The sequence below is a fragment of the Megalobrama amblycephala genome, linkage group LG1, assembly GCF_018812025.1.
Source record: "Megalobrama amblycephala isolate DHTTF-2021 linkage group LG1, ASM1881202v1, whole genome shotgun sequence".
Classification (NCBI taxonomy): domain Eukaryota; kingdom Metazoa; phylum Chordata; class Actinopteri; order Cypriniformes; family Xenocyprididae; genus Megalobrama; species Megalobrama amblycephala.
The window spans coordinates 52993441-53103876 of record NC_063044.1 but is presented as its reverse complement, the minus strand read 5'-3'; the positions used below and the strand labels follow the sequence as shown (position 1 = coordinate 53103876).

The 110436-nt window shown below is 37.3% G+C and overlaps 3 protein-coding genes and 1 long non-coding RNA gene across 15 annotated transcripts; all 4 read left to right on the top strand.

Annotated features, from left to right (window-relative positions):
* Nucleotides 1-7584: 7584 nt before the first annotated feature.
* On the top strand, nucleotides 7585-10052 carry LOC125250172 (phosphoinositide-interacting protein-like). Its single transcript, XM_048162604.1, has one exon. The coding sequence runs from the start codon at nucleotides 7682-7684 to the stop codon at nucleotides 8078-8080; it is 399 nt and encodes a 132-aa protein (XP_048018561.1). The 5' UTR covers nucleotides 7585-7681; the 3' UTR covers nucleotides 8081-10052.
* A 2004-nt stretch (nucleotides 10053-12056) lies between these two features.
* On the top strand, nucleotides 12057-16076 carry LOC125274496. The gene is made up of 3 exons (XM_048200940.1): nucleotides 12057-12455; nucleotides 14277-14656; nucleotides 15063-16076. The coding sequence occupies exons 1-2, from the start codon at nucleotides 12134-12136 to the stop codon at nucleotides 14648-14650; spliced, it is 696 nt and encodes a 231-aa protein (XP_048056897.1). The 5' UTR covers nucleotides 12057-12133; the 3' UTR covers nucleotides 14651-14656; nucleotides 15063-16076.
* Nucleotides 16077-24176: 8100 nt separating this feature from the next.
* foxk2b (forkhead box K2b) lies at nucleotides 24177-71040 on the top strand. Of its 3 annotated transcripts, none has more exons than XM_048200923.1 (14): nucleotides 24177-24587; nucleotides 29136-29237; nucleotides 29425-29508; nucleotides 30228-30513; nucleotides 30648-30817; nucleotides 31429-31479; nucleotides 61294-61485; nucleotides 63389-63533; nucleotides 63906-64052; nucleotides 64587-64780; nucleotides 65421-65623; nucleotides 67069-67302; nucleotides 67388-67600; nucleotides 69244-71040. In XM_048200923.1, the coding sequence occupies exons 1-14, from the start codon at nucleotides 24406-24408 to the stop codon at nucleotides 69444-69446; spliced, it is 2406 nt and encodes an 801-aa protein (XP_048056880.1). In that variant the 5' UTR covers nucleotides 24177-24405; the 3' UTR covers nucleotides 69447-71040. The 3 variants fall into 3 exon arrangements, with proteins under 3 accessions (XP_048056880.1, XP_048056873.1, XP_048056889.1); XM_048200916.1 differs by lacking the exon at nucleotides 24177-24587 and adding an exon at nucleotides 28619-28868; XM_048200932.1 differs by lacking the exons at nucleotides 24177-24587; nucleotides 29136-29237; nucleotides 29425-29508; ... (1 more) ...; nucleotides 30648-30817; nucleotides 31429-31479 and adding an exon at nucleotides 47607-48023.
* A 2258-nt stretch (nucleotides 71041-73298) lies between these two features.
* On the top strand, nucleotides 73299-95973 carry LOC125274453. Of its 10 annotated transcripts, none has more exons than XR_007186257.1 (10): nucleotides 73299-73665; nucleotides 73769-73811; nucleotides 73888-73960; nucleotides 74042-74145; nucleotides 74295-74343; nucleotides 80390-80657; nucleotides 80743-80845; nucleotides 81009-81097; nucleotides 91412-91580; nucleotides 94894-95973. It is a non-coding gene; the product is annotated as an uncharacterized LOC125274453 (long non-coding RNA). The 10 variants fall into 10 exon arrangements; XR_007186255.1 differs by having other exon boundaries at nucleotides 73739-73811; XR_007186253.1 differs by having other exon boundaries at nucleotides 73769-73960.
* The last annotated feature ends 14463 nt before the right edge of the window (nucleotides 95974-110436 follow it).

Genomic DNA, 110436 nt, shown 5'->3' with positions numbered 1-110436 from the left:
ACTTTTAGCATAGCTATGCAAACGGTCTAATCAGATTCAATGAATTATGCTAAGCTATGCTAAAAGTGGTACCGCCAGACCCAGAGATTGGCTGAATGGATTTGAAAACGCTAAAACTCAACTGTTTAAACTCCAGGGGAGTTGGAAAATGAGCCTATTTTCCAAAAAAAGTGAAATGCTCCTTTAAGTGAATTTATACGCTCGAGAAAGAACGCATGTGTCCAGTATCAGTGTACTGATCCGTGTATTATATCTTAAAGAGACAGCAGCCCTTGCATTCCTGCTGTCTGAATGTGTTTTTAATGTTAACAAACAACAAAAGACAAGGAAATCACTCATTGCACATGACTGAATAGTAACTTAATAATTAATAATGATTAATCTTTATTTAATTTATACAGTGAAGATTATATGCAATGTTGTTTTACATTTTATTAGCTACTTTATTCTTTATACTTTATACCTGAAAACTGGATACATGAAAAGCCTGAAATGCTTTATTTATTTGTATCTTTGCTTTACTGTATTTGTTTGTGCTGTTTGATTATTTGTTCTTATTTTCTTGATTTTTATTTGACAGTAGTCATTTTTACCTAAACATTGCACATACTGAACCGTACCGAAACCATGAGCCTAAAACCGTGATGCAAACCGAACCGTGAGTAATCCGAACCATTGCACCCTTAGTTCCCATATATACATGTGTGCTTGCAAAAATAAAGGCTATTTCTCTGTAGGCTCAGCTGGTCATTTTTGACCAAGAACACCAATGTAACACATTTACAGGATTTTCAACCCAGCGTAAGGGTATACTAGCAAAAAAAACCCTGTTTAATTTGTCTGTTCCAGATTTCAGATCCCGTTTTCCGTGTTTTAAGACTGAGTCCTCCACAGCCTGTGTGGCTTTTGTTCAAAGCCTGAGGTGAACTGCTAGTACTGGAATACAGGGTGATTTGTCTGATTTGGAGCAGATTTATCGAGTTATCTGTCTGGCCAAAGGGCTTTTTGTGTTGTGGTGAAGAGAAACATGAAAGGCCTCCCAACCCTCTCTCTCTTTCTCTCTTTTTTTTCTGAAAATTTATTTGAGTTTGTATCAGTACAGCTGCTTGTTTGAAGTGGATCATTGTGTTTTCCTTGAACTAAATTAACTGTCAACAGGTCTGAACACAAGCATCACTCTTCAGGATGCCAAACTACCAATAGGAAAACAAACGACACCAAGCAGCTTTAAATCACCCCGTTAATCATCACAAGCGATGGTCGTGTGCTAATGCGATCAGTGTGACCGCAGCTTATTTTACAGGGCTCATAAAAACAAGCTGACCCGTAAAGAATGACAGTAAAATTGGGTCCTGAATGAAGCGCCAGTGCAGAGCTGGAGGTTTCATAAGCTCTCAGGGTTTCATAATGCCTTTATCATCACAGAACTGCACTGACTCACACTAGACTAACTACAATCTAAACCCAACTTCAGCTGTAAATCTCTGCGGGACACAGCTTCACATTTAGACACCTCCACCTCTCGCTGTCATTTTATTATAAAAGTTATTATATTATAACGATGAAATAATGATCTGGTGTAAAAAAGGTGTCTTTTTTTCACTCCAGATCATTATTTCATTGTTCACCTGATGGATTCCATGCTGTGAAATATCTGATTGATATGTTTTGGAACACGCAGGTGGGTTTCTTGCTGGTCTGGTTTAATATTAGCTGGTAATGTATCCAGTAGCTATACCTTGAATGTAAGTCATTTTTGGATAAAATCTGCCAAATGCAAACTAGGTTAATAATAATTTCTATATATATATACTAATATATTTTAACATTTTAAGTTGTAAAAACTAACTTTTTCAACTGTGTTTCTGGGTGAGATTGAACATTAAAGTTCTGCTGTTGTCTTCTGCTGTCTCTTGTTTTTTGTTGATCTATTGCTGTGGTTCTGCTCTACAGTAGTGCAGTTGATATTTCTGTCGATAAACAGCTCACAAACTTGAGTCTGTCCTCATGTAAGTAAGCAAGTGTGTTCAGAATATTGTCTTTCAGAGAGAGCACGGGCAGTATAGATTTTAGTCAACTTTCCCTGAAACACCCTGCTGTTTAGATTCAGAGCAGGTGCTTAATAATAAAGCTCTACTGCCCTCTAGTGTTGAGCGCAGGTAAGTCTGATTCATTTGAATGAACGCTTCGGAAACGATTTGATTCATTTGAGTCATCAGTTTTATAAGTCATTTAACGTATTCTTTTTTTAGTCGAATATTTAATTAAGTACTTCTTATAGCGTTGTTTGTTTGAGGGTCCCATGCAGAAATCAAATGAGCCAAACGCTTTTTCTCTGCTTTTCTTTAGTCATCTCTCTCCCAGAATGCACTTTGCATTAGAATGCTGTCCGCCTGTCTGAGTTACATACAGTTTCATTAAATAATGTTGCATTTGACTATTAAGTTTACATATCATTTATTCTCTTACAGCAATGAGATAAAATGGAGAGCAAATAGAGACTTTTACTGACATCTGCTGCTCCTCAGATTCACTAAGATACCAATTGACTGCATTCATAAATCTTAATATGAACTAATTTCTCATCAAATGATCTTAGCTGAAAAGCTTACCAGCATGTCTAATCATTTCTTGTATCTGAACACATCATTTCCTCTTCCTCTAAAAAAAAAAGTCAGAATACGATGGAAAGACTCCCACACTCCTGCACTGAAGCTCTACGTGGCTCTGTTGGGAATTTCTGACCGTCATGTTTCCGACTTAATCACAGAGTAATTAATGGATTTCCGACAGATAGGTGAGATCATGATACCATCAAATCCTCGTGGACCAGAATGTGTGGTTCTGTGTCAGCTGGAAAACCACAACATCATTATTGATCATGGCACCACCACTAATGCATTATGGGAGAACACATGGTTTAGTAGATCTATCTATCTATCTATCTATCTATCTGTTGTTGTTCTATATCTATCTATCTATCTATCTATCTATCTATCTATATATCTATCTATCTATCTATCTATCTATCTATCTGTTGTTGCTTATCTATCTATCTATCTATCTATCTATCTATCTATCTATCTATCTGATGTTGTTCTATCTTTAGGGCCCGAGCACCGATGGTGTGAGGACCCTATTGGAATTGCTCAGCCAATTATTCTTCTTCTCCAAAATGAATCGCATTTTAGAGGGCCTAAACGTTCTCAAAAACTCAGAAGTGGTGAAAATGTACATCTGATATGGGTTTCAGAATTAGGTGTGGCAAAATGGCTCGATAGCGCCACCTACAAAATTTAAATTAAGCACCCTTCGTGCTACGTTTCACGTACAGTTATGAAATTTGGTAGACAGATGTAACAGCCCAATACCCACAAAAAAGCCCCTGGGTGCAAAATCTGTAAACCCAACAGGAAGTGAGATATTTTGAATTTTCTCTACAAAATTTTGGCAGTTTTTGCCATTTCCACATGTACTTTAACAAACTCCTCCTAGAGCTTTAATCAGATCAACATCATATTTGGTCAGTCTAATCTAAAGGCCTTTGAGACGTTAAATTGCGAAGATCTAGAGTTTTCGCTGAAGGGCGTGTCCGTGGCACCCTGACAAAGTTTGATGTTTCGCTATGAAACAGGAAGTTGTTGTAACTCGGGCATACAACGTCTGATCTGCCCCAAACTTCACATGTTTTATTAGAGTCCTGGCCTGAAGACATTTATATGGCAATATTCAGTTACAGTCATAGCACCACCTGTGGGTAACAGGAAACGGTATGCTTTACACTTTAGTTCACTCTCAGAAAAACATTTTAATATGCCATGATGTACCAAACATACTAGAAATATGTTAAATCATGAAACACTTTGCTAAGTGCTAATGTATGCGATTAAAGCCAAGAAACAGGAAGTTCTAGTATCTCTGGCATACAATGTCCGATCTGCTCCAAACTTCACATGTTTGATAATAGTCCTGGCCTGAAGACATCAACATGGCAATATTCGGTTACGGTCAAAGCGCCACCTGTTGGCAGCAGGAAGTGTGGCACTTTGAAATGACTTGGCTATATTTCTCCTGTATTTTCTCGCTTACATCTATGTCACCCACTGTTCACTGTTTTCCTGAGGCCAGCGGGTGGCGGTTAGCCTGGGTGCGAGGGCCCTTTCATCGCTGCTTGCAGCTTTAATTCTATCTGTCTTTCTATCTATCTGTCTGTCTGTTGTTGTTCTATCTATCTATCTATCTATCTATCTATCTATCTATCTATCTATCTATCTATCTATCTATCTATCTGTCGTTGTTCTATCTATCTATCTATCTATCTATGTATCTATGTATCTATCTATCTATGTATCTATCTATCTATGTATCTATCTATCTATCTATCTGTCGTTGTTCTATCTATCTATCTATGTATCTATCTATCTATCTGTCTATCTATCTATCTATGTATCTATCTATCTATGTATCTATCTATCTATCTATCTATCTGTTGTTGTTTATCTATCTATCTATCTATCTATCTATCTATCTATCTATCTATCTGTTGTTGTTCTATCTATCTATCTATCTATCTGTCGTTGTTCTATCTATCTATCTATCTATCTATCTGTCGTTGTTCTATCTTTCTATCTATCTATCTATCTATCTGTCTGTCTGTCTGTCTGTCTGTCTGTCTATCTATCTATCTGTTGTTGCTTATCTATCTATCTATCTATCTATCTATCTATCTATCTATCTATCTATCTATCTGTTGTTGTTCTATCTATCTATCTGGCGTTGTTCTATCTATCTATCTATCTATCTATCTATCTGTCTGTCTGTCTGTCTGTCTATCTATCTATCTGTCATTGTTCTATCTATCTATCTATCTATCTATCTATCTATCTATCTGTCGTTGTTCTATCTATCTATCTATCTATCTATCTGTTGTTCTATCTATCTATCTATCTATCTGTTGTTCTATCTATCTATCTATCTATCTATCTGTTGTTCTATCTATCTATCTATCTATCTGATGTTGTTCTATCTTTCTATCTGTCTTTCTATCTATCGTTGTTCTATCTATCTGTTGTTCTATCTATCTATCTATATCTATCTATCTATCTATCTATCTGTCATTGTTCTATCTATCTATCTATCTATCTATCTATCTGTTGTTCTATCTATCTGTTGTTCTATCTATCTATCTATATCTATCTATCTATCTATCTATCTGTCATTGTTCTATCTATCTATCTATCTATCTATCTATCTATCTATCTATCTATCTTTTTGTCTGTCTATATATCTATCTCTGTCTGTCTATGGTTCTATCTATCTATCTATGAAAACATCATGAAAAAACGGTCAGGATTGTGCTGGTCAAGAGAGGATTAGAGAGGGTGGAAATCGGAGGAGAGGTGGGGTGGAGGGGGGTGAAAGTTCCACTTAGCATCCATCTAAAGCACTTTAGCACACACACACACACACACACACACACATGCCTCTGAGGTCCTGGATCATCTCACAGCAGAGGAGTTGACAGGACTGATGCTCATCTGACAGATATCAGACTCCGGATAAGAGTATACTCACGAGTACACAGATTACTCTGTCAGGTAAGACCTATAATTATGTGGCTTTTTGACCTTCTTTTTTCAAAATGAAAGATTGACAATATATTAATGAACAGAACTGAAATGTATAGCTTCCATTTCTTTGTAAATCTTATTAGACAGAAGTGATGCATTAAACAGTTGTCTCATTAAACGCTTATCTTCACTTATACTATAGTGTAATATTCCATTATTATGGGCTGTTTATGTTTATGTACAGAAACTCATCAGGGTGTGGTCCTGTACGCTCTATAAACAGTTGTTTTACTACAGTAACACTGAGGTGACCAATAACAACAACAACAGTGCATATAATGTGTAATGACAGTTTACTGTCATGTAATTTATGACATTCATTTCAACATATATTTCAACATTGCTCATAGTCTTCTTTTTGGACTTTATTAGTAATGCTTGCTTGCACATGTTGAAGGAGGAACCCGATCAAATATACAGACTAGAAGATCACAGAGACGTGAAGTACAAGTTTCTTTTCTCACCAGAGAGAAAGAAACCACCTAGCAACTACCAAGAATAAAAACACCCAGAACATCCTACTATGTAAAATCTAATTAGTTAGACTTACTTTTTAAAAAAAGCAGGCAAACCGATTGCCTTAAAAAACTAAGCGAAATAGGAATAGTATGTTGTTCTGACAAATTCTTAGTATAGTTCACTTACACTAGTAACTAAAAAAGAGCTGTAGAGTGTACTTGATAATTTGCTTTAGATTTACTCTTTACTTTGTATAGCTACCATTTTGTTACCTATAGTTGTGTTTTGCATGCTGAATGTTAAAGTCTGTGTGTGACTCAAGCCTCGTCAATTGCAAGATATTTCACAAATATAGAGGGATTATACCAACCCAATTAAACGTTTCACAAGGTGTTTATGCCATAAGAGTTGGCAATAAAATTTGAAAAATCGTTATTCGATATAAAAAATGTACTAGTTGATGATTTAGTTAGAAGTTAGGTAACCTTTTAAAAGCAACTTATGTATTACTTCCCTAACAAATCAAATAATGGTGATTTCTTGTTGCATCACTGCAGCAATAGGAAGAGAATTACAGTAATATAAATGAAGTTCCAAGTGCCCAACCAAATGGAATATTGATCACCATAATGGTGAATTCAAACAAAAACATTTTAGGAAAATCAACATCAATTTATGAAGTCAGCTTATGTGATGTTCTCTCAAATGTTTCAGTTGTATTGACAATCCAACAATCAAGATGGCTTTGGGAAATGAACGAATGCAACTAGAGAAAGATAACTGCAGAAATGGAGGAAATGAGTGAAGTCTATTTAGAATTGCCCCACCTTTTTATTTTTTATTTATTTTATATTTTTGCTTTACAAAATGGCACTCGAACAAATCAATTAATCTTAACTTGGGTTTTCTGAGTATCCAAGACATAAGCTGCGTTTCCACTGAAATTACATGGAACAATTTGTCCCAGGAACTGTTTTCCCCCAGACCTGTTGCTGTCTGCGTTTCCATCGCGGTCTAAAGTACAGTGAAGATTAATGACGTGGGACTGTGTGCGACATTCCAGTTCCCGCTGGATTTCATCCTCCCCATATAATATTAATAAAGCCTGAACCTCGTTGTAGGTTCATCGGTCGTATTCTTCATTGTTGATTCGAATAGAAAACAACTCTTACTGCATGCACCACAACAGACTTTTAAAGATGGTGGTTGAAAGAAAATGCTGTATGAGTCAACCAATCAAAATACTGTGTGAACTCATCCAATCGGCATGTTCAACATCCAAGTCCCACGCCCGAAAGTTCCTGAACTTTGAAAAAGTACTACCTCATGAGCAGGGACTTTCTGGTCCCTGAGGTCGAAACACACCGAGAACCACCCTAGTTCCTAGGGAAAGTTCCTGCAGTGGAAATGTAGCTATAGTATGTGAATAGTACAGATTTTTACAATTAAGTTTAAGGCATTAAGTAAAGTTAAATTGTGGTGTAATTTTGAATGCTTGAATTCATTGGTTTAATTCTCTCCCCAGACTCGGCCATCACAGTGCTGTTCAGCAGAGGCCACGGGCGGCGCAGGGGTGTAGGACATCTGAAGACATGACGTCTGTCCCAGAGCACCTTCCCCTCGGGGACTGTTCCCGCTCGTATTCCTGCGAGCAGCTGACGCCACGCTCCGAGAACACGATTTTCAGCCTGTCCCACAAAGAGATCCGCTGGAACCCTCAGCCCCCTCCAGGCAACTGCGAGTACTACTGGCAGGCGATCCTCCTCATGACCGCCGGGGGCAGCGTGCTGCTCTGTGGGATGGTGCTGAGTGGACTTTACTTCGCTGGGGTTTCCACCAAGGCCACCAATATTTTAGGCCCCGCCCTGCTGTCTATTGGACTGATGGTGCTGGTGGTGGGTGTGGTTTTGATGCCCATCACACAGGAAATGAGGCATCAGAGTGCGACCAAACGCCTCTGCAGTTACTACAAGCCTCAGATAAACCTATGAGAAGAACGTAAGGCAAGACCAGGCGTGTCCACTCGGTCCTGTAGCGCCACTGTCCTGCAGAGTTTAGCTAGCGAAATCATCCCCTATACCCTCATTCACTATACCCTACATTAGTCCACTAATATTGAAGGAGTTAATTAAAGCGAGTAAGTGAATTTGGACACTGAGTGCACCAGAAGGGCTGTGGTTTTTGCATAGTTTGTGCTGGTCCACAGTGGACCAGCGGTTTAGAAAATGGACCATCTTCTGGTCAGATGCAGGAATTAATTCAGCCTGCGACTCTTGCGGTACATTATGTGTATTCTCTATCCGTTGAGTGTTCATCAGTTGTGCACTCGTTATTGCGGTGCACTGTGGGATTGAATGAGTGCACTTGATATCGTCCACTATGGTTTTAGACACCCCTACAAATGGTTGTTCCCTCAAAAAGTGCCCTATTTAAGGGAATAGAGGGCGATTTCGGACACAGTCCTAGTATGCCTAGCAAGACCTTGATTAGCTGGTTCAGGTTTGTTTAATTGGGGTTGGAGCTGAACTCTACAGGACTGTGACCTTCCAGGAGCAGGACTGGACACCCCTGGGCAAGACCTTTTTTTTTTTTTGGCACTGTTCGATTTTGCTTCCATTACTTTTCTTCTTTCAGACCAGGGTCATTATTGTTAACTAAAACTTGGCATACATTTTTTTTTTTAATCTTGAATGTAGCTTTATCCGATGTTTAGATTTCTGTTCTGGAAATTGATGTAAATTAATGCATATATAATACTGTTGTACCTCATTTGCACATTTAAACATGCCATTTCAGAAAACTAATGCAAAACATTGACTTGATGTACAATGATTAATCAAGTGGGGAAAGTATGGTGATATCTATTTAAATTGTTTACCCCATTCACCTGTAGTGTCTTGTGGCTGTAAAGGGAGTTCCGCTTCCTTGGCAAATGTACTGAAACTTTGCATACATGTGCATTAACTAAGCCAATGTGAAATATACAGGTTTCAGGCCTGATTTGTTCAATGAAATTTCTGTCAGAGTTCACTGGTGTTATTGAAACCTCAGCCTCACCCACGGACTGTTGGATGAACATCTGATGCGTATGGCACACAAAATGGGAAACACTTCAGGAGTTTTTGTTGTCATCTGATTGGTTGAATTCTCCTGGATTTCTGGGAGATGTGTGTGTTGCATTCTATAACAATCCTCCTGGAAACAAAGACGTTGTGACACCAAACCCTCTTGGAAGAAGAAAGCCATCATGTTTACAACTGTGACAATTAAGTGCTTATCAGTATCAACTGAACGCTGGATTTTTAAAACTATGTGAAGTTCACACCACCATTGTTAAAGTAAACTTGTTTAATGTTCTTGAATGAACTGCATGCTGTTCTGTCATTGTGGGGACATTGACTTTTCATTGTCACACCCCTAAACATGACGCTGAACGAAACCAGCTGTGATAGGTTGCTTTATGTGTCAGTCAGACAGCCTCCTGGTGGTCCTTGGCCAATGAAAAAGCTGCTAAGGAGTCTGGCTTTGTGAGACTATTGAAACATAGGCTTGGCAAACAAATTTATAATTCTTATACATTATTTTAATTCCACATGAGCTGTGAACTTGCATGCCTTGAAAATAGCTTGTTGATGCATTACTAAGAAAGCACTTTAATAAGGACTTTTGGATTATTCAGCTGTTTGGAGGGTGTTTGCTGTTGTCTGTTTGATGTGATTAACACTTTGAGTCCTTAAAATCCCAAAACTGACCACACAAAGCCATATCTACAATACAGTTCAATGATTAGTGGTGTTTTCTAAGATAGGAATCGAAGTCAACATTGCTCATAGTTTAGGAATTTGAACAGGAAGTATAGGAAGTATTAAACAAACTGTTTTGGATGACTAAATAGGCAAAACATCTCATAGACTCAATACTTGCCTGCTTTGTAACTTTATACGCAAATTTACACTGGGGTTAAAAAAATAAATAAATAAAAAAAGCATAATGTGAACGTATATTAAAAGTCTGTTTGAATACTGACCCGGATTCATATTTACTGTGTGAGATGTATTTGTTGACTTGACTTAAAACCTAGAAATGTGTAAAGCAGTTTTATACCATTATAGTAATTATTAGTATTATACGTTTTAGTAGTTTTAGTTGTCTAATATCAAATTTTGTAGTAGATCTCATGTTAATTATGATTTTTAATATTAACTGTTTTGTATTTTAGCAGAATGGTTATTATGGCAAATTTTTGTAAAGGCTCAAATGTAAGGTTACATTGAAATACAAGCTAAGCACTTCAGCTTTGAAGCAATGAGTTTTTTTAATGTTTATACATGCAGCATTCTGTTGTTGCGCCTTCATTATTTCAAATTAAACCTATAATGGGATTAAATAAGAATCAAACACAAGTCTACTGGATAAACTAAAATTTCTTTTTCAGAATTTCTGTTCATCCAGTAGGATCTTACTTGATTCTTGGCAGATTCTTTGATCTCATTTCTACGGTGGCTGAGAGAGCTCAATGCGCTGCAACTGAAGAAAACACATGCAAATATAAAAACACCAGCAAATTAAGAAAACATCTTTATCAGTTTGACAACATGTGTTGCAAATACTCACAATGCAACCGAACACAGAAAGGCGCTGCAAATACTCACAACGCAACCAAATACAGAAACGTGCTGCAAAAGTTCACGATGCAACCAAATACAGAAACACACTGCAAATACTCAAAACACAATCAAATACAGAAACACACTGCAAATACTCACAGCGCAACCAAATACAGAAAAGCAATGCAAATACTCACAACACAACCAAATACAGAAACACACTGCAAATCCTCACAGTCACAACCAAATACAACCAAACACACTGAAACACACTCACAACACAAACAAATACAGAAACACGCTGCATATACTCACAACACAACCAAATACAGAAACACACTGCAAATCCTCACAGTGCAACCAAATACAGAAACACACTGCAAATCCTCACAGTGCAACCAAATACAGAAACACACTGCAAATACTCACAACACAAACAAATACAGAAACACGCTGCATATACTCACAACACAACCAAATACAGAAACACACTGCAAATCCTCACAGTGCAACCAAATACAGAAACACACTGCAAATATTCATAACACAACCAAATACAGAAACACACTGCAAATACTCACAACACAACCAAATACAGAAACACACTGCAAATACTCACAACACAACCAAATACAGAAAGGTGCTACAAATACTCACAACACAACCAAATACAGAAACACACTGCAAATACTCACAACACAACCAAATACAGAAACACACTGCAAATACTCACAACACAAACAAATACAGAAACACGCTGCAAATACTCACAACACAACCAAATACATTTTATTCTTTCAGTTGCAGCATGTTGAGCTCTCTCGGCCACCGTACTTTTCTATCTGTTTTCTGCTTTCAAATTCAAATAGCAATCCTTCTGTATTCCTTAAGGGGTTTTCACCTTGCTTACATTAACAACAGTCTTGTAAAAAACAGGAAGTCAAACTGGCAAAAAAACTTTCTTTTCTCATCATACTATCCAGTCAGAAAGTCTCTGAGATTAGAAATTTAAGTCACTAAACATGACTGGACCAGAAAGATGAGTGTGGCTTTGGTAAACAGACCCAGATCTCTAGTTTGAATAACTTGAGCACACATTTGACAAGCAAATATTTAGGATGTACAATCTGACACAGAATCCAACATACTGAGGTATTGTTTTTCATTTGTAATTCAATTTTGTGCTAAATATTATAGGCTTTTGCAGTCAATAAAAAGGCAAAATGGAATGCTACACTCTATATAATGCCTAAATAGAAGTATTATCGCTGAATTAAACATGAAATGTAGTAGGAAGGCCATTTGACTGCATTGCTTTGCAGCCATCGTGACGTCACAAGGGCGTTCCCTTCATGTGCGCCAGGTGCGTCTCACCTGAGCTCGGCAGTTCTTCCGCTATAGCACAGGAGCAGCAGCATCCTTCTCCTCCTCCCGAAGATGAAGGAGCTGAGGTGCATCGGCAGCTGTTTGCCGTTATTCGTCATGGCGATCGTCTTCGACATCATCGGTGTGATCCTGCTCTTCGTCGGTATATTCGGTGACGTGCGGCGGAATGGCGTGTTTTACGGGGATTTTCTTATTCACACCGGCGCGCTGCTCTTGTTCGCCAGTCTGGCCTGGTGGCTCATGTGGTACGTGGGGAACATCAGGGTGGAGGATGAAAGTTTGGAACGCAAATCGAGCTCCGCGCTCAGCGTCAAAGAGATCGCGAGGAAACTCACGGAGAGACTCTCCAAACAACACCTGAAGGACAACACCGGTGAGAAGCGTTTTATTGTTGAAGCCACTGATGCTGCTTTCGATATCTCAGAAACCAAAACACCTGAAGACCCTGTAATGAAGCATTATGAACTTTTGTAATCTCCAAAGAACTATAATAGCAACTCAAGAATCTTATACATCTTCAAGAATCTTTTTTTTTTTATTTAAAAAAAAAAAGAAGAAAAGGCTAGAGCCCAGAAATATGGTGATGGTGAAAAAATGAGATGGGAAGAAAAAAAATAGGCTATTTAAATTCTGGATTCTTATGCTAATGCTAAAATAGGATTCTTGAGATGGAAATAATTAACTAGGCTAATATTTCAGTGCTTTTGCACGAGAACGCGAGAACGCACCATCTCATATTTTTCCATCTCATAGTATGTCCGTTTAAAGAACCATAGAAGAAAATGTACCACCTTGGGGGGCCGTTCACACAGAACGCGTTTTTCCGTTCCAGTGCGCTACTTTTCCATTGTTTTTCTATGTAAACACGCGCTAGTACGTCTTGCGCATGACATGGCGTTCTAAAAACGCGGCGCTTATAGTTCAACTTTTAAAATACGCGTCTCGAGACCTTGCGTTTTTTCCCCATTCCACTGTCAGCGTCTCGTGTTTTTCAAAGCAAAAACGCGTTCTGTGTGAATGAGCCCTTAAAGGGTTAGTTCACCCAAAAATGAAAATTCTGTCATTTATTACTGACCCTCATGTCGTTCCACACCTGTAAGACCTTCGTTGATCTTCAGAACACAAATTAAGATATTTTAGTTGAAATCCGATAGCTCCGTGAGGTCTCTATAGGGAGCAATGATATTTCCTCTCTCAAGATCCATAAAGGTACTAAAAACATATTTAAATCGGTTCATGTGAGTACAGTGGTTCAATATTAATATTATAAAGCGACAAGAATATTTTTGGTATGCCAAAAAAACAAAATAACGACTTATATAGTGATGGCCGATTTCAAAACACTGCTTCAGGAAGCTTCGGAGCATTATCAGCTTATCGAGTCATGATTCGGATCGCGTGTCAAACCACCAAACTGCTGAAATCACGTGACTTTGGCGCTCCGAACTGCAGATTCGACAGGCTGATTCATTATGCTCCGAAGCTTCCTGAAGCAGTGTTTTGAAATCAGCCATCACAAAATAATTCGTTATTTTGTTTTTTTTGGCACACCAAAAATATTCTCGTTGCTTTATAATATTAATATTGAACCACTGTACTCACATGAACTGATTTAAATATGTTTTTAGTACCTTTATGGATCTTGAGAGAGGAAATGTCATTGCTCCCTATGCAGGCCTCACTGAGTCTGATTTCAATATCTTAATTTGTGTTCTGAAGATTAACGAAGGTCTTACGGGTGTGGAACTGCATGAGGGTGAGTGAGTAATGACAGAATTTTCATTTTTGGGTGAACTAACCCTTTAAAGTGCATGCATCCTTATTCTTTTGTGTGTTTTTTTTTTTTTTGTTTTTTTTTTTTCTTCTCTTTTTAGTATTATAATTTTTCAAAAAATATAAATTACTATTAATATTAAATACTAAATTAAAAATCAAATAATACACTCTTAAAAATAAACGTTCTTTATTGGCTTTGATGGTTCCATGAAGAATCTTTAACATCTATGGAATATTTCCAGTCCAGTAAAGTTTCTTTGTAGTGACAAAAGGTTCTTTAGATTATTAAAATGTAGAACGTCTATGACATCACTGAGAAAACTCCCTTTTGGAACGTTTATTTTTAAGAGTGGGTCCATCTCCAGTCTGTATATCCTCTTGTGTGCATATCTATATATCTGCCTTTTTGTTTGCACAGGTGAGAAAACACTAAGCAAATCTTCCACCATTCGAAATGTAACATGGGGCAAATCCACCTATTTCCCAGGACACAAGGATTTTGAGTCGGATATGATCAAATGTGACGAACTTTCCAAAGAAAAGCCAGATGATGATCAGTTCATGTGCTACCAGAATCAAGGGTACGAGGACGAGGAGTCAGGCATAATCAAAGGACACAAAGCAATCGCAGAGGGTTCTGAATCAGATGCATCTCAGGACGAAAAGCCAAAAGATATCCAGTTCACCTTTTACCAGAATGAAGGGTATGAGAATTCAGAATCAGATGTGACCAAAGGTGGTGGAAAACCAGATGATCAGACAGAGTCACAGAGCATTGACGATCTGCTGTGAAAAGAGGTGAGTGAGCATTACCCTGCATCAAGTTAAATTCAACATCCATGTGACATGAACTCTACATAGTTTCATGCTATGCCCATGATATTTTCATAAATAAACATCCGTGTCTTATTTTAACTGCGGTGTAATTGTTTACCAAGACAAATCTAAACCTACAGTGTTATTTACATACGATCATAATGTACTACTACTTATATTTAGATGTACATTTTCTGTTTATTGTTAGTATTTTGATCATATATTTAGACCCTATCAAGATGTATTAATTGAAGCAAACTTACTAATTCATTAATGAATTTATGCATGCATAGTTTTACACATAATTTACATGGAAAATAGTTCTACTCATGAATGAGGCCTGATATCTTTTCACACGAAAGTTAAAGAAAACTGTTCTTTTTTCCAGGTCCTGAAACAATGACTGAATAGCCGAGAACCTTCAACTATTTGCAAAACATTTTCCATCCGCAGTACGTTTAGAGATACTGCGTACATTTCAAACGGGGTCTGAAGTATAGTAAAACTGATATATATATACTAAAACACAACTGTCTGTTATGGAGTGGTCAGTTGATATGAGTTTTTCAGCAATCTGGAAAGCAGTGTAGCTTATATAATGTAATTTAGTGGTGTTACTAAACTGGTGAAATAAGTGAACTCTTACTTTGCACTATATTTAATCAATTTTATAAGGCATTGGCAAAGCTGTTGACAAATGACCTCCAGGAGGTGGAGGTAACACCAGCCAAATGTTCAGAATGGCCAAATATGGCTCAATATACTGTATCAGTCGCTATTTCAGTGTGTGTCATTGTGTCCTTTTGTGTTGTGTTTCTGTTATTCTGTGTTGTTTTAAAGTGATACTCAGGTACAGCCCTTGTTTTTGCACATCCTCATTTGTAAATTCATGCATCGCCTCATGCATTGTAGGAATCCATTTCCCTTTCAAAGCGGCAGCTGGGCGTTCATGCAAACTGCTCCACAGAGTCGAGCGTAAGACTCTTGTTGGCCAATCTAAACTCCACCAAACCAGTCCGACAGCAAATACTGATCCAGCCTGAAACTGCAATACTTTAGTTTTAGTGGAAAGAGAATCAAATGTGCATGTTATTTTATTGTGGCATAAAAATATATGAAGGATTATATTTTCAGATCATGACATTTCTAGAGGTGTAACATAAGTATATTTTAATATGGAGTATATTTTCAGTAGTAAGGCAGTAGTACATGATGAATTGTGTGGTGTACTGTATGGAAATTTAAAACGAGTAATCTTGACATGCCAAACAAATCCTGAATGTGAACACTCCTGTATATTTCACTGTATATTGTACCAGTGCAATAAGAAGTTAAATCTGTCTTCAGCTCAAGATTGTATAAACAATCCACACTATCAAATTAAACCACATTTCATCCTTAATTACTGTATTTGTTTTTTTTTTTTTTTTGTTTTTTTTTTTTTGGTGTTGTTTGTAAGTCAAGCATCATTTGACACAATCATAGGGTTAGTGATTTGAACCCCTAACTTTGAGTAAGGTTAGCTGTCAAATTGAATGATGCCTAAAATCGTGTGCCTTGCTGAAATGTGCAATTGCTTTCTGTGACTACCAGAGTTGGGGAGTAACTACATGTAACTTAGTTATGTATTTAAAATACAAAATATGAGTCACTGTACTTTCATTACAGTTACATTTTTAAATGGGTAGTAATCAAAATTATATCCAGACAACAAGTTACAACAAAAAAAATATTTTAGATTACCAAAGTAAATACTTTGAATTTTAATGTCAATTATTTCATTTAAACATTGATGTAAATTGTGTCGGGCAATTCATGTAAACAGCAATTGGTTATTCTCCGACTCTGACAGTCTGCAGAAGCATCCTAAGCTGCATTTCTGCTCATAAGTTTCATATCCCTTGCAGAATATGCAACATTTTAATAATTTTAACAAAACAAGGATCATAAAAATTGCATGTTATTTTTATTGGATACTGTCCTGAATAAGTTATTTCACATAACAGATGTTTACATATACTCCACAAAACAAAATGACTGAATTTATAAAAATTGCCCCATTCAGAAATGTACATATTGAATCTTAATGCTCCTGTCATTAACTGGATGATCCATGACTGTTTTCATGTTTTGTGATAGTTGTTTGAGTCCCTTGTTATTGTAAAAAAGGTTATTGTGACTTTTATCTCACAATTCCGACTTTTTTCCTCACAGTTTCGAGTTTGCATCTCTCAATTTTAACTTTTTTACCCTCAGAATTGTGAGATTTAAACTCACAAATATGTTTTATAAAGTCAGAATTTGGATGATATAAACTCACAATTGCAAGTAATTTAGTCAGAAGTTTGAGATCAAAAATGTGCAATTCTGACTTCTTGCAATTGTGAGTTTATATCTCAAAATTCTGACTTTTTTCTCACAATTCTTTTTTCTTGCAGTCGCAGGTTTATATCTTACAATTCTGACTTTTCTCACAATTCTGTCTTGTTTTTGCAGTTGCGAGTTTATATCTCAATTTGCACTTCTTTTCTCACAATTCTGACTTTTTTCTCGCAGTTGTGAGTTTATATCTCACAATTCGCACTTATTTTCTCGCAATTTTGACTTTTTCCTTGCAGTCGCAGGTTTATATCTTACAATTCTGACTTCTTTTCTTACAATTCTGACTTTTTTCTTGCAGTTGCGAGTTTATATCTCACAATATGCACTTCTTTTCTCACAATTCTGACTTTTTCTCACAGTTGCAAGTTTATATCTCACAATTCTTACTTTATAACTCGCAATTGCAACTTTATATCATGAAATTCTGAGAAAAAAGTCAGAATTGTAAAACGAAAACTCACAATTACTTTTTTGTGTTTACATATTTATTAGTATTCCAAAGTATTTACATTAAGTTACAAAAATACATTACAAATAACTTTTTAAAGCATGTATTTTGTAATCTGTAGTGAGTAAAATACATTTTAAAAGTAACCTATTCAGCCCTGGTGACTAATACAGGTTGTTTGAGTATTACATAATAACTCAGAAAACAACTTGTAATGCGGAATCTACAAAGGCTTTTCTCTGTCTGTAGAATTATCTGAATCTGTTCTTCTACTTTACAGTTGTTGTTCTAGTGGATCCACTTTCATGGTCAGGAAAACAGTTTGTAGAAATAATATGAACAAAAATAGATTCTTGACGTCTTCATCATGCCTTTACAGGCGGTTGAACTTGTTTTGGTGGTTGCATACCTGCCATCCAAAAAAAAAAAAAAAATGCTCTACGTAAGAATGTGGGTGAGTTGCTTCATAAAAGCCTTATGAAGAAAAGATTTTTGTCATTCATTCTTCAGGCCCATCAGCCTGCTGTACGTCCGTTGGCTCTCCTTACCTGAGCTTCTCCAAGATGGACTGCAAGGAAAGAGTGGGACGCTGCTTCCTCTTTCTCTTCTTGGCCATTCTGTTCGATGTAGTCGGACTGCTTCTTTTCCTCATTGGTCTTTTTGCACCTATCAGTTTTTGGGACTTCTTCATCCTGTCTGGACCGATCATCATCTTTCTTAGTCTGGTGTTTTGGATCTTTTGGTACCTGGGGAACCTCACAGTGCCGTACCGTGAACTACTGCCCAAGTGAACCCGGATAGTAGGAGGAATATGGACTGGAGAATTCGAAAATATGAACTTTTGGAAGTCGAAGGGATTCCGGGAAACACTTGAACAACCAATAATGATGTGTCATGGCTGGAGTCAACCATCATTGTGCCAACATGTCTTTTGGAGTTTAAAGCTTGGAAATTTAAAACCTTAACAGTGTTCACCATCTCAGGATGCTTCCAGAATGGGAAAAATTGAGTGAAATCATGTCTGTGAATTTTAATGGCAGAGATTTGACTAAAAATTATAGGAAGATTCTTCAATTAGATCTTGAATTCTTCATTTTTAAACATTGAATTTTTCCTGATCATGAAAGACTTATTGTTGAGTATCACATACAGAGTTCTTGACTCTTTTTGGGAGATCCTGCCATGCACTTTATGGAAAACATTGGAAAACCTCAGGCTTGCCCATGGACACTGATTACTGCATTATACTGAAAGCTAATTATTGATTTACTGTCAATGTCTTGCCTTTTCCACAGTTTTAACTTCATTTACTGGCTAACAAATGCACTATAATTAATCTTGTCATTATAACAAATAAGAACAGAAACTGCCAATGCTGAATGTGAACACCTGTATTGAATTATACTGTGGTTTACTTTGAATGTTTCCTATAAGATTAATTTATAAAATGAAGTTCTTGTTTGGTCAATGACAGTCAGGGGCGTCGTCTTTTATGATCTCATGTTTTGGTCAGATGCCTTCTGGAAACCAGATGAACTGGAAATGCCAGCACAAATGTCAGCATTGAATGTGAGAGAATCCACCCTGTATGTGTGACTCAGGATATTTTTACTTTGTTATTTTGCATAAAGTGCTTCCTGTCATGGTGTCCACCATGTTGAGATCATATGATCAGACCAATACACAATTCTCACGGTGATACGACAGTTCAGCGTTCAGTTCTGAAGACATTTTTGTTTACTTTGGACAAAGTAATATCATACCAATGTAAGTTCTGGATACTGAAGCAAAAACAGTTGAGACTAACTGAGTTACGTTGGTGGTCCAATGTAATTTATCAGCTAAATCAATTAAATATTAAGGTGCCCCTATGCTTTGTCGGATATCACCTTTCATGCAGTGTGTAACAGCTTTTTTTGAATGTAAAAGGTCTGCAAAATTGTATGGTCAAAGTGCACGATTCTGAACTGCTGAAACGAGTCGTCAGCAATTCCAGTCTCGTTTCCTGTTAAACACCTATGTAACAATGTAACAAATTTGCACAATGCCAGCCTATGGTCTTCATTGGCTGCCCGTGAACGACGTCTGCCTTGACCCTCAAACACTAGTTGTAGCTAAAGACTGGAAGAGTTTGGTTCATGTTGTCGACATGCTAAGAAGATGCTGTTTTGCCACTTTGATGGACTGCAAAAGGATGAGAACTCGTACTGGAATTGATACGGAAAAACCGACGCCGTCATTTGTATTACTGTGTATCAAGCACTTCAGAGCTGAAATTCAACACATGCTGTAAGTGGTAGACCAATCACAACAGACTGGGTCATATGACCAATCAGAGCAGAGTAGACCAATCACAACAGACTGGGTCATATGACCAATCAGAGCAGAGTAGACCAATCACAACATACTGTGTCATATGAGCAATCAGAGCAGAGTAGACCAATCACAACAGACCGGGCCGTCTGACCAATCAGGGAAGATTCTGCTCTCAGAAAGGAGGGGTTTAGAGAGACTAACATTGATCTCGCTTTGGCTACTCTGGGGTGTGTTTCCCAAAAGCATCATAAGCCAACTATGGTTGCAAGTTCCATTGAATTCTATTGGTAACGACGGAACTTGCGATGATGGTTGGCTTTGGGAAACGCACCCCTGGTTATCCTCACTGTATATGAACAACAAAATATAAAACACAACACTGCCTCTTTTTCGTTTTCATTTTAAATGTGAAACCAGTTAATATGTGTTTCAGGCAATATGTACATATACTCTGATTATCTTCACTGTATGTGCGTATATGTATCTGTAATAAAATAAAAAAATATATGACATAAAACAACCAGTCAGTTTTAATGACTTAATAAGCAACTGTAGTTTTAAGACCTTTAAGAGAATATCGCAGATCTTGCATTAAGCCTATTTCATGTCTGCATAGTTGGAAACAGACATGAAAAATACATGTTTTGATACCAGAGCATATAGTAGAATATATGTAATTGGTTAAAGAAATCAATAACATGTAAAAGAATAATCATGTAACATAAGGCATAAAAAGGATCTAGAATTTATAAAGAAAAGATTAATAACAACTCAAAACAAAGGGAATATTAATAAAATAAATGAATAAAATAGGCTACATCAATAAAAAGAATAAAACTGAATAAATTCAAATATGAAACATTTTGCATACACCAACAAATGTTTCCAACAACGGTTGAAGGGATAGTTCACCCAAAAATGAAAATTTGATGTTTATCTGCTTGCCCCCAGCGCATCCAAGATGTAGGTGACTTTGTTTCTTCAGTAGAACACAAATGATGATTTTTAACTCCAACCGTTGCCGTCTGTCAGTCAAATAATGCGAGTGAATGGGAATTTTATCAATAAGAGTCGAAAAAACTTGCATAGACAATTGCATAGATCATTTTTTACCTCTAAAACACCACAATGTCCAACTGCGTTCAGCACTCGGTTAGTGAGGTCTGATTGCGCTCTGACAGCGGCAGTGATGTCTAGCACTCATTAAAGTATAAGCGCGAGACATCACTGCCGTTGTCAGAGCGCAATCAGACCTCACTAACTGAATGCTGAACACATTTGGACATAGTGGTGTATTAGAGTTAAAAAATGATATAAATACTGTTCGGTTTCTCACACAAACAGATCATTTCGTGTCTTAGGACATCAATGTGTCGTCACGAGCTGCAGGGTTTAATTTGGATTTGTCTATGCAAGTTTTTTCGACTCTTATTGATTGAGTTCCCATTCACTCGCATTATTTGACTGACAGACGGCAACGGTTGGAGTTAAAAATCATCATTTGTGTTCTACTGAAGAAACAAAGTCACCTACATCTTGGATGCCCTGGGGGTAAGCAGATAAACATCACATTTTAATTTTTGGGTGAACTATCCCGCAATTTTAACCAGTGTAATGGCCCGTGACATTGCGTCGCCTGTCAATGGTGTCAAATCCGTATTACCCCAGTTTTACTTCCGTAGAAACCATGGCAACACAGTGCGTCTCATGAAACAAGTGGAAGTAGTATTTGTAGCGTCTAGCGGTCCACTCTGTTGTTTGTTTTTCAAATTATGGACCATGATTATTCGTTATCGTTTGCAGCTTCTGTTGCCAAAGGTAATTTAAAGAAACGGAAACGTACGGGTAAATCAAATGACCCAAGAAAAATTTGGGACAGGAAGAGAGCTAAAACAAGGATTAATATTGGTGTGACATTTCCAAGGTGGAGAGAGCTTTGCGACAAACTTTGTATAGACAGAGACGCCGATCTTGCACGTGTTTTATTAGACAGGTAAGCAGTTGTCATATAGTAAACAAAGTACTATACAACATGGTTAGTTACTGTTTGAAAGTCTTGCTTTCTTCATTTATTGCGAGTAAGTAACACATGTATCATATGCCTCAGAGACAACATTGTTTTGTAAAGTGGCTAATATAGCAAAATCAGACAAATATTTATAGAGTCTGGGAACGTGACGTCAGCAACGCAATGCATTCTAGGACTTTAGGTCACCGACAGTACAGTATAGACTGGGAAATAGTGGAGGTAGATGTTAAAATCTATATTATACAGTTAAAACATATCAGAATGGTGAATGCTGGCTGTGTTATGAACTATTTGCATATACTGACCAGCGTGGAAAACGGATGTGAAATGGAGCGCCATTTTGTCCCATTTTCGGGACATTCTAAAATGCTTAGCGTGGCTTAATGTGAGTAAACATCATACTAATAAACCATAATATGTACATAAAAGCAATTGAGCCCAGAATTTGAATGCAACGCGTTTAATTTCACGTTAAACGTTTTCCTCCCATAGAAACTATGCACAGCAAAGAGCCCAGAATATGAACAAAATGCGTCTTATTACACATTAAAGGTGCTCTAAGCGATGTCACACGTTTTTAGGCCAAAACATTTTTTGTCACATACAGCAAACATCTCCTCACTATCCGCTAGCTGCCTGTCCCCTGAACGCACTGTAAAAAAACGCGGTCTCTGTAGTCGCCACAAGCTCCAAACATGGCAACAAAAACAAATTGGTGCAGTCTGGACCACTAAACATAATAAACATGCTCTAGCCAATAACTGACAAGAATGATTTGGGGGTGGAGTTTTGGGGTTAGTGCGCGTGCATATGAAGGGGGGGGGGGTGTAGAATAGTGATGGGAAGTTCGGATCATTTTACTGTCTCAGACTTTTGAGTCTCGTTCAGCAAAATGAACGAATCTTTTTTCGAGTCATTTCGTTCATTTTAGCAAAATGTAATTAAAATGTTACGTGTTACTTCCCCAACACATCTACTACTTATGCAAACGCTGATCACACTACAAACAATACAAAACTACAATGCTATAGATAGATAGATAGATAGATGATAGATAGATAGATAGATAGATAGATAGATAGATAGATAGATAGATAGATAGATAGATAGATAGATAGATAGATAGATAGATAGATAGATAGATAGATAGATAGATAGATAGATAGATAGATAGATAGATAGATAGATAGATAGATAGATAGATAGATAGATAGATAGATAGACCGACCTTTATTGTCCCCTAAGGGAAATTTGCTTTCACAGACTCTGATAATAACAGCAATAGACAGAAGACAAAAAATTTGCTAAACCAATGCAGTCTGAGCCAGAAAGAGAATTGATCAGTTCATCTTTCGGGTTTTTGAGTCGTTCCTTAATCACGTGACAGACCCATACGCTAAACCAATGCAGTCTGAGCCGCAAAAAGAATTGATTAGTTAATTTCATTAGTCTTTCAGGTTTTTGAGTCGTTCCTTAATCACTTGACAGACCCATACGCTATTTCTGACGTTTCTGTCACTAGTTTTTGTTACTGTTTCTTGAGGATCTGTGGTGTGTTATTATTTTATATATAAATAAAGCCCAGTTATAAATAAAATATTAATTTATCTTTTTGACTGTCTAACTGTAAATAAACACTAGGCTATATAATAATATAATAATCCAAGCCTACAACACAAAGTATTTCTAGTTTGTTCATTTTTACTCCAATTTTGAGTTTGCTGGTATAATAATTGCTTTTCCTAGGCAGACTTGACATATTGGTCTAATATATGTATAAGAAGATTGCTCAAAAGGGACATAATGACATAAATTAAATGACATTGGTTTAGCTTATGGGTCTGTCACGTGATTAAGGAACGACTCAAAAACCCGAAAGACTCATGAGATGAACTAATCAATTCTCTTTCCGGCTCAGACTGCATTGACTGAAACAGGTGAACCAGAGATTGTATATAATGGGGAGGTAAGAGGGTCTGTATCTCTTACCATTGGAAAAAGCGTAACGGCTAACTTAATCACGTGTGGCTCCTCTCAGCCTATCATGTAATGGCAGTGACGTCAGTCGCAACATTCCCTAGTCTGCCTTCTCTTAAAAAAATAAATTATCAAGCTAAAATCTACACATAGTTCCCAACGAAAGTATTGTTTAGTGTAAAACATTCTTAAGATTGGCAAACAATCCGTCCATTAATTAAATGATTAGCTATTTCCCCACAAAAGCTGTTTAATCAGCATAGTGAAGCCTCTCATCCATTGACTTCCATTCAAAAAACAGCCTTCGGTCTCCTTCCCTGCGTACCGCGGGGGGCGGAGCGTTAGCTTTAGCCGTTACACTTTTTTGGCTAAAGGTTGCAGGCTTGCCTTCCAGTGGCTTTGGGTGAACTACTACTAGCAGTACAGAACCTATAGAATTTTGCACATGCGCGACCGAACGAATCAGCCCCCGAGACGACTCGTTCTTCCCGAGTCACATTAAAGATTCGTTCAAAATGAACGACACATCACTAGTGTAGAAGAGAGAAGGTTAAAGAGGGAAGATTATGTGATCTTGATATGGCCGAAACACGACCAAAGAGACAACGTTCTAATGAACACCTGAAAAAGAAAAGGGAAAAGGAGAAGGAACGCGGAAAGTCCCGAATTTACATAGGAGAAGCCTTTGAAAGGTGGAGAGAACTCCGGCGGCAGAAGGGCTTCCAATCCGACATTCAGGTGGCTCTTTTTTTGCTGGAGAGGTGAGTTAAATGCGCGTTCATGACTGTTTCAGGAAGCACGGAGGGGAGGGGGAGGAGGATCTAGCTAGCCTCTGTTTTGTTTGACAACACTTCCAACGTCAACAGGAAGTTACTCCACCCAGGATCGCTTAGATAGGGTGACCAAACGTCCTGTTTTCACGTCCTGTCCTGGCCGTCCTGGTTGTTTTTTATAAAGTGATGAAAATGTCCTGGTTTTCATTATTTTTCATTGGGCCATTACATTTACCGGTGTTACGAGATTTTCGGTTTCCGAAGGCGGAGCAAACATGAATATTAATGAGTAAATATTCATATATTAATACACGTGCAACCGAGAATATTAGTTCAGATTGTATCTCAAGACATTAGTGGATTATTCCATAAAGGTAACTCAGTTTAGTTTAAACAGATAGCATCGTGTGCTGTTCAGGTCTCACATACGCTCGCGCGCTATCAACACCCGGGTGATGACGGCGTAAATGACTGGACATTAGAGCAGACGGCACTAGCTGTTAACAGTTTACAAAGAGTGACTGTTTTGTCCACGCTTTTTGATTATCGTTGTTGTAACGTTTTGCGCATCCATCGACTGAACATACATTATCTGAACTCTGTCTGTCTGTTTTCCATGTTGCTATTTTAAACAAACCATATTAACGCTGAGCACTGGCTGATGGCTGCGTGTCTCTGTGGTGTACGTCATCACGCCAATATTGGCCAATCGCGTTCTGCTCAATTTCTAACGGCTGCGCCTCAAGTCAGTGAGAAATGTTCACAAAGTAATGTATATATCCTGAAATACCGGAAATGTGTTTAAAAATCATATCACCGTTATCGAAAAAAATTATATCGCGATATATATTGATATTGAATTATTGTCCAGCCCTAATTTAATGTGTGCAATTGTACAAAATATTTGTGTACAATATTTTTTTTCAGGATTATTTGATGAATAGAAAGTTCAAAAGAACAGTGTTTATCTGAAATCTAATCTTTTGTAACATCTTTACTGCCACTTTTGATTGATTTAATGCATCCTTGCTGAATAAAAGTATTCATTTCTTTAATTTCTTTTCAAAAAAATAAAAATAAAAATTCTTACTTGACCCCAAACTTTTGAACGGTAGTGTATAATGCTACAGAAGCTTTGTATTTCAGATAAATGCTGTTCTTTTGAACTTTCTATTCATCAAGGAATCCTGAAAAAAAAAAGTACACAACTGTTTTCAACATTGAAAATAATCATAAATGTTTATTGAGCAGCAAATCAGCATATTAGAATGATTTCTGAAGGATCACGTGACACTGAAGACTGGAGTAACAATGCTGAAAATTCAGCTTTGCATCACAGGAATAAATTACTTTGTCAAATATATTTAAATAGTACACAGTTATTTTAAATTGTAATAATATTTCACAATATTACTGTTTTTTACTGTATTTTTAATTAAATAAATGTAGCCTTGGTGAGCAGATGAAACTTCTTTTAAAAACATTAAAAATCTTAGTGGTTCCAAATTTTGGACTGTACTGTACATTTCTTTTTAACTTTCATATTTGTTAAGTAACAAAAAAACTGCTGGGAAAGATCAGCTCTACAGCAAAATATAGATGGGCAAACAAGGAGGATGAGGAAGAAAAACAGGATGAAGAGGAAAACGAGGATGAAGAAGAAAACTAAAGATATAGATATTTTTTATTAGTTAGTTTTTGTAAGTTTGTGAGAGCTATTTTCTGTTAAATTTGGATTGCTAATATAGCAGAGGTATTTTTTTTAGTTATTAATTATTTTTCTAATACAGTTGAGACATTATTTATATCATTATTTCATTCATTATTTTTGAAACTTGTCATAATAAAACATGTTGAGTAACCTCTGAGAAGCCTATCTGAATTTGTGTCTTTGGTTATAGATAGTATTTTGTAATATGATAATTTTCTATCCATACAGAGGAGGCATCAATCTATATTGTGTTATTTTATCTGGCAGATATATCGGTGCCACTTAGTTATTACAAAGTGCAATAGAGAAATCACTCCTGTGTGTGGTCCGATAGAAGGCGACTGAGCGATCGAATGAACACAAGAGATTCAAATATTAGTCCATTTATTCTCAGCAAGTACAAGCAGCTCTTTAAAAAATTAACGTAAATACAGTCATCTGGTGATTTGTATTTTTTGTCATTGTAGGCTCTTGAGCATGACCTAAAACATGGCGGCGACTACCCAGAATGCAACGCGCAGTGACGTAGTTTGCCAAGCTCTATTGAGAGAGAGAGAGAGCATATGTTAGGCAATAATTTATTTGTTAATCTCCGCCCCATATTAATTTAAAAGACCTCCACTAAACTGATAAAAAGTGCAAACAAATAAACAAATAAATAGACGAAACATAATGCTATGTACAGGACCAATGATGATGTGCTTATTTTTATGTCCAAGTGCATTATTTCCTTTTAAAATAATTTGATAAATGAATGACATGATGTGTCACCTTATTCTAGCTATTTAGTTTGAATTAATTTTCAGTAGGCCTACATTCAAATAATAAATAATATTTTATGTTTTGGTGTTTTACATTTCTAAAATGTCAGGTGGCGCAACCGTCCGCACAAATGAATAGACTAAAAAAACTATTTAAAATGGTGTTATAATAATAAGAATGTCAAAATAACATACTATGTCATCATTTTATGTTTAAAACCTTTCATATATACAAATTGTGCGAATATCAGTACTTTTAACGCTGTTAAGATAATTGAAAACTTTTGTCTTACACATACAGTTATAGCCTATTTTACTTTGTTTGTACTTCAGCAACGATTTTTATCAATATTTATCCATTATTACTTGCAAATAGTGTGGGTTCATTCAAATTTACTTTAAGTATGATTATTTTAAACACGTAAAAATGTGCAGCTTTAAACCGCCAAATAATTTGATAAATAATCACATATCAGTAACAGGCTAATATAGCATTAAATGTCATGTTCCTTGCAGCTAATTCATTATGATGATAAAAAAAAGTGTGAGCAAACGTACAGGTAATACAAAAACTAATTAATTACCGCATTCATAATCATGATTCATGAATTCCACTCATCTCTGGATGGTAAAAACGACATCTTCCATCGTTCCACTCTCCTTCATAGCGTCATCAAGCTTCGCCTTTGTTTTTGTTTTGAAAACGCGACCTCTGGCGGCGAAAACGTATTATCTATTCAATTTCTTACGTTCCGAATGTGATAATGTCATGTGATTTAGGGTATGTTTACACTACAACAATGTACTAAAAACAGGAATTTTTTTCTTTGTACAGATGACAATGTTATCAAAACTATCCCCGTTTACGCGGATCCGCAAAAATGACTAAAAATGCTGTATTACGCATACCAGACAAGTAGATGGCGGTGTCACTTTGTAAAGAAACACTATGTGTCTGCGCATAAGCATTCTTTACGCACTCGCGCCAAACGCGCATGCCTATTCACTTTATATTTACAGTTTACTGCATTTTGATATTCTTATAATTTCCCTATAGCGGCTAATAAAGTCTCGCACATTCACAGAAATACCTTAATTCGCGTTGACAAATAAGATGTATCTAAACACGTAATACACACATGCATGCCGTCACCGTTTTCATAGATTTGCGTTTTTGCAGTTTACACAGAGATGATAATGGTATAGTTTTCAAAAACTTGCACTTTGAAACCCGTTTTCAAAAGTTTGCATTTTCAGGCCACCAAAACGCAGTTGTCGTGTAAATGAACGACCAAAAGTTTTCTGTTTTTAATTGAAAATGGTGTTGTGTAAACAACCCCTTACTCTGTTTTTGATAAATCCAGTATTCAGTATATCATATATTATTAATGTTGTCAGTAAATTCGTGATTTAAACCAACAAATAATAGGTCAAAGTGAGCAAATGGCTGAAAAATAGACCGCGGACTTGGCAACCCTGCGTGTCGGAATGTCTGTTTTTGTTTTGGTCCGTGTGGCCCCGCCCACTGCCCGTTCAGCCAATAGTATTGCGTCACCCCGGGTTGCCAGAGATGGCGGTTGACACAGTTGCAGCCATGGAAGACAGCAAACGAACCGAGTCAGAGATCGCAGGCTCTAGCCGACCTAAAAAGCCTCGACATCCATCTAAAAAGCTCTATGACCTGAAGTACAACAGAAAGCGGATAAATCTTGGAGATGCGTTTGAGAGATGGAAACAGCTTAAAGCCCAGAAAGATTTTAAAACGCATGCAGAGTTGGCTGATTTTCTCCTGGATAGGTGAGCTAAAGTTAGCTAGCTGATGTATTCAGGATACTAGAAGGAATAAGTCAGTTCAGCATTTGAGTGCTCGCATTCACACTCTGTGGTTCGTGGCGCATGGTTATCAAGTATTTGAGACGCAGTGTTTACCACAAATCCTCGTGAAAATTGATTTATTAATGCGAATGCGACTGAATGAATGTGGCTAGCGTTAGATTGTATACTTTAGTTCAACGATGTGTAATTTTCTGTGTAAATAGTTTGATTATGGCACACTCTTTTTAGATATGAGGGTCTGAACACCTCCACCCCTGGTAAAAGACATAAGCGTTACGGGAAGACTCCTGCACAGTTCAACAGTGGATGTCCATCAAGACTCTCAGACAGGTATGAAAATAAGTATGCAGCTAAAATTAAGAAGTTTGATGTTGTTAAATGCATGTTAAATGATGTTAAATGCAATTTGGGTACATTCTGAATTACTTTTTTGAAATAAAAAGTTGTAATATTTGTAATTGTAAAATGAATTTTAGGTTTAGTATGATTCCTTGTTTACTAATCTCAAATGTGCCAGTTACGGAACAGATGATGAGGAAGAAGAGAAAACTGAAGGTGATGACAGCCAAGATGATGAATTTGTTCCTTGTTTTTATACACGGTACGTTGCATATTGCTCTTACCAAACCAACCAGTTGCTGGCTGAATTACTTAAATCTATAGTGTTGTTCTTGTGTACAAAGGGAAGAGTCTAAAGTCACTAACAATATTTAAATGGCAATTTTTTCCTTGCAATGTACACACACAAACTGAATCTCCATTAAAGGATAGTTCACCCAAAAATGAAAATTGATTTATTCACCTTCAAGCCATCAGACGAACACAATCGTAGATATATTTAAAAATATCCTTGCTGTTCCAAGCTTTATAATGGTAGCGAAAGGGGAGCGTGTTTTGAAGCCCACCCCCCACCAAAAAAATGCATCCATCCATCATAAATATACTCAATACAGCTACAGGGGGTTAATAAAGGCCTTCTGACGAGGCGCGATGGGTTTTTGTAAGCTTCTGGCAGACAGCCATACGCATTGATTTGCGGCGGAAGAGTAAACTCTGACCCGACGTAATGACGAATGGTTGACGAGGATTTTGATATAAGAAAAGAGGAGCTTGAGTTTGTTGCACAGCCCTGTTTGTTTGAACCAGAGAGAGGCGTAAATCATGGGATAATTTTCATTTTTGGGTGAACTAACCCTTTAACCCCATTTGCAACAGGAGAAAATGGCAGCAACATGAATATGAGCTTGAGATGCTTATTGGCTAAACCAACATGTCAACTTTAAATGTGATTAATTATTAATATATTTCATGCACTGACAGTCTGCCAAAAATCGGACTGGATGAGACAGTCGACATAGACATCGAGCTTCCATCCACTCAACCGCCCGTCTTTCCCTCTCCACCCGAGGTCTTCACCGAGGACGACCTAACAGGAAAACATGCATCCATCACCTATGAAGAATGTCTAAAGCAGCTAGCAACGTTCCTCAGGCTGCCAGTGCAAAAGTGCCCATACAGGTGCACTGTCAGTCATGTGGAGTGCCAATGTCGTCCCCCCTTTGAGGTCTCCATCACATCCAGGGGTACGGCAAGCATCATGCAATGGGTATGTAAATGTAACCATACACTGCAACCAAGTATTTGCAGTGAACATGTTTTGTTTTCATGAATGTCAATCACTTGCATGTGAGAATATTAATTATAAAAGGATGTTTTTTTTCCCCAACTCACTGCTCTCAGACCTGTCCCAATGGCCACGTTGTGTGGAGGTGGAGCTCGCAGCCTACAGTGAAATGCGGGATACAAGCGGGGGATTTCATGTTGGCCACTAACATATTGCTTTCTGGGAGCAACTATTCCAGCATGGGTATGACAAGCGACGCGAGGTTGGCATGTCTTCTGCTGGACAGGTGTGTGCCGGTGGTTTGCTGAAGTATCGACTTTTCCATTACAACAAATTTGGTTCATACAGTTTATCTACACACTAAGTCCTGCTATCAACCAATGCAATGGCAGGGCATACGGTTGATATATTTTGTCAGGGGCAGGAGGCAGGCTTTGAATGATTTTACTAACATTAACTGAAAAACTTTTGGATGCCACAGATTCCTAAAATTTAAAATGCAGCTATGTATTTTTAATGATGAAGCCCATTTTACACGGAGTATAAAACATTTACAATGTAAATGTGTAAAATATTATTAGAAAAATATTTATTCTCTATAATGTCACATTATTATGTTTTTTTATTATATATTTATCTATTTATTTAAGTAAATGTGTATTATTTAATTATTTAAATAATTTTATTTTTTTTAAATAAATTTTTTAAAAATATTTTAATAAATTATAATTTAAAAAAAATTTTTTATACATATTTACACTTTTACACTGTTTTTCTCTAAACTTTATCTAAAAAGGCTCTCCGGCATATAAGAAATGATTAGTTTCTGTGTTCTTGTGTTCATTATAGTGTTGAAATCTAGTGTATATGATTTATTATGTCTTTCTGTTCACACAGGGAAATGGCAGAATCTGAAGACATGCTGTCAGCAGAAGAATCAGAAGACAGGTAGCGTGTTATTCAAATTATTACTTGACAAACATTTGATTTATCAAGGTTGGCAGTAATTTACCCTATTTATACCTGTAGGAATTGTTTATGCAAAGATAGTTTTTGTACATACATTGAACAAATGATTTTTGATTTGTGCGAGTACAGAGGTGAATGGGGATGATTTATTTATGTAATTCCGTTTGGTGCCGCTACGATCGCTAAAATACACTTTTAATAATTTAAAGTTAAAGAGAGCGTATACATGATTTGTATAATTATATCATATAAAATAATATAACTGTTATGAACTGTAAAATACCATATGCATTCAGATAAATCCTATAATTCTGCTTCTAAGCATTTTGTTTCAAGATGTCTGAAATGTAGGGCTGCGAATCTTTAGGTAGACAGCGAATTGATTAAATTCATGATTCATAGGTTTTCGATTCAATTCAAGAACGATTTTTGCAAATTCCGAATGATTTGGGACGATTTACAATGCGTTTCAATGCCATTTGATTAATGACTTGATTCTGCATTTTTTTTTTTTTTAAAGTGCATTCATGGGATTATTTAATTGCTTCCCCTAATGTGTCTTAGTCAGGGTGTGAATTACTCCTTGACCTTCAGGGGTTCAGAAATTGAGAGTAAAAAACCTCTTTTGTCCATTGTTAAGCCTGGAACACACCAAGCCGATGGCCATCGGGCAGTTTTTGTTAATCGGCTGACTAAGTTTTCTCAGTGTGTTCCGCACCATCGGCTGAAGTTGGTCCTCGTCGGCTTTTTTCGGCCGATTCGACATGTCGAACGGACGTGCTACTTGGCCATTGGCTGTCGAGCGTCGGTTTGGTGTGTCAGGGCAACTTTGGACCCAGGCGCTGCCGACGTGAGCCAACCCCGCAGTCTGCTTTCGTCGCCACTAGTTCGTCGGCATCGGCTTGGTGTGTTCAGGGTTTTAGATATGAGTTTATTTATTTATATAAGCTAATAAATAGCTTATTTAATAGCTGGTATATGTAGAAATATACATAAATCAAGATTTACCAGGTAATCACTATCGGATCACAATTCATTTGATTCTTAGCATTTTAAATCAATTATTGACCAAAACAAACGATTCATGATTCAAAAGGGCATGTGTTAAGATCAATGCATATGCATTGTTAGGATTTGTAATTGATGTATCAAGAAAATGACAATTATTACTCCCCTACTGAAATGTTGCCACCAGATGTTTATTTACAGTTTAGGGCAGTGGTCTCAAACTCAATTCCTGGAGGGCCACAGCACAGTTTTGCTCCAACCCTAATCAAACACACCTGATCCAGATAATCAAGGTCTTCAGGATTACTAGAAACTTCCAAACAGGTGTGAGCTGGAGCTGGTTGGAGCTAAACTCTTCAGAGCTGTGGCCCTCCAGGAATTGAGTTTGAGACCACTGGTTTAGGTGTTGGCATATATTTTGTTGATTCTTGTAAGAGCTGCTAAAATGCCATTCTGTGTAAATGGGGTGCTGTCGTTAGCCACAATCTCCTAGTAGCGTTATTACACAGATTTCCTAAATGGTTTCTGTAAGAGCTTTCCAATGTAATTGTCGGCAAGGCTTTCAGGAGTGCTGATTATTGATCGCTACTCTCTTTATTTGAATAACCCATGAGATTGTGCATCCTGGTGGACATCGGTAGATACAGAAAATACCACAACGAGTATGTGTGTGTGTGTGTGTGTGTGTGTGTGTGTGTGTGTGTGTGTGTGTGTGTGAGAGAGAGAGAGACAAGCCATAAAGAAGAAGAGATGCTAATGACGGTGATAATGGGATGAGCCCAACAAAACAAGAAATCACATAAAGACTGTGTTTCGAATTATCCACATAATTAATGAGCAAACTAATATAATGGCATAATCTAATAATTCCTGCTTGTTCAATATGTTGTTGCTCTAAAGACCACATGACATCTTAATGGGAGTTTTATGGTTTATATATATATATATGTGTATGTGTATATATATATTTAACGTTTTCAGACTTTCTCTTTGTGGTAAATGCACCAACAGTATTAAGGACTCCTCTTGTTCACTGTAGCGTTTACTGATTTTTGTACAATCAAATGCCCTCTAGATTCTAGAATGAACATGTCACTCATTTCTCACAGTCCCTTTACTGAATTAATCTGTTAGTTTGATATGCATGAGGGATATTTCACCATTTTACAGAAGCACTGACTTTAATTAGCTTCAAAGCCCTTAGATTACTGACTCCACCTGTGCTGTGGCAGAAAGAAATTCAGAAAACACACATGAAACAAACATTACACTCTTAAAATTAAAGGTTCCTAAAAAAGGGGGTTTCACAGTGATGTCATAGAAGAACCAGAAGGTTCCTCAAAGAACCTTTCAGTCAACCATGTTTTTCTTAGGTCTGGGACACACTAGACAATTTTCAAATCTTAAAGGGCACCTATTATGCCCCTTTTTACAACAGAGCTTGCATGTGAAGTTTTTGCTTAAAATTACCCTACAAATCTTTTTTTTTAGCATGTTAAAATGCCACTTTTGGGGGGTGAGCAAAACCCCGCCATTTTAGTGTGTGTCCCTTTAAATGCAAATGAGCTGCTGCTCCCGGCAGCTTTCAAGAAGAGGGCGGAGCTTCAAGAGCTCATACCATCAACAAAATAGGACAATCTCATGCACTGAAAATGTCAGAAACTGTCAGTAATGGTGTTCAGTTCAATCCAGAGTCAGACAATGATGACTACAGAGCCAGAGAATATGTTCTGCATGGAGATAGACCAGGTATAGTTTAGTTTAATTACAATTATAACTTATGTTGTTGTCTTGCTTTTATTAGTGTAAGCCTGTTGTAGCGGACCTTGTCTGAATGATGCCCAAAACTTTACTGATGAGTTTTATGAAGTTTATTGTACATCACACAAAAGATGAAGCGTCTGTTTTCACTTCAGAAAATCACCATAAGAGCTGAATAAAACAGTACAAGAAGTGCGCATGCTGAGGACATCTGCTGGTTAAAGCCGTGTAAATGCATCAAGAACAGCAAAAACATGTTGTGCACACTTTGAAACCGCAGCGCGTGAGCTTAGAATAAACAGACCCTTATTGTTTGTTGGTGTGGTTATAAACATGGTTATCATTATAGTTACCATATATGTATCGTTCTTGGTGTGAACGGGCCTTAAAAGCACGTCCGTGGACTTTGTTTCAGATCAAAACTTAGGTTGAAATGCATGTGTGTAAGAAATAAATATATATATATATATATATATATATATATATATATATATATATATATATATATATATATATATATATATATATATATATATATATATATATATATACACATGAATTTGTGTATATCTGAAACAAATTTGCAGAAATGCAGGTTGAATAGGATTTCAAACCACATATGATTTTAGCTCGAAACGGATTTGTAAAAAGTGCATTTCTTTATTTTTTTACCATTCACTCTTGCTAAATATGATTAGATTCAAATTGGATAAAAAATTGAATTTGGACTAACAGTGTGAACAAGGCTTTTGTACTAGCAGTGTTGAAAATATGGCATATTGAACAGTTTCTGTTATTGGTGGAGTGAAAAATGGGGGTGGGGCAAAAGGGTTCCACCATTGGTGGAAAGAGGATCTGTGAGGACCAATCAGAAAATCCTTGGAACTTCGCAGCTACATCATTTCCTTTAAAGCTATTTTGAACACGAAGAAGATGGTGGTAAGAGAGATTTTTCTATTGTATCATCTATTGTATTGTTGGCTTACTTATTCTGCACATTCTATTCTATCTATATTTTATTACTATTTCAAACATATTTTTATGTCACAGATATATTTATACCGTCTGAGAGGTAAAAGCCTTTTGGCTCCACAGGAAGCTCAGACTTTGCTCAGTGAATGCATTTTTTTTTTTTTTTTTTTTTTTTTTGTCATGATTTGAGCGTTTAGAAACAAAATTTTATGAGACAGTTGTTGTCAGATTTCATTGATTTCAAATGTGAAATTTCATCATAAGCTTGGTGAACAGCTTTGGAGAATTGGATATTTCCCCATTCAAAGAGATAGGAGCTGTACTTGCATGACTGAAATATCTGCCCGAGATGAGTTTCAAAGATGGCTGCCGAGTGAAATGTCTTGCCTTAAAGGGATAGTTCACCCAAAAATGAAAATGATCCCATGATTTACTCACCCTCAAGTCTAGATGTATATCTTCTTTCAGACGAACACAATCAGAAATATATTTAAAAACATCCTTCTCTTTATAAAGCTCTTCCAGGCTTTATAATGGCAGTAAAGGGGGGTTGGGATTTTGATGGAAGTCTGCCAGGAGCTAGATAGAAGTTTTAAATATGGAAATTTTTCTTACAAAACTGCATCGCCTTACATCAGAAGGCTTTTATTAACCCCTGGAGGCATATGGATTACTTTTATGATGGATGGATGCATTTTTTTGGCTTCAAAATCCCCCCTTCACTACCATTATAAAGCCTGGAAGAGCCAGGATATTTTTAAATATATTGTGTTCATCTGAAAGAAGGTCATATACACCTAAGATGGCTTGAGGGGGAGTAATCATCATGGGATAATTTTCATTTTTGGGTGAACGAACCCTTTAAAGGTTTTTTTTAATGTTATCTAAATAACATTTTGTCTGTTTTGCAGGTATTGTCACTGGGATTCTGTCCATGTAGAGGTGAATAACGAGTATAGATTTATGTTGTGGTACAAGAACCAGTTGTGTTGGATGTGGACAGTTAGTTATTGAAAATGTAGTTATTCAACGCAGACAAACAGTCCGAAATCGTGTACTGAGTAGGTACTACATTTGATTTTGAATTTACTTTATGACGGTTAAAAAGTATGTTCCATATACTGTGAATGTAATTCGGACGTGCTACATTCACCGTGTTGTCATTATCATGTGACCTACCAGCGTCAGTTGTGTCACTTCAGTGCCATTCACAAATCCTCTCCCGTGGCTTCATGGGATATTAAAGTGTCCATCATATGTACACTTCAGAAGTAGTAGGTCATCTGGGTACTTTTCGCCTACTGATTTTTGAAGTCTTTCCTTGGTTTTGATCGGTGAACCACTATAGGTCTTGATTTCTGTCACATTCATGAAGACAAATTATTATTATTCGTTTTTGCCACTCATTTGTAGTGACTTAAAAAAGAAAAGTGGAACAGTGACTCCATTAATACATGTTATCATGGTTAATATTGCTGTGTAGAAAGTTTTTTTTTATTTATTTTTTTTTTTATAACATTGTTAGCCCATAAGTGATGTAGGTCACATGTAGTGTTCAAGCTAAATAAAGCATTAAATCTGTCCTACAATCATTCTGTGGCTGTAATGATTTCATGATCAATTAAATGCACAACACTTACATTTGATTGACCTTTTTTTTTATTTATTGCTGCTTATGCAAAAAGTTAATATATGCAAATAAATAACAGAATAATCTACAAGCAAAACAATGGTTGTGTCATGTAAGTTGCTGTATGTGTCTCAATACACTAGTAGCACCTCTTAAGTGTTCAGTTCCACTGCTTAGTCAGTGGTTATAGAAATTTATTTCATTGACTTCTGAAATATTACTTTGACCTGCTGTCTCCATTTCTATGCAGCTGGTTTGTGATCAGTTCATAAAAGTCTTTCCATTGCCAGAGTCTCACACGTTTGCTCATCTGGGTAATAAAACAAAGTTTATTGTTAGGTGACACACAGACCTCTTACAATAATCAATTGACACTAACAAAGGAAGCACCAATTTTCAGTTAAACACTCAGCATTAAGGTCTGTTCACACCAAGAACGAGAACTTTATAGTCCCTTTTCACATTTCCGGGTTTCTCAGAAGCGGGAGTTGTCATTAGTTGGGTAAACTTGCTCATTAAATATATTTTTTGTGTTTCCATTTGCACAAATGGCAAAATAAATTTTGTTTTCACAACTTTCAAAAAGAGGGGAAAAAATGGAGCGATTGATAACGGCAGTCAGAAAAGAGAAAGATGTCATTTTTACTAAAGCATTAACTATAATATAATAAAATATATAGTGTTATAAATGTACATACTCTTTTTTTTTTTTTTTTTTTTTTTTTTTTTTTTAAATATAAAAGGGCTGAATGGGTGACATTTGCTTGTTGTAACGCTTCAAAATTAAACTTTATTTTTTTTATCTTTTTTCAACGCTGAATCTAATACTACACACATTTAACTATTCAAAATGTGTATTGGTCAATCTCAGGCAACTTTAAGTTTTTACAAGGTTTCAAAGCAGTTTTTCTCAGTCCTGTTACCAAAACTCATGTGCTGTTTAAAAAGCATGTTTAAAAGCATATCAGTTAATTCCTTTGTATTCACCTCAAGAAAGTGTTTATTTTGAAGAAATGGTTGGTTATTTGTTCAAATAATTGATATTTGTGACAAAAAAATCACTTTATATTAAGGCAAGGTGTATGGTAATAAAAAATGCAAAACAATTTTCTCATTTAAAAGAAGACAAAAGCCTCAAGTTTATATATTTTTAAATAATTTAATTTATTTAACAATTGTGTAAATGATGGATCAAACAAAACTGATAAAAACAGTGGTTTAACTTTATTTTTCTAGAAAAATAAATAAATTTAGTAACAGGAATGAACACTGGGTAACAGGAATGAGTGTCCATATGTGTATGTGTGTGTGAGAAAGAGTGTGTGCATGGCCGTGTGTGCATGTGTGTGAGTGAGATTTCTGTGTTGAAGAGATGTTCTATGTGATAGTACATCACAGTGAAGGAGGTGGAGAGAGAGGAAAAGAGAGAGGGTGGAGGAAGAGGGAGGGAAGGAAAGACAAAAAAGGGGGAAAAAGATAGGGTTGCGGGTGTTTTTCCACTCCTTCCCTTGCAGCATGCCATGGGTGTGTGTTTCTTGCACCTGCAAAGCATAGGTTCTCTCCATCTTCTACAAAAGATAAGAAAGAGAAAGACAAAAAGATGAAGTCACGTCGTGGTGGACTGGCTCCCTGCAAGTATGGCATTCACACTGTAAAAATAATCCTAAAAATCTACAATTTAAGTAATTTCAACTGTAAAACTCATGATACAGGTGAATAGTATTATATCAACTAATATTCACACAATTAAATCAACAAAACAGAGGACTCTACTCACTCCTGTTACTCTTAACTCAGTCCTGTTATTTTTCATATGAATATCAGGACTGAAAGTAACAGGATTGAGATTTTAAGCAAATATGATCAAATACATGACAAATTGCCACATGGAGTACATGCTAATAGCATGAGGACACTGAGCAAATACTAGTGACTTACCTAAAGTTAATATTTTTAAAATAAACAAATAACATTGAAGAAATAATTTAGGTAACAGGACAGTACGTTGAGATTGACCTTCTCAGTCATAGTTAAAATTTCATCAAATATACAGAAATTAAAATGAGAGGATTTACTTTTGGTCTTCTCATGGCCTGCATAAGATCCAGATGATGCAACTTCCTGTTGAAAATGTGTCTTGTGGAATGTTCCAAGTTTTTTAGAGGGGGAAATGTGTGAGGGTAACAGGAGTGAGTGAAAACCTGGGGACACGACTACAATGTGTATTTTATATAACATATTATGGATTTCTTATGACATTTCTTTTTGTTTAGCATAGATGGTATATGGAGTAACACAACGAAGCAAAAATAAGATTATATTTCATAATAAAGTTTAGGTTTAGTTAGCGGGGACACGTAACAAATGCTATTTTTTAGTATTCTCAGTAGTTTTTAATAGTGTTTTAAATTATATATTTTAAATTTGCCGTTAGATTAATGTTTAAGACACTTTGCTTAATACTAAAATATATTTTAGAGTTCATTTTCATGCATATTTATACATAAAATGTGCTGGGGACAGAAGTGGCACCGATTCAGTGGAATGGCCCAAAAAACTCGTTCGTTAGCGCGCGCTGCAGTTTTGTTGTACAGGTGCTGGTCATATAATTAGAATATCATCAAAAAGTTGATTTATTTCACTAATTCCATTCAAAAAGTGAAACTTGTATATTATATTCATTCATTACACACAGACTGATATATTTCAAATGTTTATTTATTTTAATTTTGATGATTATAACTGACAACTAAGGAATATCCCAAATTCAGTATCTCAGAAAATTAGAATATTACTTAAGACCAATACAAAGAAAGGATTTTTAGAAATCTTGGCCAACTGAAAAGTATGAACATGAAAAGTATGAGCATGTACAGCACTCAATACTTAGTTGGGGCTCCTTTTGCCTGAATTACTGCAGCAATGTGGCGTGGCATGGAGTCGATCAGTCTGTGGCACTGCTCAGGTGTTATGAGAGCCCAGGTTGCTCTGATAGTGGCCTTCAGCTCTTCTGCATTGTTGGGTCTGGCATATCGCATCTTCCTCTTCACAATACCGCATAGATTTTCTATGGGGTTAAGGTCAGGCGGGTTTGCTGGCCAATTAAGAACAGGAATACCATGGTCCTTAAACCAGGTACTGGTAGCTTTGGCACTGTATGCAGGTGCCAAGTCCTGTTGGAAAATGAAATCTGCATCTCCATAATGTTGGTCAGCAGCAGGAAGCATGAAGTGCTCTAAAACTTCCTGGTGTACGGCTGCGTTGACCTTGGACCTCAGAAAACACTGTGGACCAACACCAGCAGATGACATGGCACCCCAAACCATCACTGACTGTGGAAACTTGACACTGGACCTCAAGCAACGTGGATTGTGTGCCTCTCCTCTCTTCCTCCAGACTCTGGGACCCTGATTTCCAAAGGAAATGCAAAATTTACTTTCATCAGAGAACATAACTTTGGACCACTCAGCAGCAGTCCAGTCCTTTGCTTCTGACGCTGTCTGTTGTTCAAGAATGGCTTGACACAAGGAATGCGACAGCTGAAACCCATGTCTTGTATATGTCTGTGCGTAGTGGTTCTTGAAGCACTGACTCTAGCTGCAGTCCACTCTTTGTGAATCTCCCCCACATTTTTGAATGGGTTTTGTTTCACAATCCTCGCCAGGGTGCGGTTATCCCTATTTCTTGTACACTTTTTTCTACCACATCTTTTCCTTCCCTTCGCCTCTCTGTTAATGTGCTTGGACACAGAGCTCTGTGAACAGCCAACCTCTTTTGCAATGACCTTTTGTGTCTTGCCCTCCTTGTGCAAGGTGTCAATAGCCGGTTTTCCACTGTCGGGCCAGTGCGAGCCAGGGCTAACAGCGTGCCGGGCTGGGCCTATGGCCACAGACCTTAGGCACCGAGGCCAAAATCAAATTGCGTTTCCACTGTCGGTCCGCTAGCTCCGCAGCGCTGATCTAAAAACCGCCCTTAAACACACCTCCCTTGATCAAACGTCACACAACCCAACCCATTTCAGCGTGTAGACCATCACCTGACTACGATTAGCTCCACCTTTCACCTCGACCGTGCCTCAAGCCTCAGCTGGCCCGCTTTGGACCAAGGTTTTCGGCGGGCCAAAAAACCTGTGCCTTTGGCACCGAGGAAGCACCGAAGAGGCACGATCAAGCCCCGGAAGTGACAGTGGAAACGCGACTGGCCCTGGCATGCACTAGCACGCCCGCCTTTGGCCCGGCAGTGGAAACGCGGCTAATGGTCGTCTTTTCAGCAGTCTTCCCCATGATAGTGTAGCCTACAGAACTAGACTGAGAGACCATTTAAAGGCCTTTGCAGGTGTTTTGAGTTAATTAGCTGATTAGAGTGTGGCACCAGGTGTCTTCAATATTGAACCTTTTCACAATATTCTAATTTTCTGAGATACTGAATTTGGGATTTTCCTTAGTTGTCAGTTATAATCATCAAAATTAAAAGAAATAAACATTTGAAATATATCAGTCTGTGTGTAATGAATGGATATAATATAGAAGTTTCACTTTTTGAATGGAATTAGTGAAATAAATAAACTTTTTGATGATATTCTAATTATATGACCAGCACCTGTATGCTGCTTTAAATGCTCCAGGATGGATTCTGATTGGCTCTGATGATTCTGACGTTTTTTGTTTTGTTTTCTTTTAATATTGTTCACCAACTGAAAAAAATAGGTTCTGAAAGTGATTCCTAATATATTTCTTGGTGCCATTATTGTTATAGTTGTGGTGTGGACTCTATTATTTTATATTTAGATTGATAGAGCTATCTAATGTGCCTTGATGTGAAAAGCGTCTACTGAATGAATAAATGTAAGTGTTGCATCAGACTTTAATAACATCAGTCTCGATCTGAGTGACATTCACCTGCAGATTTCTTTCCCTCAGTGGTCATTTACAAAACGTGCATGGGGATTGAACAGCAGTCAAACATTTGCTTGAACGGTCATTTCATTAGGAAGGCAGTCATCACCACACCCTCTCTCCCGAAACATCAGCGTAACGTCTCCCTCTAGTGGCTGAATTAACTAGTCATGAACACACATGAATGGGCACTTTTAATGCAGTTATCCCACCTTTTGGCAAAGACTTTGCCAATATACGCTTCATATTTACATTTTATGTGAATTGCATTTAGTTTGTAAACAAGATGCTTGTGTTGTTGTTTACAATCGGTGCAAACTGCCAGATATGTGATATTAGAAGTGTGGACATTAAATTTCCATAGTGACCATGATCTTGAATAATTATTTAATGATATTTACAAGGTACTCCTAAAGAATCATGATATATGTTCAAATGACAGGCTAACAATGGCAATATTGTATGTTTAACCCTTGTGCGGTCTTTGTTTGGGGGCTACACTCAGGGTCTTTTGGATCTCCACAGACCCCAGGCAACAAACCAATTTTGTAACAAAATAATTTTTTTTTTTTTTTTTTTTTTTTAACAAATGTAATTTTACTCTGTTTATTAATGTTTTTGGAGGATTTATCATATCTTTTTAATTCATATAAATAAATAAATATTTTTTAAATAGGTTTTTATACAAAAACAGCTTTTTATGTAAAATTCACTTTATAAAAGATCCACATTTTTTAACTTTCATTCATGGGGATAACATGGATATTTTGACATGGTTTAGTGTAAGATTTTTGCCCATCTTTTGGAAAATGCAGTTTAAAAAAAAAAAAAAACTATCATTTTTGCCAGTAGATGCTGCAGAGCTCCACTATTTGCTATGTGCTATTTGACTGACTGAAAGACATCTTTTCACATATGAATCCAAAAAATACAAAAAAATTCTAAACTTTGACAAAAAGTAGCTTTTATTGTTATAATTGTGATTTCATTTCATGATTTCATATTTAGATATGAATCCAACTGAAAAATACTTGTGAAAAGATGTCTTTCAGTCAGTCAAATAACACATAGCAAATAGTGGAGCTCTGCAGCATCTACTGGTAAAAATTATAGTTTTTTTTACTTTTAAAACTGCATTTTCCAAAAGATGGGCAAAAATCTTACACTAAACCATGTCAAATTATCCATGTTATCCACATGAATGAAAGTTAGAAATGTGGGTCTTTTATAAAGTGAATTTTACATAAAAAGCTGTTTTCATGTATTTATATAAATGTAAAAAAAAATATATATGACTAATCCTCCAAAAACTGCACAAATGTGGAGTAAAAACATTAATAAACAGAGTAAAATTACATTTGTTTTTTAAAAAATATATTATATTGTTACAAAATTACATTTTGTTGCCTGAGGTATCTGGAGACCGCAGAGACCCTGAGTGAGTTTTTAGGGCCCAAGCGAAAATTCGCGCAGGGCCCTCTTGTTCTTCTAAGGATTATTATTTATTTTTTTTTTTTATTTTTTTTTTCCGTCTTCCGGGGCATTTTGGGGGCCTTAACATGCTCAAAAACTCTTGAAAATTGGCACACACATTGGAATCCGCGGCCATTAGGACGCCGGAGAGGCTGGTACCCGGGCGTGGCAGGGGGGCTCGACAGCGCCCCCTTGAAAAAAGTCTGAAAATTTGGTCCATATATTAAACACGCTTGCACGTATTAGTATGAAACTCAGTACACATATAGACCTCATCGGGCCGAACAACTTTCGTGCTCTAAGTTAAACACCACGCCAACAGGAAGTCAGCTATTAAGGGTTGTTTGAAAAACGCATGCTCTGGAATTTGATATACTCCTCCTAGACGATTAATCCGATCGCCACCAAACTCGGTCAGCATGAAGTCAAGACACTGATGATGAAAAATTGCCAGGGGATTTTTGATATCTCGAACGGTTTGGCCGTGGCGAGGCAACGAATTTATGGCGAGAAAAAGGAAACAGGAAATGTGTTATAACGTCTGCATACATATATTGATCTTTATGAAACTTCACGAGTGTGTTCGTTATAGGAGTCTGATCACATGTATGTGACTATTGTGAGTCAAAGTTATAGCGCCACCAACTGGCAGCAGGAAGTGTATCACTTTTTGAAATGTTTTGAGATCACCCTCTTATTTTTACCTGATTTGCTTCAAACTTCATCAGTGTAATGTCAATACACAGCAGATGTAGACCTATGACAGGATTTTTGATATTTGAAATATTGTTGCCATGGCAACAGGTCAAACTGTAATAATATTCTTGAGTGTTTTTGAGGCTCTTAACATGCTTCAAATTGCATGAAACTCGACACACACATCAATATTGTCAACCAGTAGACATGGACAAAGCCATAGAAATGGGCGTGGTGGAGGGGCTCAGTAGCGCCACCTTTTGACAAAAGTGGGGGGGTTAGTTTTTCCTACAGTCACCAAACTCGGTACACATATTGTTCTCATCAAGCCGGACAATTTTCTAATTTACATTCATTAGCTCATTAGCATTAGGAAGTCAGCTATTTTGGTTTGAATGTTAATTTTTTGAAAAAACAGGCTATGAATTTTATAATACTACTCCTACAGGGTTTATCCAATTTACACCAAGCTTTTTTTAACTTGTTGCTAACACATTGAAGTTGTTTAATTGCAAACGGATTTTGGATATCTCAAACGGTTTGGCCGTGGCGAGGCAACGAATTTATGGCAAGAAAAGGGAAACAAAGTGTTTTAACTCCTGCATACATTAATTGATTTTGATGAAACTTCGGCTTAGTCTTCGTTGTACAAGGCTGATCACATGGATGTGACTATTGTGATTCAAAGTCATAGCGCCACCAACTGGAAGCAGAAAATGTGTCACTTTCAGCATACATTGAGATCACCCTCTTATTTTTACCTGATTTGCTTCAAAATTCATCAGAATAATGTTAAAACTTGGCACATGTAATCCTTTGAAAATGGGCAGGGAGGAGGGGCTCTATAGTGGCACCTTGTAGTGCAGTAAATGTGGAGTGAATTTGACATAGTCCTTTGATGTTTAACCGTTTTAAGTGCCTATTGCCCGCTGTGCACAGTTGCCCTGAAGCCACCGGGGTGGCGGTGCCACCGGGCTTGGGCCCGCCATCGCTGCTCGCAGCTATATTTTTTTTTTTTTTTTTTCTCTACACTAACATAAAAACAAGATATCACTCCATTTTTTATTATTATTTGTATTATATCTAGAAAGTGTTAACAACTGTACAAAGTTTCATGTCATTTGGACAAAGAGAACTTTTTTTTTTTTTTTAGCAAACGTCGTTTGGGGTCTAAAAAGACCCCAAAGACCCTATAAGGGTTAAAGTCTGCGTGAACCGTAAGTTGCAAACTACTTTTCTCCAGTGTTGTGACGTATTTCCAAGTGAAACGGAATATTGAATAGAGGGCAGAGTTTTACTTTAGCGCTCCTCCTCTCCATCACCAGCTCATAGCAGACGAACGGTTGGAGGGGAGTGGTTTAAGCGATTTCAACCCAAGATGTCAAACTGACGTCATTAGAGAAGGGGCACCGTAGCAGAGGGGAGGAGCATTTTCAGATTTTGATTAAATATTACAAAGCCAAACAATTTTTTTTTTGTGGATTGACTTGCACGGATGAACTAGCAATTTGAGCTAACAAAATAAATAAGGTCAATTTTGATTTCATGTGTACTTTAAGAAAACAAAATCAGGAAAACCATAGTGTATATCCATAAACATGGTTCTACTGTACTATAAAATAAATAAATAAATGAATGTTAGTAGGTGTGAAAGGGATTATGTAGAACAAGATTGTCTATTGTTCCACAAGCAGCATGCGCGTCCTCTCAGAGCTGTAATGAGGTGTGAACGCGCCCGGGCGGGTCACACCCAGCAGCACTGTTTACAAACACCAGGAAGAGATGACGTCACCCTGCACGAGCACATGTTCCGCGCGTATGCTCGCGCATTTCCCGATACGCGTTCACTTCTCTATAGAAACGACGTCTGCTGAACGTATGAACGCTGTTCTGTGTGTAGTTTGAGAAAGGGGTGGTTTTCGCGCTTAAAACGCGGCAAAAAACGCGTTTGTTTTCATGACCTCCATACTCAAAACACACGCTGACGGCGCTGAGGATTATGGGGGAATCAGCGACTGCAGACGCGGAGAGCCGTAAAACACGGAGTGGATTTCAGTGAGATCCTGCTCCAGGGTTACTCAGTTTTCACATACACTGGGTAATAATGTTAGGGTTATACGCTTTCTTTTTTAGTTTATAAACATAGATTATTATAAGCTTTTTGATTAAAGATCAGTGAAGGATTATAGTGTGTATATATATATATATATATATATATATATAGGCTATATATATATATATATATATATATATATATATATATATATATATAGTTTGTTAAATTGGCGATGACTTAAAACGTTGGTTAATTTTATTCATCCACATTTATAAATTCTGATTTTTTTTTTTTTTTGGCAAAATTTTAAACATTTCGAAATGTTTTAAATGGGTTTAAAATGTTCAAAATTGTCCCATGCCAATGATATAAAATAAACTTTTATTGGTAGAACTGCTGCATTTGCGATATTCCCAAAGCAATAAAGGGTTAGTTCACCCAAAAATGAAAATTCTGTCATTTATTAATTACCCTCATGCTGTTCCACACCCGTAAGACTTTCGTTCATCTTCAGAACACAAATTAAGATATTTTAGTTGAAATCTGATGGCTCAGCGAGGCCTCCATAGCCAGCAATGACATTTCCTCTCTCAAGATCCATTAGTGTATTAAAAACATATTTAAATCAGTTCATGTGAGTACAGTGGTTCAATATTAATATTATAAAGCGACGAGAATATTTTTGGTGCGCCAAAAAAACAAAATAATGACTTATATAGTGATGGCCGATCAAAACACTGCTTCAGGAAGATTTGGAGCGTTATGAATCTTTTGTGTCGAATCATGATTCGGATCACGTGTCAAACTTCCAAACTGCTGAAATCACGTGACTTTGGCGCTCCGAACTGCTGATTCAACACGCTGATTCATTATGCTCCGAAGCTTCCTGAAGCAGTGTTTTGAAATCTGCCATCACTAAGTCGTTATTTTGTTTTTTTGGCGCATAAAAAATATTCTCGTCACTTTATAATATTAATATTGAACCACTGTACTCACATGAACTGATTTAAATATGGTTTTAGTACATTAATGGATCTTGAGAGAGGAAATCCCTTGCTCCCTATGCAGGCCTCACTGAGCCATCGGATTTCAACAAAAATATCTTAATTTGTGTTCTGAAGATGAACGAGGGTCTTTCGGGTGTGGAACAACATGAGGGTGAGTAATAAATGACAATATTTATTTTTGGGTGAGCTAACCCTTTAATAGGCACATATAGAAAAAAAAGAAAAAATATGAATACAAATAAACATTTGTATGAATAAAAATAAATATTTGCTCTATTGCAGGAATCTATTTTTATATTTAACGTTAATATTCTATAATTGACTGTATTTTATTTGTATTCCATATTTTTTTGTTATTATTTTATTATTATAAATCCATTCCGCGTCCATAACCAATCTCCAGTCCGGTGTTGACAATTCTCCACGTACGTGCGTGTTGAGGCACAGCGCAACCGACCTTCAGTCCGTCAAACCATCCATATTTTTTACTTCATTGGCTGTGATTGAATTACCGCATTCCTTAGAGCGTCTCTAATTGGTTGGCCTCCCTGTCAATCACGGCGCCCTTTCCACTAGCGCGCTTTGATTGGCTAATCCCCCTTTCCCTTTCTCTCTGTGGCTTGTCGCGGCGGTGGGTCGAGTCGCCGCCGCTGATGCTGGTGTCTCCGGTCGGGCACGTTTAACGTTTCATATTTTCCCTTCATATTCATCGTGCCCCGTTCCGTGTGAGGAAAGATAAAGATGGCAGCGGTGGCCCGTTTAGAGGGCCGTGAGTTTGAATATGTGATGAAGAAGCGCTCGGTGACGGTGGGTCGGAACTCGTCGCAGGGTTCGGTGGACGTGAGCATGGGCCACTCGAGCTTCATCTCCCGCCGGCACCTGGAGATCTTCACCGCCGCGGCGGAGGACACGGGCTCGGGCCCGGGCGGAGGAGAGTTTTATCTGCGCTGTCTAGGGAAAAACGGGGTGTTCGTGGATGGGGTGTTTCTGCGGCGGGGGGCGCCACCCCTGCAGCTGCCGAGAGTGTGAGTTATTATAACCTTCATCTTCATCATGCTTATCATACCATCATCATCATCGCTGTTATTGTTGTTGTTGTTATGATGGAACGCCGGGAGCACGTGCTACTGTGCCTATGTTGCACAAATTTTTCGTTTCGCTTTCACCGCCTCTGGGCTGTGTCTCAATCCCTAGTGAGCTGCCTATCTAGACAGCATTGACGAGCGTCGTACGTTGTGCAGTATTGTGGCCATTGTGTGCAGCAGCAGCCTTAATAGAGCATCAATATGCATGAGCAGAAACATTTTTGCTTATCATAAGGGCATGGCAGACGTGGGAAGCATTTTTGAGCAACAGGGACCGAGTGCATGCAGTAAGTTTGGGGTGTCATGGATACAAGCTGCAGCAGATCATCAAATGCATGCAGCAACATTTTTGTGTGCATCATGGGTATGCAGATTATTTGGGGGGGCTTTTTACTCGCTTGCAGGATTTTGGGGGTGTTAAAGGTGTGTGTGTGTGTGTGCAACATTTCTGGGCATCATAGGCGTGTGCAGCAGATTTTTGAGAAACAATAGGTGCATGCTGCATTTTGGGAGTCATAGGCACATGCTGCAGCAGTCCGGGGCATCTGAGGCGTGTGCAGCAGCTTTTTGGGGAGCATCATAGGTGCTTGCAGTAGATTGGGATGATATTGGAGCATGCAGTGGTTTTGGACATCATCAATCATCATAAATGCATGTAGCAGTGTTTTGGGTATCATAGGCATGTGTTGCTGCACTTTTGGGTAAAATAGTTGCATGCATCATTTTGGGAGTCAGGCACATGTTGCAGCATTTTTGGTCATCACAGGCATTAGCAGCAGTATTTTTTTGGGCATCATAGGTATTTTGCAGCAGCATTTTTGGGCATCATAGCATCATTGCAGCAGTATTTTTTGAGCATAATAGTCATTTGCAACAGCATTTTTTGAGCATCTGGCATTTGCAGCAGCATTTTTGGGCATCACAGGTGTTTGCAGCAGCATTTTTGGGCACCATAAGTATGTACAGCAGCATTTTTGAGAATCATAGGCATTTGCAGCAGCGTTTTTGGGCAACATAGGCAATTGCCGCAGCATTTTTTGGGCATCATAGGAATTTACAGCAGCATTTTTGAGCATCATAGGCATTTGCCGTGGAATTTTTACGCATCAGGCATTTGCAACAGCATTTTTGGGCATCATAGGCATTCGCAGCAGTATTTTTGGGAATCGTAGGCATTCGCAGCAGCATTCTTGGGCATCATAAGCGTGTGCAGCAGCATTTTTGGGCATTATAGGCATTTACAGCAGCATTTTTGAGCATCATAGGCATTTGTAACAGCATTTTTGGGCACCATAAGCATGTGCAGTCAGCATTTTTGAGCATCATAGGCGTTCGCAGCAGCATTTTTGGGCACCATAAGCATGTGCAGCAGCATTTTTGAGCATCATAGGCGTTTGCAGCAGCATTTTTGGGCACCATAAGTATGTGCAGCAGCATTTTTCAGCATCATAGGCATTTGCCGCAGCATTTTTTGGGCATCATAGGAATTTACAGCAGCATTTTTGAGCATCATTGGCATTTGCCACAAATTTTTTATGAATCATAGGCATTTTCAACAGAATTTTTGGGCATCATAGGCATTCGCAGCAGCATTCTTGGGCATCATAGGCAATGCTGTCTACGTAGGCTCACTAGGTTTTCAAACACCACTTCTAATTTATATGCATATTCAGACATATGCATGCAAATATTGCCTGTCAGAAATGTGCATGCACAAAAAAAGTGTGTCATGGAAGAATAAGTGTTGTTTTGTCTCAGTTGGAGTGTAAACACTCATGAGGTGAGATGTGTTAACTAGGGGTTTATATCCTGACTATATGCATCATATTCTCTTTATTGTTGTGATTTATGTAGCTTTTTTTGGTGCATATCAGAAAAGCACCATCTGTCAGTTAGGTAGGTTTGCTGTCAACTGTTTGCATTTTCTTATTTGTTTGTCTTGAGAAGATGTTGGCCATCTGGTTGTGTTGACATTATCCTGAAGTCGAACTTTGGATTTTGCATTATCTGTTCTGAACGTCTGATTTGTATTCAGTCTCACCTTACAGATGGCCAGCGTATTTCTGAATCATTTTGCACTGTAGATTTGAGTTGTTTTTTGGTTTTGTTTTTTTTGCACAACATCAATCACAGCGTCAAACACGACTGTAGTTCACACTTATGCCTTTGCTTTTTTTAACACATGACCCACATATCTCAATATCACAACAAATCTGTTGCACCCTACAATGCCAGCCTTAAAAGCTATTTTATGCACAGCCATTTTCAGCCCGTCTCATATCAGCAAACCTTTCTGTGGAATTTTACACAGATTTAAAAATGCATATCGCCTGTAGATCATCTTGATATGTGGTGTCACATTAAGAGTGCAGTAAGGAAGTGAGCTGATATAGTTTGACTGATTAACACTTTCTAAATATGGAAGCATCCATGTTTGTTAGAGTTATAAAGAGACTCTCTGATGTTTTTGTGCTGACAGACTTGAAGTGGCTTCAGAAAATGTAAATAAGGCTTTTTATAGCTAATATTCTCTTTAAAGCTAGGGTGCTATGACATCATCTTTCCATAAATTTTCAATCAATTGAATAAATAAAACTTTAACACTTTAATAATTTATTAAAATGTTAATAATTGTGTCCTATGAAATGTTTTTGTGTGTGTTGTCTATTTTAATTTTTCTGAATTCTGAGTTTTTGATTTAATAAAAATGTATTATCAAAACCGGTGGTAATCAAATGAATGCATACATTTTTAACAGTTTAATCTTTTAAAATGTAGGCTAATCAAATTAAATTGGAACAATTCCTTTAATTTTTTGGCAAACAAAGTATTGTGCAGCAGAGGTTTACTGGTAAAATGTAAACGTACAAAAATTGTGATAAAACATCTTTTAAGGAATAATTAACCGTATTAGTGTTATTATTAGTACATTCTACTGTGCGATAGTAATATATTTCTGTCATAATGTACTCAAGTTAAACCTTTTAAAACTTTTTTTTTTTGGCAGGCTATAGTGAAAAGCTTTGAGTTTCAGTCTGTATTTGTTAGAGATGCACCGATACTAAATTTCTTTGCAGATACCGATAACCGATTATTCAGAATGACTTTTGCCGATACAGATAGTTTGATTTTTCTTGAGGGGAAAAAAATCTAGTAATGGCTAACTTACAGGTGACTGCACTGAAATGGTTTACAGCACGAGCTGTTTATCAATATTCTTAACCAGCAGTTTTGTGTGTCTGAAGTTGTTAGCATGCCATACGTGCTGGATGTTGTGCTAATTAGACTGCCACTTCTCTAAAGATTAGAACAGAGCCACGTCAACATACTTTAATTATCAAGAAATCAATCGGTCCCTCCCGCTGAGACGTGCAGAACGTCCAGATGGTTTGTATGGACTATAATGGATGGCATGTTTGAGGTAGAGACGCTTTGAGTTACAATATTGATCAAGAAGCTAAAGAGCATTTAATTAGTGGAGATTCACTTCTATTGGCTCTCTGTCAGCATAAAGAGCTGCTGACGTTTCCACAGATGTCATGACTAGGCCTAGACAGAAACTATGCACTCTTAAGCCCTATTCGGACGGGATTAGTTTTACATGGGGGTAAAGTAATTATTACCAGAGCTTCTCAGTGATTTTAGTCCCGTCCGAATGTGCCATCTCATTAATCATTACGGAGAATATCAGCAAAGATTACGGCGACTTTTACCTTCTGTAAAAAGGTCCAGAAAAATTACCTCAGGTGATACTAATCCCGTTCGAATAGACCCGCTGTAAATATGTACGGTAAAATCCCGTCATTTCCTGTTTAAATGTAGTTTTCTGCGCATTTTTCAAGCATGGAAGCACTTAAAGAAACATTCATTTGTGTTGTAGGTGGTGGGACAAATCTGTGGCAAACCAAATATTTTCTACATACCATTCAGAGCAAAAAGATCTAAGCAATTGTCAGAGGCACAAAACTAATTTTATCTTTAGTGCCTATTTCCATCATAAATCAATCAGAATTGAATTAATAAAACGGACCTAACTGTTATTTATAGTTTATATATTTAGATTATATGTGTTTGCGCACATGGTATCAGGAAGCAACGTATACCCACATGACGACAGGGAGGTGACGGCGGTGCGTAAATCGAGTTACCCTTCCCAACTTCTGCTAGTTTTACTGAGATGTCTTGTCCCGTGCGAATTGGCCAATTAATATTACAGACGTCCTGAGGTAAAATTACTTTACTCCACCTCCCCATGTAAAACTAATCCCGTCCGAATAGGGCTTTTCAGCTTTTTCTTTATTGTTTGGAAAAATCTGTGTAATTGATCTTCACTACCATTTATAAAGCTTGGAAGAGCAAGGATATTTTTAAATATATCTCCAGTTGTGTTTGTCTGAAAGAAGATATTCACCTAGGATGGCTTGAGGGGGAGTAAATCATGGGATAATTTTCATCCCTTTAATGCCACGGTCAAAAACTGATGCGTATGTCCATCAGTGTAGGTGGTTCTTTTTTAGAGTGTGTCTGATTTATTGTCATGGTTTTATGTGCAGCAGCCGTGAGGTGTCAGGTGAGGAGAAGCTCTTTGGTTTGGGATGTCATAAAAGATTATGCTAAACAAATGCTCCTCCTGTTGGGGTCGGTTGAACCTAGAGAAACTCAAACAGTGACCCCCACTGACCTTCTGGAAAGAAACAAAAATGTGAGGGAGTTTACACTGTGAGTCCATTGATTGAAGTGAAGATGTTTGAGCTGCACGGTTCTGAATAAATTGAGAATCACAATTTTTTTTGTTTGTTTGAAACAGAGATCACAATTCTCCCACGATTCTGATCAGACAACTTAAAATAACATGAAATTTACTAGAGGTTCTGAAAAAATGTTATTGCTGCAATGATTCAATGACTCATTCATAAATTCTTCACTTGTTTCATTACTGGATGAATCTGTGTTTTTTTTTTTTTTTTTTTTTAAATGAATCTCTTGAATGAATGATTCAATGAAAAACACATTTTTTTAACAGTCACTTGTCTCCACCTACTGGTGTAATGTTGTAATCAATATAATCATTATTTGAAGCGCCATGTTGCTTTCTAAAAGTGATTTACTCTATTGATAGTTTCCATAGACATCAGTGTTTATATCCAAAGTATAAACTTTTATCCCAGTACTTCTGTGAAAAATATGAATATTTGTAAGAGAGAAATAATGATACTGCGTGGTTAAAAAGACTTTGAATCTGTTTCATACCTATACATGACAACGGCTCTCTCTGGCTCAGCGGCAGCGCGAACACAGTTTTAAATGTTCCAGTGTGATTTTGTTAAAGGTTTAATAGACAAATCCAAGTGAATCCTTGTCATTTAGGAATACGATTTAATTAACTTAAATATTTAATTTATTAACTTAAATAAGATATAATTAAGTTATTAACTTAATAACTTAAGGTTTAATTGGCTTAATTAACAGCTGGAATAGCCTATTTTATTAAAGTGCAACAATAACAGTACATAACTATTTATCTACCTCTATACATTTTTACTTGACACATTTTAAGATTAGAATTTTTTTTTTTTAATTTTTTTTTATTTATTCGTCATTTTATATTTTAGTCATGGCGTCATAGTTTCTGTAGTCCCAGTCTTTCCCTCTGTGTCTACATCTTGGTTTACCGTCATGGCTCTAGACCACTGGAGAAGTGAGTCAAGATTTAATATCTGTTATAAAATAGTGTAGTGACTATTTTCCTGTTGTAAGACAGTGAGTCACGGGGAATGGGATTGTTTCTGTCTGGAAAACATTAGGGTTTGCTGCTTCGGGCCGCCTTTGAGCAAACACACCCCAGCTGATGACGTGATCTAGTTTTAGACTGAACTAACTCAGTTCTTCTTCTGTTCTGTAGCAGTTACACTCATGAAACTTAAAGGATAGTTCACCCAAAAATGAAAATTATCCCATGATTTACTCACCCTCAAGCCATCCTAGGTGTATATGACTATCTTCTTTCAGACGAACACAATCAGAGATATATTGAAAAACATCCTGGGTCCTCCAAGCTTTATAATGGTGGGGGTGGGGGTGGTGGGCCCAAAAAAAGCCCAAAACCATACCATGAAGCCCAAAAAAATTCATCCATCCATCATAAAAATAATCCATACAGCTCCAGGGGGTGAATAAAGGCCTTCTGAGGTGAAGTGATGGGTTTTTGTAAGAAAAATATCATTTTATATTTATATTTTCATTTTGGTTGCTTCAAGGGATAGTTCACCCAAAAATGATCATTTACTGACTCTCAAGTTGTACCAAATATGACTTCCATAGTATGGAGAAAAAAATACAATGGAAGTCGATGATGCCCATCGACTGGTTTTTCAAAATATCTTTGTGTTCAGCAGATGAAAGAAACTCATACAGGTTTTGAACAACTTGAGGGTCAATAAATGATGACAAAATGTTAATTTTTGGGTGAAGTATCCCTTTAACGTGAATGTCACGCCACAAAGACTTCTGAAGTTACGACAGTAAAAGAAAATGAAACATCTGAACTGTTAACGTTGTGAGGCATGCAACAGTCATTGATCCTTTCATCAGTTGAAGTTTGTATCGTTTAACATCAGATGCATTTAAACAATACATCATGTTGCAGTTGTATTTAATTTACTTTATTGCAATTTCACATTGAAACACGCATTTTCTGTGAAACTGCTTTGAAACTAAATTAATTGAATTGAAAATGATCCAGTACGTTTATAATGTGGGCATGTGGGAAGTAGACAGACAGGATAGATGGCGTTGCGCCAACTGTGTTTTAGTTTTGCTAAACCCAGTTTGTAAAGAGTGTAAGTTTTGGCATGATTCCTGTGCTTTCAGTGTTGAGTGGTGCAGACTAATACTCCCACCATAGTCAAATACCTTCAGTGTCATTCGTTGAGGCCAACACTTGCTATTGTACCATGGTAAAAGCTGGACAATTTTGGTGCTAAAATCTAATGAGGGAAAAACTGTCTCAACTTAAGTGCTTAAATCACACTTTTGCTTTTCAGACATGTTTTTTTTTTTTTATGTTAACAAGAAAAACAAGGCAATGTATGGGGTATTTTAGCAAACCATGCTTCCTGTGTGAGATCTGTAGTGTATTTTTGTACAATCTTTGTGTGTTGTGACGTTTTGTGGGAGAGATGCAAGGAGATATGCAGGAACAAGTCTGTTCGGAACACACACACACACACCACCCACAGGGAGGAATGTGAGGGGTTGAGATCCCAACATTCCTGTTTTAAAGAGCCCCTCGTTGTTGCCATGTAATTGTGCTTAAAATGGCTGCTTGGAGCAGAAACAAAGTTAAGAATTCACCCTGAATACTCTAATTAAAATTTGCATTGCAAAACGATTGTTAGAGAGCCCACAAAAGAAACTGGCAAAGATTAATGAATGTTTATTGAAAGAGTCAAGATTCTACATGAGAGTGGTTATTTTCTTCTCTGAAGTATACTTTAGTTGTTCATGAACATTTTCCATGTTCTTTTTTTTTTTTTTTTACTAGTGTACCTCTAAGTCTTGTTTGTAATATAGTTCATATTTTAAACCAAATTATGTAATAGTGTAGGCCTAAGTTTTAGTTTTTAGTAGTTTTAGTCATTTTTATTTGTTTTTTCTTTTTAAATATTGCCATTTAGGTTTAATTTATTTTAGTTGTTCAGTTTGTTTTTATTTATTTTTTAATTTTAGTGCTTTAATTCTAAAATAAATCTAATATTTATATCTTTATTTTACTTTATTTCAGTTAAGAAAAATGTTTTTAATAGTTTTAGTTTTACTGCCATTGGTGATTACTGGGTGTTTATGCACATGTTGTTGGTCATTTAAGCTAATTAACATGTTTGTGATGTCTTAATCATGAATATTTCTACATTAGTTGTTTTTGTGTTTTAGTTTCAGTAAATTTTGTGGTTGGACAAAATTTCTGTCATGTAGAACATCAAACTCTTGTTTGAAGAGAAAGAATTCTGTTTTCAACAACATGAGCTCAAGGAATTGGACTCATTACTGCAGAAATGTCCAGCAGATGTTGTTGATAAAGCGTCACAGGCACACGCTGCTCATTCATGACTGGTGCGGATCTGAATGGACAGTCACTTCTGTCATCACACCGCCGACATCTTTTACTGTAGCAGAAACCATAAGGACCACAGTTTATCTGTCAGATCATGTGGTGTTCTTATTGTTTGTCCTGTTGGAATTGGAAAATGTTTCTTTTTTTTAAGTTATTTATTGTAGTTTGTGCCACATTTTACTTCTTCAGACTCTAATGAAGAGCAGATTTGCCCCCTACAGAGATTGCAGGTTTGGTAACTTTACAATAATGTTTCATTAGTCAACACGAACAATGAACAATACTTCTACAGAATTTATTAATGTTAAAGGGGACCTATTATGCCCCTTTTCACAAGATGTAATGGAAGTCTCTGGTGTCTGTGAAGTTTCAGCTCAAAATACCCCACAGATCATTTATTATAGCTTGTCAAATTTGCCTCTATTTGGGTGTGAGCAAAAACACGCTGTTTTTGTGTGTGTCCCTTTAAATGCAAATGAGCTGCTGCTCCCGGCCCCCTTTCCAGAAGAGCGCAGAGCTTTAACAGCTTGTGCTTCGGTTGCTCAACAACAACAAAGCTGGGGAATCTCACGCAGCCAAAATGAGGATTGTCAGTAACGCTGTTCAGCCTTACATTGTTCAAACCGGAGTCGACACTGATGGAGAGACTCAGGAAGAAAAAAGAAAAAGAGAAAATATGCCCAATTAGATGAGGATTTGTTTAATTTGACAAGCAAAATGTTAGTTCATTGTTTTGTTGCTTTTTTTTTTTTTTTTCCAAATTAAATTGTCAATGGCAGAATGGAAGTATTGTTGGTGCTGTGTTTTAACGAATGAAAGCTAAAAATAATACATAAAAACGGAACAAAACTAGTCAACAAAGATACAAACAAAATAAAAACTTTTATAAACAATTAACGTTTAAAATTTCACTGAAATAGAAGATCAAAATGCATGAAATTCAAATAAAATATCAGATAGATGGCACAAGCATCAGGGCCCAGTTGTTCAAAAGTATGGATCGGATATCGGATTGGATTAAATCTTGAAAATTGTATGTTCACCTGGAGAAAAAAAAGTCTGAAATCAGATTGGAACACAAAATCCAATCTTGGTTTTGATCTGGATCAAATTACCAGTTTATGTTGTTCAAAGCTTTTTTGTAAGATTGGGATCCAAAAAATCAGGATCATACTGATCCTAGAAGAAGGGTGGATTCATGCACAAAAAAAAAATAAATAAATAATAATAATAATAATAAAACTTTGAAACTAGTACAAAAATACAACATTTTTATCATGTAATATACATATACTTTTTATTTTTTTTTATTTTGCCCTTGATTAGTTTAACTGTTAAAGTAATAAATTAGAAGTAAACCATTAGACAATCTATTAAGCCTTTTGGTAACCTACAGTAAAGTAAAAAAGAGATTAGCAAAATAAAATAATCCTCAAACAGCTGTAAATATAAAAAATATATACATTTAATTTAACATGTTTTTCTATCACAGTTTGTAAACTACATTGGAACAGTAATAAGAGATGAACCAGTCAAAAGCTCTTTGCGAGCGAACGCAAAGTTTCTCGGGTGAACGCTATGCGAAACCTTTCTGAGAGAACACAAAAGGATTGAAAACATTTTTTTTCCCCCCATCTCTTATTCTTTCCATCACCATGTCTCTTTAGGGGCTCCGTAAGAGCAATAGTAATCCAGATTTGGTAATCTGAGAGAATGTGTATCTGGATCAGGGTGATCCAATCCAGCTTTGAAAAACTGACACCAAAAGTAGGATGGATTACCGTATCCTGGATAGCAAAACATGGGATTTCCGAATCCAGATCATTCTGATCCAGATTTAACTTTTTGGACAACTGGCCCAAGAGTTTATTAGTTGAGTCCTAATGTTAGTGGTAAATTAACTTAGGACCGTGTTTATTCCAGACACGTACGAATGCCCTCTCTGTTTCTGAATGAAAGCAGGATTGAATCCTCCTTTTATTTGTTAGTGAATAAGCACGGTAGTCTTCCGCTGCATTCTGGGATAATTGAAGATGCTGGGTGTGATTGGTGTGCGTGTGTGCCAGGTCTGCAGGGGCCTGGCGCAAAGTTCAGTACAAGGCTTGGCACAAAACCTCATCACCCAGTGCCAACCATATGGACCATGACGCTGAAATGGAGAGACTGGCCCTTGTCCACCACAGAGGAAAATCTCTCCATCAGACATAGTGCACTGTTTCTGAACTCTTCCAAGGGGGCTCTTTTGTTTAATCATTTTGGAAGTTTTTTTGTGATTTAATACATTTTATTTATTATTCATTTAACATGGTAAGAACGTGAGTTAGCGATTGAATGAAAACTAAGTAAATAAAAGCACCCGATTTAGACAAGAAGCATCTGTTTCATTGGCATGCAAACTGTTGATTGGTTGTTTTGTTGCTTTTTCTGATAAAATGTTGTTTTTTCTTCGTCGTTGGCAGAATGGGACTATTGTTGGTGCTGTGTTGTAAGAAAATAAAACTAAAATGCATACATAAAAACTAGGGCTGCACGATTAATCGGACGATTAGAAAAAAAACATTGAAATCGCACTTAAACGATTTGGCTTAGTGCGATTTATAAAATCACAAAGCAGCAATTAATTTTTTTATGCACAGCTTGTCAATGAACTATGGCTCCAAATGCTAATCCATCTGAAAGCACTGAGAGTTTGAATCGTTTATAATGTGTCTGAAAAAACTTGCATCAAACATCTTTCCAGACATGAGAAGCATTTATTAACATCTTGTCCAACAAAAGACAACATTTAATAACATGTTTTACTCCAAACTCACTTCATAACAACAGTTAAGCATCCTTCTGTGAGATGATGTGGCTTCTTACACTCTTCAATCTTCTATTTATTCAGCTACAGCGATAGTATGGGATTTCCTGGAATGACACGTGTTCTACTTCGGCAGCAAGGCATATTTGCAGTTTCTGCACAAGAGCGCCCTCTGGCTTTCAGATAAAGAAACATTTACTACTGATCACAGAGCTGTACAGCTCTGACAAGCTGCGCATAAAATAATCGCAGCTTTTGCCAAATCACGTGCGATAAAACTGCGATAAATCGTGCAGCCCTAATAAAAACTAAACTAAAATAGCCTGTCCAAACATACAAACATAACGTTATGAACAATTACAATTAAAGCTGAAACTGGAAATTAAAATGAATGTATTAAAATGTATAAGAATAGCTTGGTGATGACTTAATTGGTTCAACTAAGGATAAATTCCCACAATTGATTGTTGTTTCAATTAACGATCAATTAATCAATTAGTCGTTAACCACTTAAATCTGAAGGGGGGTCGCCAAGTTATCATGTTACTTAACCACTTGCTAAAATATCACAAAATGTTTCGTTTTAAAGCTTAGAAGCTTGGCTTTACAGTGAATATGGGGAATATGACCATCACTTAACATGTGTTTTTAAATTAGCTGACATATTAGAAGTGCTCTATTTTCATAGTGTGAAAGTATAACTGCTTTATATGAAAATGATCTGTAAAATCCTTGTACATAACAAATCTCATATATCATTGAAAAGCTCTCAGCTAGTAGAATACAACAAGCATAACTGTTTCAGTTAGAGACCAAACACACATCTTTATTTAGAGCAGGTGGTCTCGAACAAGCCCAAACAAACACAACATAAGACAATGCGTAGATCACCGAGTGACATTGACATGCTGCTTGGCTAAAGCTATAGGACCTCCGGGATCCAATTGCGACATGGTGATCATGACACAGTGTTTTTCAACATCATTTGAAAGTTTAACCAATGGAAACTGGATCTCGGGTATAGTGCATAGGGACGATGTGTCGAGACTAATCAGACACCGTTTTACAGCTGGAGTGTGTTTGGATTGGATTGATTGCTCAGGTTGACAGGTCTTGATTTACTGTGCACCACAGAATAGGAGCCACAGCTGACATAGTGCTGGAAGATCATCAATCATCAACCAGCATATCATTACTTATTTAGTTTATACTTTTATTGTAGCATACACAAGTAAGTAGTTCTTATGTTCATTAAAATCACCCTTGGACCCTTGGTTAATTATGTTTATGCCTACCTAATCCATTGCATGGCTTGAAGACATTAATACATTTAGTGTACATAACTACACTGCTCTTGTGTCTGCTGCACGTGTTTTATTATCGATCGTTGAATAATCATTAGCATCCCTAGGTTCAACCTGGCAGATTCAATGAATTGATTCATAGCATTTGATTTAACAATTAATAGCATCCATATTTCTTAAATGTATGCAAATATTGCTGTTTAATATTGCTGTTTATTGGAGCATATAAGTGAATATATGGTGCATATTTTTTGCAGCATTCATTTTGGAGAATTAATTCTATTAATGTTATTATTTATTGAACATGGTGTTGTTTTTATTGTAATGCTGCACTTTTTGCTATAAAAAAACATGCATCATGATTAGCAAAGCTAAAATAACTGGTTTCTGTGTGAGCCGTGTGTGAGCCGTGCTGTCATGTTTTCGTGGATGAGGTGACTTGTTTACTCCTGGGGCTGTTAGTGTTAAGACTGAATATTAGTTCATCAAGGGACGGTTAATTTTAGCACCGCTTGGAGGTCTACTTATACTCCTGAGCTTTATTACCACAGTCATCTTGGTCATAAGAAAACTTGTGTTTGAAGCACATTGAGGGTGTTTACATGAGTTTAATAATCTTACACTGGTTACACCTATTAAACTGACTGCACAATAAACAAACACCTTGAACTGTGCTCTTTTATCAAGCAAGGATGGACACGCCTACAGTTTTGCTTGTTTCTGTGGTTTCGTTTTGCATGTAAACAACTTTAACGTCTATACAGCAGCTTATCCTTTGGAACTCATTTATGAAACATGAGCAGTTTTTCTGCGTTGATTGTTTATGTTAAACACCATCTTTTCCACCACACACACTCCACCCTTGTGTTTTGGAAGCGTGAATCGTTGTTTTTGGCTGCAGATCACGTTCCTGGTTTCATGTTGATGCTTGTTCGATCCATAACTATTACATCTCTTTAGTTGCAAATTGTCTTTGTCTCTCCTTCTCAGGTGCACATTTCGGTTCCCCAGTACGAACATCAAAATCACGTTCACGGCACTGGCGAGCGTCAAGCGTGAGAAGAGGGAACCGGAGTCTCCGGTGAAAGCTGTTCAGCCACAGATCTCCCCTTTAACCATCAACATTCCCGATAACATCGCTCACCTCATGAGCCCCTTGCCCTCGCCCACCGGCACCATCAGGTACAAACACACACAGGTCGAAAGGCTGAGCGATTTTTGTTAAATATTCACAATAACTAGATAGCTAGATCTGTATAATCTATAGTCTCAAATATACTTTATAATCAAACTATAATAATAATAATACTTTTTTTTTTATTTAGCGCCTTACCAACACCTAAGGTCACTTTACAAAGACAGGTTTAAGGGGCAGAACCATCAACATCAAAGCATAATACACATAGCAAGGGCTGAAAGTATTATACAGAGGTCACTTACAAAGTTAGGTTAGAGATACTTTTTTTTTTTTTTTTTTTTAAGAGGGATTCGAACAAATAACACATCCCTAACAGGGTAAAATTTACAGACTGAGGTGGGAAAAAGCTGTCTTTGCCACTTTACCAATGTGATCATTAAATGAAAGAGTGGAATCAATGAGAACACCAAGATTTTGAACTGTTGTAGAGGACATTATCAAGTCACCATCCAAATCTATCAGTTGACCGGATAGTTTAGATGCAACAGATTTAGAGCCAATCAGTATTGCCTCCATTTTAGCAGAGTTAAATTTAAAGGATTAGTTCACTTTCAAATAAAATTTTCTGATAATTTACTCACCCCCATGTCATCCAAGATGTTCATGTCCTCCTTTCTTCAGTCGAAAAGAAATTAAGGTTTTTGATGAAAACATTCCAGGATTATTCTCCTTTAATTAGTGACAGAATTTTCATTTTTGGGTGAACTAACCCTTTAATGTAGGAGGAGGAAACACTGAGGTGTCCTAAAATCTGAATGTCATCAGTGTAGTAACTGGCTGCAGTTAACAGGAGTTTGCATTAACTAAATAAACAATTGAGCAAGGTTGACATGCCAAAAGCTGGTCGGCAGTTTTGTTGTTTTTTTCCGATGAAATATCATCTTTGGCAGAATGGAAGTGTTGTTGTAAGAAAGAAAACTAAAATTAATACATAAAAATGAAACTAATAGAAATTGTCCGAAGATACAAACAAAAAACTAAATTAAAACTAAACTAAGTGTTCAGACTTCTAAGACTATAAGAAATGTTTTCATAGCTTGATTTAATGTCATATTCAGTGAATTGATTCAAAATAATGGATTCAAAATTTAATTTACATCACCACTCAAAATGCTCATTATTGTCACAATATTTCTTTATTTTCTTTATTTATATTTCTTAATAAGTTTATTTATTATTATATAGGTAATTATTAATTTGTATTGCTATATTGTTGCAAATTAAATATTTTAAATTTATAAATATAATTTTGTATATTAAATATATAAATATAATTTTGAGATTTATAGTGATTATTGAATGAGTATCAAAAAGCTGAGAGCAGTGTTATTTTTAGGACCATTAATATAGTATTATAGCATTTAGTAATGTTTTGAATTTTTAATAACTTTATTTTTATATTTACAATTTTGGTTACATTTTTACTTAATTTTTTTATTATTAGTTTTTGTTTGTCTATTTAGTTCTTATTTCAGTTTTAGTGAATTTAGTACTTCAGAATTTTTCAATTGCCTAAAACTTTTAAAATTATTTTAAAAAATATTAATGAAAACAAAACTTACTGACAGATGAGATGTAATTGATATAGCAGAATCATATGGAAGTTTTTCTGATCTTTGAAGATTTAAAGCGAAACAAATGCTGACGTGCTTCATTAGGGTTGAGTGTCTGTATTTTGAATTGTGGCTGCAGCTGCGTCCTTTATGGGCCACTTCTGATTTAATTGATTTAATTGAGTTTGGCTCCCACATAAATGAGGCAGTTTCCTGTTCTGCGGAGAAAATTAAGCTTCCTCCTTCCCTGCGTTCTATCCGCTTCCATTGGTCCGTTTTACAAAATGGTTTTGGAGTGTGTGGTAATGCATTTTCCCTGTCGTTTCTCCATCAGCGCTGCTAACTCGTGCCCGTCCAGTCCACGTGGTGCGGGATCGTCCGGCTACAGGCTGGGCCGAATCGTGCCTGACCTGCAGCTCATGAATGATAACTCTCAGTCCGAGAACGACAAAGAAGCGTCAGAAGGAGACAGTCCAAAGGTGCCAAACGCTTTCTGTGCTCATCTCATGATCTACATCATGCTTCTAGAGAGATCTACACTATCGGTCAAAAGTTTGGACAAATTGTGAATGCTGCGTTTATGTGTATATAAATTATATAAACAGTATTCTTATATAAAGAGTAATATTGTGGAAATATTCAAAATAACTTTTTTTCTGGTTATTATCAATGTTGGAAACAGTTGTGCTGCTTCATATTTAAATGCAGCCTCGGAGAGCAGAAAAGACTCACATTTATTCCAAACTTTTGGTACCGATTGTGTATAATACCTGGAGAAAACCGTCCATCTATTCTGAACGAATCTGAATGATCTTTAGTTCATCTTAAAGGTCAAATCTCTTTCTCTCTAGGACGACTCCAAGCCTCCGTACTCGTACGCTCAGTTGATCGTCCAGGCGATCACGATGGCGCAGGACAAGCAGTTAACACTAAACGGCATCTACACACACATCACCAAGAACTACCCGTACTACAGGACGGCAGACAAGGGCTGGCAGGTCAGTTCCACGCCGTCAGATCAACCAAAGACACCCACACAGAGAGTTATAGTGAATCATGAACAATATCTGGAAAAGTTAAAAATGCAATAAACTCAACAATCATGGAGTGCCTAAAATGCTTTAAGTAGAAAAAGGTTACTCTCCGTCCAGCTTTCTTTGTGTTTAGTATATGATTTTAGGTAATTTGCCTCCAACCAAAGCTTGAGTTTCTTGATGCAAATTGTCAGGAAAAACTGAGGTGGGAGGTGTACTAAAATAAATCTGAATGTTAAACCCATAGCGTTTGATTATTTGTCCAATTGGTAACATCTAAATAGTGAAAAGAAGAGGGCCCAAGACAGAACCTTGAGGTACACCAGAACTGATGGATATGTATTTGTATAACAAATTGTTGCTATCAAACTAGCATAAGTGTAATTTTAATTACCTCATCTGTTGACATGATCCCGTTTTAAGTAGAAAAAAAGTTACTCTCCGTCCAGCTTTCTTTGTATGTAGTATATGATTTTTACAGTCATTTCTCTATTTCAGAACTCGATTCGTCACAACCTGTCCCTGAATCGGTACTTCATCAAAGTCCCACGCTCACAGGAAGAGCCGGGCAAGGGTTCGTTCTGGAGGATAGACCCGTCATCCGAGAGCAAACTCGTGGAGCAGGCCTTCAGGAAACGCAGGCCGCGGGGCGTCCCATGCTTCAGGACCCCACTGGGACCCCTCTCATCCAGGTCAGGGTCCGAATACGAACCTTTATGACGTACGATTTTACAGAACTCGAAAATATTAGCAGTATAGTTTGAATGTCATGTATTTTTAATAATACTATAAGTTTATTTTATATAGCGCCTTTTCTACAAACTCAAGGTCGCTGTACAATATTATAACACAAATGACAGCAGACAGGAAAACAATACAAAAACATCAAAGGCATGACACATAACATCATACAATCAGAGGTCAGAGAAGATAAGTTTTAAGGTGGGTTTTGAAATCATGTATTGATGATAGGTCTTGAATGTGCTTGGGAATGGAGTTCCAGAGTGAGGGGACAGAGATGTAAAGGGATGTCTTGCATCTTTCTCACCTTTTTCACCCCTGATGTGTTTGCATCCCTGTGCTTCATATATTCTTGTAGAAACCTTTATTCATCATTCTTTGAACAGAAAGTTAAAAAAAAACAGCATTTATTTGAAATTGAAATGCCTTTACTGTCACTTTCGATCAATTAAATGTGTCCTTGCTGAATAAAAGTATAAAGTATACTTTTGTTCAAAAGTATACTTTTGAACAAAAAAATCTTACTGACCCCAAACTTTTGATGGCCAGTGTATGTGAAATGCATCCTGATGTGTTGGTCTTTGATAAAAGGAGCGCCCCAGCATCGCCCAATCACTCGGGCGTACTCTCCGCCCACTCCAGCGGCGTCCAGACTCCCGACAGCCTATCACGCGAAGGCTCACCTGTTCCCATGGAGTCGGAGCCCGTCTCTGCTCCGCCCCCTGCTGCTGCTGCTGCCGTCCAACCCAAACTAGCTGTGATTCAAGAGGCCCGTTTTACCCAGAACACCTCAGGTATTCAAACACCGATTAACAAACATTCGCTTATGTTGATCTTTTTTGCTTAGAAATTCATAATCTTTATTTTTTTTTTATTATTATTATTTTCTGACATTATAATTTTTGCTTGGCTGCAAAGCGTGAACATATCTGTGCAATCAATGTAATCGGTGTAATCAATATAATCATTATTTGAAGCTTCAAGTTACTTTCAATAGGTAATTTGCTCTATTTTGATCGCTACCGTAGACATCAGTAGCTGTGTTTCCATTATCCTTCAAATTGCGCAAATGGAAATTGCGAATTGAAAATGCACACAAAAGAAACATGCGAATCCACACAACTGCAATGGAAATGGGTTACAGGTCACCTGATGTACAATCTACAAGATGTTTAATAGTTTCTTTTTTTCATCCATATTTTCATTTTTATTCACGATCTTACAGGATAAGCAAATGGGCCTAGGCTATGCATTTATTTATATTATGAAAAAGTTGAACAAAGACTGTGCGCCACTTTTCAGTTTTCATATTGAACAGTTGTCGCGGATCGTGAGTAATATCATTGCTCCCACTGCACCCATGGTACGGCAGCAAAGTTCCTTGATTATTACACCGGAATGAGAGTATAGTTCCTAGCCATATCGGCCTATAAAATCACAACTTTTCATTTTCCGTCGGTCTTAGTACACGATATCACTACAGAAGAGTCAAATTTTAAATAGGAAAAATATCGAAACTCTTTGGTCATTTTTGAGCGAGATGCTAAAGGTCTAATCAGATTCAATGAACTATGCTAAGCTATGCTAAAAGTGGTACCGCCAGACCCGGAGAAAACGGTAAAACTCAACTGTTTAACTCTTGGGGAATTGGAAAATGAGCCTATTTTCAAAAAAACATGGATAGTTCCTTTAATGCTTGGACAACACACTTACGTCTCCTATTAAAATGAATGGCTAGTGCAGTGGCTGCGATATACTTAAACCTACTAACATCCATTGCCATGATTTTTGGAATGACTTATCATGAGAGGAAAAAAATAATAACATCAGTTACTTGAAACATTATCCGTCATTTCTCAATAGTTTTTTTTATTGACATTTAGAAAATATTGCAAAAGTTTTGCGGAAATCTGTAATGTAAACCCGAACCCGGCTAGAGTTTATATCCAAACTTTAAACTTTTTATCCCATTACTTCTGTTAAAATATGAATATTTGTAAGAAAATAATGATACTGTGTGGTTGAAAAGACTGTTTGTGAAGCTGTTTCATACCTATACATGACAACGGCTCTCAGTGTGATTTTATCAAAGGTTTAACAGACACGGGCGAATCCTTGTCATTAAGGAATAAGATCGCATGGGAGTTTGAGTCAAGATCGTGGTCTTTTAACAATAAATCATGCAGCTCTAATATAAGTTTACATAAGATCACTAAGTAGTGCATGTTTTCTCTCTCAGTGACTCCCATCACCACCCAGCCGGTTCTGATTGCGGTCCAGCGTCCATTAACGCAGACGATCAAACCCGTCACATACGCTGTGGCCACTCCCGTCACGTCCTCCACCTCTGCGCAGCCGCTGATGCAGACGGTGCACGTGGTGCATCAGATCCCTGCGGTGGCCGTCAGTACCAACCTGCAGCCCGCCATCAAAGCAGAACCGCTGGAGAACGGAGAGTACGAGGAGGTCAAAGGTGAGGAGTTGGGTCAAGGAACTTGAACTGATTTGAATTTATTCAGATAATGATTGTAACGAACATGTGTTCTATCTCTCTTTAGTGAAGGTAGAGTCAGTTCCTGGCATCGCTCACGGCACTATAGGCTCAGCCAATAGGGTCATTCAGAGCAGCACCACAGCCACGCCCCTTCAAACGGTTACCATTGTGCAACAAGCCCCATTGGGCCAGCACCAACTGCCAATCAAAACCATAACCCAAAATGGCACTCATGTAATGCCCATTGCCACGGCGATACAAAGCCAGGCTAACTCAGGTATTCCATTATTATTGATGTAATCAGAGGAATAATAATATTGATAAAAATGTGGAACCAAAAATTATTTAGACACTTTGACCTGACCGTGTTTTGCTTAAAGGATTAGTCAACTTTTAAATTAAAATTTCCTGATAATTTACCTAGATGTTCATGTCTTTCTTTCTTCAGTCAAAAAGAAATTAAGGTTTTTGATGAAAACATTCCAGGATTATTCTCCTTATAGTGGACTTCAATGGCCTCCAAACAGTTGAAGGTCAAAATTACAGTTTCAGTGCAGCTTCAAAGGGCTTTAAATGATACCAGACGAGGAATAAGGGTCTTATCTAGGGAAACCATCACTCATTTTCTAAAAATTTTTTTTAAATTATATACGTTTTAACCATAAATGCTCATGTTGGACTACCTCTCTTCTTCTTCTTCTTCTTCTTCTTCTTCTTCTTCTTCTTCTCTATTAGAATTCCAGCAGTGTAGACACTGCTAAGTGTATTACTGCCCTCCTCAGGTCAAAGTTTAAACTAATTGTTATACAATATGCTAGTGCAAGTATATATGACAATTTAGTTCAAACTTTGACCTGTGGAGGGCAGTAATACACTTAGCAGTGTCTACACTGCTGGAATTCTAATAAAAAAGAAGAGAGCTAGTTCAAGATAAGCATTTATGGTTAAAATGTATAATATTTTTATTTTTTCTTTAGAAAATGAGCGATGGTTTCTCTAGATAAGACCCTTATTCCTTGTCTGGTATCATTTAAAGCCCCTTGAAGCTGCACTGAAACTGTAATTTTGACCTTCAACCGTTTGGAGACCATTGAAGTCCACTGTAAGGAGAATAATCCTGGAATGTTTTCATCAAAAACCTTCATTTCTTTTCGACTGAAGAAAGAAGGACATGAACATCTTGGATGACATGGGGGTGAGTAAATTATCAGGAAATTTTATTTGAAAGTGAACTAATCCTTTAAGTGTAATCTGACATAATTAAGATGAATTTTTTTCTGAGAGTTTAACTCTGAGATCTTGTCATATTTTATTACCTTTTTTTTTTTAACTATAGTGAATAAACTGTAATAATGAAAATGTTCAAGGTGTCTGAATAAATTTTGGTGTGCGCGCGTGTGTGTGTGTGTGTGTGTGTGTGTGTGTGTGTGTGTGTGTGTGTGTGTGTGAGAAAGTGAACAACAACAAAAGAAATACACACATTAAAGTAAAATAAAGGTGATAATTTGACAAATTTCTACCAAGTGACAGATGAATTTGCATCAAAGTACTTTTTGACTGGGTGAAGGAAAACATTTAATGGCATTGTTCACCCAAAAATGAAAATTATCCCATGATTTACTCACCCTCAAGCCATCCTATCTTATTTCCGCCAAACGCAATCAGTTATATTAAAAATATCCTGGCTCTTCCAAGCTTTATAATGGTAGTGAAGGGGGATTTTTCAAGATTTTGAAGCCCCAAAAAAATGCATCCATCCATCATAAAAGTAATCTCTTTGTCTGAAAGAAGATAGTCATATACACCTAGGATGGCTTGAGGGTGAGTAAATCATGGGATAATTTTCATTTTTGCGTGAACTATGCCTTTAAGACTTGGGAGGGAATCTTATTTTTAATGTCTCTTTCTGTTTGTCTTCAGTGTCGAGTCCATTACACATGTTGGCCGCTCACGCCTCGGTGTCCGCCTCTCTCCCCACGAAGCGGCAGAACGGTGAAAAAGCGGGCGAGTCGCCGGAAAGCAAACGATTGAAAACTGAGGATGAAGAACAGAAAATCACCTCCAACCCGAACGGAACCGCTGCGGACACAGACTCCACCAACCAACACGGCAACCACAACTAGTTACCCATTAAACCACCACCACCACTTTCCCTCCTTCTGTTTTTCTCTTTTTTTTCCTTTTTCTTCGTTCTCTCATCACGGTTTCTCTTCCATCCAGCTGACGGTGCCAAAACTGAAGGCTTTCAGGCTGGACAACCGCTGTTAACCCTTTCAAGTGAAGCAAAAATTGATTCCAATGTCAAAAAAGAAAACCAAACGCATAAAACGCCGTCCGTTACTGTTGTAATATGTTTTTTTCCGCAGCAACCAGCTGCCTGTTTTTCCGTTTTATGACTCGAGCCTGATTGAACAAGAACTCGCACCTCGAAACACAACAGCAACTGCCATCTGGTCCATAACTGGGCATTTTATTACAGACTTTCACAGACCCTGCAGATGTTGCCCGATTGGAGGCGTTCGATTGGCTTGGATTCTGATATTTAGCGAGTCGCGGCCAAAATTGGAAGCAAAAAAATGCACTCTGTCCCGGATGTTTTGCGACGTGCGATGCCCTCCGGATGCGCAGATGTTGATCCTATCTGGACCGTCGGAACCCGAAAGATTCTAGAACCTCCGGAACCCTTGTGTTGTTCACAGTAGACTGAGAATTCCAGAACTCCCGCTTGTGGAATCTGGATCTCTGACAGCGGAACATGGGCTTCGATCCAACATTCCAAGTTTGGCATTCAGATTGTGGAGGGTGAAAAGCCAAGAGGATGTCCTGGAATGGAATTACACACCATGAACCACAAATAGGTTGTTGTTTTTTTTTTTCTTTTTTATAGTGCATACTAGGGCTGTATGTGGAGACTGTCTTCAGCCAAAGGGATCAAAATATTCCAAAACACATCAGATATTCCTAAACTTTCGGCAGCTAGCCTGACAGCATCCCCTACAATCCCCTGCAATCGTCGTAGTGGATAATATGCAGTATTTTGTCGTTCATATGTGGAGCGTAGGATCTGGGCGTGTTTTCATTTATAGAGACGTTTTAAAAAGTAATAATAACAATAACGATATATAAGCAGCAGCATACGAGCAGAAGAGGATGTGGGACGTCTGGACTGTGTCTCTTTTCTGTTCTGTGAAACTAAGTGTAGATTCTTTTCTAAGATGGAGAAAATGTATTAATGGAGTATTTCCTTCCTATGTTTTTCCTTTCTGTTTATTTTTAAATCCGACTTTGTGACACCGACATATTTTCATACTTGCACAGATGCTCGAGTGGACGTGTCATTTCCATATGTAGTTGAACTGTTTTCATCCAGCTTGCATGTAACGGACTAGACAAACATTACCTGATCTGTCGATTTAAACAATCTGGGAGAAAAAGAAGAAAGAAAAAAAAACAAGAACCTGCATTGAATCTGACCAGATCTGCACTTGATTAGTCTTTTTTTGTTTTGTTTACTTTTTTCCCTGTTTTCTTTTTGTTCCCTTTTCTTTTTAGGCTGTATTGGTGTAGGCCGATTGTGTCTGCTTAATTTGATTCTTTGTCAGGCCCATGAGTCTGACTGATTATATATGTTTCAAACAAAAGCAAAAAAAAAATATGATTGTTTGTTCTGCTTCAGTGGGTCAATGCTTTTTTTTTATAAATTAATTTAAAACCTTACACTTATGATGTTCTTGTCTTTTATTCTGTTAAATTATATACATGTGCATTTACAGTTTCTCATGTGGGAAAATTTACCAGAATATTGGTGATTTATATTGTCTGCAGAGGTGTATACAAAGCTTTTATGTTTTTAACAAAGTCTCTTATACTCTCAAGCCTGCATTTATTTGATCAAATATACAGCAAGATATTAATATTAAAATATTACAATTTGAAGTAACTGTTTTCAATTGTAATATATTTTTAAAATGTAATTAATTCCTGTGATCAAAAGCTGAATTTTCAGCATCATTACTCCAGTCTTCAGTCATATGATCCTTCAGAAATCATTCTTATATGATGATTTGATGCTCAGGAAACATTTCTGATTATTATCTATGTTGAAAACCGTTCGTATTTTTGTGGAAACATTATTGTATTCATTTTAAGCCAAGGTTTTTCTGGCTTGTCGCACCATTGGCGCCACATGATGTTGTTAAATATTCTCTAATTAATCAAACATTGATTTATACATTAATGAACTTAATGCTAATTAAGATCACTAACACTAATTCAACAACTATTTTAAATATTGAATTTTGTTCATTCTGTTGCTATTTATTTCTATCTGTGGTTTTTAAAAGCAAGACAATTTCCTGTGTGAATGTTGCATAACACGGTAATTGCAACATTAAATAAGTTTAGTTAAATGTCCCAAAATATTGGTCCTTTTCTCATTAATAAGATGATATTAATAATCAATTTTCATATTGCTGAAGACATTGAAATAAGCGAGTACTAGAAATGTGGCTGTTCCTCAGCTGACCACTGTGTGGCGCTGGTGTGTAAGCGTTCCTAGGCTGTAATGTGGCAGAACTCTCAAATGTCTTCTGATATTATGTATGAAAAGGTGCATTTCAAGTCCTGTCCTCCTACAGATGATCGTAACACCTCCTGTATTGTTAATCTGGTCTAGATTTTTTTTTAATGCACACTGCAAATAGTTTAACTTTTAACCCCTTTTCATAAGGCAAATCTCGAGAGAATACAGATCTCTTAAGTGCACTGTTATTAAAGATGATTTGATTGGCCTGTACGCCCCTCCTGAGGGACTCGTCCTCTCCTTGTTGAGTTTTGACCTCTTTACAGGCTGAATTTAAACATGCAAGATGGCGTCAACACGCCTCTCGTCTGTTCAGCCTAAGATTTGGTGTTAAAGGTGCAATATGTAAGAATTTTGCAGTAAAATATCCCAAAACCACTAGGCTAGTGTTATATATTTTGTTCACTTGAGTACTTACAATAATCCAAATATTTGCAATTATTTGTAAATGGTGAGAAAATTTCCGCGTTACCCTCGGTTTCCTGGAAACGCCAAAGATGCTTTAATATTTACATGTTTTAATAGACAAGGGAACAACTGTTTTGATATATTTATAGAGAGAAAACTAATTGTTATATAGCTCAACACGTTTAGGCGTGTTAAGCTACACCTTTGTTTTGAATAGGCCTCTAGCGGACAGAAAATATTACATATTGCAGCTTTAACGGCCATTGCATACAGAAAAAAAAGTGATTTGAAATGCTAAAACAATAGCTGTAGACAGTGTTGAACATGAGAGTATGGTGTGATTTTGTTTTTTTCCGTAGTGGATCAGGTTTATATTTAATGTTATGTTTTCACAATAAAAAAAATAACGACTTTTAAACGATATCTAATGATGGCTGATTTCAAAACACTGCTTCGAATCTTTTCTTTTGAATCAGTGGTTCGGATCGACTGTCAAAATGCCAAACTGCTGAAATCACATGACTTTGGCGCTCCGAATCACTGATTCAAAACAAAAGATTCGAAGCAGTGTTTTGAAAGTGTTTTGAGGATTAGTCCACGCCTTCCCTATTCAACTTACGGAACGAACGCGGCGCCAGTTCAGTTTTTTTCCGTAAGTAGAATAGGGAAGGCGTAGGACATACAGCGTAAGCTTTTTGAAGAATACGGAAAGCGGAAGCACATCCACATCATTTGTTTATGTAAAGCTATACATTTATATTTTTTTCGAAAATGACCGATCGTTTCTCCAGATAAGACTCTTATTCCACGTCTGGTATCGTTTAAAGCCCTTTGAAGCTGCTCTGAAACTAATTTTGACCTTCAACCGTTTGGAGGCCATTGAAGTCCACTATGGAGAAAAATCCTGGAATGTTTTCATCAAAAACCTTCATTTCTTTGCGACTGAAGAAAGAAAGACATGAACATATTGGATGACATGGGGGTGAGTAAATTATCAGGAAAATTTTATTTGAAAGTGAACTAACCCTTTAAGAGTTGAGGTGCGGTCACACACCCTTGCGCGGCAAAATTTCGCGGGCAAAATCCAGTCACTCCAATAGGAATCTGCGCGTTCTAGAGTTTAGCATGAGGATGAAAGTTCCACACGCAGATTTCGCTCGTTTTTACGTTCGATTTCGCCGCGTTGGGCGACGCTGCTTGGTTTGAAAGAGAGTTCTTTGTGAGCTGTGCCTTATCGATTTCTAACAATGGACCTTTTTTGCCTGCGAAATGTCGCTAATGCGACCGCATTTTGAATGTGACATCGTAACTCCTTTAGACGCTATTAGTAAAGTGAGCGCCAAATGAATGGGGTATGTATGAACACAAAGATATTTTGCTTAAGCTATATACTTAATATATACTTAATTTGAGCTTTATATGCAGTTTAGGATGAAATACTCTTCTTTATGGCAGCCTCAGACAACAGGAAAAGGCAGCAGTAGACTGAAGATCAGAGGTAATGCTATAGGATAGAAAGCGAGACAGTGGGAGGTAAATTAAGCCTCTAATGAACACATCTCACTGGCATACAGACGTGGGAGGTGTTGCCATGGCGACCGGGAGCTGAGTGATGCTGATGAGGAAACGAGAGAAGCAGAACCTGAGGTGTGTGTATGTGTGTGTGTGTGTCAGACGCTAGCATCGGTCTCCATCACACCTATTCAAATGTGTCTCCTCTAAATAAAGCAAGACCTTGAGCTGAACTGCGTCTGGTAGTTCATGACAAACTCACATCTGATGCAGAAGTGACTAGATGTCTCTGGCCACGTATTGAAAGAAAAGTCGGACAGGTATCAGACAGTTTTATGCATTGAAATGTTTTGCTCAGCAGTTGTAAAAGAGGAACTTTCAAGCATGAATTAAAATGATCAAAATGTGAATATATTTAATCTCAAGTCGTTTTGGAATAACATATTTCTCATACGATTTCTTTATGCAGATTTCCAGTATATGTGGAATAGAAGACCTACATTTGTCAAAATGAGCAAGTATAAAACTGAGTACAGTACATTGAAGAATGTATCCCACAATGCAATATGTTTGACTTGAAATGTGCTCAGATTTGGGAAAATGGTGAATTAATGCAAAATGGGTACAAAAAAGTGCACTGAAATGAAATCTGAATCGGAAAAATACGGAATGCAAAGATATAAAATGCTTTACATTTTGATTCATTATTGGTTCAAAATCATTTTATTGATTTGAAATACTGAGAATATTAGTTTATGCAACCTATAACTACTATAGCCAACGTTTTATTCTATCATGTAGCTTTACATATATACTATATAACAAATCTAAACTTACATTTTCGTAAACGTAACTATTATCGCACAGCTCTGTATATAAAGTTGGATATACAGTACATCCAATTTTACCTGCATGGATACAGTATACTCATGTGAAGCTATATATATTATCTCAGTTTTACATATAAAATTGTATATCCAACTTTACCTGCATACATACATCATACTCATGTAAAGTGACACAATACTAGCTAATCTCAACTGCTTGATTGTTTATCGCACAGCTCTAATCTGCTAAATGTTACTATAAAAAGGCATTAAGATATTATGATAGCATAAATATTAACATCATGATTTTCTGTAAATCTGCTCTGAAACAATGTCTATTGTGAAAATGAAATTGACTTGATTTTTTACTTTTTCAATCTGCAATTTTGTGATTGGATATAGTCTTTTCCTGATAGCAATAATCTCGTTACAGACCCCTGTAGATCCTCTCGTAGTGCTTTAAGAGCTATTTTATCCTGAGACTAATCTAGATCCTCTACTAGCCCACAACCCTGTTTCTGACCCCTGACACACAGGTCATCGAGGGATCTGCCACAATCTGATTATCTTGCTGTTGTTTTGCTAACAAGCTTCTTGCCAATTTAGCCAAACATTTTCAGTATACTGGGTCACTAAATTTAGGTAGTCTCTATGTCTGTAGCTGAGGTTAATTTTTCATTTTCAAAAAAGTGCTATGGTATCGATACCATGGTAATAGCTTTTTTGTGGAAATGTGCCATTTTCAGTATTATACTTACATTTAGTTGAGGTAAATCTGTCAAATCTATATCTGATCCTTTTTACTTCCAAAAATGAATCATGCTGTTACTAAGGCATTATGAACATGGTACCATGGTATTACTATGGTTTTCTTGTTGTTGTTGGGTATTTTTTTAGTATTTGAGATCAATAAATTTATATCTGTCAAGGATACATGAGGTTTTCACTTTCATGAAAATGTGTTGTGGTATTGGAAAATTGGGGTTTTCTAGTCACTACATTAAGGGAAAGTTTTTCCTTAGCATTTTTCACGTACAGACGACAATATTGTCAAAATGTTCCCCATTCACATGGATCCACAAAAACGATATAAAAAAGCTGTATTATTCATGCCAGTTGGCGTCGTCACTTTGGAAAGAAACACTACATGCCTATGCGGTGTTGCCAAGTCCACGGATTTCCCATGTAATTGGGCTACTTTGACAATGTTGCCGCAGGTTGTTTTTCATGTCCGTGGGTTGAAACGGCCTCAAATAACATTATATTTAGCACCTGGAATGCAAATTATACCAGGGGAACCCCACCAAAAACACAGATTTTACCCCCCGGAATGCAATTTTTACCAGGGGACCCCCACTGAAACGTGATTGGGCTAGTTTTGAGTAGCAATTGGGAGGGTTTTGTTGTGAAAACATGGCAACCCTGCGCCTATAGACTGAACACATAATTAGGGCTGCCCTCGACTTAAGGTTTTTCTGGTTGACTAGTAGTCGTTCATTTCAAGCGATTAATCAACTAATCGCATGTTTATTAATAAACATCATCATAATAAATTATCATAATAAAGAACCTTTAATGCCTACATAGCTTAATCAGCATTCAAGCGCACGCATAAAACTTGCCACAGCGCACCGGCAGAAGTAATGATTATGAGTGTGTCGGGGGAAAACAGCAAAGAGGTATCTTTAACATTTTAATAATTAATTGATAAACTAGTATTTTCTGTATTTTGGGCTGCAGTGACGAAGTTGATGATGCTCATCATCTCCGCAGTAGTGGACATGCCAATATGCACATTTCATAATGGATTACATTACCTGAGAATATTTGTTTTCCATTTGAATTGTTTCATTTAAAAGTAGACTTTTCGCTTTCTCTAGATATATTTTTCATGTCTATGAGGCAAGCTTACATAGAGTTTTTGTTTTGTTTTGCACACTCAACTTTACAGAGAGAGATGGCTGAAATCTCTTTTGCTTTTTATTATTTTACAAAAGTACATTGTTTTGTTGTTATTGTGAGTGCACCCTAGTAATAGTAGACTCTTCACAGATTCAAAAGATGTATTACTCTTATCTGTATGACCAAAAATGACGGAGTATTTTAAGTGCAAGTGATCGCACCGGCGCCTCCATGTTAGCTGTCATGCAGTGAGCATGCTACTATTCAGCTTTCCCACTCCGCAGAAACACTTGAATAGCCCACATTTTTATAGGTTAAAAAAGTCCCTGTAAAGTCAATTCTGAGAATTATTTCTAAACACTTTATAAATGTTACAAATGTATTGCTGAAACACATTACAAAGACTGTGAATTGTGTAATGCTTAATTGTGAAGTTAGAGCATTAAACAGTTTTTTTGCTCTGCTCAGGATTTTTTGGGCGGAGCTAAAACGGGGGTCTGATGACGCACTTGGACCCCCGAGCATAGCCCCTCCCCGAACACTATATAACTGTCGATGACGCACCGAGCGTGGCGCCGCCTCTAACTCTACAGCGGTTCACTCGCTCAATCTTGAGTGTCATTACAATTATTCAGCCCTTTGCACATTTAGCTAGTAATGCCTTCGTCACGCAAATGCATATTACATGGTTGTTATAATATATAATATGCTCGGTCCTCCTTATTTAAATTTCCTAAAACGAATGATATGAAGGATTCTAAAGTGATCGTTCTACACCGGCTAATTTTACAACTTTTCATCAGATAATCCGCCTGTTTTTGGTGAATGTGACTGAACAGACCTCGGCCCCCCTCCTGCCTCGGACCTTCCTACCGTCCCACCGATAACCGATGATATATGGGGCCGGACAGAGTCTCTCCCGTCCCGGCCTTCATCCTCCCGTCTCGCGGCACTGTCATTTGTCGACTCTACAACAGTCGGCAGTACGTGCCCAATGAGTGTAAGTCTACTAAAATTTGCAACCCTCTAAATGATTCTTTTTATATGCATCAGTATGATTGACTCATTATTAGACTCAAGTCAGTTGAGGCTGCAGCTCTCGCGGGTGGGTGTGGTTTCAGCGCCGACAGTGGACACGCCCCAGCGTTTGAGAGCACTGCCTATTTTTTCGAGATTTTGATAACTTATTTCATTTACTTGCAGATTTTTTTAATCATTCAAATTTGGCTGGGTGGTTAATAACACATTTTTCTGCGGTGTGACAAACTCAGAACACATACTTTAAAATGACTTTACAGGGACTTTAACGTTAAAGTGAGCAGCCATGTAAAGTTGCTACTACTTACAAGTTTCAGATGGTAAGCCATATGTACTTTAATTACTACATAGAACCAGCTGTTAACATCCTGTCAGTCACAGACCGTGTGAATTCACCACTTCCTGTGGATTTTTTCTCTTGCACTTTGAAACCCGTTTTCAAAAGTTTGCATTTTCAGGCCCCCTAAACGCCATTGTAATGTAAATGAATGGCCAAAATGCATAAAGTTTTTTAGTTGAAAAGGGTGTTGTGTAAACCACCCCTTAGTTTACGTATATCTGTTTGCAAAACTGAAAAATTCATATATCTCTAATAAATTATAGGAATAGATTTCTCAAGAAATCTATAGGAATAGAATAGTCAAGAAAGTTTTCCACAAATCAACATTTCATGACAATGATTTATTGAGTAACTGCTAATTGATGATAATTCCCCATGAAAATCCTAATAAATAGTAATGTTTAGTTGGCGTTCTCGTCCATATATTGAAGCCTGAAGTGGTCGAGAGCGTGTACGTGCTGCTCCGTCCTCCTCCACAACAACACACGCTCAACAATCATAACCGCTGACAATCGCTCCAGTGTTTATCAGCTATTTTCAGCAGTTAGCTCGTTGATTGATCCCTTGTGATCCTTATTTTGAAATCACAAAGCAGAACAACAATCTCTTTTGTGTTTGGAGTGTGTAAGTCTGTGTAATTCGGGCCCGTCGAAGGTCCAAGCTGGCCGTGAATAGATTACATTATGAAAGAGACTCAGGTTAGCTTGGTTGGGATCAGCTAATACTAACTTACACCTGTTTTTAGCTCTCTCTGCTGCTGTTATGCACTGAGTGCAGGTGGTGTGACTGGGATAAATTTGTGTTTGTGTATGTTCTTGGGTCAAAGGGAAACGGGTGAAGATGCAGGTCCTCAGACTCCCTCAAGGAGGCGCTCTGGAGCAGCATATGTGTGTTAGAGCAAATCTGCAAACAACTTGGCCTCTATCTATGTCAGACTCCAGGATGTAAATGAATGTATTTCTCACTATTCTGTGTCTGTCGGCTTTCTCGTCCAGTAATGCTGGTGTGCCGACGGCAGAAGAAGTGAGTTTACGGAGAGTGTGTCATTAGAAAACTGTTTTCCATGTAATCAAAGTGAATATTTAGATGCCCAAGCACCATAAATGTTTCATAATGTACATATACCAAGTCTTCAAAAGTCATATGATAACTTTGTGTGAACAAGACACAAATGTATGTCCCACATCTTCCACATAAGAAAAAAAAAACAGTTTGGTAAATCATAATTATGACACCAATTATAACTGTGTCATAACGATAGTATGTCAAAATTAGTTCATTAGAAGTTGTTAGAAGATGAAAAGTCATAATTATGATGACACATAAGTCATAAAATTGCAACTTTTTATCTCATAAATTCAACATGTTTCAAATACTTGTATCATTATTATGATTTTTTTTTTCTTATATGGTGGTACAACTTTAATGTATAATTAAAGGATAAGTTCACCAGAATAAAAATTTCCTGATAATTTACTCACCCCCCATGTCATCCAAGATGTTCATGTCTTCGTCTGTCTTTCTTCAGACAAAAAAAAAATTAAGGTTTTTGAGGAAAACATTCCAGGATTTTTCTCCATATAGTGGACTTCACTGGGGTTCAACAGGTTGAAGGCCAAATTACAGTTTCAGTGCAGCTTCAAAGGGCTCTACATGATCCCAGATGAGGAATAAGGGTCTTATCTAGTGAAACGATTGACCATTTTCTAAAAAAAAATCTATAAAAATTATGTACTTTTTAACTACAAATGCTCATCTTGCACTAGCTCTGCGATGCACCACGCATTACGTAATCACGTTGGAAATGTCACGTGTGACGTAGATGGAAGAAAAATGCCATCTCAATTTCTTCTCCAACTTCAAAATCATCTGACACTGTTGTTTTATCTTTTTCCATTTGACTTAGTCTTTGCACGTTTGCTTTGTAGACACTGGATCAGTACTTCCACATACGTCACGCGTGACCTTTCCAACGTAATGCGTGGTGAATCGAAGAGCATTTGTGCTTAAAAAGTATATAATTTTTTATCTTTTTTTAGAAAATGACCGATTGATTCGCTAGATAAGACCCTTATTCCTCGTCTGGGATCTTGTAGAGCTCTTTGAAGCTGCAGTGAAACTGACATTTGGACCTTCAACCTGTTGAACCCCATTGAAGTCCACTATATGGAGAAAAGTCCTGGAATGTTTTCCTCAAAAATCTTAATTTCTTTTCGACTGAAGAAAGACAGACATGAACATCTTGGATGACATGGGGGTGAGTAAATTATCAGGAAAAATTTATTCTGAAGTGAACTAATCCTTTAAACGAAAATCTTTCCATCTACTTTGGTTGTGTGAAAAACAGAAGCTCTGACATTATAAATAAGCTAATATGAAAAGGGAATGACATGAGGGTGAATAAATGATGACAGAATTATAAATTATGGGTGAACTTGTCCTTTTGTGCTGTTGCAGGTTATTTGGACCCATTTTAGATGGAGTTTCTGCAAACTGAACTTCATCAAAATCAGCCTGAAGCTCCATGACCTAATGTTAAATGTTTCCACTGTCTCCATGTCGCTCACAAACGCTGAGTCACAAGGAGCATATTGTGACTCCTGAGATGACATTTTGTCATATAGTGTCAATTTGACCCAGTAAAATCTACACTTGATTCAGTGTCCAAATGGAAACATCATGTCAGCTGCCAAGCTAAACTAAACCAGACAGATAACTACCTGAGGTGCGTTTTTTTGTTTCCTCACCTTATGAACACAATGCCAGTATGTATTTGTGTTTAATTTGTTCTCGCAATACTTTTTCTGCAGAAAGCCTTCTAAATTTGGCTCTTGGTGTTTGTGGAAGGATTTTTTATCTTTACAGCTATTATTCTCGCCATTGGTTGAGTTATTAGTTGACTCAAGAAAACAGGTCAGTATTGTGAAAGCATCACAGAGACATTCATTGACATGACAATACTCTTGTTTATCAGTTTTACCCAGTTTATCAATGCATTATTTAAAAAAAAAAAAAAAAAAGAAATGTTTCACCCAAATGTAATGACTACTTCACTTCTAAAACAACTTTATTTTAGACTGACGACATCTAGGCTGAACAGACTATTGGATAATGTTAACCAGTAGCCGAATATCTTCAGGAGAGAAGTATATCGACCCCATCCTGGTACAAAACAACCACTTTTCACCATCCAATCTGTTCTTAATTTGGAAAATCAACTCCTGTTTGCTGAATATCCCAAACATGTCTCATTAAGGAAGTAAAATAGGTTATCAATACCATTACATGTCATTTATAACATTACACACCCTCTAGTAAGATCATCGTCCAGTCCTTTGCATGTAGTCAGATCAGTTTCTGCATGACTTGGCACAAATCAAGATTTTCCGCTCTTCGAAGCAAGTTTAATGTTTAGCCATCTGTTATCAGACCAACATAAACCTACTCTTTGCCAGGCCAACTATTCTAGTTAGTAGATATCGCAGGTTTGTTTGTGTGGAGTTTCTGTACCGGCTCTCTAATCGATAAGCGTGCGAGTGGAGACATCTGCGTTTCCAGACTTTAATTAGACATTAATGGGAATGTAGTGCCAAACGCTCGTACAAACACACTATCCTTCCGTCTTAGCGCAGGATTAACAGTGACTATTGGAAGCTCCAGGCCACATTTTACATCTGTAACGCACACATCCGTCATAAACACCTGCGTCCCTCGAGGTCTGACAGCTGAACACGGGGTCTCGAACTTGCTTGTCACGGAAGTCAGTTGCACATGCAGTAATGAAGTTGAGTTTTCTGCAGAGAGGGTCAGAGGTCAACACGAGCGCAGGGTCACACAGGGGGCAGCTGTTACTGTAAAGATCATCTAAACCGCATTGTGTTTTATTCTTTTATGCACTGTAAACCCTAATGCTCAAAATAATTCATTGGTTTGAGTAGGGCAAACTTAAATTAATCTAATTAGTTCAGTCAAAATTCTTTCAAGTTCACAGAACTGATATATTTTAAGTAAACTAAACTGGATTTCCCAGCATACTTTGCCCATGACACTCAAAAGGGAGAGTAAGTGCTAAAATTAAGTGTTATATAATGTTTTTTTTGTGCAAGATTAATGTTAAGTGGGAGATTTAGTAGTGATTAATGTTTTGTTATGCTAATTTAGAAGATTTTCTGTTGTTAGCATTCAGTTTTTCCCACTTCACTTGTTCCTTGAATTTGCCTTTTTTTCCTGTTTAATTTCTTTTTTATTCATCTTTCATTTTGTTGGTTGTTTTTTGTATTTTGATTCTGTATTTTTTTTTTTCTCTTGTCTTTCTTTTCATTTAGTTTCATGTTGTTTTAATCTCTGCTTTTTATTTCTTTTTGATCATTTTCCTTTTTTTTTAGTCTTTCCCTTATTTTGATTTGCTATTTTTCACTTTACGGACTATCTTTTTTTCGATTTTTTTATTTTAATTATTTTGTTTCATTTTTTGGTTATATTTTTTAACTTTTCTTTTGTTGTTTTTTTGTTTTTTTGCTCTTTTTTTGCTGTTTATTCATCACTTTTTTATCCATTTCTTTTCTTCATTGATTTTGTATTATTCTTTTTCTGTGGTTTTTCCATTTTTGCCTGTTTTTTTCTTTTTAGCCTTTCCCCTTTCCTTTTTTTTCTTTTTTGTAATGCTTTGTTTTTATCCAAAACAGATAAAATGGTTCCTCTTTATTTATATATTTCTTTTGTTCTATTTTGTTCTTTTTGTTTCTCTTTTGCTGTTTTTATTTTTGTCTCTGCATGCTCTTCCTTTTTATTGTGTTTTCTCTTTGCTTCCTCTTGTTTAATTTCCTTCTTTACATTTAAATTTATTTTCACCTCTTTTTGCTTGAATTTTTGCTTCTTTTCATACACTTTCAGAAAAAAAGCTGTCAGAGGTGGTACATTTTCAAAAAGTACACCTTTGTACCTAAAGAGTGCATATTAGTACCTCAAAGGTACATATTGGTACCAAAGTTGTACATATTAGTACATAAACGGTACATATTAGACCTTTTTAAAGCCAATCACAGACATATCTGTTGAACACGTGAACACAATGGCCAATCAGAGATGTTTACGAATTCGCTCAACAGCGCTCAAAGCGTCACATTTTTAAAATTCAGTAACGACTTGGTATCGAAGTCTGTACTTTTGACAACACTAGTACCATCTCATTGTTGGAAGGGAGCATGAAGAATCATTTTCACACATGAATTGGTATGAATTGGGATGTGCTAGAGGAGACTTTACAGAGTGCTCACCTCTTGCATTGTCAATACAAGATCTTGACCAAAAAATGATGCACCTCTCAATGGAAATAAATGTTGTGATGTTTTTCCATCAAGAGGTACATCAATTTTTGGTCATGATCTTGTATTGAAAATGATTCTTCATGCTCTCTCAACCATTCTTTCACAGTTTTAACCTTGATGAATCTTGACAATGTCATCCTGGAATATGGCCATGATGGTTGTTTAAAGGTGCCCTAGAATTAAATATTGAATTTATATTGGCATAGTTGAATAACAAGAGTTATTTATGTTTAAAAGACCTCCGAAGAACAGGCGAATCTCAACATAACACCGACTGTTACGTAACAGTCGGGCTCATTAATATGTACGCCCCCAATATTTGCACATGCCAGCCCATGTTCAAGCCATTAGACAAGGGCAGAACATCTGGATCTGTGCACAGCTGAATCATCAGACTAGGTAAGCAAGCAAGAACAATAGCGAAAAATGGCAGATGGAGCGATAATAACTGACATGATCCATGATATCATGATATTTTTAGTGATATTTGTGAATTGTCTTTCTAAATGTTTCGTTAGCATGTTGCTAATGTACTGTTAAATGTGGTTAAAGTTACCATCGTTTATTACTGTATTCAGAGACAAGAGCCGTCATTATTTTCATTATTAAACACTTGCAGTCTGTATAATAAACACATCTTCATTCTTTATAAATCTCTCCAACAGTGTGTAATGTTAGCTTTAGCCACGCACCATAGCCTCAAACTCATTCAGAATCAAATGTAATATATAGTATATATTCAGGGTTTGGTCGAGCAGATGTTTTCTTGCGTGTCAGTCATCCTCGCAGGTGTATTCTGGGTCTTAGAAATGAGCAGTCTAATTGCTTCATCACGGTGGTGTGTTATGACTGTGTTTGGGTCTCAGTGGAGCTGTTGTCAACAGTTTCTGTTTTCCAGGAAGCTCTGGCTGTAGATTATGTTGTAATTTCAGCGTGATAGACAGAATCATTTAGACAGACTGTCACCTGGACGCAGCTGCCCAACACCTGTATGCAGGAGACTTTAGCTTGGCAGATGTGGTTTCCATTGAAGCAGCCTCAGTTTGGTGCAGAGAGATTTCATTTGTTGGACCTCAAGAGATTGAGATAGTGAGAGCATTGCTGAATCTTGTGTTCTGGAAATATTTTTTGGTGTAATCTTTAACCCTTTTTTCCCCTTTCTTTTCTTTTGTTTTTGCAATTTGACAGATATATCCCATCTTTGTTTGCCTCTAGGCGGAGTTTTTGCATAAATGGGTTTAAAAGTGATGCTCCCTATAAAACACACACTGATGGCGTGTTTAATTTCCTTTTTGAGCTATAAAAAGCCACTTGCGTGGTTATCAAGCTCAGGGTAGCTGCAAGCCTCATGAATGAACCAGACTCGTCTAATCTCTGGATTAGAACATCTGTTGGTCATGAACGAAATGCTCTCTTTGAGTCCAACGACATGCTCTCTTTGACCGTGAGTTTTCCTCATCGGCTCAAAGTGTGGTGTGAATGTTATTTAGTGAGACCTTTGTGGCAGAACTAGACTTGGAGTGGCTGAGGCTTCTTTTACGGGGTCCATAGGCCATGAAAGAATATCACGTGTAATACTTATTTGTTTTCATTGTTTTCATTTGACCTGTGTAACATTGTATTCTAATAAGCTGCCATAATTGTAGATACCAACGTATATACCACCCCAGGTTAAAAAAGGTGCAATAAAATAAACTTTATTTCAGTACACTTCCATAATGTACTTAAAGAGCTCTGTTTTCACACTCTAATTTTGTACTTAATATACTAAAAATTATTCTTTAGTACTTAAGATATTCTTAAAAACATCTAGGTGTACTCAACTGAACATAAGTTATAAACAGCAACCAATGATTTATGTTTGGCAATTTTAACCAAAAAACCATTGACAGAGGCGAATTGTGTTTTGTATATGTTTATAAGGCAGATCACTCTTTTTAAGTGACACCAAGGGGACCAGAGCAAATTACTGTTTCTGACATTGTACTTGCGAGTTCACACACCTCTTTAATGTTAAGCATCTTTGGGCTTGTTGTTCCGGTTTGGCTCATAAAGCGATCCAGTTTGTAAATTATTGAACTGTGTGTGTACAGTACAGGATTAAGCAAAATGTGAATTTACAACTGAATTTAGCGCCAGTGTGCATGTGGCCTATAAGTACGTTGTGTATAAAACTGTCTCATAAATGCATCTGCATCTCTACTATTGCATCTCTATTTAGTTAGAGTTTTGTGCAGTAACAAGAGATGAAGATCTGAAGACTCTATATTCATGCTTAGCACAAAAAACAAGATGCATAAAAAACTGAAATTCAGGACAGGAAGTCACCACATCAAAAGAGCGAATTTAGGTGTGTCTTTATGACGCTAATGTGAACGCTACCCTGTTGTTTTGCTCTGTAAAAAGTCATGACTTTGTTCTTGTGGTTTTGTGGCTCTTGTGTTCCTGCGCTTTGACACTTTCTGTGTTTGATAAAGCACTGAAAGGACAGATTATAAAGGTCAGCGGCACAGAGGGTCTCCATCGGGTTACTGGTTCATGCTGTTGCATTAAACACTGACATCTCAGCTGGACTCAAAAGTTCACTGCTCTTAGGAGAACAAAAAGCACTCTACAGTATGTCCTTGTATATTGACAGACAACTATTTTTTTCTTATAAATAGTATGTAACTGAATGCAATCTTCAGTCTAAGTGTGGATGTTCATAGTGTTTTCTCTTCCTGTCACGTCTCTCTAAATTCTCGAGAATTTGCAGTTGAGAATGGAGAAATATTCAAAAACAAGAGGAATTTATGACGAGATCCTGATTGCGTATTTGTCTGATAATGTCTTGTTGTCCAGATGCCGTTCTGTACAAATGCATCAGACACACTATTACTGGCTGTGAAGTTATATGTACACTATCAGTATCACTACTGTTGTTAGCATCTGCCGGACGCCACTGATTCAGGCCACAGACTGTATTTTTCTCTCTATCAGAGATATTACTGCAACAATCAGCTTCGGAGGGCTGGTTTTACCCGTCGGATTCCCTCTTTGAAAATCACATTATGATATAAATGAAGTGAAAGACAAACAGATGAATCATCTTTTCCTTTCCTTTCAAAGGCAGCTCGATCAGTCAGTAAAAAGGAATTGCTTTTATTCAGCTATTTTTAGCATTTCCTTGTGGGCCGTGTCTGCATTAGTGCCGACAGCAGTGCACCAACAAGACAGAAGTCGCATGACCTTCAGAACGGCTTGACGAAAACATTTAATTCAAACATTAGGCTATTTTATTAATCAAAGTGATGTAGATGATCTGGCTGTGACATGTAAACTAACGAACACTTTACTGACCAGTCAGCATCCAGCATCACAAAACTCAACGCTAGCTACACCAGGATTCCTCATATCCAGTCTTAGAGAGTTTAGCTCAAACTCTGATCAAACCTACCTGTGATTTTTCTATTGATCCTGAAGACCTTGATAAGCTTGTTCAAGTGTGTTTGATTAGAGTTGGAGCTAAACTCTGCAGGGCATTGGCCCTCCAGGACAAGATTTGATGAACCCTGGAACCCCTAAGCTACACAAATGAAACTCTGGAAATTTATTCACTAGGTGCTGTTTGGGGAGGATTGAGCAGATAAACAATGAGTGTTTACCAAAGAGTCATTTTGGCAGACTGCGATGTCCTTGACTTATCCATCTCCAAAAATAGTGCAAAGAATCCACAACCTGAGCAAGAACAGCTCTAAATCTACTTGAGCGATTCCATGCCCCCCTTCCCACTGACGTACTGTTTAAATATTTCTTACACAAGTCATTTTTTAATTGTTTAATATCAATAACACACCCACTGAAGTTTTTATAACTCCATTTTATAACCTAGGGAGCTGCCCAGCTAGACAGCATTGTAGGATACAAGGCTGTTTCAAATGGGGTTTCAGGCCCAGAATGCATTGTAATATGTGAATAAGCATCTATAGCAGATTAAGTTAGAGAAATTATTATAAGGCAGCGGCTAAGTGCAAATAGCAATAGATGCTATTTACACAAGTGCAAATAGGCTCTGTTATTGTAAATAGGCTTATTTTATTCAGTAGCTATAATAGGCTGTAGCAGGGATGGGCAAACTCGATCCTGGAGAGTTTTGCTCCAACTCTAATCAAGCACACCTGAATCAGCTTATCAAAGTCTTTAGGATTACTAGAAGGCTGTAGTCTGGTGTGTTTTATAAGGGTTGGAGCCAAACTATGTAGGACAGTGGGCCTCCAGGACCGAGTTTGCCCATCCCTGGGCTCATTAAAACGTACTACTTTACACAATTTGTGTGTGCTTCCATATGTATTTTTATGTTGGAGAACTGTGTACAAACATACACATACACATCCATAGAGTAGGCTATTGTTGTTGACTTCGGAATAGCATAATAGCATAGACTATCTTTGTATGGCAGAAACAGTAAGAGTAGTATGGTATTTCCAATTCAGACTGTCTTTATCCTATCGACAAGCTTAAGTCGATCTTGTATTAGCTGCATCTCATTTCGAAGGCTGCGTCCTCCAGAGTTCGCATTTGAAGGCTGCATACATCACCAAGACGGTCTCATTTAAGAAAATTAACTGTTAGATCGCAAAGTAAAAAAATTGGGTCATTGATGAATAAGGTTTTTAAAAGTGTAAAAAAAGACATAGTGGAGAAATATGAAAAGTTGTATTAAGTGTTAACAATGAGATTATGTGGTTTTTATAATCAATTAACACTGTTTTTGTCATTTTTTACACGATGGACAAAAATTGTCACTAAAAAAGTCATTCGGTTTACCCAAAATTTCTGTTTTACCAAATGACACTTTTGGTTATACCGAATGGCGATATTTTCAAACATTGCTAACAGGCTGATATCAGCTAGCTAGCTAAAGGACAATTAAACATTTTATATTTTAGTTCAAGTTTTTAAAATATTACAACATTTTCCATGTTTTATAGCGGTTGTACCGCATGATCTGATGTTTCGGGACATGCGTATGAGAAAGTGAAAACATGAATTTTTTAAATAGTTAAGAGAGAGTTAATTACTTTGCTTCACGACCATGTGGTCCTTTGCAGGTGTCTGAATGATGTCACATTCTGTCACATGATACTGACCGCATGACTTGATCCAAAATGGTCCCTTTATATTGGTTACTCCGAATGACATCAATGAAATTAATTTTTCCGGACATTCTTTCTCATAACAAAGCAACGACTACTACACATAATTTTAATACCATTTTGCAATATGTTGATATATGATGTTATAAAATCATGCCAGAATAAAAAATACATACATTTATGACATTTTTAGATATTTTAATCACAAATAAAATGGCTGTATTGACCTTTGGACTGTTAAACCGCATGAACTTTTGACACTTCAAAGTCTTTAAAATGCCATAGCAAAAATAATTAAAACCTTTTGGATTCAATAAAAGAGATCTAGTTGTACTACCTTACATACTTTGGATGTCATATCTTTGTTTTTTTATTATTATTAAGTAGGGGTGTGACGAGATCTCGTGGCACGAGATCTCGCGAGACTAATATGTGACGAGATTTCTCGTCGAGGCGAAAAGTAGTCTCGTGATGTTGTTGCCATGACAGAGTGTTAGGATGATTGGGAAAGAATATGCCACCGCTTCGTTTACATTACGCCTCCACTGTCGTTTTGCTTTGTATTTAAATAAAAAACATTTAATTCAGTTGGATAACGGTCGCCGCCACTCCATATTTACAGAGTTACGCGCGATCGCTAAAAGTGAAAGTAAACGCGCGCGCGCATTCAAACGCGATCTCAATACCCACATTTTGAAAGCGGCTCCCTGATGAATGCAAATATCTCTCAATATGAAAGCTATTTTAGGCTGGGCAGTGTAGTTGTAACCATCTCTTAGCTCTGTATCAAAGAAAAAATTGGTCTTATTTGCACTTTTGAATATTGAGAGAGTGCGATTATGGTTGCACTTATTGTAAAGTGTTACCATAAAAACAAATAACAGTTTCTCTTAATCTTATTAAGCACAAACAATAAGGTTTCATTTGTTAACATTAGTTAATGCACTGTGAACTATCATGAACTAAAAATGAATGACTATTTTTATTAACTAACATAAACAAAGATTAATAAATACTGTAGCAAATATATTGCTCATTATTAGTTGATGTTGGTTAATACATTAATGTTAATAAATGAGACCTTATTGTAAAGTGTTAACATTTTTATTTATACTGTTTTCATTTCTATGATCAGTTTGTGGAAAGGAGTTCAGTTAGGAGGTCAAAGGTTGTAGAAGCTCATAAATCATGTACAGTAAGGTCTGAAGAGACTGAAATCATACAGAAGAGAAGTCAGTCAGTTGAGTTTGTGGCAAAACCTTTTACAGTACTTGAGTATTGTTGTCTTTTACTGCATATGATAATTCATACTAAGAAAGTAGAACTGAAATGACATTCATTACGAGATGATTAGTTAAAACATTTCAAATACACCTGCAGAATATTTTTTCTAGTCATGTATTTCGCCATTGAGGATTTCTTAAAAATAGTGTGTAAAAATCTTGTCTCGTCTCGTCTCGTGAACTCAATCTCGAGGCTCGTCTCGTCTCGTGAGATACCCGTCTCGTCACACCCCTATTATTAAGGCCTTTGGACAAAAAAATGACCTGTCACATCATTGACCCAATTACACCATTTTACACCTCAAGAGGAATAAAAGTCAATTTTATTACGGTTACTTTTCTTAAATAAGACATCCTTGATGACGTATGCAGCCTTCAAATGCGACCTCCGGAGGACGCAGCCTTCGAAATGAGACGAAGCTATTTTTGATGCATTGCTGCCTGTAGGCTGTTTCAGGAAGGATGAAACCACAGTTGCTAATTTGGGGGCCATTTACACAGAACGCGTTTTTACTTTTAAAATCACGAGGTGCATCTAAACGCAAAATACATTAAAAAAAAAACGATGTGTCATTTCAAAGACGTGTGCACTGGAACACAGAAACAAGTAGACAGAGAAAGGACTCTACGTTCTTTATTTAATAAGGACATTAATCAGATATTCGTTTCAGAAGGTTCTATTTTTGACGTTAACTGCGCTATATAGCGTGTTTTCATGTCAGTGAGGACAATGACTGACTGATTGATAAGATCAAGGGTAAGCAGGATTTACATAGAATAATATGTCTGCGAACAGGTGTGGATGTTAAAAACACCTGGGCTTGGTTTCTAATGGCATACTAGTTTACTGCTAGGGTCCTCTGAGTGGTTGATGTGGCTTGTGGCTTTTTTTAGCTGGTCATTCAAATTGTTAATAACTAGAGTTTTCCTACCTTGATTTATTTTATATATATATATATATATATATATATATATATATATATATAGGTTTACGGGTTTGTTAAAATCACTACCTATAAGTTTTAACTATTAGAAATAGTGATACTTCCTTTAGCAAATACCATAAAATAGATTAACCTTTTTTGTTTTCTTATCATATTGGATCAAAAAATGGGTCAAAATGAGACTGCAATGAAAAATCATATTGATATTCCTTCTTATTTGTTCAATTTGAGTGCATTGAGTGCACATGTATAGTTTTTCATCCAAGTATTTACGTATACATACATGCATTTACACACTGAGAATAGTATACATACTGCAGAAATAGTGTGAGCATTCTAGTTTGCTCTTTTTGAGCATTGCCAGTGACTGCTGGTGAAAGTCTCATGATGATTTTTTCACAGCAGCTGTCTGTCGGCACACACACACTCACATATGCACTCATGCATCCTGTCACACACTTCCCCTGATGAGGTTTACTCAGCAACAAGAGCTGTCTGCTGTTCCCACGGAAACAAAGCGAATATATGCACGCCGTGACATCTCCCGTCAGCCAATCTGAGCGGCCTTCCTGGATCTGCTCTGAATCTCTATCACGCCAACGCACAGCACTGCCTGAACCTCTCTGGTTACTGTAAATGAAACTCATATCATTCATAAAGTCTTTGTAGTCTAAATTGCCCAGATCATCTCTGTCTTGAGACGTACAGGAGGGATTAACTCGAGAATACCTCATATGACTGTAATGTAGCATCTGACAAAGGGCACTTCCTGTTTTGATTCTGTTTACAGGAGACCGCCGTGGCAACGCTTCAAATATTCAACGCCCATCGCCAAATTTCCAAATTGAATTTGCGACAACATTCTGACCTCAGAGGAGCTGGAAATCACAGAGACATCAGGATGACTACAGATGCACCGCATGAACCCTGGGACAGACAGGCGTCACTAAAAACATACGGTGAACATGTATAGAAAGACGTTTGACAATCAGCATTAAGTCCAGTATACACCGATCAGGCATAACATTATGAGCACTGACAGATGAAGTGAATAACACTGATTATCTCTTCATCACGGCACCAGTTAGTGGGTGGATATATTAGGCAGCAAGTGAACATTTTGTCCTCAAAGTTGATGTGTTAAAGCAGGGAAAATGGGCAAGCATAAGGATTTGAGCGAATTTGATAAGGGCCAAATTGTGATGGCTAGATGACTGTGTCAGAACATCTCCAAAACTGCAGATCTTGTGGGATGTTCCCAGTCTGCAGTGGTCAGTATCTATCAAAAGTGCTCCAAGGAAGGATCAGTGGTGAACCGGAGACAGGGTCATGGGCGGCCGAGGCTCATTGATGCACGTGGGGAGCGAAGGCTGGCCCGTGTGGTCTGATCCAACAGACGAGTTACTGTAGCTCAAACTGCTCAAAAAGTTAATGCTGGTTCTGATAGAAAGGTGTCAGAATACACAGTGCATCACAGTTTGTTGTGTATGGAGCTGCATAGCTGCAGACCAGTCAGGGTGCCCATGCTGACCCCTGTCCACCGCCGAAAGAGCCAACAGTGAAGCATCAGAACTGGACCACGGAGCAATGGAAGAAGGTGGCCTGGTCTGATGAATCACGTTTTCTTTTACATCACATGGATGGCCGGGTGCATGTGTATCGCTTACCTGGGGAACACATGGCACCAGGATGCACTATGAGAAGAAGGCAAGCCGGCGGAGGCAGTGTGATGCTTTGGGAAATGTTCTGCTGGGAAATCTTGGGTCCTGCCATCCATGTGGATGTTACTTTGACACGTACCACCTACCTAAGCATTGTTCCAGACCATGTGCCTTTCATGGAAATGTATTCCCTGGTGGCTATGGCCTCTTTCAGCAGGATAATGCTCCTGCCACAAAGCAAAAAATGGTTCAGGAATGGTTTGAGGAGCACAACAATGAGTTTGAGGTGTTGACTTGGCCTTCAAATTCCCCAGATCTCAATCCAATCGAGCATCTGTGGGATGTGCTGAACAAACAAGTCCGATCCATGGAGGCCCAACCGCGCCACTTAAGGCCTTTGCACACTGAGTATGAAATTTTTGCATGCGTTTTTTCGTTTTCGTAATCCTAAAAATTTGTCATGCACAGAGACCTTGCACACTGAGTCCGATGCGTATTAATGAATCCGTTGCGAAAAAAATCGCAAAACAATACAAAATGAAGTCTTCAAGCAGTGAGCACGATTTAGTTGTCCTCTCTCTTCTTAAAAAGAGAAAAAGAAAGAGGAAATATAGAGTCCATCCAATCCCGAGATTGCATAGAGAGAAAGGAGAGTTCACTTCATCAAGGAGCTGCCTGATTATCCCGAGTGTTTCAAAGTTTACTTCAGGATGTCAGTGCCTCAGTTTGATGCTTTGCTACTGGCACAATCTGACTTTATATTCTGTCTCTTTGTATTCCACTCGTTGTTTGTCATACAGCGCTGCTGCTTTGTGCTGTAGACGACGTGGATCAACTTGTCAGATGGCATTCGGGATTTTAGCGTTCACGTACGGTGGCTCTGAATTGTCAAAACGTCTCTCAAAATCCATGCCACGGATGTGAAAATGCAGAAAACCTGATCCGAATATTTTTTTGACAGACGAACGTTTTGGAGGCGGTGTGCAAACGTGATTGACATAACGTGAGGTCGAATTTATTTTTTAACGTGCGAAAGTTTTGCATGCGAATTTCGGACTCAGTGTGCAAAGGCCTTTACAGGACTTAAAGGATCTGCTGCTAACATCTTGGTGCAGATACCACAGCAGACCTTCAGGGATCTAGTGGAGTCCATGCCTCGACGCGTCTGGGCTGTTTTGAACCAACCTAATATTAGGAAGTTGGTCATAATGTTATGCCTGATTGGTGTATATCACAGCTTTTTCTCACCAATAACCACACATTTATGGTCTGATTGAAAACCAACCAGAGCTTCCATTGTTTTACATCATGTCTAGAGTGGGTCATTTCAATATCCACTCCAGTTTTCTCATCTCCAAATCACATTAAAAGTCCCTTTAAGACAAATCGTTTCACTCGGCAGCCATCTTTGAAATGCCCTTGGTTATCCAAGTACAGCTCCTATCTTTTTGAATGGGGAAACATCAAATTCTCCAAAACTGTTCACTAAGCTTACGATTAAATTTCATTTTTAAAAACACCAATGAAATCTGACAACAACAGTATCTTAAAGCTTGTTTCAATGCACATGTAAAGTCACTGCCTGTTTCTATAGCAACTGAAGCTTATAAGGACAGCTGCAGTGATGCGATGACTTTACTAATCAACGATTGGCTCTTTCGATTGGAGGGCGGGGCTTATTCGCCATACTGGGTTTTCCACTTTATATATAAGAGCGCACCATCTTCCTATATATAAAGTCTTTGAGATTACCTTTAAAAACATGCCAAACCACCAATAAAGTAAAAAAAAATATGAAAAACGTATTTTATTTCGGCTAGTTTACAAGGCAGTTTCTTGTTTTCTTTAACTTGAAGTTCTGAAATAGCTAAAATTATAAATGAAATAAAAGTAACACTTTAGGATCCAGTTCTTACTATTATCTAGTTGCTTATTAGCATGCATATTGGCTGTTTATTAGTACTTATAATGCACATATTAATGCCTTATTCTGCATGACCTTATTCTACATCGCTTAATCCTACTCAGTACCTAAACTTAACAGCTACCTTACTAACTATTAATAAGAAGTAATTAGAGGTATATTGAAGCAAAAGTCATTGTTAATTGTGAGAATTGAACTCTAATCTAAAGTGTGACCGAAATAAAAATGAATAAGAACTATATAGACATGTAAATAAAATTACTGAAACAATGAAAAATATGAAATATTTGCTTGATTTTAGCTAATGCATGTTGCACATTCTGATTGTGGATATCTAGTTTGCTTGCACATCTCATACCAAACTCAAAGATTTGATGTCATGAACCTCACAAGTTCTCACTGCAGCTGTCTGGGAACATGTAAACACAACATATCAGCTGCTGGACTGATATAAACCTCTGACTCTCAGAAACGTCATAAGGCCAACCAGTCAGACTGGAGAAAGCTCTTCACGGTTTTCTGTGACACTCTATGGCATATTTGCTTGTTCTTGTACCAGCAAATAGTTTTGTACACCTGTGCACTGCTGTTAAACATTAAGGACACAAACATCTACTGAAAAGCTTCTTTCTGAGTTGGTTTTAAAACATTAACTCTCTCTTTTTTTCCCCTGTCTGATTCGATTAGCTGCATTGAATGGCTGTGGTGAGGATGAAAGGCTCTTCGTTTCGCTGTGATGTCTTTCTCCTGCATGAATAAGCATATCCCAGCATCTCCAGACCCCCAGGGGCCTCCCGGACACTCTCCCCTGCTCTGGGCCTCCTCTCCTGGGACGTTGTTTTCCTGCCTTTCTACTGCTTTAAATATTATAGCACATCTAGGAAGGTCAAACAAAAGACAGGGCAGCACCTTTCCTCCTCAAAATAAAGCTTCCAATTCGATGTTTATTCTCCAAATAAGCTCTAGGATTTACTCTTTTTCATTTTTCGATTAGAAGTTCAAAATGCCTTTGCAGCGGTATGCTGTTAGTTAACATCACACCATGTCACACCATTTTTTTCAACCATATCAGGGGCCAGTAGCCTATATTCAGAGAAAATTTGTTCTTGAATTGTGCTTGACAGATGAACAGATGTCATTATACATGTGAAAAATCAGTGTGCGTGTCAGATTGTCATCAGTGGGCGTTCTTTGACACCGGTGCTATGTGTGTGTGTGTGTGTGTTTGGTACTGGGAAGACGGGTTCTCAGTAAGAGAGCACAACTGCTCTGTTTAGATAAAACCTAGACACCTGCTGTCCTGCCAGGGCATATCGTTTACTGTACCACGCCTGACACCATGTTTTACCTCCTCGCTTACATCCCAGAGTCAAATTTTATTGCACAGAGGTCACTCAGGAGCCTTTCAGGAGTTTTCAGAAGAAGTCGCCATGTGCTTTCCTATTTAATCTCATTGCTGTCTAGGAGTGACATTTAAGATCTTAAAGAGAAATCATTTATGATTTTCTTACTGCTCATAATCCTAATGCTCTTTCATAACACAAGTTTATCAATGATGAAATTAGTTCAGTTCAGCTATAAGCAGCTCTACAGAAGACAATAGTGTCGTTATTCACTTTGAGTCAGTTTAATGTTGGTTCACAGCCATCTGACAGGAGCTAGTTATTACAGTTAATAAAGTTTTAAATATGGATATTTTTCTTACAAAAACCCATCGCTCCCCTTCAGAAGGCCTTTATTAACATCCTGGAGCCATATGGATTATTTTTATGATGGATGGATGCACATTTTTGGGGCTTCAAAATCTGACTCCCCCTTCATGCCATTATAAAGCTTGGAAGAGTCCGGATATTTTTAAATATATCTCCGATTGTGTTCGTCTGAAAGAAGAAAGTCATATATACCTCAGATGGCCTGAGGGTGAGTAAATCATGGGATAGTCATGGTATTATGCAGTTTTTCTCTGTTATACTGTAAATCGGCAGGTGCATGTTGCTTAGTGTTTTAAAACCTGTTTTGATTTTAAAAGCCGTGTAGTGCATTTCAGCCTTGAGTTACTTTGCCTCGGGTGTGAAAAAGGTATGGTAAAATAGAAGCAAATGAGTCAGTTGTTGTCATCTAAAAGTCTAGAGCTATAAAATGAATGTGGAGAACAGCTCAGTGTTACTGTTGATAATTTGACATGATCCAGGATTGTTAGGTTCTTCAAAACTCATCCTGGAGTCCTCAAACCTGCTCAGGAGCAGTGTATTTCACATAAACAAGATTAAAGTCTTTTTAAAGGTGAAAGTCTGTCCCAGCCATTGCTGCTTTCTTACAAGGGCACTCTATTTTGCTTGCTTGGCTGTTTGCTTTTTTAATGTCATTACGTTGCTGTCTTGATGCCAGCCAATCGCTGCATCGCTGATCATGGGTTTGAGTATCAATACATATGCTTTCCAATGAACACAAGAGCATGCAGTAATATCGGACAACTTAATCCAGATATTTTATTAAATCTGCAAATTCATTTGTAGAACCAAATTAGGCAGTGATCAGTTATCATGCTTAGAAGATCTGACGTCTGGATGTATTAACTGAGGTTCGAAGAATGGACACCAGATCTTGTATGTTGGTGAATTTGAGCACCGTTTTGGGAAATTTTTTGAGATCTCTTCTAAAAACTCTTGTAGACACACGAGAGATTACTAGGGTTTGTTCCGCATCTGAGAAACAGGAGACTTCAGTAAAAAGTCTGTTTTTAGGTCTAGGAAAAACTGATTTTTATTTCCTACAGACTGATCTGTCAGTAACTCATTGATTTGTCTTTGTTTCTCATTCAAAGCGAAGGGAAAAGGTCTCACTGGTGGTTTGAGTCATGTCTGATTTCGAGGTCTATCGTCAACATCTCATGATGATGTTGGCTGCAGTGTTCGAGATGCATTGATTCAGTGTTTCACAGAATCTTTTAAAACCTCATTCATCTGCTGGCCTGTTCTTGACAATTTGTCAAAGCAAATCCGCCAAGTCTCTCTCTCAGCATGAGACGACACATTGTTCTACTTCATCAGATGGCAGACAGAAAAGTTTAAAAGACTTTCAAGGCCCACTCGAAATCAGCTGGAGCCGTGAATGAAGCTGGATCAAGGGATGTGTTTTGGCTTTGGGGCAGCCCAGAACAAGCCTGTCTGATCTTGTCTGCCTGGCATGGAATGGAAAATACCCACCTCCTGCATGGAAATCAGCGAGAGGCAGAGGTAAAAAAAAAAAAAATGGATGGATAGTCTGACATATGCATGAGGGCCTGTTCTGTGTGCGTGTTACAGTGAGAGAGAGAGAGAGAGGAGGATACGAGACTGGCCTCTAGGAGAGGAGAGGCCCTCCTGCCTGTGGTATTCTGGGTGCCTCCGTGTTTAATCACATTACGAACACTGAGAAAACCCGGAGCGAGAGACGGACTGCTGACCACCAGAGTTTCGTGAAGCCATGTCCAGGTTAGAATCAAAAGAAAGAAAACTTATAGTTGGCTTGAGAGAAAATGAAGCCAGTTTGTAGGTCCATTAAGATTTACATAATGACATTAATTAAATGAAAATTAAACACATTTTTGCCCAAACAATGATGTGATTTTTCTTTATAATCTGTTTACAAACCAATTATAAGTCTTAAAGTAATTCAGTTCAACATCTTAACCCCATCATGATTTGAATTTACCTCAAAGCCACCTTTAGATGCTATAAAGATTGATTATGCTTGTTTAAAAAGCAGAATTAATGTTATTTCTTGTTCATGTGGAATTGTGGGCATTTTAGTAAAAAAGGGGAAACATGCATTCTGGTCCCTATCGCACCCGAGCGTCTCTCATCTAATTCCATCTGATCAAGCAGAGATTACAGTGCACTGCTTCTCCTTTCTGTCTCTCTCAGCTCTTGCTCCAGTCCAGCTCTTCTATCCAATCCACTCCTGGTTTTCGTTCTCGCATGTTCCCTGTGTGTAAAAGTAGGTCAGTGTTTGCTTTGTATTATTCAGCAACTGGGCTGATTGGAGATTGAGAGAGAGAGAGAGAGAGAAAGAGAGAGATCTTTAATGCGATCTCAGGGATGCATGCAAATCCAGGCCTTGTCATTGTGTGTGTGTGTGTGTTGCAGTCTCATGCCAGCCCGTGTCTCGATGGCTCATTAGCAGGAGTCGCTGCTCCGCAGGCCGAAGGTTGTCTGCTATAATCAGACCACAGAGCGCTGTTCCCAGCAGGCCTTGAAGCACACAGCGCGCTACTGTTTCAAACCCTCGTCTGACGCTCTCTCTTCCCCTCCCGATGGCTCCGTTCCCTACGATAATGGCCCAATGTACTTTCCTCTCTGGCTGTTTGCTGCATTCCTCAGTCGGAGGAAGTCTGTGCAGGAAAATAGCTCCAGGAGGCCAAAAAGAGCATTCATTATTAAACTGTAAAACTAAAACCATTAAACAACATGTTAAAAATAGCATTTATACAACATGTGCTTTTATACAATATGAAGAAGAAGGGGGGGAACAATGTTAAAGTAGAATGTGCAAAAATCACTGCATGATCATTAGGGTGGTGCCATGTGGTTGCTAAGGTGTTTTTAGTAGCCGTTAGCATGTTACTATGTGGTTGCTAGGGTGTTTGGGGTTGTAGCTAGGGCATTCTGTTGTTTCTAGCATGTTGCAATGCACTTATGAGGACATTTTGCATGACTACTTGACAGCATTTTAGTTGTACAGTGCTATGTGGTTGCTAAGGTGTTTAAGTAGTTGTTAACATATGACTGTGGTTGCTAGGGTGTTTGGGGTTGTTGCTAGGGCTTTCTGTGTTGTTTCTAGCATGTTGCAATGCACTTACTAAGGCATTTTGCATGATTACTTGACTATATTTTACTTGTGCAGTGCTATGTGGTTGCTAAGGTGTTTAAGTAGCTGCTGGCATGTTACTATGTGGTTGCTAGGGTGTTTGGGATTGTTGCTAGGGCATTCGGTTGTTTCTAGCATGTTGCAATGCACTTATGAGGACATTTTGCATGACTACTTGACAGCATTTTACTTGTACAGTGCTATGTGGTTGCTAAGATGTTTAAGTAGTTGTTAACATATTACTGTGTGGTTGCTGGGGTTTGGGGGGTTGTTGCTAGGGCTTTCTGTGTTGTTTCTAGCATGTTGTAATGCACTTACTAAGGCATTTTGCATGACTACTTGACTATATTTTACTTGTGCAGTGATATGTGGTTGCTAAGGTGTTTTTAGTAGTTGTTAGCATATTACTATGTGGTTGCTAGGGTGTTTGGGGTTTTTGCTAGGGCTTTCTGTGTTGTTTCTAGCATGTTGCAATGCACTTACTAAGGCATTTTGCATGACTACTTGACTATATTTTACTTGTGCAGTGATATGTGGTTTGCTAAGGTGTTTTTAGTAGTTGTTAGCATATTACTATGTAGTTGCTAGGGTGTTTGGGGTTGTTGCTATGGCTTTCTGTGTTGTTTCTAGCATGTTGCAATGCACTTACTAAGGCATTTTGCATGACTACTTGACTATATTTTACTTGTGCAGTGCTATGTGGTTGCTAAGGTGTTATAGTAGTTGTTAGCATATTACTATGTAGTTGCTAGGGTGTTTGGGGTTGTTGCTAGGGAGTTCTGTGTGGTTTCTAGCGTGTTGCAATGCACTTACTAGGGCATTTTGCATGACTACTTGACAGCATTTTACTTGTGCAGTGCTATGTGGTTGCTAAGGTGTTATAGTAGTTGTTACCATATTACTATGTGGTTGCTAGGGTGTTTGGGGTTGTTGCTAGGGCTTTTTGTGTTGTTTCCAGAATGTTGCAATGCACTAAGGCATTTTGCATGACTACTTGACAGCATTTTACTTGTACAGTGCTATGTGGTTGCTAAGGTGTTATAGTAGTTGTTACCATATTACTATGTGGTTGCTAGGGTGTTTGGGGTTGTTGCTAGGGCTTTTTGTGTTGTTTCTAGAATGTTGCAATGCACTTACTAAGGCATTTTGCATGACTACTTGACTATATTTTACTTGTGCAGTGCTATGTGGTTGCTAAGGTGTTATAGTAGTTGTTAGCATATTACTATGTAGTTGCTAGGGTGTTTGGGGTTGTTGCTAGGGAGTTCTGTGTGGTTTCTAGCATGTTGCAATGCACTTACTAGGGCATTTTGCATGACTACTTGACAGCATTTTACTTGTGCAGTGCTATGTGGTTGCTAAGGTGTTATAGTAGTTGTTAGCATATTACTATGTGCTTGCTAGGGTGTTTGGGGTTGTTGCTAGGGAGTTCTGTGTGGTTTCTAGCATGTTGCAATGCACTTATTAAGACATTTTGCATGACTACATGACTGCATTTTAGTTGTGCAGTGCTATGTGGTTGCTAAGGTGTTATAGTAGCTGCTAGCTTGTTACTATGTAGTTGCTAGTGTGTTTGGGGTTGTTTCTAAGGCTTTCTGTGTTGTTTCTAGCATGTTGCAAATTCAGTGCCCTTATGAGGACATTTTGCATGACTACTTGACAGCATTTTACTTGTGTAGAGTTATGTGGTTGCAAAGGTGTTATAGTAGCTGCTAGAATGTCACTATGTGGTTGCTAGGGTGTTTGGGGTTGTTGCTAGGGAGTTCTGTGTTGTTTCTAGCGTGTTGCAGTGCACTTACTAGGGCGTTTTGCATGACTACCTAACAGCATTTTACTTGTACAGTGCTATGTGGTTGCTAAGGTGTCTTACTACCTGCTAGCATGTTACAGTGTGGTTGCTAGGGTGTTTGGGGTTGTTGCTAGGGTGTTTCTAGCATAGTAGAACATTTTGCAAGACAACTTGGGCATTGCTGGGTGGTTGTTAAATGGTTTTTGGTGATTTTAATCTGTTGTTGTGCAGTTCTGAGTGTTAGCAGCACATTGCAAACATGTTACTAGGGTGTCTTGACGAAAAATGTTTGTCAAGACAATGACGAGACAACACATTAAACAATAACTGTGACTCTATCAACATGCAATATCATTGACGAAAAAAAACAAGACATAAATGAAGTTAAAAAACTAAAAACTTTACCAAAAACTCTTTGTTTTTGTCGAATAAAAAGAGGAAATATTACAGTTTTTAACAAGCTTCTGCGAGCTTTCATGCTTGCGGTTGCCAGGTGTCAAGATTTTAAATTTCCCAATCAGAGCTTTAACTGTTAAAAAGAAACATTTTCCACCTGTTTTTTTACATACCCTGCATTCCATTCTTTTTAAAGACCCCTAATGAAAAGATTAAATAACTATGAAAATAAAGTGCAGTTTTGTGCAGTTGTCCAATGCAAGTATTTATTTTAAAGAAAAATAATTTTTAAGAGGCAACTAAAGTCATAAATATAAAAACATAAAGGTATTTATATGAATATGTTTCTCTGCTTTGATGTATTTTGTATTCAGCTCACTTGGTTACACTTCCACAAAAGTGACAAAACACTTGACACACTTTAACCACAGTGTGTGTCTGTGAATAAACCAGCGCAGCGAGGTCACCTATAGTTGAAGAGTTTTGCTTCCTGTCAATCTGACAGTTTCTGCAATTTTTTATTTTTCTATATCTGCTGATGTGACGGTTTCTGCATGTTTTTGCATGGTGTGGTTGCATGTTTGTGCTATAAACTATCTGAGGCCTGGGGGAAACAAACCTGGTATGCGTGTAAAGCACTTGTTGCAGTTTCTACTAACCTGTACTAATGATTGCATAACCGGAGACCTCGGATGCCCCTGTAATAGTTTCCTCGTGATAAAGATACTGGCATCAGGCCACCAGGAAGAGTTCCAGTACCAAGCGTATCTGTGTATCTTACTATTTAGAGTGTGTGGCGGAGAGAGACAAGGTTATCAGGGTCAAGCCAGTGTTGTCTCATAGGAAAGAAAAATCACTAATGAGATCTTAATATCTCAATTGTTTCTTCTACACTGCAGTGAGAATAAAAAAGTCTCCTGCTTCACAGATCTTTTAAGGGGTCCTATTATGCCCCTTTCACAAGATGTAATATAAGTCTCTGGTGTCCCCAGAATGTGTCTGTGAAGTTTCAGCTCAAAATACCCCACAGATCATTTATTATAGCTTGTCTAAATTTGGCCCTATTTAGGTGTGAGCAAAAACACACCGTTTTTGTGTGTGTCCCTTTAAATGGAAATGAGCTGCTGCTCCCGGCCCCCTTTCCAGAAGAGGGTGGAGCTTTAACAGCTCACGCTTCATCAACAACAAAGCTGGAGAATCTCACGCAGCCAAAATGAGGATTGTCAGTAACGGTCTTCAGCCTTACATTGTTCAAACCGGAGTTGGAGAGACTCAGGAAGAAGTTACAACTTATAGAATGCAACTGGATGTTTCTGAATGGTTAGTGGATAAATTTATGTTGTCGTTTGCACTGTGGGTGGAAACGTGCAGATTAAGGGGTGGTAATATTATAATAAGATCCCCTTCCTACGTCTCAAGGGGAACAAAATCTGAGATGCTCGTTTTTTCACATTCTTGCAGAGAAACTCTTGCCAAAACAAAGTTATTGGGTTGTCCTTTTTCACGTTTTCTGGGTTGGTAGATGCACCGGGGATTATAGCACTTAAACATGGAAAAAGTCAGATTTTCATGACACATCCCTTTAAAGAACAAGACACCTGTAATCTCACGAGTCTTAACAATATCTCAAACTGTGCTCTAATTTGTTTCTCTTAAGAACACAATTCATACTTGAATTACGATGAATTGTAACTGAAAACTCTAGCGTTTTTAAAGGCAACCTGATTTAATGCAATATTGTAATCTACACTGTAAAAAAACAACTGAAATTTATGGGGAGGAAAAAAATACGGTATACGGTAGCAACATTTTAGGTTTTATGGGACTTAAATTTACAGTAAAAAAAAGGCAGTTGCCAGTAATTTACCATAAAAAATATGGTATTTCTTCTAGTTCAAAAAACAAAAACTGTGAAAACAGACATTGTGTTCCTGTGTTTGTTTTGACTACTTTAATTGGCTGTACTTTATGATAAAGGCTTTTACTCTAGTCATTATTTTTTGCTAGGGTTGGTAATAATTTGTTTCTGAAAGAAGCATCTTAAGGCTGCATTTATTTGATCAAAAATACAGTAAAAACAGTAATATTGTGAAATATTATCTGTGATTTAAAATCACTGATTTCTATGTGAATAAATGTTAAAGGTGCCCAAGATTCAAAAATTGAATTTACCTCGGCATAGTTGAATAACAAGAGTTCAGTACATGGAAATGACATACAGTGAGTCTCAAACTCCATTGTTTCCTCCTTCTTATATAAATTTCATTTGTTTAAAAGACCTCCGAAGAACAGGTGAATCTCAACATAACACCGACTGTTACATAACAGTCGGGATCATTAATATGTATACCCCCAATATTTGCATATGTCAGCTCATGTTCAAGGCATTAGACAAGGGCAGAACGTCTGGATGTGCACAGCTGAATCATCAGACTAGGTAAGCAAGCAAGAACAATAGCGAAAAAATGGCAGATGGAGCAATAATAACTGACATGATCCATGATATCATGATATTTTTAGTGATATTTGTAAATTGTCTTTATAAATGTTTCGTTAGCATGTTGCTAATGTACTGTTAAATGTGATTAAAGTTACCATCGTTTCTTACTGTATTCACAGAGACAAGAGCCGTCACTATTTTCATTATTAAACACTTGCAGTCTGTATAATTCATAAACAAAACTTCATTCTTTATAAATCTCTCCAACAGTGTGTAATGTTAGCTTTAACCCAGTTAGCCATCGAGCACCATCAAACTCATTCAGAATCAAATGTAAACATCCAAATAAACACTGTACTTACGCGATTAGACATGCTGCATGACGAACACTATGTAAAGATCCATTTTGAGGGTTATATTAGCTGTGTGAACTTTTTTTAATGTTGTTTAAGGCAAGCACGAGCTCTTGGGGCGTGGAGCACGAGAATTAAAGGGGCCGCACACCCTGAATCGGTGCATTTATAATGATGCCCCAAAATAGGCAGTTAAAACAATTTATAAAAAAAAACTATGGGGTATTTTGAGCTGAAACTTCACAGACACATTCAAGGGAACACCTTAGACGTATATTACATCTTTTAAAAACATGTTCTTTGGCACCTTTAAAATGTAATTTATTCCTGTGATCAAAGCTGAATTTTCAGCATCATTACTCCAGTCTTCAGAGTCACATGATCCTACAGAAATCATTCTAATATGATGATTTGATGCTCAAGAAACATTTCTGATTATTATCAATGTAGAAAACAGATGTGCTGTTTCATATTTCTGTGGGATTTTTTTTTTTTTTTTTTTTAAGATTCTTTGATGAATAGAAAGTTTACAACAAGTCATACTGTACAGATAAATGACTCGGATGTGTTGAAAATCTCTTTGTGTAACATACAGTATATTCACTCAAACATGTTGGTGACTGTATGAAGTTTGGCTTCATGGGACAGGAAAATTTCTACTTTCATAAACTTTTGGTCTTTACACAAGCTGTACACATTTTGGAGTCTTTTGGAATAAACAAAAGCAAACTTTTCATACATTTTCACTTTCAATTAATTAATTTTGATCATGGCTTGTCTTGAAAAACGAAGACAATTTGACGGTCGTCGTAGGAGAATTCACACTGCAGGACTGTCAGACAAATCTTCTGACACTGCCAGATTTTTGTCAGAGGTAAAATTTGATTGCAATGGTCATTAATGGTGAACATATCAAACTAGTGATCAAAGACTACAGATTTTTGCCTAGGATTATAGGAATCTTTTAGGATTCAGTGTGGTGTATGTGGGTGTATCAGTAATGTGAAGGTGACTCAAAAATGGAATAAATTGAACAGCGCTTCATTGAAAAACTCTGTGTGAGTTTGAAGAGGTTTGCACTCTGGTGAGTCAGGCGCCCTTGAGATATTTTCTCCATCATATGTAAATCTATTACCATCTGATCAGGCTGTAAAATGATTTATGCAAAGTGGAAATATTCAGATGTACCTTACCCGTTACCCATGGCAACCCATCACCAGCACTTTAATGATACAGTTCAGTTCAGTGTCTGCGAGAAAAATGATGGTGTGTGTGTGAAAATTCATTCACATATCGCAGTCAGAAGTCACTGAGATTAAATGGAGAGATAAGGAAGACTTTTGCTTGAGTTACCTGCTCCTGACCATTGTACTGTACAGAAAAAGAAAGACAAAAGGTAAATATTTTAAAAGGACAGATAAGATCATTAAAAAAGACTGCAAAACAATGATAAAGGGAGTTTACATCGAAAACACCAAGCAGAAAAATTCAACCTTAAATCTCAAAAAACAATTGTAGGCCTGAGAGAAAAGGTAGGTTTTTAACTTGGCTTTAAATTCAGACTCTGTGGAGTCTAATCTTAGGGATAGAGGAAGACTATTCCACAATTTTGGTCCAACAATAGAAAAAGCACGGTCACCCCTCAACTTAAGCCTAGATCGTTACACTCACCACCCTAAACCTCACTTCCATCCGGGTCACGGCACCAATGTAACCTCTCCCGTTCAAACTGCTCGCTCTAAGCAGGACTTGAACCCAGGTCCGCAGGACTGGGAGTCGGGCGCTCTAACAAGGAGGCTTAAGACCGCAGTCTCTAGCTTCAGTCGCTAGAACGCCTCTTGAGTTCAGGGGAGTGAGGTTTACACACACAGCTCTTACTAGCCTATGTCCGTTACACTCACCCCCCTAAACCTCACTTCCATCCGGGTCACGGCACCAATGTACGGCACCTCTTCTGTTCGAACTGCTCGCTCTAAGGGGGACTTGAACCCGGGTCCACAGGCCTGGGAATCAGGTGCTCTAACAAGGAGGCTAAAGACCGCAGTCTCTAGCTTCAGTCGCTAGAACGCCTCTTGAGTTCAGGGGAGTGAGGTTTACACGCACAGCTCTTACCGGCCTAAATCCATTACACTAGCAGAGTTATTAAATTTCAAAAGATCAGAAAGATATTTTGGAGCTAATCCATTCAGGGCTTTAAAAACAAAAAGTAGAATTTTAAAATCAATTCTATAACAAACCGGCAGCCAGTGCAAGGAATGTAATATTGGGGAAATATGATTAAATTCCCGAGTGCCAATCAAAAGTCTGGCTGCTGCATTTTGAACCATCTGAAGACGTTTAATATTGAATTGACTCTTTCCAATATAAAGAGAGTTACAATAGTAAGGCATGGATCACTCTCTCAAACTCTGAAAATGTTAAGAAACTCTCAGCCTTAGATAATAATCTTAATTGAAAAAAAAATAAAATAAATAGATTTAAGTACAGCATTTATCTGTTTATCAAATTTGAGGGCATAAATAACCCCCAAGTTTTTCACAGAGTGCTTTACATAGGGGACCAAATCTCCCAGTTCGCCATCAAAAGTGCCTGAAATAACTGAGGGACCAAGCGCTATAACCTCAGTTTTGCCTTAAAAAATAATTAAGGAAAACTAGGACTTAATGTCAGACAAACATGCTGATAATGAACTTTAAGCCTTTTTTGTCATTTTTCTTTAAGGACAAATAAACTTGAGTGTCATCAGTGTAATGGTGAAATGACATCCCATGTTTAGAGAGAATATACCCAAGGGAAGTATATGCAATGAAAACAAAACAGGGGCCAGAATGGAGCCCTGAGGGACTCCATAATCTAAAACAGAAGAAGACAACCCATCATGACAAACAGAAAAGGTTTTCACAGAGTTTTACTTTTGACTTTTCACAAATGAAAAGTTATCTAAAGAGGAATGATCAGATGTTATTTTTCAACAAGACAATGCTCCTGTCCAAACTGTAAAGAGAACCAAGAAGTGGCGTGAGAACAAGCCCATCAGACTCATGTTTTGATAGTCAGAGTATCATAGATGACAACTAATGACTCATTTGTGTCTCTTTTAGGTAATGTAGGAGAAACATCTGAGAAAACGACACTTAAACATGACTGAGAACTACACTGAGTCTCCTGAGCATCATCTGAGCAGGTCAGTAATGACCTAGTGACCACATGAACCAGGAAATTTCTTACATTAATCTCTAAATTATAGTCATGAGTGTAAGTAGGTTGTCTGCACATGATTTCCTGGTTCATGAGGCCGCTCTGATGACCTTTAATTCAACTTGTCTGACGGGGCACAGGTTCCAGGTAGAGCTATGACCGACACCCTTATCATGCCGCAACTGCTGCGATCGAATCAAGTTGTGGCATTAAACACAAAAGATTGTATCTCTCGGGTTTGTATCTTCCAAACCCATATGATTTTTCTTCTTTGAAAGGCAAAAGGCAATTTCAAGTTCCAAGCTGGATACAAATGTTCATTAAAACATGATTTTGTGATTCAGATTGATTGGTGTCCTCCGACAGGGGTTTTCTAAGGATTCATTGAAAAATTGGAGAGAAAAAAAAAAAGCAAGTTTATTTTTAGGACTGGCAGACATAATGTTTATTAACATTGATTAAATGTTATTAAACAAATAGTTTTTATCATTAAATTAAACATTTTATTATTAAAGATGTTTATTTTGTATTCACATTCAGCAAATCTGATTACTAATACAATCTGCTTTTTAAAGTCTGGTCAGAAATCATAAGATTAGGTGCAATTATTATCTTTGACTAAGTGTTAACATAAATTGGAAATAAATATTTTTAGGTAATATTTTAGCCATTTAATTTATAATGACAATATAAATCCCAGCTTTTTAATTTTCGCAACAATACGTTTTTTTTTTTTCTTCGTATTTTGTTGTCCTGGTAAAATCACTCTTAAACTCAATTAGTTTTTATACTCAATTATATAAAATATACAGTATATGAAATATAAAGGGTGTTTTATATTTTGGCTGGTTTTGGCATCCAAAATGTAAATCCTTGCACTAGTAGATCTAGTGGTGAAATGTAAACTAAATGTAAATGTTGTTTTCTATGAGTACTGTAGGCTTCCATGATAGCTGATAAACAGCTGTTTCATGTCACATGCTGTTTGTTTTAGCATGATTCAACTGTTTTATCCATTTTTTTAATGGTATGTTTATAGTACTTTCTTGTCTTTTTAAAGCCTGACAGCCCCACTCCCCATTCACTTCCAATGTATGGAAAAGAGCAGCTCCAACATTCAGCAAAATGCCTCCTGTTGTGCTCAACAGAAGAAAGAAATTCTCCCAGGTTTCAAGCGACATGAGGGTGAGTAGAATAGATTTTGAGTTCAATATTCCTGTCAGCCATAAACAAGATCCTGGCACACATTCAGCTCATACTGTCTGTCTGCGCAGTAAGAGCACAGACGGTCCTGTCAATCCCCGTCTCTGTGTGTGATCGTACGTTTCTTTTGTAAATAACAAAAAGAGCAGCTCGTCATGTTCGATCTCACCTCTACCCACACACTCACAAATTCTGCTCAACAGCCTCCACATCTACAACTACAACCCTTCCTCTTCCTCACTGTCGTTCTCTCGGAGGGGGTGGCGTAGGTGTTCAGGGCCCAAAGGATCTGAGGAACATCGCTGCTATAGACGAAAATATCTAAAGGAAGCACACATACGCTCGCGTACGCGCACCGATTGTGTCGGCGTTCGTGTTGTTGGCAGAGAGAAGCAGCGTTGTGCTGTTGCTGAGTATATTTCCATAGAGGAGCAGAAGAAGAGTTTCATTTTTAGAAAGATCGCTCCCCAGCTAACAAATATGTTCTAAGAATGTTTTGCTAATGTTCCCATTGATACACACTTAGGAGAAAAGGTTCTATATAGAAGCTTAAAGGGTTGGCGCATCATATTTAGAAACATTTAGGGGTTCATTTTATGGATTTAGTTTTAATTAGTTTTAATTCATTTTTAATTGTAATAAAATTTTATGAATTAAATAGCATGTAAAAATATTTTATCATAACCTATCATAACTAGGGCTGGGCGATATATCGCATGCAATTGTCACGCGCATTTCGTCAGTAAAGCCGGTTCCCTGATTACCGCTAAATCGCCATCACCTGCTTTCAAATGGAGCGCCATTTAATAGACAGAGCCGTAGTTCACTGACAAGCCATTCATTCAAGATTCATCTGCGATATGAACGCTGATAGCTTTTTATGATAGTCTTTTCCATACATGGAAGTGAATGGGGAGTGGGGCTGTCAGGCTTTAAAAAGACAAGAAAGTACTATAAACATACCATTAAAAAATGGATAAAACAGTTGAATCATGCTAAAACAAACAGCATGTGACATGAAACAGCTGTTTATCAGCTATCATGGAAGCCTACAGTTCTCATAGAAAACAACATTTACATTTAGTTTACATTTCACCACTAGATCTACTAGTGCAAGGTTTCACATTTTGGATGCCAAAACCAGCCAAAATATAAAACACCCTTTATGTTTCATATACTGTATATTTTATATAATTGAGTATAAAAACTAATTGAGTTTAAGTGTGATTTTACCAGGACAACAAAATACGAAGAAAAAAAAAAAAACGTATTGTTGTGAAAATTAAAAAGCTGGGATTTATATTGTCATTATAAATTAAATGGCTAAAATATTACCTAAAAATATTTATTTCCAATTTATGTTAACACTTAGTCAAAAATAATAATTGCACCTAATCTTATGATTTCTGACCAGACTTTAAAAAGCAGATTGTATTAGTAATCAGATTTGCTGATTTTTTGCTGCTAATCATAACATGAAAGTATTATGCAATCATAGACATTTCTCTTTTTTATAGAACCTTTTTGGCATAAAGGTTCTTAAAAATTTAGTCAAGAACCCTGGAGTTCTATATAGAACCTTAATTTGCTAATAGTGAATGAAAACATTGTTTCTGAATGTTCTCCAAGTGTTTAAAACAAAACAAACAAACAAAATTTTCTTGGTTTTGCGAACGTTGCATTTTATCATTCTGCAAACGTTATGGTAACGTTACTTTTGAATGTTCTCTGAACATTCTGAAAAAAGTAGTAAACATTTAGACGAACATTCAACTAAAATGTTTCATTCCATGATGTTTGAATGATGTTTTTGTGCTAACATTTAGAGAACATTATTCCCTGTTAGCTGGATCTGAGCGTCCTAAGATAGATATTGCACTGAAAAAAATTTGGTGTAAAAAAAAATGTCACTTAAAAGTTGCTAGTAAATTTCACAAATAATTACAAAGAAACAGCAAGTAACACAATGATTCTCTTTGTTTTATTTCTACCAGAAAGACTCG

Bases quoted from the DNA above. Each gene is read 5' to 3' on its own strand.
- LOC125250172 (XM_048162604.1), top strand. From the start codon at position 7,682: ATGACGTCTGTCCCAGAGCACCTTCCCCTCGGGGACTGTTCCCGCTCG.
- LOC125274496 (XM_048200940.1), top strand. From the start codon at position 12,134: ATGAAGGAGCTGAGGTGCATCGGCAGCTGTTTGCCGTTATTCGTCATG. The intron at 12,456-14,276 runs GTGAGAAGCGTT...TTGTTTGCACAG, and splicing joins ACACCTGAAGGACAACACCG to GTGAGAAAACACTAAGCAAA.
- foxk2b (XM_048200916.1), top strand. From the start codon at position 28,642: ATGGCGGTTGACACAGTTGCAGCCATGGAAGACAGCAAACGAACCGAG. The intron at 31,480-61,293 runs GTAGCGTGTTAT...TCTCCTTCTCAG, and splicing joins GCAGAAGAATCAGAAGACAG to GTGCACATTTCGGTTCCCCA. The intron at 63,534-63,905 runs GTGCCAAACGCT...CTTTCTCTCTAG, and splicing joins CAGAAGGAGACAGTCCAAAG to GACGACTCCAAGCCTCCGTA.